The sequence below is a fragment of the Salvia miltiorrhiza genome, chromosome 1 (assembly GCF_028751815.1).
Source record: "Salvia miltiorrhiza cultivar Shanhuang (shh) chromosome 1, IMPLAD_Smil_shh, whole genome shotgun sequence".
NCBI classification, from domain to species: domain Eukaryota; kingdom Viridiplantae; phylum Streptophyta; class Magnoliopsida; order Lamiales; family Lamiaceae; genus Salvia; species Salvia miltiorrhiza.
The window spans coordinates 38,898,085-39,042,263 of record NC_080387.1 but is presented as its reverse complement, the minus strand read 5'-3'; the positions used below and the strand labels follow the sequence as shown (position 1 = coordinate 39,042,263).

Genomic DNA, 144,179 nt, shown 5'->3' with positions numbered 1-144,179 from the left:
TAGATGGAAGACGTCACTTCAGTAACGTCCTTCCAGAAGTATTGGATTTTACTGGTGCTTCGAAGGATGATCGAAGATACTCTTGTTCCATGTCGAAGATGCTTGGTGGAATGAATTTCTTCTTTCTCTTCAGCCAGAACTCGAAGATAGGCTTTCTCTCAATTATATGGGCCTTCCCGCATCAGTGCAATCAGCAGAATTTTGTGGGGTCTAGACATGTGGTCCGGTGACCACCCACGAATACCAAACCAGCACTTCTTGATAATCTTGGCGATCGGTCGAAGGTGTGGATGGAGCAGTGACATGCTCATAATGCCTTTAACATCGACGCTTGTGGGGCTTTATCTTTCAAGGCCTTCGCCAGTAGAATGTTGGCTTCTTCATCGGAGAAGGTTGGAGCAGGACCATCGGAAGGGAGATGGAATGTTTCCCTTACCATTTGAGTGGCATTCACGGAATGTTTCTCTGAGGTTGAGAAACCCTCAGATGTGAAGATAGTGATGCCAACAGTGTATTCTTCAGTCTCTTTGTTCAGAACAATGGAGTTGTAGAACTCCTTGATGGTTTGCTCTCTAAGAAGAAATCTTGGTACCGTATGAATAAAGTTGAGCCAGCCATGTCGACTCAGAATCTCATTTATCTCGTCGTGTTGGGCAAGATTCATAAGGGCTTCGACTTTAATTGATGATTCATAGCACATGGCTTGTTGAACAACGGACTTGGTTGATTTCGTCATAATGAGTGAATCTTCGAAAATTTTCTACAAAGCTTAGAGCTTTTTCTCACAGAGAGGATAACAAAGGTAAAATTTTTCAGGAAGATGTGAGAAAGTGGAGATTGAGGGACTGAGCAAATGCTTTGCAGAAGATGAACCATTTTTGAAGGAATATGGAAAGTTGTGTCCTAGGCGGTTTCAATAAGGTTTTGAAATCCGGACAAGTGAGAAATCAACACGTGTCATGTATTCTGCTTCGTTATAAAAAGGGCGGGATCATGGAGATCGTGGAGATAACAGCTTGAAATATAATGCTATAAAACCAGTTGATGCAGATAAATACAGTATAAGCGCAAAGCAGATAACTTAAGAAATTTCTCGCAAGAGATGAAAAGTTTCAGTCAATATTTCTTAGAACTGAGAAGGGTGCTTACGAGTCAACTAATTAAACAAATCAGTTGATTCTAGTTGATGGTTGAACAGAGGTTTATTACTTCTTTAGTCGTTGACTGATGTCGTCAATCGTGAATCTTCAGTTGATGAAGTTCCCCCTTGACTGATGTCTTTTGTAGCAACTTTAGCTGTACTTTCAGTACGTTGACTGATCTTCTAACGCATAGATTCTTCTGATTCTTCTTCAACAAATGCTTTTCCTTTCTCAAGCTACTTGTCTTCATACTTTTCGGAGTGTGGATGCGAGGAAGAACTGCAGGGGTTAGAAGACATAGCAAGACAGAAGGAAAACAGATGAAGAATACTTAGCACAGAGAAAAATCAAAGCAAATCGTTCTTGCGAACAACCTGCTCTGATACCAATTGTTGGGTCCCGGAAGGTCTAGAATAGGTGTATGGGTGGGGGGAATACACCTAAAGGCAGTTTTTCAAAATCAAACACAATACAACCTTTAACAGTTAACTGATACTGAAAAGTATGACAGATGAACCAGTTAACGAAAGGTTGAAGACTGATACTGAAAAACACTTCAGTAAAGATATCAGTTAAAGTGAAGACTTTAACTGATACACTCGTAGAGCTTCAGTCTTGGATTGAACAGAGAAGTGTTATGAATCTTACTGACTATCCGAAGAATTATCAGTTAACTAATAACACACGCAGCGGAAAACTTTGTCTTTTGAAAAAGCCTTTTAGAAACACGTTGTCAGGTTAAAGTTTCACTTTGCGATTAGTCAATTTCAGTTAAGAACGTTTGTGCACAGATAAGAAAGTAAAACTGAAAGCGATAAACGACAAAGAGATTTTTACGTGGTTCGGAATCCAATTCCTACGTCCACGGTCAGTTGATCACACTAACAAACACTCTGGGCTTATGCTTATGGGTGCACAGCAAACTTTGAACTGAAAACACATGTTTCAGCATCAACACACTGGGTTGGATTTCTCATACACACTTAGCGCGCACTGGGCACTAAGATCTTTTAGAGACAGAACACTGGTCTGAACTCCACACGATTCAAACACTCTTTTCGTTCAGTTGAAAGGAGGTTCGAAAACTACCAACTAGATCACAGAGAATAGGCTCTCTGTAATCAGTAACTTAGGCTTTGAATTAACAATATTTTCCTAAGGTTCTAAGAGAATATATGTAATCAACAATGGACTGATTTTAGCTTTGTGATTCTCTTCTTCGATTCAAACTTTGGAAGGCTTTGATTGGCTGAGTTACAATTTCGACAGCGTTTCAGCTTGTGTATTTGAATCGGTGAAGATTGAAGTGATCCTCAAGCTCTATATACAGGAGAGGTCTTGAATAGATCTGTTGGTGGAGATGGTCTTCAAGAATTCATCCGTTGGAGAGTAATTCAAATTTTGCTGAGGCTTCAATCTTCGAGGTTCCTTGTTTGGTGAGAAACGGTACTCAGGTACAGGAGGTAAGACGCCTCTGAAAAGGTAATCACCAAAAAGGAATGCTCTGCAGAGAAAGGACGATCCTCTGTATCTCTGCATTTAATGCGGTTGTACTTTGATTGCGTGGCTTCCTTTTAACGTTGGTGTTTCAGTCCGAGGAAGAATGTCAACTGAGACTTGACTTTAGTATCAGTACGCTGATTCCACGTAGCCAGCATTAGATGAATCAATCATAGCTGATTCTTCAGTTGAGAAACTCGTTCTAGTCAAATATCAGTATTTAACTCTGCCTTTAATCGCGAACAACAGTCGAGTTCTTTAGTCTTCAGTCTTCAGCCATTCGTTCTTCGTTCTTCATTCCTCCGGTCTTCAGTCTTCAGAACACTATACAATTAGAAGATATGAACTCCAACACTTGAGTTCGAAAGGTTCTAGTCTATTACAAAGAAAACTTAAGAATTTTGGTATCATCAAAACTAGGGCTAGGATATTTTATTACGTTCCCAACAGTATTGAGAGTGGTGAAAAAATAAAAAATAAATAATGTGGTATAGTCCAAAAATAAGTAGAAAGTTCTTTTGTGCATGTCCCAAAATAGTAAGAAAAAAGTAAATTTATGTTATTAATGTTACGTTTTTTAAATTTACGTGCAAAATCAAAAGAATTGACGTATTTTGCAACAATTATTGCTTCTTAGAATTAAATAGGCTGAGTTAATTGTTTTAGGTGATGAGTAGAAATTTTGTATACGCTATTTATAGATGCATTTTGAATTAGACTATACATTCATTAGAAAGAGACTAATTATACAAGTAGTAGGGCATGACAACCTTGAAAAGGATGTTGGGCTAATATATTAATTAATTACGTGTACTTATATTAAGCGTAAATAGGCCGGCTTAACTTTTTTTTGTAGATATGAAAGATAAAGAGTAGTATTATTTGGTCACATATATTATCGTCGATCATAAACTAACTAAATTGAACAAAACTTGATTAATTTAAATTATTTTAATAAAAATAAGAAATGATTTAGTTAGTTTTAGTACTTTGTACGCATTATAGTTATTTTTGTATGAATTTTTTAATAAGTGTTAAGTACCAAATTTCCTCGTCGTTAGCGTCCCTATCGCATATAGGACCCTATAGTCAGGAGTAACTTTTTTTTGTTCTTCACCATTTCGTCTTTGTTCTTCACACACACACCGCATCATACAGACACACACAGATTCCAGCGGACGTCGTCGGTTCTCACCGCCCTTCGGAGCGGCGAGGTCGGCTTCTCTCCTTCCTCCTCACTTTTTCTCTTCTTCCCTTCCCCCAAATCAAAATAGATTTAGGATTTCTTGTTTTTAAATTTCTATTTCTATTCGTCGGTGGTATCTGCCGCCGCCGCCGTTACTGCTGCCACCTGGCCGTCTCGCCGTTGTCCTCTTCACCTCAGGCAATTCCTCATCCTCTCTCTCCCGTCTATCTCTCTCTATCTCTCGCTCAACTTCCCCTCATGCTCCCCTCTCTCTCTGTTGTCGAACTAGGGCGGTGACCCGCGTTTTCAGATAGAGAAGCTACGACTCGACTTTTCTCCCTCAATTGTGTGTTTTCATTGAGAGTCGAGGATAGATGAGAACTAAGGCTCTAATCTGGGTGCAACTTGAGGTTGCTAGAAAAATTGAGAGAGTCGTGAAGCAACGACCATCTGTCTCGCCGAATTTTGGGGAAAAGGCGGCGGGACCATGAAGGCAGCAGCGGCTGATCTGTGTTTATGAGAGGAGGAATCAGCGAAAGACATAGAATTAGAGACAAATGTGGTGGCTCCGGTGTGAAACCAGTGGTCGACGATAACTTTTTCTCGCCAAATTTTGAGACAACAGCCTTTAGAAAAATGGGATAGGGCTTGTGTTGTTTTCAGAGGATTCTAGAGAGTGAGAGGAAGAATCGGGGGCGAGGCACGGCCGCATCGGAGGTGGCGGCGGCCTCGCCGGAAAACTGAACTAAGACAGTGAATTTACTCAAGGGGAGAGGGAGAGAGAGAGAGCTAGGGCCCACCTTAATTAAATACAAAAAAAGTTATTTTTTCTAACGGTATTAAGCTCTGTTAAGTGATAGGGGGCATTTGATGCGATTTTGCCACGTTGAGGTAGTAAACAACTTTGACCCTGACTATAGTGTCCTATAGGCGATAGTAACACCAACGACGGGGGAATTTAGTACTTAACCCTTTTAAAAAATAAAAAATGATAATAAATCAAAAAACTACAATTAATGAGCACAAATACTAAAACTAGCGAATCCTTTCTTAATTTTATCAAAATAATTTAAATAAATAAATTTTTATTTTATTTAATTAGTTTATGACTAGTCATAATATATATAGCCACGTAACATTATTGAAATATAAAATGGTTGCAGTTATTACAGACTACAAAAAATTATGTAAATTTATTACGGACCATATTTTTCACTACCTTAAAATTATACTCCCTCCGTCCACTAATTGTTGGTCTAGGAGGCAAAACACGGATTTTAAGAAAAAGTGTAGTGAGTGGAGAAATGGACCCACAAAATATATTGTTTATTAGTTGAGTGGAGAAAGGGACCCACAAAGTGTATTGTTTATTAGTTGAGTGGAGAATAAGTGTATTGTTTATTGGGACCCACCAATTAAAAAACTGTAAAGACTTACTATAAATGGGTAGGACATAAATTGGTGGACGGACCAAAAAGGAAAATAGGCCAACAATTAGTGGACAGAGGGAGTATAAAATTAAGTTCAAAATTTGAATTATATATATTATAATTTTATTTAAATACATTTTCATGTCAAAGTCATTTTCATATCAAATTTGAGCATAAATAATGTCGAGTTGGGCTCCTATGAGACCAAGTGCATGAAAGAGACAGGTCAGGGCGGGACTGGGAAGGGTCGTAATAATACTCCCCCAGTCTCACTCCAATAGACACATTTCTTTTGGGCACGCAGAAATTAAGAAATTTACTTTTTAAGAAGAAAGTTGTGTGGTTCACACCAATTTTTTTTTACCCAATTTGATATAGAACTAGTATGCCCGCTCGTGCGATGCACGATCAATGTTGAAATTGAACGATATTTTTAATAAATAAATACATATATTACATATAATTTAAATATAAATAAATGCAAACATAAATCTAAAAAAAAATCGAAGTTATGAACAACATAATCTCAATAAACACATGAATCTGAAAACATTTGAATTTTCAATTTTTGAACTACCAATTAATTATTTATAATTGATAAAATGAACAAATATAAGTTTAATCTTTTTAGTTGCCTTAAATTTTTATAATAGAAAAAAATATAAATAAAAAATATCAAAAATAATTTCTAACAAAAAAATAAAATAAATAAAAATAGAAAAATGAATGAAATAGAAAAAAAAATGAAGAACCATAGCATTTAAAGAAAGAAGATAGGAGAGAGAGGAGGATGGATGAGAGAGAAGAGAGAAAAAAATAATTTTGTGACTTTAAATGATACTAATAACTTATTTATTTTAAATTTATTTTATATAATTTTTACATCAAATTAAAGATCTTGTCATCATCTTTAATTTAACATCTATATTGAATATTTTTTTTATGAATCAAAGTTTATGATTTTTAAAAGAGAATCAAAATAAAAAAAAAAAGAAAAGAAAAGTGAGGAGAGAGAAATTTTGGTGGGAAAAAGTAGCCGTTATACTGCTCTTTTATAGATTATATAGATTATCTAAATAAGGTGTTGGTAAAGTGGGTAAAGCTTCACATTTTCAACTCAATGATATATTAGGTTCGAAACCCACTAATGTGTTTTTTATCCTATTTTTTTGTTTACTGTTTTTTATTTTTTATTTTTTCTGTAATTTTTTTTAATTTTTGCTTATTTTAAAGTAATTATTGTTATGTTGAAAAGTAATAATTGAAATGAAAAAATGTAGTGTTTTTGAAACATCAACTTTATTCTTACGAGGATAATTATTTCTATATTTTATTTATTTTTGCATTATTTCAAAGTAATTATTGTTATGTTGAAAAGTAATAATCAATATGAAGAAAATTAATGTTTCAGAATTGACCAAAAAATAACATTTTCTTCGTATCAATAATTAATTAATTACTTTTTATTACGACAATAATTACTTGACTATATAAGTCGAAGAAGAAGCAGTGAAACTGAATAAAGCTCATAAATTGATACAACTTCACTAAATTCAGAATTATGAGCCTGCAAAACAACGAATTTCATTACAAAAATGAAATTCATGGATCCACGATATAACTACACCGACATAGATTAAAAGTAACAAAAAAGTAAAATGTATGGCGCAGATGCCAATTTACTGTCTGAATGCCTCCAGCTTGAACTTGTGGAAGGTCTCTCATCCGTTGATATGGGAACACAACCTTTCTCATTGATAGAGGCAGCCAGGGAGTCACGACCTTGTTCTCGTTCGTGAAGATGAAATTGTTGTCTGCTGCGCCACATAATACCACCAGTTTCTCTCTATTTATGCATCATTAATGTCTAAAGAGCCTACTGGAGCTCTTTCTACGAATGAAGAAGACGAGATATTGGGAAATGGAGAGGAGGATTGGCGATGTGAGCGCACAGAGAGAGAGATCGAAAAGAGGGATAAGAATGCTAGGGTTTGGACCTGATTTTATGTATATGTTGGGTCGCTAGGTATGCCCCGATCCGCGTCCAACCTCGATCTGACCCGTCTCTTCCATACACTTGATCTCTCGTAGAAGAATTTGTGAATAATGTAAGTCCAAAACAACGTCATAAATTCAAAATTCATAGTTAGAATACATTTCATATCAAAGTCATTTTTACATATGTAGTATCATGTTAGCTTCACGGCAATCTTACTCAAGCTTACGGTACCGAAATTTCTGTTCGAAAATCAGGACAGAATTGTGTAGTTTTATGCGCTTGAGATACTAATTGCTCAAAATTAATAGTTCACAATAGAAAATAATTATATATATATATATATATATATATATATATATATATATATAACATGAGTACAATGAATAAGACATATAATATTAATGAACAAAACGTATATCTAATGAACAAGATGTATATAATGATGAAAAATAAAATTTAAAAAATTCGTAATGAATAAGATATATATACTGATGAACATGGCCGTATATACTGATGAACAATGCAGTATATACTGATGAATAACAACATTTAAAATATTCTGCTCCCTCTAGGATTCGAACCCTGCGAAAAAAAATCACCCTCCAGATACAATATCAGTTATAGGATTGATAAAATAAATGCACCAGATCGTGCCTAGATCTCACTAAGCGGCCCCATATATATATATATTGAACATTTGATACTAGTATATTTTCTATATCGAATTATTAAAGTTCAACATTTTTCAAAAAATTATTATTAAAAATGAGTATAAGGGATTTGAGAATTGAATTTAGAAAGCTAATTTGCTTAATCTATTGGTCAAGATCCTTATATTCATTGAAGGAAGTTTTTACTCTTCTGTAACACAGTTAAGAAAAATCGATTTTATACGTATTTGCACACGAGTTGTCGACTATTAATGAATGTGAAAAGAAAAAAAAAATCATTTTAAATATATTTGAACAAGAAATATTCGAGAATTGATGTGTAATTTGAGTACATCGTTAAACATAACATTACACAGTTAGGGTGCTCTATAGTATACTATTGAAATTAACAGTTTGCTTGCGAGGTTTGACATGTTTTTGTAGATAATATGAAACCATTTCAAACCAACAATAATTTGATATGTTTTAAACTTACTTAATTTGAAATTAGTAAGATAAATTTATTGTTTTTTAGTACACAGTTACGATACACTATTAATTAAAAATCCTTTGTACACCTATTTACAAGAATTATCGACTAATAACGAATTTGAAAAATTAATTAAAGGAAAAAAATATCAAATAAGCCCCTAACATGGTGGCCCTTATCACGTTTAGATCCCTATAGTTGAAGTTGGGCCAACTAAACCCTCAAACTAATTAATTTCGTGCAATTACCTCCTCCGCCCTAACGGCCGTTTAACACCGTTAAGTATTTATTTATTTATTTTCGCCAAGGTCGCCAGAAAACGCTCGGTTCTATCCAAAAATTCGGCAACACCTGTCACCACCTTCTTATCTGAACTCTGGCAAGGCCGGTGCTTCGTCCAATCGGCGACGCCTTCGTTTGACACGCTCCCACACAGGTTCGAGCCACGCCGCCGCCTTATCCGGCGAAAATCGGTGCCGCAGTGAATAGCCATCCACCGTCGGCAAGGGTCCCCAATTCTGACCTCCAATCAACTGAGATGAAGCATGTTCAAATCGAGGATGGCGAAGCTCCACAGCACGCTGATCTCCGCCTAATCCGCTCTGTTGGGGGACAAATCTCAGAGCTCGGCGAAAAGGGTTCATGGGCCATTAACAAAAGGGTTCACGGGCCATTAACAGAAAACCCGAGGTCGACTACTGTGACTCACGCTCACAGACGTCCACTGCCTCTCGCTCTCTGAGACGCGGCTCGGTTTGGTTGCCTGACCGGCGCAGCCACCGATTCCACGATTTCACGAGCAATAACGACTCGCAGGCTATGGGCAGAGAGGAAAAACCCCCAACTCTCTCAATCAATCTGTATTTTCCGACGAGTTTCCGACAACCTTGGCGAAATAAAAATAAAATAAAAAATAAATACTTAACGGTGTTAAATGGTCGTTAGGGCGGAGGGGGTAATTGCACGAAATTAATTAGTTGGCCTACTTCGACTATAGGGATCTAAACGTGATAAGGGCCACCATGTTAGGGGCTTATTTGATACTTTCCCCAAAATTAAATAACCATTTTATTTATGTTTGATTTTTATTTTTTTATAATTGATGTATATTTCCAGTACACAATTAAGATGCTCAGTACACACATTTATTTAAGTGTATTAATTAAATAGATAAACTAATTCATTTATAAATACATAAATGTATAAATTACTTCATAAAAAATTAAACATATAATTCATAAATAAAAATAGCTAATTGTGTCCTTAAGAATATAAATGTGTACTTTCAATTGTGTTATATTAAGCACATATTTATTTCAATTTTTCTATCCTTATATGGTCCTAAATGTGATGGAAAATTATAACCAGTGTTTGAAAGTTTGGTTCACGAAGATGCTCTCTCTCTCTATTGAACAGTAAACGCGCATGCTCTCTCTCTCGTGAGTCAAAGTGGGTGGCCGCCCACCAGCTTTGATATTTCCGTTTCGCGCCGCTGACCGGCGCTGCACCACCACCGCCCGCGCAGTCGGATCCCGGCCAGACACCGAAGACCGGCGAAGATCCGGCGCGACTTGCAGATCGGCAGCAGCGGCGAACGGCAGAACGAGCAGCAGCGGCGACCGGCAGCGCGGCGACTTGCAGTCCAGCAGCAGCGGCGACCGGCGATCCAGCAGCAGCAGCGACTTGCAGAGCGGCGACCAGCAGTCCAGCCACAGCGGCGACTTGCAGCGCGGCGACCGGCAGATCCAGCAGCAGCGGCGACTTGCAGAGCGGCGACCGGTGCAGAGCAGCAGCGCGGCGACCGGTGCTCCAGCAGCACCAGCGCGGCGAACCCGGCGTTGACTTCGCCACCACCCCGACGCTGCTCGCCGCACGCCGGAACCGGTTAGGCAGGTGCTCATCTATCGACGCCGGCGCCAGTCCGCCTCCGATCTGCCGGAAGACCTTCTGCGTCGGAGATCAGCCATGGTTCTTTCGCCGACGCCGCTCTCCGGCGCCGCTAAGAGAACTGCTTCCTCTCTGTCGCCGACTGCTTCAGGAGCCCGTGGATTTCCTGAGAAACCTGATAGCCTTCGCCTGCCACAAATCTCAAACAACTTTTATCAACAGCCGAGGGATTTGGAGCATGGGAATTTGAAACTTGTTGAGGTTTGTTTATCGGATAATCCATCAGGATCTGGAACTACCTCTACAATTCCGTCTAAAGGAACAGCTTCGGTGCCTAACTTCACAAAGCAGCCGCCACCAGAGGGTAGGGTTTCATACGCCTCGATCATGCAACAACGGGTTGATCGACCTCCAGATTTACCAGCACATAAATTCTCAGCTCTTAAGGCTGAGAAACTCGCCGATGGGTTCTCTCTCACCATTCCGAAACAGATGTATCAAAAACGTATTGCTGAATTCGAATTCTCTGTTATTGGAAGGGTATTACTACGGAAAGGAAGCAAGCCACAGGCGACACATCAGTTGAAGCTTGAACTCAACAATTTGTGGGGTATCCAATCAGAGTGGAAGCTTCTCACTCTGGGTAAGGGTTTTTTCACCATGAAATTCTCTAATCTTGAAGATAAAAAACTTGCGAAAGCTAAAATTGTTTGGGATTTGGCTGCGGGTTCCATTCGCCTCCGCGATTGGGTTCCATGTTTCAATCCCTACAAGGAAGTCTCTTCTATTTGTCAAGTTTGGGTTCGGATTTATTACCTTCCGAATGAGTTTTGGGATCCTGAGGTAATAACAGCAATTGCTAGAATTATTGGTTTTCCAATAAAAATTGATGGTGTATCAGCTCATGGAGAGGTCGGCCATTTCATTCGTGTGCTAATTGAAGTGGATCTCGCTCAGCCATTGCAGGAATCGATGCTTATAGATTGTGAACATCCTTTCTATGTCGAGTTTAGCTATGAACAATTGCCTTTCTTTTGCTCGAATTGCCGCATCACTGGACATCAGGTGGAAAAGTGTACAAAGCTTAAGCGGAAGGACATCCAGGACAGTAAAGAAGCTCTGATCGAGTCTGCTACTGATTATGAAAACAAGAGCAAGAAGGTTAAGCCTAAAGCTCAACTAGCTGCTAAACCTGCTGCGGCTTGGTCAAAGGTTACCGAACAGGCGGTAAAAAAACAGATTGTTGTTCAGGTTCTTGAGAAAGAGGCTGTTGAGACGCGGAACACATTTCAGGCTCTTGACTTGGAGAATAATGCGGAGACTGTTTTGGATATGCGCGTTGATCCTATTTCTGGAACGTCTTTCGGGGTTCATTTATCTGGCCCGGATTTGTTGGATAAAATCCTGGTTCCGGTTCAGGGGGTTAAAGATGTGATTATTAAAGATAGTGACTTAGTCATTAACGAGGAGGACTCGGATGTGGAGGAAACTTTGGAGATGGAGGCTCCGAATGGCGCGGGTTTGAACAGCCCGATTATGGACGACACAGTTGTTGATCTCGAACGTGACCCAACTTTGGACAAAAGAGGGGGTGTTTCGCATGAAGGTAACAAGGATTTGTCCGCTCTTGGCCCGGACAATATTGCTAGTCGCATTAGTCGGTTAGAAGAGCAGGTTAATCAGGGGATGCAAATGCTCTCGGACAAGACGACCAAGCGGGGACGTGGCCGCCCAAAGGGCACGGGAAAGGGCATGGGAAAGGAGTCGATGCAAGCGGTTCCGGAAGGTAGCATAAAAGGTCGTCTCAGGAATGCGGGTGAAATGAGCTACAAGCCGAGGGACTTTGTAGTTGATTGTAGCAATAGTGATAGCATGAGGGCAATGAATAATATAGTAAATAGACGTTGGTCAGATGAGATGGACGACTATCCTGAGTTATGGGATTGCTAGTTGACTCAACCTAGAACACCTCTAGTTTGACTTGCAATAGAACAAGGACATTCTAGTGATGGTAAGTTGACCCAGTGTCATCTCTCAAGGAAAGTCTTAAAGGGCTTCTAGTAGTATCGTGGAAAAAGTAATAAAAGAAAGCAGTAAAGAGTTTGATTATTAATCTAGAACTGAAACTTAAAACTGAATTAAAACCAAATTGTAAAATTACTAGGCGAATTAAATTATTAACCCTAGGCAGAATTAAAACAACTTAAATAAAATCTAACTTAAGAAATTAAGTACTTGTAAATTAAAAATAAAACTAATCTTGGCATGAAACTAAAGTGCATAATTTAAATTGCATAATTAAAAAGAAAGCATAAACATGAACTAAAAACATAAACATGATTAAACGAAAATAAATTGAATTGAAATACGAAATACCGTAAATGTCTTGAACGTGTAATTGTGTCACGCAATCACAATCCAATAAATAACTAAAAACTTAACTTAATCGAAAACTAACTAAAAACAATGAATTTTCAATACTATGAAAAAGAACTATGAAAGCAATAAATTCTAAATTTCGGATGCCAAGAGATCCCAAAGATGGAGTCTAAAACTATATCAAAAGATAGATGATTTTACAATAGAAATGAAACCCTATTTATAGACCTAGCTCTGATGAGAATAAGCATAGCTAGAAAGTAATCGGTGCTGGCAAGAATAAACATAGCTGGAAAGTAATGGTGCTGGCAAGAATATGCGGGGAGCTGGAAAGAATAAACATAGCTCTGGAAAGTGAACTCCTATGATTATGCTTGGGAAAGGTAGTCAGCGTTGGCGAAATAGGCGGAGCAGGAAAGTAGTCAGCGCTGGCATTTATGGGCTGAGTTGAAAATGGCCAGCGCTGGCAGTTATGAGCTGAGTTGAAAATGGTCAGCGCTGGCAAGAATGGGCGGAGCTGAAAATGGTCAGTGCTGGCAAGAATGAGTTGAGTTGAAAATGGTCAGCGCTGGCATGAATGGGCGGAGCTGAAAATGGTCAGCGCTGGCAAGAATGGGCGGAGCTGAAAATGGTCAGCGCTGGCAAGAATGGGCGGAGCTGAAAATGGTCAGCGCTGGCAAGAATGAGTTGAGTTTAAAATGGTCAGCGCTGGCAGTTGACTCTGGCACTTAGCTCTGCTATGTCGATGTCTGCTAAAAATACCATTTTTAGCCCAAAAATCTCCAAAATTGCATTCTTCCATCTATAAACCTAAATCTCCTGCAAAGCATCAAACAAACCATAAAACGCACCAATTTCCAAAAGATTTAATTTAAAATATGCACATGCAAACCCCTAAAATTAGAACAATTAAGCATAAATCAACCCCCCCACACTTAGCCTTTTGCTTGTCCTCAAGCAAAATCCATATGAATCCTAGGAAGAGATTGATTTCAACAATGCAAATTTCCATCCAAACATTCACAAAGTCAATTCAAAATTTTATCAACAACACACATCTCTTGATCATGCAAGTAACTCAAAGTTTAAGACGCAACAAAAGAGTAATGCAAGTAATTCGATCAGACCCGATTCTCCGCTAGAAGTGAATTCCCTAATGTGATCACTTTTATAATCAATATCCCCATTTTTCACACTTTTTGTGCTTAAGATTTTCAATAGTTGAGCCATAATTCATGAAATAAAACCATTTGGATGTAATCCAAAGTCTTTTCACGTGGTTTCCCATGCTCATAGATTTAGTCTAGAGGAGCAGAGACTCAGAGCTATCACGTTTTCAGAACAGGCCAGATGTTTCAGAGCTGGAATTTTCAGAGTTGGCACTTCGTCCAACATTTTTCACATTTCACAGATAAGATACAATCGTAGGTAATCACACTGACAATACTCCTTCTAGTATCTACCGGACAAATCACGTTTTACTAACTTACAATCATGTTGCAACAAAACTCATAATTCTTTGCATAATCAAGAGACGCATATTAAAAATAAAACAAGAATAACCACCATTCATTCACAAACCCTAAATGCACATCGAAAACCATCTTCTCTTCCACAAATTCATAAAAATTCGCATGAGACAAAGACCAAAAACTAAGCATAGAAGACTAATCTCGCCAATTTTTTTTATTTTTTATTTTTTATTTTTATTTTTATTTTTTTAATTTTTTAATTTTTTTTTTTTAATTTTTTTAATTTTTTTTATTTTTTAATATAAGCACAAGAAAACACCCCACACTAAAAGCATGCCATGTCCTCAGGGAAGAAAAGAAATACGAATAGTTTAGAAAACGTCCCTGATTATCGGCATTGAAAAACTGAAGCATCGTGAGAGGCGGTTAAGAAAGGGCTTTGTCTGTTGCAAGTGGAGAGTGGCAGCATTGATAGCTGCAGAATAGAAAGGCAGCGCTGACTCAGCGTGTTGAAGAGCGACACCACGAAGCAGTTGGATATCGCCTAATGCGCGCTGTCAGCCCCGCCTTTCAACGCCATCGCCAAATTCGAAATCAAGTTGCCTAACGAGTTCCCCCACGCTAGGGCAGTTCAGCGCTGACGGGTGTTGGGCGCAGCAGGGCAGGGTGGCAGCAGGGCTGAATCTTTGGGAGCGAAGGCACTTGCATTTGGCAGCGCTGGCGTGATGCCGCGCTGAAAATGGAGAGTGAAGGTGCTGGAATTTGGCAAAGCGCAGCGGGCTAGATGGTCAGCGCTGTCGGAGAGGCGGCATTTGCGCGTGGCCTTGATTTGCTGCATCAGTGACTCGATGGCGTCGAAGTTGTTGGCGAGGGCGAGCTTGTGGATGATGGTGGCGTAGAGGGATTCATTGGGGTTGTGGTCTTTGCGGGTGGAGAGCTGGGCGAGGAGAGGGCAGCCCCGGCATGCGGCAGCGCTGGCATGTGGTGGTGTGGCTGGGCGTTGCGTGGCTGGCGGGGTGGGAGCGCTGGCGGGTGGGAGCGCTGCCGCATGTGGCTGAGCGGGGTGGCTGGCAGCGCTGGCGTGTGGCGGTGTGGCTGGGCGGTCTTGGCAGCGCTGACGGGAGTGGCTGGCAGCGCTGGGCGGGTGCGGGTGGTGGTGCTGGCAGCGCTGACGGGGGTGGGCTGCGGTTGGCGGGTGGGCTGCGCTGGCGGGGTGGCAGCGCTGGCGGGTGGTCTTGGCAGAGCTGACGGGAGTGGCTGGCAGCGCTGGGCGGGTGCGGGTGGTAGTGCTAGTGTAATTTGACCGAGGCGTGCGGCGTTGTTACCTCCTGCCGTGCGTTGTCGGCATCAGGCGGCATTTGCGCTGTCGGGTGCGCTGAGCGGGCTGGCAGCGTTGACGGGAGTGGGCTGCGGTTGGCGGGTGGCAGCGCTGGCGGTGTGGCAGCGCTGGCGGGTGGCCTTGGCTGGGCGGTCTTGGCAGCGCTGACGGGAGTGGCTGGCAGCGCTGGGCGGTTGTGGGTGGTCTTTTTTACGATGGCGTCGCTTGCGGGTGGCAATTTTTTTTGATGACTTTTCCTTCTTTTGCTAGCCCGCTCCATTCGACGTTTGGCCAGCGCTGACTTTTTAAACTTCAATAATTTCCTAGCCAAAGCTGCGTTGGCCCTTTCTTAGTTTCTAATCCAGCGCTGACTCCTTCCCCTCTCTTTTATCAATTTTTAAACACCTTAATCAGCTTTGGCCCACACATTTTAAATCAACGCCTTCTCTTAGACTTGGTGTATTCTCAATCTTTTGGGCAACGGACTCCTTCAGCTATTCCCTTTTTTTCATTATTATTATTATTAGCGTTGGCTCCCTTCTTCCCTTTGTCGGCGTTGGCAACCAAAACTGAGGAAATACTCAAAACAATCAACGAAAACAAAGAAAGCAAAAGAAAAATAAAAATTAAAAAAACAAACCAAAGGTGGGTTGCCTCCCACCAAGCGCTAGAGTTAAAGTCTTCAGCCCGACTTCAGAGCTGAACTTCAGCTAGGGTTGTGCAGAGCTTGAGACTCCACCTCCATAGGCGAGCTCTGGTGCTCGTAGTACGGCTTCACTCGATGGCCATTCACTCGGAAACTCTCCTTTGTGTGCTCGTTCAACAGCTCTACCGCACCATGCTCGAACACCTCTTTGAGTAAAAATGGACCGCTCCACCTGGATTTCAGCTTTCCTGGAAATAACTTAAGTCGAGAATTGAACAAGAGTACCTTCATTCCAGGGCAAAGATTCTTGTGGCAAATGCGGCGATCGTGGAGTCGCTTCACTTTGTCCTTGTAAATTCTCGCATTCTCATACGCCTCATTGCGTAGCTCATCTAGCTCCTCCATTTGTAGCATGCGCTGCTTCACAGCAGAGTCCAAGTCATAGTTAGCAGCCTTGATCGCCCAATAAGCTTTATGCTCAATTTCCACCGGCAGATGGCAGGCCTTGCCATAGACGAGACGGTACGGACTCATCCCAAGCACGCCCTTGAAGGCAGTTCTGTACGCCCAAAGAGCATCATTCAACTTTGCGGACCAGTCCTTGCGCGAGGGTTGAACCGTTTTCTCCAAAATTCCCTTGATTTGCCGATTGCTCGTCTCGGCTTGGCGGGTGATAAGGTGTTGCTACCTTGTGCGTGATCCCATTCTTCTTCATGAGCTTTGCAAACAACTTGTTACAGAAGTGCTTGCCTCCATCGCTAATGATGGCTCTAGGAAATCCGAATCTAGAAAGAATGTTCTCTTGCACAAACTTAAGTACCACATTAGCATCACATGTTCGCGTGGGAATAGCCTCAACCCACTTGGACACGTAATCTACAGCAAGTAAAATATATTGAAACCCATGCGAAGTAGGAAATGGCCCCATGAAATCAATGCCCCACACATCGAAAATTTCAACAATTAATATGCTTTGGAGAGGCATCTCATTCCTGCGGCCGATATTTCCTACTCTCTGGCACCTATCGCATGCAAGAGTGAAAATGTGTGCATCTTTGAAAATGGAAGGCCAAAACAAACCTGATTGAAGAATTTTATGTGCTGTTTTCTGCCCCCCAAAGTGTCCACCACAATGATCTTCATGGCACATCTTCAACACTTGTTGTTGCTCCTCTGCCGGCACACACCGTCTAATGACATCATCCTTTCCAAGCTTGAAGAGGTGAGGAATCTCCCAATAGTAGTGTCTGCACTGAGCTAAAAATCTCTTTCTCTCCTGCGATGTCAGCTCAGGTCGTAGAATACCACAAACTAAGTAATTGACAATATCGGCATACCAGGGCTCGGCGCTCGCAGGGCTGGACTGAGCAGCGCTGAGTTCGGCAGTGCTGGGCTGGACAGCGCTGAGCTTATCAACGCTGACTTCGGCAAGGCTCGCAGGGATGAACTGAGCTGCGTTGGGCTGGGCAGCGCTGCATTCGGTGGAGCTGGGCTCGGTAAAGCTGGACTCTGCAGCGCTGCACTTGTCAAAGGTTAATGCATATGTTTGCTCAAAAGGAAAAGATTCAGGAATGCAATTAAGATTCGACTCTATCCGATGATTATGCAAGCGTGAAAGGTGGTCAGCTACATGGTTCTCGCTCCCTTTCCTATCCCTGATCTCTACATCAAATTCTTGCAACAGTAAAACCCAACGGATCAGACGAGCTTTAGCTTGAGGTTTAGTCATCAAATATCGCAGCGCAGCATGGTCACTATGAACAATAACCTTAGACCCAATGATGTAGGCACGAAATTTATCTAAGGCAAAGACCACAGCAAGCATCTCTTTTTCAGTAGTGGTGTAATTTACTTGTGCACTGTTCAGAGTTAAACTAGCATAGTAAATTACACGTAACATCTTATCCACACGCTGACCTAGCACAGCTCCTACAGCAGAGTTAGACGCATCACACATAATTTCAAAGGGCAATGACCAATCAGGCGCAATCACCACCGGGGCAGAGCTCAATTTTAGTTTTAATGTTTCAAAGGCATTCATGCAAGAGTCATCAAAATTAAACGGAATGTCCTGAGCTAGCAGTTTGCATAGAGGTTGGCTAATTTTAGAGAAATCTTTAATGAAACGTCGGTAAAAACCAGCGTGACCTAAGAAACTCCTAATTCCTTTAACATCAATAGGGGGTGGTAACTTTTGGATTACCTCCACTTTAGCTCTGTCGACCTCTAGTCCATGCTTAGACACCACATGACCCAAGACAATACCACGTGTAACCATGAAATGACTCTTTTCCCAACTCAAGGTTAAGCCACTTTCAATGCACCTTTGCAACACTACATCAATCTTCGTCAAACAATCATGAAAGGACTGCCCAAAAATCGAAAAATCATCCATAAAAACCTCCACGAATTTACCAATCATTTCAGAGAATATGGACATCATGCATCGTTGAAACGTCCCGGGTGCATTGCACAACCCGAACGGCATCCTCTTCCATGCAAACGTCCCAAAAGGAGTGGTGAAGGCAGTCTTGAGTTGATCTTCCGGGGCGATCGCGATCTGGTAATATCCTGACAAACCATCAAGAAAACAATAAAAATCATGCCCAGCTAAACGATCTAACATTTGATCAACAAAAGGGAGAGGAAAGTGATCCTTCTTGGTGACGGCATTGAGTTTCCTATAGTCAACACACATCCGCCATCCCGTCGTAGGACGCGTCGGTACCAACTCCATCTTGTCATTGCGCACAACCGTCATTCCTCCTTTCTTTGGCACGACATGCACGGGACTCACCCACTCACTATCAGCGACAGAGTAGATGATCCCTTCGGCCAGCAGCTTAAGGATTTCCTTGCGCACGACATCCATCAGAATAGGATTCAATCGTCGCTGAGCGTCTCGCTTGGGTGCTGCTCCCTCCTCTAGGTTAATTTTGTGCATGCATGTGGCTGGACTTATACCACGAATGTCTGCCAAGCTCCATCCCAAAGCTGCCTTGTTTTTCTTCAATACCTTGAGCAACGCTGCCTCTTGTTCCCAAGTCAGCGTGGAAGATATGATCACTGGCTTCTCCTCACCTGCTTCTAAAAATACATATTTGAGATTGGCAGGGAGTTCCTTTAGTTCCAGCGCTGACCTCTTGGTTTCCATCTGTTCATCAAAGGGCAGCTCGGTATGGCTGAAGGGTGCTGAGCTCGGCAGAGTTGACTGTAGCAGCGCGGGAATCGGCAGAGCTGGCTGCGGCAGCGCTGACTCTTCAGGCAGCGCTGATTCTTCAGCTTCCTTAGCTAATTCCTCCATGTCGGCCGATCCAGCAAAAGCTTCCATATACTCCTGTTCCTGAATAAATACCTTCTCAACTAAGCCATTAATAGCATCTATATATGAACATTCACTTATGAAATTCGTAGAAGGCATTGCACGATTTTCATGCACCGAAAAAGACACCGACTCCCCTAACACCGTCATTTTAATAGTTCCATGTTTAACATCAATCAAAGTGTTAGTGGTCGCCATAAAGGGTCTTCCTAATAGTAGAGTGTGGTCTCTACCATTCTCATGCACATCCCCAATCTCAAGCACTACGAAATCAACAGGCACAATTAAACCCCCGACTCTAACCAGAATATCCTCTACTATCCCACGGGGGTACCTAACGGACCTATCAGCTAGTTGTAGACACATGCGAGTGGATTTCAAATTACCTAACTCTAATTGTTGAAAAATAGAGTAAGGCATCAAATTAATTCCCGCTCCCAGATCTAACATACCCGTGGCCTTCTTACCATTTCCCAAAGCAATATTAATCACAAAGCTACCTGGATCGCGCTGCTTTGGTGGTAAGGATTGCTGCATGATTGAGGTCGCTACTTCCGAGACTAAAATTTTCTCATTGTCCCCGAACTTTCGCTTGTTGGAAACCAACTCCTTGAAAAACTTCACATACGCCGGTACTTTTCTGATCACATCAAGGAGAGGAAGATTCACGTTCACATTGGCAAGCATGTCGTAGAAGTCGGCGAACTGTTTATCCAGCTTTTCATTCTTCAATCTGCTAGGAAAAGGGATCGGAGGTCGATAGGGTGTGGTAGACTTATGAAGTTTATTCTCCTTTTCTTCCTCCATCTCTCCATCTTTTTGTTGATCTGCCTTCTCTCCATTGGTATGGCTGGTCAGAGCTGAGCTCGGCATCTCTGCTCTTGTGAAGGCAGAGCTATTCAGAGCTGAATTAGGCAGAGCTGGACTTGGCAGCGCTGTCATCGGCGGAGCTGGATTCGGCAGCGCTGACTGCAATAGCGCTGACTTTGACTTTGAGAGATTCTGTAATGCTGAGTTCGTCAGGGATGATCTTGGCAGCGCTGGCACTTCCACTTTGTTATCCACCATCTTACCATTACGAAGAACAGTTACAGCTAGAGCTTGATGCGGCTGAGCAGGTTGGCCATGAAACTTTCCGGGCTGCTGTTGTTGTTGGATTTGATTCAAAGTACCGGAAAGTTGACCGACAGTTGTTTCAAGCCTTTTTATGGTAGATGCTTGGGACTCCATATTCTGCTTAGTCATCTCCATATTTTGCTTACTAATCTCCATGAAAGCTTGCAAGGTATCCTCTTGGGATGTTTTCTGTGGTGGCATGGGCTGTGCACTCTGCTGCAGGGCTGATTGTTGGTGTTGGTATTGCGGTCTATATGGTTGAGAGGAGCTTTGCTGCGGAGGGAAATATTGTGGTTGCTGTTGGTAGCCCATTTGGGGTGGTCGACGGTATTGATTCCCCCCAAAATTTTGATTTCCCCATCCAGCATTCGGTTGACTTCTCCATCCTCCATTGACATTCTGTTGCCCTTGATTCATGTTCTGCCCATATGGTCTACTTAGCCCTTGATTATAGCTTTGAAATCCTTGTGCCGCATAGACCTCGGCTTGTCCTTCCGGAGTAAACTCTCCCATTCTATGGCACTCATTAGCTCCGTGGCTGAAATCTCCACAAATACCACAAGGCTCCATATTCTGCATAGCTGGGTTCGGCAGAGCTGACATCGGCAGTTCTGCATTCTGCAGAGCTGGCGTCGGCAGCGCTGCATTCTGCAGAGCTGAATTCTGCACCGGAACGGAAGGTGTATCCATCTTGCCCATCTTCAGCTGTTGTACGTCCCGCATGATTGAAGCCAATTGTTGTTGTATTTCAAATTGATTCGTCACTGCGCTGGCTTCAACTCTTCTTCCACGGACGGATTTTTGTTGGGAGCTCTCAGCTAAAGTTTTGAAAATCCCTTTTAACTCAGTTGCTGTCTTCCGAGCTATGTTACCTCCTGCCGTGCTATCCACCATAAATTGGGCAGTTTGCACTAACCCATCGTAAAAGAACTGCATCAACATAACATTAGTGAATTGATGTTGAGGGCATTGACGGAGGAGTTCTTCATATCTCTCCCAAGCTTCATGCAAAGGCTCGTCCGCTCCTTGGGTGAACTCCATTATTTTTGTTCTCAACTCCTGTGTCTTATGGCTTGGGTAGTATTTCAGCATGAATTTTTCACAAGCATCTCCCCACGTAGTGATTGAGTTGGGTGGCAGAGATAGCATCCACGTCCTCGCCCGGTCTTTAAGTGCATAGGGGAAGCACTTGAGTTTGAGTTGGTCCTCCGTGAGACTAAGCAAAGGAATTGTTTGCACTTGGGTGCAAAAATCCCGGATGAATTGCAGAGCATCCTCGCTTGGCATCCCGTGGAACACCGGCAGTAAACTCGAGTCATTTGGTTTGAGATTGTAGTTTCTCACAGCAGTGGGGAGCACGATTGCCGACGTGTTGGTATCTCCAATCACAGGTCTGGTGAAGTCTCCCATGTATTCTATGTTCTGGGCCATCTCCTTCTTCTCCTCGTTTAAATTCTGCTCAACTTTGTCCTGTTCAGAGCTGGTTTCTTCCTTGGTGGTTTTCTGCTCAGTGCGGAAGTTAGCAGGGCTGGCTTGGTCTGTGCTGAAATTGGCAGTGCGAACTTCGGCACCGCTGCCAGCGTTGACTTCGGCAGAGCTGGCAGCGTTGACTTCGGCAGCGAAGAACTTGAAGGCAGGGCTGGCCTCTTCCTCCTTGAAGGCAGGGCTGGCAGCGTTTACTTCGGCAGAGCTGGCAGCGTTGACTTCGGCAGCGAAGAACTTGAAGGCAGGGCTGGCCTCTTCCTCCTTTGTCTCTACGATGTGCTCTGGAATTTCAGGTTCAGATTCAGAGCCAGAGTAGAAATCGTCAGTTGGAGACACCAATTTGCCTTTAAGACTACGGCGTCCCTACATGCATAACACTGAACAAACAGATTACGCGTACCGAGTGGAAGAAACGTAAAAACAAAACCGAGAAAAACTGGAAATTAAATAAAGCAAGTAAAAACGACACAACTAAAACGCCTAAAACTATCCCCGGCAACGGCGCCAAAATTTGACTCAACCTAGAACACCTCTAGTTTGACTTGCAATAGAACAAGGACATTCTAGTGATGGTAAGTTGACCCAGTGTCATCTCTCAAGGAAAGTCTTAAAGGGCTTCTAGTAGTATCGTGGAAAAAGTAATAAAAGAAAGCAGTAAAGAGTTTGATTATTAATCTAGAACTGAAACTTAAAACTGAATTAAAACCAAATTGTAAAATTACTAGGCGAATTAAATTATTAACCCTAGGCAGAATTAAAACAACTTAAATAAAATCTAACTTAAGAAATTAAGTACTTGTAAATTAAAAATAAAACTAATCTAGGCATGAAACTAAAGTGCATAATTTAAATTGCATAATTAAAAAGAAAGCATAACATGAACTAAAAACATAAACATGATTAAACGAAAATAAATTGAATTGAAATACGAAATACCGTAAATGTCTTGAACGTGTAATTGTGTCACGCAATCACAATCCAATAAATAACTAAAAACTTAACTTAATCGAAAACTAACTAAAAACAATGAATTTTCAATACTATGAAAAAGAACTATGAAAGCAATAAATTCTAAATTTCGGATGCCAAGAGATCCCAAAGATGGAGTCTAAAACTATAGCAAAAGATAGATGATTTTACAATAGAAATGAAACCCTATTTATAGACCTAGCTCTGATGAGAATAAGCATAGCTAGAAAGTAATCGGTGCTGGCAAGAATAAACATAGCTGGAAAGTAATGGTGCTGGCAAGAATATGCGGAGCTGGAAAGAATAAACATAGCTCTGGAAAGTGAACTCCTATGATTATGCTTGGGAAAGGTAGTCAGCGTTGGCGAAATAGGCGGAGCTGGAAAGTAGTCAGCGCTGGCATTTATGGGCTGAGTTGAAAATGGCCAGCGCTGGCAGTTATGAGCTGAGTTGAAAATGGTCAGCGCTGGCAAGAATGGGCGGAGCTGAAAATGGTCAGCGCTGGCAAGAATGAGTTGAGTTGAAAATGGTCAGCGCTGGCATGAATGGGCGGAGCTGAAAATGGTCAGCGCTGGCAAGAATGGGCGGAGCTGAAAATGGTCAGCGCTGGCAAGAATGGGCGGAGCTGAAAATGGTCAGCGCTGGCAAGAATGAGTTGAGTTGAAAATGGTCAGCGCTGGCAGTTGACTCTGGCACTTAGCTCTGCTATGTCGATGTCTGCTAAAAATACCATTTTTAGCCCAAAAATCTCCAAAATTGCATTCTTCCATCTATAAACCTAAATCTCCTGCAAAGCATCAAACAAACCATAAAACGCACCAATTTCCAAAAGATTTAATTTAAAATATGCACATGCAAACCCCTAAAATTAGAACAATTAAGCATAAATCACTAGTGTCTTCAGGATTCTTAGCTTAACGATCTCTTTTCGAGTTTCGTGCCCTTAGTCTGCGTTTTGTGCTCTCAAGGGATTTTTTTCTTTTTCTTTTATAATAAATCTCAATTTAATAATTCCATGGTCCTAAATGTGATAAAATATATCTTTAAATCGAAAAAAACAACAAATTATAATGTTGATATCTAGGTACAACTAATTTTGTCCTTAAGAACACAATTTTGTACTCCCAATTGTGTCGTCCAAATACCACATTTATTTAAATTTATTAATCCTTAATGTGATTGTAAACATGAAAAAACTTATTTTGTGTTCTCAAAATAATAAATCATGATGCTGATCTCAAGATATTTTCAATTGTGTTCTTTAGCAATTTCAACTGTATCATTTAGAAACTCAATTATATATTTAAGGGTTATTAGCCTGTAAATACACGAACTTTTTATATTTTCTGAAATTTAACATGACTTTTATTTTTAGCCCATAAATACACGAACTTAGTATTTTTTCTGATTTTTAACATCGACTTGAAAAAACTCTATTTATTGTTGAGGTGGAGGTCGGAATACATGACGTGGACTACGAAATATGCACTTGAATAGAGTAATTTGATTCATTATTTTGATTAGAGAGTGGATGACATGGTATACCGACCTTCACGTTAATAGTAAATTAGAATTTTTTCTTGTCGATGTCAAAAATCAGAAAAAATGCCAAGTTCGTGTATTTGTGGGCTAAAAATAAAAGTCATGTTAAATTTCAGAAAATATAAAAAGTTCGTGTATTTACAAGCTAATAACCCTATATTTAATAACACTGTGTAAAGACTAAAAATTCAACTAACTTCTCTAGTGATATCATCAAGAACATCATTGTGATAGCCTGAAATCAAATTATTTATCCAAAATTATTCATTTTAAATGATTTTAAATTTAAATTCTTGCGAAGCATTTACATGATGAGGTCATTGGATATTTAATTATATTTTATGTTTATGAACATGTCTAATCGCACCACTAATTAGATGAATGGCTTTAAACTATAGATTACGATGCTATAATCATATCAAACATGTTATCTCATGAGACCTATCACAAGCCATAAATTCATATATGCTCCATTCCACTTGAATCCAACTCTGGTCGGAAGGCTTTGTCGTCTTCTTATCGAACATCTTTCTCTTGACAACCACCACATTCTCCACCATCGCCGAGTGCTTCTTTGCCGTTGTTTATTGCTCATTGATTATCGTCTCTCGCGATTTTTCCGCCCCCCTTTCGACATCAACTTCGACGGCGAACCATTGGTGCTCATTATTTCATTTATCAATGGGTGATAGATGCTTCAAAATTACAATAAAGATTGGATAAAATAAGAGAGAGAGAGAGAGATAATGAAAGAGGAATAATGATGGAGAAGAAGAACGAAGGAGAAGAAGAATGATAGAGAATGCTTTTTTGTTTTTCAATTTCTTTTCTCTTTATTTATTTTACTCCTTCCGTCCCACTAAACATGTCTCACTTTTTTTCGACATGAAAATTAAGGAGAAGATATAAATTGGAATCCACAACTTTTCAATAGTTAAATAATTGCAAAATGCAAAGTGAGCCATGTTCAGTGGGATGAAAGCGTATGTTGGATGACCTTTCAAACTTTTTATTTATGAAACTGTCTTTCTTTACTGTGTAGGCTATATAAACGCTCTACTATTAATAAATTGACTTGTTAGGTATTTTTCTCATATATATATAGAGAGAGAGGTTCAAGAAAGAACCACTAAATAAAAGAAGAACGGAGAACCATTTTCAACCATTCGATCATCAAGATCTACGATGGATGCATCATCTTGTTAGATGAATGCAGATCCTGAGTTCGAATCCTGAAGGGAGATTTTTTTTTAATTTTTTTGAGTGCATTAATTTTTACAGTGGATGCATTAGATTTCATGGTTCTCACGTTCTCACAAATAATGTAGTTATCTCTAGAACCACATATATATATATATACATATATATATATATATATATATGTATATATATATATATATAGGGAGAGGTTCAAATAAGAACCACTAAATAAAATTAGAACAGAGAACAATTTTAAACCATTCGATCATCAAGATCTACGGTGGATGCATCATCTTGGTGGATGAATGCAGATCGTGGGTTCGAATCCTGAAGGGAGCAAAAAATTTATTATTTTCGGATGCATTAAATTTAATAGCGAATGCATTAATTTATATAGTAGATGCATTGATTTTAATGGTTCTTATGTTCTCACGATAAGTGTGGTACTCACTATAACCACACCCTATATATATATATATATATATATATATATATATATATATATATATATATATAGGGTTGCATTCAGCAAAGACCATCCCTATAGAGAGAATAAAGACCATATCTGGATCGTTCATTCATCACAAAATAACGGTTGAGATTGATTGCCAATGCTTGAGTTTTAAATATATAAATTTCATTAAAATGATTTGTTCGGCAGGAGAAGGTTACTATTGTAATTTTCAATTCAGATGAATCGTTCATCAACTATCAAATCCCGCAAAAAGCTCCGTTTTCATTTTAGAGTTTGTGATTTGTCTTGGAAAGATGTATTATTTGTTAAGATTCGTCTTCCATTTATTCTCACCCAAATTCTTCGAACCCTATCGCTTTATACAAAACTCTGAACAAGAACTTGTTCAGTGGCGATTCAGGCTTCTCAATCCGGTAAACAATTCACTCCTACTTGCTTGTTTTGAACGTCTAACTAATCAGATTCACAAGAATCTTATTTGCTTTTTTTATTTTTGATTTTGAACAAATATTTAGATTCTTATTACCGTGGCTTGCTTTTTTAATTTTTTCTGCTTTGAACAAATGTTCCGTTCGCCAGAAATTATTGTATAATTTAATAATAATGTTACATATCTTTTTTTAAATATCTGTGATGCACATTTTTGGGGATGGCGCTGCTTTATGTTATTGGCATGTAAATATAGTCCAGTTTATCTGGATTATGATTTGAGTATCCTGTACAATAAGAGGGATGTGAATGTTAATAATAATGATATTGCAATGTATAATTTCAATATTGTGATGGCCATGTTTTTTCTTAAACTAAATGTTGTATTTAACCGAATTTTAAATAGAATTTCTAATACATGTTTTCATGAATTTTAAATATAATTTATAAATTTGTTATTTATTATTGACAGAAATGTCACTGTTGCGTCGGAATAAAGTCATCGTTACAGGTAAATGTTTAGTTATAAGTATATTGTTTGTTCGTTCGTTCCCATTTCAAAATCACTAAAATTTATCCATTCATCTCAAGATACATCAAGCGACTCTTCAACATCTCCTGACAAGAAACGCAATAAGATTGTGCATACTTACAATCCGCATCTGAAGATTTCTTAGCATGGGTAGACGCTACGTCTGCTGAAGCTTGTGATAGGAAGAAGAAAAGAAAATTGAAGCAGATTGATATTCCCAGCTTCGATTTGGGTATTGACGATGAAAATGTGGTCATATCCAATAAGGTATCATAAATTATCTTTAAATATTTTAGAAACTAGATGTGTGAATTTTGTATGTAATTATGTCCTTTTTATGTTACAGAAATCATCTGGATTCACGAATGGCGAGGTATATATACTCACTTAACATAGATTTAAAACAAGTAATGTTCAAATATAATACGAAAAAATGTGCTTATATATACGAATTGTTTATAAGTATATTTTTTATGTTGAAGCGCAGGTTGTTGTGATAGATCAAATGTTGTCAAATAAGGAAAACAATGCTGTTGTAACTCCAACAAAAGTGGTAAGAACATTTGTATATTTTATTGTTTATAACAATCTCAGTTTATTCTTAAAAATTTTGAATCAAATTATCTTAGGAAGTTCAGTCGGGCCAGCCCACCGGGTTTTCGGGCTAGCCCTATCGGGTTCCGGGTTAGTCGGGTGCGGGCTAATCGGGTTGGAGATTTTTTCGGGTTGTAAATCTTCAACCCTAACCCTAAACTTTCGGGTTTCGGGCTAGCCCATCGGGCCAATCAGGTTAAAGGCGTAAAAATAAAATTATCATTTGTATTTTATTATTCCTAATGATCTAGTGTATAATGCATAAAATATACATAGATATTAAAGATATAAATTATATAGCAAAACATGAAATGCAAAAATATAAGATATTCAAGATTACATAAACAAAATTATATTAAAATGAGATAGTAAAATTTAACATGCATCAATGCACTATAATCAATCTGGATTATTACTGAAGAATTAGTGGATTTGCCATGCACGTCTCATTGACAAAAAAAAAAATTGGTATCACTTTAAAATGAGATACTAATAATTAATTTCTAACTAATGAGATACTAATAATCAATTTCTACAAAAAAATCCGTAATTAATTTCACTTTTTTTAATGAGATTGCGCGCGCGCACACACACACACACACACACATATATATATATATATATATATATATATTCTAACTAATTAATTTCACTTTTTTTAATGAGCCTACATATATATATTTAAGCAAATACCATAGATCTAAACATAGCAGAAGTTGTAATTGGATGCATCAGTCACAATTCCGTCAGCCCACCGGGCCAGCCCATCGGGTTTTCGGGCTAGCCCTATCGGGTTCCGGGTTAGTCGGGTGCGGGCTAATCGGGCTGGAGGTTTTTTCGGGTTGCGATTTTTCAACCCTAACCCTCTAATTTTGTCGGGTTATTCGGGTTGGCCCACGGGTTTCGGGCTGCATTGACATCCCTATTCAGTGTTATTAATGTACTAATTTAATTGTCTACTAACACAGATTTCAGATTGCAAAGAACCATGAAAGCCGCTCCAGACTTTGGTTCAGAATCCAAGTGCATTAAATGTGTGTTACTTTAATCTGTTAATCATTTTAGTTATGATATGAAGTACTAAAGTATTATTTATATGGTATTTACTTTGGATCTGATGCTGAGCATGCGTTGTTTGTCAAGGTTACTGGTGGAGATTCACCAATCCTTGGTTGTGTGAAGAACAACTCGCTTGCTAGGAGACTGTAGTATTGCAATAATGATGCTTATGATGTGTTACGCACCCAATCTGAATTGAGTCCTACGGATAAGGCTATTGTGATGCAATGCTTTCAAAATAAAAAAAAGTGCAGGAGTATGAAATCAGGCAGTCTTGAATTTTTTTCAAATCTTTTTCTAACGTTATGATTATTAATGATTTATATCCAAATTTTTACAGAGGGATGAGCTTCTTCAGATTCAAAGATATTATGTTATGAAGGATTGAAGTTAATTCTATGAATAGACGTAACTTTATCCATCCTTCAATTATAAATGCATGGGCGTCCATATTAAACCTTAGCCAAAATCTTGGAACGAACAATAATCTCGTTCGTTTCATTTCCTCCACAGACATATATGTAAATTTTTAAAAGAATATTTGATGGGGCTAAAAACAATATAATATGTGAATTGATAGTTCTAATTCATCACAGGTTGATTGTGTCGGACCTACATGGATGACATACGATGAGCAACAGCAACCATTCTTCCTAGCTAACTATGACCCATGAGTAACGAGAATATCAAGAACAACCTCTTGGTCTTATTGACATGGTAGCGTGGTTATTTTTTATTGTTTATTAGTTATGTCTTAATAATAAACACCTTAATTTTTTATTTTTATTTTTATTTAACACAGTTCTTCTTCCCGACATATACCAAAGCACACCAATATGCGTTGTGTGTGGACACCAGTAAAGAGATAGTGTTTGTCATAATCAATGATGCAGATTTTAACGAACATGGTGTTATTGAGACGCACGAGCTGCTGTGCGATGTTTTTGTAAGTCTACATTGAAACTTTATTATAATTACAACCCTTTTACAATGTAAACTGAAAAAATGATTATATATGGCAGCGAAACTTGTTGACGGACTTCCTGTATTACAACAATGAGGCACTTAAAGCATCGTGTGTGGCCAATTCTACAACATAGGTGGTTAAGTTCTTTACTGCAGATGGTATGAATAAATATGATGGAGCCGTTTATCTGATGAGTATTATGGAGTCTTTCAAGGGTGATCCTGTATCAGTTCGGAAATCTGCTTTATTGAATGCATCTCCACAACATCTTTGGGTAATGAGGATTAGATATTGTGTAGCAATAATTGGATGGGTACGAAATGCCGTGCTGAACTCAGTTTTAAAAGATTCAACTGATAACTATGGCCCTCTGGTAGTGAATGATTGTGCGAAAGTTGACCAGTTATTGATGAGTTGATTTTACTATATGGTAGTTTAACAAATATCAATTGGTGTCATGTTTTATGTTTTGAATTTTATTGTGATAGACAGTTTTTGAAAATGATTGCTCTTTTTGTGGAATTTTATGATATGATAGACTTGGATTTAATCGTAATTACTATAACCAATGGCATTTTTTTTTTCATTCTGTATATTATTGTTGGAACTGTCTGATAAAAACCAAACAAGTTTTACATAGATTTGTCATATCGTCAGTACCTTAATATTGATATCTATGAAGTAGTATATCAATGTCGTGACTGCAAGTATTTGATTAATGTTCTTTAATTGAATTAAACAGTATATTCGCACCAGTTTGTAGTAGAAATATAAATTTTTCTTTACTTTGTGAATAGCATAATAAATTTTGAATATATAAATAATAATTTGTTCACGTTCGGGGTGATTATGATCGAGCATTTGGTCGACGTTCGGGGTGGTGGGTCCTTGTGTGGCTGTTGCTGTTTGCTTCGTTTTTTTGTTGGTCACGTTTTGTTCGTTTGCGGCTTTGTGCTTTTTGCTATTAGTGTTAGTCTTTTCGTTGATGACTTTTGTTTTTTCTGTGTTTGTAAGCCGGGATTATTTAGGGGTGATGGTGAGGCCGGAACTTCTGAAATAATCCTAACTCCGCTTATGAATGCTGGGTCCTTTAGACGAGCACTCTTTTTCCTCCTTAAGGTTTCCCTTGTTGGGTTTTACTTAAAGAGGTTTTAATGAGGCTCGGTCCTTAGTCTGCTCTCTTGTGCTTTCAAGGGTTTTTCCTAGGTTTTCTTTTTTCTTCTTTTAATAAAATTTTAATTTAATATAAATAATAATTTGTTATTTTGGGGCTATCACAAGTATTTGCAAACTTAAGTTCATTCAAAAACTTTAACATGTTGATGTTCAAATCAAGTTCAAAATAAATAATGTTCATAACAATTTTGTTCAGAACAAGGTCATGTTCATGTATATGTTCGTTAAAATTATGTTCATAACAATTTTGTTCAGAACAGGGTCATGTTCATGTATATGTTCGTTAAAGTTAAGTTCATAACAGAATCATGTTCATAACAATTTTGTTCAGAACAGAGTCATGTTCATGTATATGTTCGTTAAAATTATATTTTTAACAGAGTCATGTTCATAACTGAATGAGAATTGAGTGATATACGAAATTGAATGATTTACGGGATTTACGGGATTTACATATTTACCATCTTTGGATTAAATAAATAAAAAATAAAATGATATTCTGGTGAAATCTGGTTCGTTGATTAGGGTGAGATGAATGGCCTTGATTTGATCTGTATTCTTTATCTAAGGGAGTGGTCTCCATTAAATGCGAGCGACCATGTTTGATTATATATAAACTAGATAGAATAAGATAAGATATCATATTTTATATAATTCATATTAGTTAGTTGTTAGTATTGTTGATTATTATATTTAGTATTTTATATTATGGTTGACGCAATAAACTAACCAATATTATATTAAAAAAAATCTTTTTATAGATAGACCACTATGGCTTAATTTATTTTGTATGTGCATACAATATAGCGAAATAATACCTTCTGACGTACATATTTATGAACATGATACTTTATACAAACATATATATGAAAATAAGTTTTAGTACGAACTATATATATGAACCTTTTTTGTTCTGTGAACATTGTAATGAACATGATAAGTTTTCAAAATATTACGTGTAAAATTTTATATTATGTGTGACTCAATAAAATAAGCAATATTTAAAGTGATTTTTTTTTTTTGTAGTGAAACCACATATCTTAATTTATTTTGTATGGGCACTAAATATACCGAAATGATACATTCAAACGTACCTATTTGTGAACGTTATCCTTGAAACAAACATAAATATGAACATATGTTTTAAAACTAAAAAATACATAAATTCTGCAAACGAACATTAAATAAAAAAATTGAAGCACCACATCTTTTATGTGACCAACCTTACCAAAAACCAATATAAACTAATACCGAACTAAATTCATTATTATTAATATCATATTATTGCATTAGGCAATAATTATATTAACCAGAACAACATCAGAATAAGCAACAATATCAAAATCAATTTGAGGTTTCTATTTTGTTTCTTCAAATACTTGATTTCTGCAGATGATACTTCATTCTCTCGAACAAGATCATCGATTCTATTTTTAAAATTTCTGTTTTCTGCCTCTAATCCATCTCGCTCATTTCGTATCCGTTGGTAAAAATATTTCTGATATGGTGTAATGTCTGGATCTAGCCATTCAAAAAACTTGCAATTGTCATCCTATCAAAACAACGAAACAATAGTTATAACTTGGCTGAGTTGATTTGCTAATGAATGAGTAAAAAGATTAGTACATATCGTTCTTGATCTACAACAGTAATATCTTTGATATGGATTGTCGAATGACTTAGAAGTCTTGATGTCAGTTCTACATTCATGGTAACAAAACGTATGATGATGGCCACTAGTCATATTTATCTTTTTGGGGATAGAGTATTTTGAGGACATAAATCTGAGAACAATATAAGTATTTTGTGCATTACGTTGTATATCAACATTTTGCATTTATTCCGTCGTAATCGTATTAGTTTTAGCATGTTACTTAATGATAATTTGTATGAAGTTACGAACTTATGTTTTGAACTGCAATATTTGTTCAAAATCATTTATTTGTTCAAATCATTTAAGTATTATATAATTTTATTGTAATTTTTTTGAACTTAACATGTCCATTGAATGTAATAAAAGAACATGTACATAATATATATTACAAAAAACATTTATTGCCAATATAGATCTAATCAGTTAATATATAAAGTTTGAATGTGTTTATTAAATATGTTCATTGAGAATAATATGAACATTATATGTTCATCGAACATGTTTTGTTCGATGAACTTACGTCTTCAACATGTATGTAATGTACAATTAAATCGATAGACCTCCGTATTGTTCCAAAATATTAAATGAACATATTTTATTCGATGACCTTAGTTTTCGAACTTAGTTTGAATGCGTTTATCAAATATGTTCATTGAAATAATATGAACATTATATGTTCAACGATTATATTTTATTTGATGAACTTACGGCTTGATCATGTATGTAATTCACAATTATACGTTATTCAATCAGATAATATATGTGTTCAAACATTTCTTTCGTTATGGTATCTGTATTTTTTATGATAATTCAAATTCGTCATTAATTTATAAATATTGAATTGAAAAAAAAAATAATAGTTTAATATCTATCCTGAAAATTGTTTCAAAATTTCTGCACACACCTTCTGAACTTATTTGAACGAAACTAGTCAAAGAGGTTTACGGAGTTGTATACAATCGTAACTACCGTATCATAATTATGGAGTTTCTAAAATTAAATAAGATTTGATTGATGTTAATTATGGGATTATACGGTTATGAAAATTATGGAATTACAATTACATCCTTTCGGCCCAAATAGTATTGAATGTAAATGGATTAATCAAATCCGTCCGATCGAGTTAGATCAAGGGCCATTATTTGGTCTCTATTCTTTGTTTATTTGATGGTCTCCATAGAACTCTATCATAGGGAGAAGATCCATGAAGTATGCTAAGTAATTTGAGAATGAAGAATTAATAAGGGCCCTTCGATCTAGCAGATCAGACGGTTAAGGTAATTGGCATTAATTAATTCAAAAATTATACTAAAGGTTAACTTGGTAATTTATTTTTAGATGTAACCGTCCTAAGTTTGACCGAATCTTATTAATTTTAATTTCGGTTGATTAGATTCATATCTTTATTTGATCTTTTTTTTTTCCTTTTTTAATTTGGAAGATTATAGAATTGAAAGATATGTTTCATATCCACATTTACATATATATAATATTATTTTCATTAACTGTACTTCACGTTGAATTAATGAGTATTAAATAAATCTGTACAGATTTCACTTAATTAATTTGTATATATTCTATTTATTTTTTACGTAATAAATTTAACATATATATTCTATTAATTTTTCACGTAATAAATTTAACAGAATTAACATATCTTATTTTTTGTACCTTTATTCAAAATGTTTCATGTTAATTATTTTAGTTTATAGCAGTAAAAAAAATTCTAATATTTTATCTGAATGTTCGTAAGTTTATTAATCTTATTCGAAAAATTTTGATGTTAAATATTTTTATGATTTTCAATCAAATATCTATTATATTATTCATTCTAATATTTTATTTGGATGTTCGAAAGTTTATTAAGCTTATTCGGAAAATTTTGATGTTAATGATTTTTATAATTCTCAATCAAATATCAATTATATTATTCATTCTAATATTTTATTTGGATGTTCGAAAGTTTATTAAGCTTATTCGAAAAATTTTGATGTTAAATATTTTTATGATTATCAATCAAATATCAATTATATTATTCAGAAATATAATATGTAATGAATAATTTAAATTTTTTGATGAACATAACGTAATTTTTATTGAAGAGAACACAATATTTTCTTATTCTAAGTTTGCTATCGGCGTTTCCTCAACAAAATCTTTCAAAAACATATTCAAAATTACTCAAGAATGTGAATATGATATTCAGAACATCAATAAGAACAATTAACAATGAACAAACTTAGCGTAAAATCAAATTCGGTAAAAATCTGAATAATCTTTCAGTAATTTTACAACCTAATGCAGCACACTATAATGCTACTCCATAACTCTCCTCAACTCAAGTAGCGCAGGTAGAACTATCCTTCGTCGACTCCATCGGTCATTGCAACTGCTTCAAGATTTCTGTTATAAGCAGCAAGTAGAATAATTTCATAATACAAATTAAAAATGAATAAAGATATTATAATTATGAATAAAAAACACCAACAAAACGAATAAAGTATTCAACCATCATCGCTATTCGCAAGGGTGGAAAACGCCCTTCACCTTCATGGTGTTTGTGTTTAGGCCGTGGAAAACGCCCTTCACCTTCGACGGCTCCGTCGCGACGCGTGTTAGCCTCGAATCAAATTGTATTGGATACCGATTCAGAAATTGTAATAGATTTGGGAGCTTGCGCCATGGCTGCATCTGAATCTGCGAGGTGTGCGAGCAGGCACCGGCCTCCATCTAGCCTCCAAGGGTGAGCAGACAAACACAATCAACGTCGTGCTAACGGCGTCCGACGTCGATGGCTTATGCCAGAACCGCTGCCGAACTGACGGCTCCAAATCCACACTAAAAAACATATCTGATACTCACAAATCATGAATAAGTAAAACATTTTGTTGAATAAAGAAGGGCTATTCATGAACATATCGTCTGTCGAAAAAAAAATATTTTGGGATGAACGGCAGATGCATCAGATTCCATTCCCACGCTCACCTGGGCATATTCTCCACACTCTACATTGCTTGCGTGCTTGCTTGAGTACCTATAGCAATGTTCCAGCGTCGCGGCGGTCTGAAGGCGGCGGCGAGATTTGCCGGTGAGACAGAAATCGAGGGAGAGATTGAGAACCTATAGCAAATCAGGACTTTTTCGATTTTGCATACAAATTAGGGAAGAATAGAAAGGGAGAACCGTGCCGGAAGCGGCGAGAACCAACGACTTTCGCCGGAGAAGAAATAGCGAGAAACACCTTCTTCGATTTTTTTTCCTCTGCTACGACGACTTCGTTCTTCAAGTTTTCTTATGTTCGTCTTCAAGCTAAATGGAATGGTGGTTTTGGATTTGAAATTGTTTTGCAGTTTTTGGTACCATAATCTTGCGATAGTATCAATGAAGAGTGGATGAGTGATTATCGGGATTGTGTGATATTCGATTTTTATTGGTATTGTAAAATTCCATTTTACCCCTTTTTTATGTAAATCAGCCGGTCAAAGTTTATTTCCATCCTTTTTTTTATTATTCGAGATTGATTGTACTGCGTTGGATTGATTTGATCACACGGTTAGTACCTATTCTTCATTCTCTCTTAAGGTATGATTCTTCACTGATCCGGCCCCTATATATATATATATATATATATATATATATATATGTATATGTGTGTGTGTGTGTGTGTATAGGCAAAGGTTCAATAGTGACACCTAAATGTGTAGAGAATAGAAAACTAATCTTGTCCATTCAAATAAAGCAATCGAACGGTAGATATCGTATCTGATGGCATGCGTTATTTATGGAGATGAGGTTAATATTATCAAATCCGCCTATTACCTTAATTACTACTCACCAAATCTCATTATTTTTAGAACATATCAACACAAGATACGTACTTTTCGTTCAAAGATGTTATGAGCATACTTGCCAATCCATTGAACTTCTGTAAATGCGTTCGTGAACTTACTCTAAGTTCGAAATAATAACAAACGTTCACTCAACCATGTGTGCACATTCGTAGTATATACCAGAGCACGGTCAATCAACACGGAAAGAAATGAGCAAAGAATCTGAGCGAAAAATCCATTGTATTGAAATCAGATTAGCATCCAAAATGAAAAACGAGAGTATTGCGGGATTTGATTTGTACAATTAATCTCTGCCGTGTATTTTCTAAGTAACGAACGGATATGATTTGTTCTATATTCTATTTATAAGGGGGGTGTCTTATATATATATATATATATATATATATATATATATATATAGGGGCGCGCTCCAGTGAGACCCTCTATTTTTCGTGTAACATGAGTACAATGAATAAGACATATAATACTAATGAACAAAACGTATATCTAATGAACAAGATGTATATATACTGATGAAAAATAAAATTTTAAAAATTCGTAATGAATAAGACATATGTACTGATGAACAGGGCCGTATATACCGATGAACAATACAGTATATACTGATGAATAACAAAATTTAAAATATTATGCTCCCTCCAGGATTCGAACCCTGCGAAAAAAAATCACCCTCCAGATACAATATCAGCCATAGGATTGATAAAATAAACGCACCAGATCGTGCCCTAAATCTCACTAAAATTAGGAGGTCTCATTGGAGCGGCCCCCTATATATATATATATAGGGGAGGGCTACAATGAAAACACTTCTTAAAATATAAATATAAACGTTTTTTAATGTACGAATTTTATCCAACAGGGTTACGAATTGTGAAAAATAAATTTTTGCTACATTTGGGATTCGAACTCAGGACCACGAATGTAACACCCCGATAATTTAGATTTATTTTATAAGTTTAATTAATACTCCCTCCGTCCCATTATTCATGGCTCGTATTCCTTTTTGGGCCGTCCCAAGCTACTTGGCTCGTTTCCTTTTTGAGCCATAATTAGGGAACTAATTAACAACTTAATCAATAGGTGAATAAAACCCATCAATTCTCTCTCTTCTCAGCCACTCTCTCCTCTCTCCCTCTCGATTCATCTGCTCTCTCCACCAGTCGCCGGCCATCGCCGCCGCCTCCGCCTCCGCCGCGTCCGCCACATCCTCTGCCTCCATCCTCCGCCGTGTCCACCGCGTGTTCTACCTCTGCCTCCATCCTCCGCTGCATCATAAACTACTCCACCTCCACCATCCACCGCCTCGCGCCTCCACCTCTCCTCCACTGTTTTCCCGGCTGGTTCGCGGCGGCGGCTGAAGCCATAGCTTGGATTGTTGTGTATGCCCAGAAAAGGGAAGGGTTAGCGCGGCCGCCCCTTCTCCCAAAACCCTAGATCCTTCAAATTGCAGCCCCTGGCCTCGATTCCCGGCGATAGCACGACCGGAAAGCCACCGTCGCGTGAGATCTGCCATCTCTACCACCCTCACGCCTCCCGCCTCCTGCGCGCTCCACCGCCTCCATCATTTTCCCCTCTCTTACTATTTTGATTTTTGATTTTTGCTGCTATTGATTTTGAAGTTATGAGTTTTGATTTTGCTGTTGTTGTCAATCGGAGCAAGAGAGGGGAAAATGGTGGTGTTGGCTCTTTTGCGGCTCTGTTTCAGATTTTGAGGGAAAATTGTAAGTTTTGAGTTTTGATTTTTGTTGTTGCTGTCAATCGGAGCAAGAGAGGGGAAACTGTGGAAGGAGAATATGAGAGGGAGAGGGAGAGCAGACGCTGGAGACGCCGGAGAGTGAGAGCAGACGCCGGGGACGCCGAAGACGCCGGAGTTTTCATTTCTGTTCCAGCCCCATTTTTTTGTTTGAATTTTCAATTATTTTTATTTATTTTATTGTATAAAGCACCTTATTAAGCAAAAGTGTTAAGGAATAAAATAGTTGAAAGAAATACCTTAATCTTGTGGTCCCTACTACTTTTACAACTACTTTAGCTCTCCTAAATACCCGTGCCGAAAAGTTTTGAGCCATGAATAATGGGACGGAGGGAGTAGTATTTTCTTGTATAGCTTATTTTTTTAAATAATTACATGATACATATAGATATGCACCATTAATTTTATCTAGACTATTATTATTATTATTATTATTATTATTATTATTATTATTATTATTATTATTATTATTATTATTATTATTATTATTATTATTAGTATTATTTTTGTTTCCTATTAGAACTAGAACTCTTTAAAAACTAGTATAAATATGGGATCTATTTTCAAACCCTAAAGGAGACGGACACACTAATTAATTAGGGTTTTAGAGAGAGCAGAGAGGGCCAGAAACGTGTAGGCAGAAGATCTGAGCTGGAGTCAGATTTTCGCAGGAAATCAAGTTCTGGCAGTTTCGGGAGATCGGCCATAACTTCCTCCACAGAACTCCGATTCAAGCGAAACAGGCGGCCACGGAAAGCTCTCTCGAAGACGAAGAAGTCGTATTTCTGGGCAAAATATGATTTGAGGACGTTTGGGGCTTCAAACGAAGGTTTGAAGCTGACTGGTCTGTTCAGCTGCGATTTGACGAATTCTTCTGGTGCGGCGCTATTAAGACCTTCATTCCGGATTTGATTTATTTAGCTTCGACTTTAAGGTGAGGGATTTTACACTTATTCATATGGTTATATATGTTTTATTATCGCGTTGATTACTTGTTTACGTGCATCCTTGACTATGTTGTTATGTGTGATCATGGGATCTAAGCCATTGATCTATGTTATGTGCGATCATGGGATCTAAGCCATTGATCTATGTTATGTGCGATCATGGGATCTAAGCCATTGATCTATGTTATGTGCGATCATGGGACCTAAGCCATTGATCTATGTTATGTGTGATCATGGGACCTAAGTCATTGATCTATGTTATGTGCGATCATGGGACCTAAGCCATTGATCTATTATGTTATGTGCGATCATGGGACCTAAGCCATTGATCTATGTTATGTGCGATCATGGGACCTAAGCCATTGATCTATGTTATGTGTGATCATGGGACCTAAGCCATTGATCGATCATGGGACCTAAGCCATTGATTTATGTATGTGTTTGGTCATGGGACTTAAGCCATCGACTCAAAATATGATTATGTTTGTCAAGGGGCTCTAGTCTCTTGGCGTATGTTTGCAAGTATGATAATGTGATTTAATTATATATGTGACATATATGAATATTTTGTTATGTTCCTCACTGAGTATATTTTCAATATGCTCACCCCTTATTTTCTCAGTTTTGCAGTTCTGGAGTCGAGGTGGCCATGGAAGTCGAGAATGACTAGAGATTTAATATTTCCATAGAAATTTAAGTTGAAACATGTTACTTTTTTAGTTTATCATTTTATTTCATGTTACTACTTTAGTTTTGACAAGTTGATTTCAAATTGATTTAAACTTTTATAATTCAAGAAATTTTATTTTTATCTATTAGTTTTCAAAGATTTTATATTGAAAAGTTTATGAAAATTGGGGTGTTACAACGAATTCATCCAAAAGGGTTACGAATCAATCGTAGATCTTGATGATCTAAGGGCTGGAAATTGTTTATATTTTATATTTTAAAAAGTGTTTTTATTTTAGCCCTCCCCTATATATATATATATATATGGAGAAGTTCTATAGAAACACAAAGTTAGGCAGAGAAAGGAGACAGATTCTAGTTCGTTAGATCAATCTTGATCAAGGGGCTGAGATTAGAAGTTAATATAATTAATATAATCATTTCTCACAATAAAATTGGTAAGATTCTAAATTTCCCTAAAATTACTCACTTCCCACTTTCTCTCCCTCATCTCTCCCTCTCTCTCTTCCGTCCCCTCTCTCTCTCTCTCTCTCTCTCTCTCTTCTTCTCCCCACCGCACGAACGTCCTTCTACCCCTGCACGAACGTCCTCCCATCTCCTTGTTCTCTTCGATTCCGGCCGCCTACCTCTTTTGAACTCCGGCAAGGCCGTCACCTCGCCTAGTCAGCGCCACCCCCACCTCTCTTTGCCCTTCTTCCGATGCGGCGAGAGCCACCACGAGCCATCGCCGCTGCGCGTCAAAGATCAGAACAGACGCCTCTCCAAAGCTTTGCCGCCTCCGGTTTCCCCTCTCTTCCAAAATCCGACGAGGTCGGCCACCATCAACGACCCATCTCCCTCGGCAAAAGGCGAGAATCGTTGCCCCCCTCCCCCCCGAACTTCTAGATATATTCCAGTAAACATATAGTTAATTTTGTTGAACTTGTAGATATAGTCCAATGAACGTATAGCTAATTTTCTTGATATTGTTCAAATCAGCAAGTATGGGTTTCGGATTATTATTTTAGATGTTATTCTAGCTTGAGCTGATCTTCACGGTCTATTCCCCTGCTACTTGCATACCATTGAATACCATTGAACTTTTAGATATTGAGTGTTGAATTTTATTGAACATGTAGATATAGTTCAATGAACTTTTAGTTTTCTGTTATTGAACTTATGTATGTATTTTAATTTTATGGAGTTCAATACCATTGACGTACCTTGAACATTCTCCGGAGAGGATGAAGGAGGCGGCAGAATTGGGGATTAAGGAAGGGGGCGGCAGTTTAGAGAGAGAGAATTTTGTTGAACTTGTAGATATAGTTCAATGAACTTTTAGTTTTCTGTTATTGAACTTATGTATGTATTTTAATTTTATGGAGTTCAATACCATTGACATACCTTGAACATTCGTCGGAGAGGATGAAGGAGGCGGCAGAATTGGGGATTAAGGAAGGGGGCGGCATTTTACGGAGAGAGAATTTTGTTGAACTTGTAGATATAGTTCAATGAACTTTTAGTTTTATGTTATTGAACTTATGTATGTATTTTAATTTTATGGAGTTCAATACCATTGACGTACCTTGAACATTCGCCGGAGAGGATGAAGGAGGCGGCGGAACTGGGGATTAAGGAAGGGTGCGACAGTTTACAGAGAGAGAGAGAGAGGGAGAGAGAGGCAGAGAAAGGAGACGGGAGAGAGAGAGAGAGAGAGAGAATGAGAAGTGAGTAATTTTAGGGATATTTAGAATCTTACCAATTTTATTGTGAGAAATGATTATATTAATTATATTAACATTTAATTTCAACCCTTGATCAAGATTGATCTAACGAACCAGAATATGTCTCCTTTCTCTATATAGGGGACTGTTTCTATTGAATTGAACCCTATATATATATATATATATATATATATATATATATATATATATATATAGGGTTAGCTTCTATGGAGACCACTCTCCTACATAGAAAACAAAGACCAAATCTTGTGCGTCGATCTTGCTTAATCTAACGGTTCATATAATTTCCTGATTTGATTTTTCATGTAATTAAATATTGGTTGGTTAAATCCACTGAAATTTGGGATCACGTTGAATAAATCCAAAAAATTCTGAAACTTCCTGTTCTGGGACCTGATCCGTCAATGAACATAATATATGAACATTATTATGTTCATTTGTTTTCCTACGAAAATATCGACGAATATTAGTATGTTCATACGAAAATATCGACGAACAATAGTATGTTCATTTATTTTTTACGAACATATCAACGTAAATTAGTATGTTCATTTATTTTTTACGAACATATCAACGTAAATTAGTATGTTCATTTATTTTTTACGAACATTAGTATGTTCTACGAACACTAGGTTTTGTGGATGCATTATTCACGTAACAGACTCTTCATCAAATTAATATTCCATAAATAAAAGATTTGATTGCCTATATCTATGACAATTAATGAAAATATCAAATCTTCACCAGATGAATCATCACCCTTGGATATACCAAGATCGACGCACAGGATTTAGACTTCGTTCTTCGAATTTTTGATGGTCTCCATAGAACTCTATCCTCTCTCTCTCTCTCTCTCTCTCTCTCTCTCTATATATATATATATATATATATATATATATAGGGAAGAGTTCAATGGAGACCACTCCCCTATATAGAGAATGGAGACCAAATCAGAGCCATTGATCTCACCAAAATCAATGAATTCATCTGAATTCTTCAAGTTTAGGAAATCCCGTAAATTCCTAATTTTCCAATTCTGGGAACCAACGAACATTATTATGGACTTACGAATATAAGTATGTTTATTTGTATGTTCATTTATTTTTATACAAATATATCGACGAACATTAGTATGTTCATTTGTTTTTTATACGAACACATCGACGAACATTAATATGTTCGTAAGTTCATAATAATGTTAGTTGGTTCCCAGAATTAGAAAATGAGGAATTTACAGGATTTCCTAAACTTGAAGAATTTGGATTTATCTGATTCTTTGATTTTGGTGAGATCAATGGCTCTGATTTGGTCTCTATTCTCTATATAGGGAAGTGGTCTCCATTGAAGCTGACCATATATATATATATATATATATATATATATAGGGTGTGGTTCTAGAGAGATCTACATTATTTGTGAGAACCATCAAATCTAATGCATTTCACTGTAAAAATTAATGCATTCGCTGTTAAAATTAATCCACTCAAAAAAATAAAAAAATTGCTCCATTTAGGATTCGAACCCAGGATCTGCATTCATTCAACAAGATGATACATCCATCGTAGATCTTGATAATCGAATGACTGAAAATGGTTCTCCGTTCTTTTTTTATTTATGATTCTTTCTTGAACCTCTCCCTATATATATATATATATATATATATATATATATATATATATATATAAGGGTTGAGTTCAATAGAGAATTATCTTTTTATTCATTATGAACAAATCTATTCATTTTACGAACAGATCAACATAACTAACGAACAGACGTATTTGGTAAAAATAAAGAAAAACTCGCCACGAGCAGGATTCGAACCTGGGGCAAATTGTTGTTCATGCGGTACATTGATATGTTCATTAAAATTATAGATATGTTCGTTTTTATTTTATGAATTCTCTGTTCTCCACAATATTTAGCTTCTCTGTTGAACCTTTCTCTCTCTCTCTCTCTCTCTCTCTCTCTCTATATATATATATATATATATATATATATATATATAGGGGCGCGCTCCAGTGAGACCCTCTATTTTTCGTGTAACATGAGTACAATGAATAAGACATATAATACTAATGAACAAAACGTATATCTAATGAACAAGATGTATATACTAATGAAAAATAAAATTTAAAAAATTCGTAATGAATAAGACATACATACTGATAAACAGGGCCATATATACTGATGAACAATGCAATATATACTGATGAATAACAAAATTTAAAATATTATGCTCCCTTCAGGATTCGAACCCTGCGAAAAAAAATCACCCTCCAGATACAATATCAGCCATAGGATTGATCAAATAAACGCACCAGATCGTGCCCTAAATCTCACCTAAATTAGGGGGTCTCATTGGAGCGGCCCCCTATATATATATATATATGGGAGGTCTAAAATAAGTACACTTCTTAAGATATAAAATAATAATCATTTTCAGCCTTTAGATCATCAAGATCTACTGTTGATTCGTAACCCTGTTGGATGGATTTATGGTCCTAAGTTCGAATCCCAAAGGTAGCAAAAATTTATTTTTCACCATTCATACATTTATACAACTAATTCATACGTGTTCTACATAAAATTCATACATTGAAAATTGCTTTTATTTCTTATTTTAAGATGTGTTCTCACGGTAGCCCACCCCTATATATATATAGATAGAGAGAGAGAGAGGGATGATCTAATGAGAATGGTATCTTTTGTGATAATGAGAATTGATATGAATAAGCCGATAAAATTTATGAATATGCTTTTTGCAATGCATGAATAATCATTCAAACTCGAGTTCGAATCCTAGAGGGGGCAAAATTTTACAAATTAAACCAAATTAAAGCTATTCGTGCATTATAAGCAGCTTATTCATGGATTTATACTGAGTTATTCGTTATTCTCATTTCTCAGAAAAAATAACATTTGCACTGAATCACCTATGGGATTCAAACTCAGGAATATGAATAAAGTTACACCATTGATCTACTCATAATGTAACAATTGAGATTTAATCTTAAAGAAATCGTATGCAAATGTATGAATTCAATGTAGAACACGTATGAATTCGCTGTGTAAATGTCTAAATTGCGAAAAAAAAAATCACTACTAATGTGGTTCGAACTCGGGACCATGAATTCATCCAATATGGTGATAAATCAACCGTAGATCTTGATGATCTAAGGGCTGAAAATAATTCATATTTTATATTCTAAAAGGTTTTTTTAGCTCACTCACATATAAATATAAATATATATATATATATATATATATATATATATATATATATATAGGGGAGGGCTAGAATAAAAACACTTTTAAGTGTATAAAATATAAATGATTTTCAGCCCTTAGATCATCAAGATCTACGGTTGATTTGTAACCCTGTTGGATGAATTCGTGGTCCTGAGTTCGAATCCCAAAGGTAACAAAAATTTATTTTTCACAATTCGTAACTCTGTTGGATAAATTAATACGTGTTCTACATAAAATTCGTACATTCAGAAACATTTATATTTTATAAACTTAAGAATGTTTTTACTCTAGCCCACCCCTATATATATATATATATATATATATATATAAGTGAGATCATGTAGTACCCAAGCCTTAGGTAATATGTAGTACCAATTTTGTACCACGAATTTTGTCTATGTGGCGCACTAAGATGGTGACACGTGGCAGATGCTTTCCAAGACAAGATTCGCGCTGGGGTAAAATCATAAAAAAAAAAATCGATAGTATATTTTTTATTTATTTAAAAAAAATGAAATATATTTGTTTTCCATGCATAAAATTTAACACAAAAATGCATAACCATACACATGAATAGACATTAAATTGTACAAAAAATGCATTGATTTTCTCGATAAATTTGGTATTTCTCGCCACCCCACCCACTAGTCAATTTTTATTTTATTTTTTTTAATTTAATTTTAATTTTAATTTTAATTTATTTTACATAACTTTGCACACAAAAATTTTGACCAAGTGGGTGGGGAGTGAGGTGGGTCAGCGGCAAAAAAAGTCATATTCGTCGAAAAATACAATAATTTTTTTGTACAATTTAATGCATTTTAATAAAATATTAGATTGATTTGTAAGTGTTGATTTTATGTATCATATGGATGATATTTATCTGAAAGAATTTTTTTTTTTATTTGGGTTCGAATCATGGAGGAAGCGAAAATTTTATATTATTGTTCAACACTATATATTGTATTATTCAATATTATATACTAACTTATTTATTATTCTTACTTCTAAAAAAAAAAAAATTTACTATATTAGTGTCATTATCTCAGTAAACCATTTATTAGTGTCATGGCCTAAAACATTTTTAAGTGCCCAACTCAATTTGGTCTTAAATGTTGGACCATAGTTCCCAAAATTCACTTTTCTATGCGATCTCAAAAGACCAACATCCTCTCAAGCGTCCCATTCTCCAAAAACCCACGAGCACTCTCTTATTAAATAATACTCCATCAACTCGATATAAATAAGATTTCCTTGGTCCCCCATCTCCCCAGCTATAAAAGATGCATCTCTAATTAAATAAAACCTCAATTATATAATATAGTGAGAAATTATTAGATGCTTAAATGCTCTATAACATCATTTTGACTTTATGTGACAACCTCATTAATTAGATCGATACTTAAATGCATCCAAAGAATATCGTTCTAGTTTTAAGGTTTAAAATCTTTCAAATCTCATTAATTCCATATATTAAATTTATTTGGAGCAGTTCGTTTGATTTTATATAGATTTAAATCAAAATACGAATTAAAAAATTGCAAATATACAAACATAAGTGTTGGGGTCCGGGAGGGTTGACTGAATAGGTGTATGAGGGAGGGGGGATGAATACGCTTGTAGGTTATTTTTCGCAAGACACACGAACTTAACCAAATTTCAATTGGAAATAGGTTGTAGACTGACACTGAAAAACATCAGTAAATTTGACATCAATTGAGCACTGGGCTTTAACTGATATCCACTTAAAGCTTCAGTCTAGTTTGTAAAACATAATAGAGTTGCTAATCTTACTGACTATCAGTTGAATCATCAGTTAGACTAATAACTCAGCAGCGGAATTTAAACTTATTGCGAATAGCCTATTAGAAAAGGTTTGTCACTTGTAAAATCCTTAGTTACACTTTTTAGTTAATCTAGTTCAGTTGAAAACAGATTTAACACAGAGAAATGAATAACTGAAAGCAGATAAAGAACACAAGGATTTTTACGTGATTCTGAAACAAAATCCTACTCCACGGCCAGATGATTAAATCTGACAAACACTCTGGGCTAATGCATATAGGTGCATAGCAAACCTACCAACCCACTCTGAGTTGGATTTCTCGCACACTCTTAGCACGCTTAGACACACTCGTGCCCTATTATGTCTGCGTGGCTGGAAGACATCCTTTCTTTCTTCAGTCCGCCATAGTCTTTAGTGTGACTGCACTTGTCTTCAGTTGAACTGCTTCCTATGACTCGAGGATTCTTCAGTTGAGATGTCATCTTCAGTCTTGAAAACTTCAGTCTTGATCTAGCTACTTGGAGGGACTAAAACATTCAAGTCCAAAAAGATAACCTTTAGCTAGAAAGTGTCTTCTAACAGTTTTGGTATCATTAAAATACAAGGGTTGGATATATATTTCATTTCCCAACAATTTTCTCATTTTTGATGATGCCAAAACTTTACAAGAGTCCTAAGACAAATAATGACAGACAGAACTGAAACACAGGTGCAGAAATAGAGGACTGAGGTTCCCCTTAATAGTATAGTTATTCCATGTGATCAGCAAAGCTCAATGAGATATGATAGTAGCACAAGAGCAGTATCATATCAAATTTTTGACAAGAAGTTGTTGTTATAAAGGTGAAGTATGAGAGAGAAAATACTTCATATATCAATCAAGAAACTGTTAAGATATCAGTTTATGATGAAGAGTACAATGCACTTAGCAGATGAATAAAAACATTGCCTAAGGCAAAAGTACATATAACCTTATGAACTCTACGGTTTGACATGGTAGAGTTGATAAAGAGCATTTCTTTGTTGAGCAAATAAGTCTGGAGCAGACTTCTCAGTGATTCTCCAAATCTCATTGATACTCCATACTTCTCGTTCAATGGTGGCACGGTCAATGAGGCATTTCCATCTGGGTGGTGTGATGGTGTTGAGCAGTGGAGGAGGAACGAACGCCATCTTAGCTGTTTTCCTTGCTTGTTCAATCTGTTTGAACTGAGTTTGTTCATCCCAGTTTCTCATGAAGTATCTCCAAGCATCAAAGCAATGCTTCTTCTGATCGAGCTTAGCAGCTAGAAACCATTTGGTAAAGATTTCCTTTACTCTGATCCACCAGTCGCTTATCTCTCTTGGAACCCAAGTGTCACGGTTCTTCAGTTGGTTCCCATGAATGTGGGATATCAAAAACCCTAAGTTCTGATAAGCTTGAAGCTCTTAAAATAGCTTCAGTGTGAATTGAGAGGTAGACGAGCCAAGTTCCAGTCGTCTCCTTGGCTGAGAGGGATTAACACCATCATCATTCCTTGGCCTTTTCTTTAGTAGATCTTGAGGTGTGAATGGAGAGGTAGACGAGCCAAGTTCCAGTCGTCTCCTTGGCTGAGAGGGATTAACACAATCATCATTACTTGGTCTTTTCTTCAGTAGATCTTGAGGTGTTGATTTGTAGGCCGGAGCTCTGAAGGAAGCTATAGATTTTCCTTTGTCTTTGATTCTAATCTTGGCCTGGATGGACTCCACCAACTCTTCAACTTCTTGATTTGCTCTGGTTGGATGATCTCCTTCATATGATCTTTTCCCCTTTTTGGCATCATAAAAAAGATGACCCATATGATCCAAAGGGGTGTCGAGCTTCCTTCGAATAGTGTTTTCACCAGCATGATCATTCGTTTGATGAAGATCGATGACTCTTCGATCTAGATGTGCAGCTTCTCATGCACTGGTTGCATTTCTCGCTCGGCAAAGTTGTGAAGAGCACTCCCTATCATTTGGTTGGCATTCTTTCTAGTGACTAGGGAGGCGACGCGAAGTTGATCGAGCTGTGAGTTGAGTTCCATGAATCTCTCATTCTCCCTGTGACTTGCTTTTGCGTACATCCTTTCAGTGTAGTTTATTTGATCGACAAGTCGTGAAAAATTTTGAGTGACTAGTAGCATGGTCTCAATGTGTCTGTGGAGATCCTCACGTATGGCATCTGATTGTAGTATTTGAAGATACTGATAGATGCAGCGTTTCTCACTCAGAGAATCCTTGTACAAGTCATCGACAAGGAGTTCTACGTGTCGTAGTCGTTGAACTTGTTGTGCTGCATAGGTGGTCTTTTCGTCGAGTTCCCTCGGAAGATCTTTGATCTGTTGTTGTTGTGAAAAGATCATCTTCTTCAGATCAGTTTCTTCAGTTGGCATAAATTGACCAAATCCCAGTTTCAGTTTGAATCGTTCCCCCTCAATTGAAGGAGTATCTTTAGGTGCAGCACATGTGGAAGTGAAGACTTTAGGGAAGTTTTGTTCAGCATCAGTTGAGGTGGTTGTGATGGTTGGCATTCCCTCGAAAGTTGCAGCTTCAGTTTCAGTATGTGCATTAGTAGCAATCACTTTTGAGGTTCCGGTCAAATCTCCAGTTGCAGCATCCGCAGTTGAAACAATAGTTGCTGTTAATGCAGTTGAATTCTTTGTCATGTCCACATCTTCTTTGGTGGACCCTTTCTTCAAGGTTTCTTCAACCTATGCCGAATTATCCACATTTTCTTCTTCCCCCTCAGCAGCATCTTCAGTCACCTTTAAAGACCAGTCGAATGAGCCTTTATGAGCTACATTATCATTATTAACAGAAACAGTCTCTGATTGCTGAGCTTCTCTTTGTTGATTCTCTGCAGTCTCACATTTTGACTGAAGTTGTCTTCTTTCAGCCGCAACATTTTCAATAGAAGGCTGCCAATCCTCAATCTCTTTAGTTACATCCCATCAGTTGGTTGTAGTTGATTTGTTTCTCCGGTGCTTTCCATTCCCTTTCGTTTCAGAGAGAATGAATTGTAGAGAGCCTTGTGCTGCAACGATTCTTCTTTAGAGAGAAGAGCCCCAGATTTTAAGGATGATGAAATGGAGGGTAAAGAAGCTGAGGTATTCGTGAGGGATACCTCATAATATGTCTAGTGCACTCGTTTAGGTAGACGCATTGAGAGCAAACGAGTGGAATGAAGATGATGGTCGTGAAAAGAAAAGGTCAAGAGGGGAGTGTGTAATGGTTGCAGCTCAGTAGTTGGTTCAATAAAGTTCTGTTGCAACCTTTGCTGTGAGGCTGGGTCCACACAGTCTTTTCCTTGCTTATTCCCATTTGAGAAAGAAAATAGGAAGTATCAGCAAGAGGATGGTTGTGAAAATAAAAATGTAGGGGCGGCTCAGCAGATGGATTGGAGAAAAACTGCAGCCCTATATCCTGGGAGAATGATTCATCCCGAACCACTTTTGTCTCATGCTCACTTGGAGATAAAAAAGTGGTTTCAAAAATTTCTGACTGAGTATGATACTTCTGCATAATGGATTGTTCAGCAGTCGGAAGGTTTGACATCCTAGACAAATTGGTTGACGAGGTTTTATCCATGGGATGTGTGTTAGAAAGGATTTTCGACCTTGAGGCGGTCATTAGATAGGGCACAATGCCTTTGTCTGAATCACGTCCAAAGCACGATGTCCAAAGCTGGTGTGGATCTTCAAGATTAAATGCTTCTGTCATTTGCATTGAGGAACTTTCATCACGCTTGATGAGATGATGATCTTCTGATGATTGCAGATCATTACTCCATCGAACTACAACTTTCTTGTCTACCGATTTCATGATGGTCCTTTTTTGAGATATTGAAGAAGATCTCACAGGTAGTGTGGATAGTGAAGAGTTAGTGCAAAACGAAGTATTCAAATGAAGAAAAAAAATTCAAGTATGAAGAAGGTTTGAATCAAGAGGGAAGGCCAAAGGTTGAAAATGCATGTCTGGATAGAGCAAGGGTAATAAGGTAAAAGATCTTAAGAAGAAAAAAAATGATTTGACAGTGGCGATTCGGATTCAACAATAAAAGTGAAATGTAGAAATATTGGCGTCCGCAATAAATGGCCGCCCTTAACGTACCTAAAAAGGTGTAAACCGTAATGATGTGCTGACGTGGGTACGGAGTAAAATGATTTTGAAAAATTAAATTATTTAGTACAAATGAAACTTAGTGGGATAAGATAGACATTCCAGTTTCAAAAAAGCAGTTGAAATGATAAATCTTTCAGTTACCAACAATATAACTGCAAACAACTGAGAGCAGGTAGAAAGTAATGACTGATGACATTTTGACTACGAGATAGGATTACTTACTGGTCGACTGAATCTCTGACTTCTTCTTGTATTGATTCATATTTGCTTCATCTTCTTTGAGGAGGTGTTTGAGCTTTGGTCCAAAATCAGTTCCTGAAACAGGGCTTCACCATTGGACATACCCTTAGGTGTAGATGTCTTTTCTTTCTGGGATGACATAAGATCAAGAAATCCTTTTTGTAGAACTCTTTCATTTAGAGTAAGGATTTCATTAAGATGACTGCTTCTGTCATCTGAATGTGTCGACATTCTTCTTGGCCTCAGATGATTTCTTCAACGATTTCTTATGAAAAAGTCTTTATACGAATCGTTCTTTCATGAAGACATGAGTTTCTCATTTGAAGTTTTACACATTCCTTTGTTTAAGGTGTCGATTGAGAAAGAGAGGTTCCTACGAGTTGGAAGTAAAGATACATACAGGAAACACAGAGCACGTTGAGGAGAGAAAAATTGAAAAATTTAACAACCCTCTTTGAAGGATCTAGTTTAGTAAGAACTAGGTCAGAACAGCTTGTTCTTGCGAAAAACCTACTCTAATACCAATTGTTGGGGTCCTGGAGGGTTGATTGAACATGTGTATGGGGGGAGGGGGAATACAACTGTAAGCTATTTTTCGCAAGACACACAAACTTAACCAAATTTCAATTGGAAATAGGTAGTAGACTGACCTGAAAGACTTCAGTAAATTTAACATCAGTTGAGCTCTGGGCTTTAACTGATATCCACGTAAAATATCAGTCTAGTTTGTAAAACATAGTAGCGTTATTAATCTTTCTGACTATAAGTTGAATCATCAGTTAGACTAATAACTCAGCAGCGGAATTTAAACTTATTGCGAATAGCCTATTAGAAAATGTTTGTCACTTGTAAAATCCTTCGTTACACTTTTCAGTTAATCCAGTTCAGTTGAAAACAAATTTAACACAGAGAAATGAATAATTTAAAGTAGATAAAGAACACATGGATTTTTACGTGGTTCAGAAACAACATTCCTACTAGGATTATGTAAATAACCAACTAGGATTATTGAGAACATACTCTTGGGTAATCATTAACTAGGCTAAAGGTATATCTATTAAATTGCCTAGAAGTTCTAAGAGAGTTCTTGCAATCAGTTACTCTGATTATGTAATCTCTGTTTGCTCTCTTCTTCGATTCAATGCTTATGGAGGTTAAGCTCGAACTGATCTTTTGACGTAGCTTTTACATTGATGATTGAATCGGATTTTCTCTCTCTCTAATCCCCCCACTCTGCTTGGGGTATCCTCCTGAGCTATTTATAGGCAGCTCTAAAGAATAGACCCGTTGGTGGAGATCCCTTCTTCAAATCCTACCGTTGTGTCAGGTTCTTTTGTCTTCATTCTTCTTTTGATGAATGGAGAGATGGTCTTCTTGTCCTCTAAAGGAGATATTACAGACTTTTATACTCATCGGAGAACTCTGTCCTTTTGCAATTAATGTATTGACTTTGAGCATAAAATGTGACGTGTCTTGGACTCTGTCTGCATGGCTGGAAGACATCTTTTCTTTCTTCAGTCCATCATAGTCTTTAGTGTGACTGCACTTGTCTTCAGTTGAACTGCTTCCTATGACTCGATGATTCTTTAGTTGAGTTGTCATCTTCAGTCTTGAAAACTTCAGTCTTGATCTAGCTACTTGGAGGGACTAAAACATTCAAAACCAGAAAGATAACCTCTAGCTAGAAAGTACCTTCTAACAGTTTTGATATCATCAAAATACAAGAGTTGAATATATCTTTAATTTCCCAATAATAAGTTTGCCAACTTTTTTTAATAAAAAATCATCCGATCTTTATTAAAACCGATACGGAAGACCCTAATTTTTAATTATATTATATACATTACACTATTTTGTGTGGTGCGTGTTCTTTTCTTTTGAAAGAAAATGTTTTTGTATCTTATACCTCAAAAATTGTGGTCGAAAATCATAAAAATTTGCATAAAAACCAAAGTCTGATTTTTTTTTTTTGCCCCCTTCTATTTTAACTTTAAATGGATGAATAAAAATAATAAATAAGACTTTGATTTTTGTGTGATTTATTAATTTGATTATCATTGTCGTAATTTCTTAATAAACAACCGTGTATGTGTATATTGAATAGATTAATTGTATAATATCTATATAATATATAAAGCATGAGTTTAACGTAAACATTTTCCCACCAAAATTTCTCTCCATTTTTTTTTTCTATTTTGTTTCTCTTTTAAAAATCATCAATTTTGACTTATAAAAATATATTCAATATGGATGTTAAATTAACAATAACGAAAAGATCTTTAATTTAATATAAAAAATTTAAAAATTAATTTGAGAATAAATAAATTATTATTATTTATAGTCACAAAATTATTTTTTTCTTCTCTCTCCTCTCTCATCTATCCTCTCTCCTAAATCTATTCTTTTCAATGTCACGCTTATGTCTTCTTTCCATTTGATTCCTTTTTCTATATTTATATTATTATTTTTATATATTTTTATTAGATATCATTTTTAATATTTACGCAACTAAAAAGATTAAACTTATATTTGTTCATTTTAGAACTCTTTAGCCTAATAAATGAATTAATTTTATTTATAAAAATAAGGGTTAAATATCAATTTCACCACCCCTAACATGTAGGCCCTTATTACGTCTAACACCCTATAGCTAGGGGTGTGTCAACTAAGCCCCTGAAGTATCTAATTTTCTCCAATTAAGCCCTCCGACTTAACGGCCATTTAACACCGTTAACTTTTTAAATTTTTTTTATATTGTTGGTGGTGGGACCCACACTTTCTTCTTCACCAAACTCATCGGAAACACGCCGAACAAATTCAGGACATTCACAATCTCAGTAGGTATTCCTCATTTTACATGTTCCTTGCCTAACAAGAAAATGATATGTAAACTGAACCAGGTGCATTTTTGTGTCTGGGTGTATCAAGTATAGAAGAGAGAGGGAGAACGGCAACGACAGCTCATTGTTGCTGTTCCGCCGGAGGGAGAGAGAGGACGGTTGTTGGTACCTTCGTCCGACGTCGTCTGTGTCTGTGAGTATGTGTGTTGTTCAAGGCAGCGGCGGTGGCTCTGCCACTGTTCCGTCTAAGTTGAAAGAAGGGAGAGGGGTAGTGATTGGGGCCTAGGGCTCCGGCGGGGGGGGCCTATTGCCGTCAGTCGAAGCAGAGGGAAGGAGAGGGGCTCCGCCGATCTGTAGGCGTAAGGGACAGGCGAGGGAGGAGAGGCAGGGAGAGCTGTTGAGGGCGGCAGCCATAGCAGGAGCTGTGGTCGCCGGAGTGTCGAGGGGCGAAGGTGACGCTGATTGGGTTATCTGGAATTGGGGCTAGGGTTTACGCGCGGCAGCGCTGCTTGATTCACAAAGAGTGGCTGGCTCGTCGGGTTGTATCAGAGAGAGAGAGAGAGAAGGAGCGGCTGTAGGGGAAAAGGATGAAGGGGTGGATTAGGTTTCCGGCAAGTTTGGTGAAGAAGAAGTCGTGGGTCCCAAAAAGTTAATGGCGTTAAATGACCGTTAAGTTGGAGGGCTTAATTGGAGAAAATTAGGTACTTTAGGAGCTTAGTTGACCCACCCCTGGCCATAGAGTGTTAGACGTAATAAGGGCCTACACGTTAGAGGTGAAATTGATACTTAACCCTAAAAATAAATCTTATTTTTTTCTGCAAAATCAATTATTTGGATGATGCATAGAAACTTTACTTTAAAATTTATATTCAACCAAAATGATAGTATAAATATGATTTAAATATTCATTCAAAAATATATTAAACTATATGCAAATAAATAATTTTGTACATCTTAGAATATTATGATACATAATGACACTCATTATCATTTACTTGCTTTTGATATTTGATGATTTATATATTTGTACGCAATATCAATTATAAATAATTAATTCATGTTTAAAAATTGAAAATCCAAATATTTCAGTTTCATGTGTTTATTAAGATTATGTCGTTCATAACTTTAATATTTTTGATTGAGATCCATGTTTGCATTTATTTATATTTAAACTATATTTAATATGTATATCTATTTATTTAAAATATCATTCACTTTCAATATCGATCGTGCATCGCACGAGCGTGTATACTAGTTATCACTTATAAATCACATCTATAGACTATATATATAAAGCAAAATAAACTCTATTCTACGTGGCGCCGTATAATCACCCTATTTTAATTTTCCTCTATTCTCATTAATCATTCTTATATTTTTCAATATCTTTAATCAATCTCCACCTCTGATGAAATTGAGGTTTAATATAAAAGAAAAAGAAAAAAAAAACCATGAAAGCACAAGAACGCAGACTAAGGGTACGAAACTCGAAAAGAGATCGTTAAACAAAAAGAGACCTAATCAAAGGCTCTAGCAAACACAGGACATCTATGCATCTACCAAACAGGATAGTCATCCATTTCATCCGACCAACGTCTATGGACTACATTATTCATTGCACGCATGCTAGCACTATTGCTAATATCAACCACAAAGTCGCTCGGCTTGTAACCCATTTCCTCTGCATTTCTGAGTCGACCTTTTATGCTGCCTTCCGGAACTGCTTGAACATGCTCCCTTCCCATACCCTTTCCCGTGCTAATCAATCTCCACCTCTAATCAAACTCCATCCATTAAAAAATCTATAAAAAAACAATAATATATTATTAAATTGAGGTTTTTTATAAAAAGAAAAAGAAAAAAGCCTTTGAAAGCACAGTAATGCAGACTAGAGGCACGAGACTCGGAAAGGAGCTCGTCAAACAGGAAACAAAGCAATAAGCGATTTAAAAACCATTCAAAAAATCGTCCACCTCCATTTCGTCCGACCAACGGCCTGTGGCGATATTATTCATAACACGCAAACTAGCACTTCCGCTATGATCAATGACGAAGTCCCTCGGCTTCTGACCCATTTCCTCCGCATTTCTGAGGCGGCTTTTTATGCTATCTTCCTGATTCTGTGGAACGCGCGGACGTTCCATACCTTTTGGAGGACGTCCCCGTCGCTTAGGCGGTGCTTGCTCAACAAGCATTTGCATTCCTTGGCTAACCTGCGCCTCTAACCGACTGATACGACTATCAATATCTTCTGGAGCATTAGTGTGCGAGTCTTTGCTTTGCCCACCCAAATCACCATCTTGTTTTTTAGCCTGCTGACCAATCAACTCTCCAGGTTGCTCAGAATTGCGAGCTTCATCCAAATCAGCAGCAGCCGTAACAATCTCAGTCGGATCCCCAGCCGGCGTCTCCATCTCAATTTCCTCGTCCACCTCGTCCTCACTACCAGTCGTCTTATGAAGCTCCTGATCAACCGAAACCAACACCGCTGCTGGGTTCGAATCCTGAAGGGAGCATTTTTTTTTATTTTTTTGAGTGCATTAATTTTAACAGCGGATGCATTAATTTTTACAGTGAATGCATTAGATTTGATGGTTCTCCCGTTCTCACAAATAATGTAGTTCTCTCTAGAACCACACCCTATATATATATAAGTTACTCCAATGAATATAACATTATAATATGTATTTTTTGAGTTTCAAGTTGTACAATTAATAACAATACTAATGATCCAACGAATTTTACACTAATATGCAGAATATATACAACTTATTCCAACGAATTTTAGATTCATATGCAGATCATATACATCAAAATACTAATTAGTTGACATCCAAGTTTCAATTACATATCCCAAAGTTTAATTTTTTTTTCAATAATCATTCATTCTTTTTTTAAAACTTAATTAATTTTCAATAAAAACAATTTATGAATGTGTCTAAGATTTATAGTTTATAGTTTTGATTTAGATATTACATTGTTCTAATGACTTTTTTAACAGATCTGTTGTGACATTGTCATAAGACATTCTTATACGTGATGCAACAAATCCTATTGCAGCTATAGTGGAAAACACATATCATAGACGTAATGAATAATGCATTTGACCCATAAATATTTAAGAATAGAGTTATCTTGACCCCCACCAATGAGATGGTTGATACGATAAATGATGATGTCATGTCTCTAATGTCTATCAAAGAAAGGTTTTGCCTAAGTTCAAACAGCATTCGCAAAGAAGATGGACAAGTGAACCTCAATGAACATGTATTCTCGGATGAATATCTAAACACGATCAAGTGTTCAGGATTGTTGAGTCATGAAATTAAGAGGGATGCATAATCATGCTTTTTAGAAATATTGATCCATCTAATGAGCTTTGCAATGACACTAGATTAATAGTAACTAAATTTGGGGAACGCGTAATTGAAGGCAAACTTATTTCGGGAAAAAATGCGGGCATATAGTTTCCTATAGTTGGAATGATTATGAGTCCATCGAATTTCACTAAATTTTCAATTCGGTTTAGAAAATTAAAAGGCAATTCTCTGTGAATGTTTTGTTTTGATATGAAAATAAATAAAAATCAGGGACAATCTCTTTCAAATGTAGGATTATACCTACCGAAATCTGTTTTTACTCATGGACATCTCTACGTGTCAAATTTAATAATTTATTCAAACTTTGATAGTTTAAGTCATTAATGATTTTATTTAATTTATTTTTTTTCTTATTTTTTCAATTACGGGTTCCAGCTACAGGCATCTAATTTAGGTACGTTTCAAATAATTGTTTCAATTTTTCTTTTAATATTATGTGGGTTGAAACTCTGCTTACATATAAATTTCATAAGACATTTAAATTAGATCAATTTCAAATAAATATTACAGTTTTTTACTTTAAAACAATTTTATTAAATTCTCTATTTTAATAAAAAAAATTATGAAACAAAAAATATAGTATTAATAATTTTATAAATTTATATTTTAATAGATCCCGTCGAATTTCGACGGGTCACTTAGCAGTTGATTTATATATATCATTTATATATGTGGCATGCACATTGATTTCAACATTTTCGATCTTGATTATACGCTCGAAACGAATATTATATAAATATGCACCAACAATGGCTCTTTCAAATCACAACCAACCTAGAAACATGTCGAATCAAAACCCAAAATAAAATGACATAATCTCTAACTCTATTTCAACATTATTACAAATTGCGAGGGTGAAAATGGAAAACTAACCATTTCCCTACAAGACTACATCCAACTTTTGAAATTTGTATTTATGTTTGCCTATGTAATGGACCTTTTTGGCTGATGGAGTAACATGCACTTAGGCGATTGTTGTACAACTTACTAGATTTGAAAGATTGGTAATGCTACTAATTAATTTGTAATCTTTTAATCATTAAATTGGGTTAATATCACTTTCTATCCAATTAACATATAGTACCTTTTTTCAATTCCACGTCAATCTTTAAAATTTATTAATTTTATATAAGCATTTTCCGGTGTGTATCAATTCTATCATTGGAATAATGGAATGACTTTTGAAACGCAAAATTAATTTAGGTTTTTGAAGCCCATGGTTTGATGTTTGTTTCATTTTTCTTTTTAAAGATGATCAATAATAATTTTTTATTTTTTCTCTGTGGTGGCTTGAACCCCAACCTACTAATTGGAAGAAAAATGTCTTACTAATTGAATTGCACTTCATTGTTAAGTCCATGATTTAAATTTTATTAAGAGGATCAATAATGGTTACACATTCTCCCGTGGTGACTCGAACCCCTTAGAGGGGAAGCGTCTTATCAACTGAGTTGTGCTTCGTTGTAAGTCCATAATTTAGGTTGTTCGCCCTTATTTTTAGCTTTTATTGTTGTACGTTCATTTGTCTATTGCATCAGCTTCTCGACTCAATTAACATAGAATGTTTGCTGAAAATTTGAAACATAGACAGATAACTCACATGATCTTTAAAAGTCCTCAATCAATTTCAGTTTTTTTTTATTTATTTATTATGTTAGAATTGATATACACATAAAAGTACGGGATAAATCAAAATTTGGGATAGAATTGAAAACACACACACACACTCCAAATACTAGAATGTGTATAATATTAGCCCTTAATTTTACTAATGACCATCTTAATCTATCGAAAAAGTACCTTTTGTTTTACCATCTCGTTAGTTCAAAGAAAAGACTACGAAATGACAAGACATAGTAGAAACTCTATAGGCCAAGTAACTTGTTTTACAAAACAAAAAAAAAAAATCAAAAAATCAAAAGAGGAGATATATATGACCTTATAAGATGATTGATGGGTCCAAAGGGGCAATAATAAAATAAGACTGCTTCAAAAATCATGTGGGTTTGTTTATCGTAACGTCTAAAGGGAGAATCATATTTTGGACGACCAAAATAATGAAAAAAAGAGTATAGTGGAAAAAATAAAAAAAATAAGAGGGGAAAAAAGAATCTTGAAAAGGAATGCAAAAGGAATAGTAAAAGGAGTTTTTCGGTGGCCTAAAAAGACTGATTTTTAAGTACAACAACAACAAATTCAAAGGAAGAATCCCATCATTTTATTCCTTTTATGTAACAAAAAAGATTTAAAACGAAAAAGATTTAGAAAAAAAGAACGAAAAAAAAAAGTGTAGGACACAGTTAACTTGAAAATACATTAGATCATGTAATCATCCTTAATTTTACTCCTTTCTCAAAAAAAAAAAGAACTAGTACAAAAAACTCAGTTTAATTAATAAAAAAATTATCTTCTAATTATTTAATTGAAGGTTCGAATCACCTAATTAACGTGTGTGAGTATTAAGAGTTGTAACTAAAAAAAGTAAAAAAAAAAAATAGATGCAATGCGTCGTAAATGTTCTAGTTCTGCTATTATTTAACCCTTATATTTTATCATTTACAAAAAAATCTATTCATCCTCTAGAAGCTTTTAATATTAAGATTTATTGTTAAATTAACCCAATTATCTTGAAAATGAAAATCGAAAAGAGTGTAGACTAACATATATACATGCATCTAGGAGAAAACAAAGCCCCACAAATTTCAATAGAATAGAGAAGTAAAGGAAACAAATTCAGTTGCTCGAGGAAGAAAAGGAGGAAACAAGTGCCCATTAATCCAAAATGGAAGAACAAGAAGAAACACACACAAAAGAATTGAGGAACAAATTCAAGAGAGAGAGAAGATTCCCAATCCTAGCCATTCTTGGTCAAACATTTTACAAACCAATGAAGCTCATATCTAACATCATTAACAACATTGTCCAAGAGGGCAAGGCTTTGAACTACCAACTTGTCCCAACTTATGCATTTCTTTTGCTAGGAAATAGTAAAAGAACAAAAAAGAATGAAAAAGAAAAATCTCTCCCACTTGATAAAAGATAATAACATAATCTTGTACTATTTCATTTCAAATATGTAAACACACCCAACTCATACACATAATCGAAATCAGTGATAGAATGTATAACGATGACACCGTATTATACACATAAACTCACTTACAACACGGTACGAAAGAGAGGATGAAGCATAAAAGAAGGTAGGAATTGGAGAAGAGTAGCACATGAGGATTTCATGTTGCATGCTTTCTCTCTCACCCCTCCTTTGCTTCTTTAGAGAGAGAGAGAGATGTGATATTGTTTTCCCCTTCTTCTTTTCCTTCCTTCCCCCTCTTTCTTTCTGCCCATTAAACAATGAAAATGGCAGATTACCAATCATCCTTTCCCCTCCAAAGGAAACAATCATCATTGCTCCCAACAATCCTTTTCCAACCTTGAGCTTCTAAGATTGTTATTCCATTCCAATTCTTATTCCCATAATCCCATTCTCTCTCTCCTCTCTCTTAAATACCTCTCCCTCCAACCTCACTTGTTCTTCCCCCTCCAAACCTCCTCTCATCCCTTATGATGGATCCTTCATCCACCAACTCTGTCAATGGCTTCTACAACTTCCTCACACGCGGCATAGACGACCTCGAACGAGCTTTTATGTCCAACTCCTTCATGTCTATCCAGTTCCTCCAAAGAGCCCTCTCCCTCCTCAGATCATTCCACACACAGTTAACCCTTTTAGTTCAAAAACTTCACCTTCCAGTAGGTGAAAAATGGCTAGACGAGTACATGGATGAAAGCTCCAAGCTTTGGGAAATCTGCCACGTGCTCAAACAAGGCGTTTCAAGCATGGAGAATTACTACTCCGCCGGCCTCAACATCGCCGCCTCCCTCGACGCCCCCCACCGCCGCCTCAGCCCGCAGCTGGCCCGCCAGGTACAAAATCCATAAAGATCCTAACTTTATCAATCGGCTCGTCTCCAATTCACCAAATCACCAATCTTTAACACAAAAAGTTGAATTTTTATAAATGGGGTCGTGTTGATTCACCAAATTACCAATCTTTTGCACAAAAAGATTTGAGTTTTTATTAATGGGGCCTAGTTGAATTCACCAAATTACCAATCTCAAACCCAAAAAGATTGATTTTTTTTTTCATCACGAATTCAGGTGATTCGGGCCATATCGGGCTGCAAGAGGGAGGCGGTTGGCCTGGAGGAGGAAAATCGGGCCTTGATGGAGACGAGAATCGAGCCATTATCTCTCAAATTCGACGACAAAGTTTCAATCGAATCGAAGCTCAACGGATTCAACGGATTCAGAGGGGTTTTATTCGCGATGAGGAACGTGAGCTCGCTGCTGCTGATGATCCTGCTATACGGGCTGGTCTACTGCCGGCCCGAGCCCGATGGCAGCGGCTCGGGCTCAGGCGGCCTCTTTTTCGGCTCGGCGCTCATGATCTCGACGGCGCGGCTGCAGCGGCGGGTGGCGGCGGAGGTTGGCCAGATCACGGGCCGGGCCGGGGTGCTGCTGAACGAGTTCCGGCGGTCCCGGACCGCCATGGACGAGCTGCGGGCCGAGCTGGAGCGGCGGTGCGCGGCGGCGGATTGGGAGCCCGAGCCGGCGCTGAGGGAGAGGGTGGAGGTTTTGAAGGGCAATTTCGGGATTTTGAGGGCTGGGGCGGAGAATATTGTGGGCCAGCTTGATGATTTCTTTGATGAGATTGTTGAAGGGAGGAAGAAGCTCTTGGATTTCTGCAGTCATAGGTAGAAAAAAAAAATCCTTTTTTTTTTTGTTTTTTGGGAGAAAGGCAATTTCAAGAAATGTGAGGAAAATACAAGTTTTTTTAGGGGAGAAAGAAAAGAATCTCAGAAGTTGTTTGACTGTAACTTAATTTTTATTTTTAGTTTCTTTGGTTCTCTCTCACTTTCTCTCTCATACATGGACAATCTTGAAGAATCTCTTTCTTGTTAAGCTCTTTTTGCTCTATTGTTTTCACAGCAGCTGTATTTTTTTGTAGGAAGCCAAAATGGGAATATGTTGAAAGTGAAAAAGTAAAAAGATAAAGTGTTAATTGCTAATTAAAATTAAGCAGTTTGTTTTGATTTTAGTTTTCGATACATTTTGACGAGGTTATTTCAAATTCAATATTCATATGACATCCTTTCGTGAATGGTGTGCGAGTATTTATCAGATTTTTTGTCGATGCCTAAAAAAGTCATGCGTCATTTTACCGGTTATCTGAAAAACTTAAAGGCATCTATTTTAATTACAAAAAAAAAATCATGTTATTACTATAATGATTTATAAAGCACGTTCAAGCCTAAAATCGTCTCTAGATTGTTTTTTTTTTTTAATAAGGGTGTGTTTTGTTTGTAAATTTATCATAAAAAAAAGATTTAGGATTAAAAAAATCTTCTTTTAAATTCTTTATTTTTTTCATTTTTAAGAATAAAGAATTTAACAATTTCTATTTCTCATTTTCACTACGAAAAAGGATAATATTATCACACTAAAAATAAAGAGATAATATTATTTGAGTGAAAATTTAAAATGCCCTATTCCTTAAGTTATATGTGAAAAATGCTCTTTTTTATAAACATAGGCATTTTATGTCATATTCTTTAAATACCCTTTGATTTGATGAATTTGCTTTTTCTTGTGTCATTTGACTGATTTGACAGCTATCAATCATAAAAGTCAACGATTTGACAGCTATCAGTCAAGAGTACATATGATCGGTGGATGGCTAGATCATGTGTATGCCCAGACGGATACATGATCTAGTCACTCACCGGTTATGGTTATATCATATATGTACTCTTAACTGATAGCTGTCAAATCGTTGATTTTTATAACTGATAGCTGTCAAATCGGTCAAATATATAACACTTTCACAAAAAACCAAGCAAACTCATCAACATCAAAGGGTAAAATAGGTACTTCACATAATTAGGGCATAAAATGATTAAGTTTATAAAGTAGAACATTTTTCATATACAACATAAGGAATATTGCATTTTTACCTATTAACACATATTATCCTCCTTGGAATGAAGTGTTGGCCAAATGATAGCGGATTAATGTTTAAGGCCAAATGTCTTGGGTTCAAGTTCCATGTGACGTGGCCTTTAAATTTATTTATTTATTTATTTAATATTGTTAATTTATAAAAAAAAGATAAAAATTAATTAGGGCAAAATAATATTAGTCATTCTGGAAGAAAAACAAAAAAAATATCCATCTTTACAAAATATATAAATTATACTCATTCAGGACTTTGTTTGCTCTTATGTATTTTGCAAAGTTGGACTCGCAATTGACAAATATCGAGCATTAGTGCATTTTCTAAGAATGTTCGATTCACATTGGTTGGGCATGTCGAGCATTAGTGTATTTTATCACTAATGCTCAACTCGCGGAGGTTGAGCATTAATATATCTACCACAAACATATTAATGCTCGACTCACAATGATCGAACATATCAAGCTTTAGTGCATTTTACTACTAATACTCGACTTACATTGGTCGATCAAAGTTAGCGATTTCAGCAAGTTTTGCCATTTAAGTAAGAGCAATTTTGTCATTTTAAGCCCAAAATGAGTAGTTTTATAGTTTTCTACTATAATGAATATTTTTACTTTTTTGTCTTTGAGAAGGAGTAAAAGTAACCATTAATCTAAAAAAAAATTATCCCTCATTTTTATTAGGGTAAATATCCCTTTATGGCCCATCGTTTGAGTGTTTTCCTAAAAATATCCCACCCTAAGGGTAATTACAAAATAATACCCATCGTTTCATTTTTTTTCTTGTTTGTGACCCGCAAAAATAATCTGGCGACTGCAAAATGAGATGTTCCGGCGAACAGCCATGTGTCAATACACATGGAATTAAAAAAATAAAAAATAAAAAATAAAAAATAAAATTCTACACCGCCAGCTTCCAAATCAACGTCACCCTCCTCTTCTACAACATCAACAGCCCAACCGATTGCCGCTAGGAAACTCAAACATAGCTGCCCACTGTCGTTCGTGTCGAACGTGTCGCTCTAACTGGACCAAGTCCCCGCCGATTTGATCATCCCGGTGTCGAGTGCCGGAGACGAAGGGTTCTGGTTCCAAATCCAGAGCGCGAACGACACCGTTTACCAGGGGATCCAAATCCCTAACAACATGTACAGAGTCGTGATTGAGGTGTACGTCTCCCCCAACGGCATCGACGAGTTCTGGTACAAAAATCCCATGTATTACTATATCGAATCCAACGGCTTGAACATCACGCGTGGCCATGGCGTCTACCGCGAGGTTCTCGTCAAGCTTGACGATAATGTCGTCGGATCAGTGCTCCCCTTCCTTGTTATCTTCACTGGCTGTATGAATCCCTTATTTTGGGATCCAATCGTCGCCATCGGCGCCTTCAATCTGCCTTCCTACAAAATCGAGCTCACTTCATTTCTAGGTATGTTGTTCGATGACAAACCTCACTACTATGGATTTCAGAGTGGCCGACGCAATCCCCTTCTGGCCGGTGGACGCCAATCTACAGCATGATTTGTGCGTGTGATTAATGATTTGTGTGTGTGTGAATTTTGTTTTTTATTTTTTTAATTCCATGTGTATTGACACATGACTGTTTGTCGGAATACCTCATTTTGCAGTCGTTGGATTATTTTTGCAGGTCACAAACAAGAAAAAAATGAAACGATGAGTATTATTTTGTAATTACCCTTAGGGTGGGATAATTTTGAGAAAACGCTCAAACGATAGACTAAAAAGTGATATTTACCATTTTTATTATTTTTTCATGATAATTTTCTTTTTTAAAAAAAAAAAGCGAAAGAAAAGGGAAACATGACATGACTGCTACAAGGTATAATACAAGAAGAAACATATCTCAACCAAGCATAAAAGTAGTGTTTGTGTCTTCCATTTCAAGAAAGTAGTAAAACACTAAAGCATGGAAACTTCTTTGTTGTAAACAAACATGGGTAATTAATTTCTTTTTCTTTCTAATGCAATAAAATGTCTTCTGAAATTTGAAATAATTTGTGGTTGCATATTCTTGCAACATAGTGATGGTTTGTGGCAGTGATTTGAATAATTCTGGTTGCTGTAATGGATTTGATGTTTGAGGAGGAATGATGAAAGTGGTAGAAATGGTTTTGGAGCAGTAACAAAAAAGACTGTTAGATTCTTGGATTTGGCTTTAATGTCAAAAGCAATATGCATTTTTTGCATTGTGTGAAGCTTTTGTCTGATTCACTTCCCCCTTTGATAGCAATGTGTTTGATCATCATCATCAAATTAAACTCCTTTTCCCCATCTCAAAATCCCCATATTCTCGATTCTCGCCCTATTTCATTTTCTGGATGTTCGGTTCTTATTAATCCGACTATATAAGTATATATTTTTGGCCCTAATTGTTTTTCTTGAATTCATTCGGGCCAATCCGTCAAATTTCAAATGGGGTTGGTGATCGTCATAACTATAAGCTTGTAGTATGATATTATGTGTGCAGGAGCGGATCCAGAATTTATTATTAGGGGCTGAATGTGTTAAACTATAACGTCTGAAATTATTTACACGGGCGTTCGGAGGTGGGAGCCCACGAAGCAATTTTTTCTTTACCATTCTGTACAGTTCATTTTCATGGATTCTTTTAACAGTCACTTAATATAATAAATAGTTGTTCGCAATTCAATTAATTTAACATCAACTACATTGAAAGCATATAAAGACATATTTTTATGAGTGATTTTTAAAAAAATGTTTCATCTTCTAAACAAATAAACTAAATTTTCATTATTAATAATTCATAATTTTACTTTTAACTTGAAGATTAACTCAAATCCAACATTAAAAATTAATTAAGAAAGAAAAATAAGATACAAATAACATAAAATTTAACAAATTAATGTAAAATGTTAAGCAATTAACATGGATAATATATATAGTATTATAACAATGTATTATACTTTTTTATTGTACTTCTTATTTATACACACACATATAGTATAAAATATTTATATAAAAAAAAACTCAAAAATTGACTTCGATTTCAAATCTAGATACTTGAGTAAAAGACATTGCTTTCTGCTTATTTTCTAGGCCAATTCGACAATATCAAAAAAATGCATCGAACCTAGATTTGAATACGAAGTTAATTTATAAAGTAGTGTATGTTATTATCGAAAGTATAGACATTTTGTATGCACGAACATATTATATGCTACACAATGATATTTATTCATGTTTAAATATTGTACTATATATATGATTTAAATTTTGCGATCTCACCCTTGAAATCAAGACATAATGAATTCTGCGTAATGGTCGAATCAAATGAAGCCAACTGAAAAAAAAAAGGTTATTAAGAGATAATGTTGAGGACATTTCCTTTTTGATTAGGTAGTTTCGAGATGTATTAAAAGTTGTGATTTAACTTAGTGTCACCTTTTCTTCTCCCCTTTTACTTTATATCATATCCAATACTATGATGAAGGTTCTACGTCTCTCTATTTGACCCTTTCTAAGTGTGATTTGATTCGTGTTTATTTTAAATGATATAATGTTATAAATATAAATAATATAGACCGTGTGATTCAATTTTAAATTCATACCAAATGATAAATTCATAACATTTTTTTTTAATTTGTTACAACCAAAGAAAAGAAAAAAAATCCACTCATGATGTAGCTCCTAGGGTGACTCGAACCTCTGATCTATTGGTTGGAGGAGAAGCGTCTTACCAACAGACTGCGCTTCATCGTCAAAAATTAACAAAGTTACAAATGTTATTAATCTCATACACACACGGCAAAAACTAACAAAATTACATAAGTTTTTTTTTTAGCTTGGGAGAAGAAAAACGGTGGAGTTTAAACTCTAGACCTTACCGTTTACAATTACATACAGGAATTTGCACCGTTTGGTATCTCTTTAAGTACAAATTATAAATATTATTAATCTCATGAAAGCTAACAAAAATTGCAAAATAAAATTTCAATTGATTATTTGACCTTCTCTCTCTCACACACACACACACACTTATGGAGGAAACACACATCAATTCCAAGACGATTTTATTCCCTTTGGTGCCAATTTCTTCCCCTTTTTAGGGGGTTGAACTCTGCTGAGGGAATATAATAATACAGTAAACAAAATTCCAAATTCTAACCGGATCTCATGCTTTTTGTCCCTCACCGGAAATTCATGCCTGCCTTAAAACAACATTTCACTCAATTAAATATTTTACTAAACAAATCCATAATCCTGCAGTCAAAAATTAAAATACACACAACTACAAACAAAAATGCCTTGTGTTTGTTGTTCAGACAACATATTTAACACAAAAGAAATCTCACAGAATATGAGTATACATTTGAAACACCAGGGTGTCACAAATTCAACTAACACAGACAGAATAATTCCAACATTAAGATTTAATTAGTCTAAGTCAAGAAATTAGTCTTGAGACTTAATTGTGCTTACCTCATCTTGTAGATCAAAGTAGGTTACCTCTTTTATATTGTAACATGAAAGTTTATGAGTTTATTATTATAAGAACCTTTGCAGAACTTGCAACTACCGAACCAACACAGATTAGCCGCACCGGACTCATAAGTTTCTCATCTAGTTTGTTTGATAGAGAGGCTTTTTCCTATACGTTATATTAGTATTATGTTTAATATAATGTATTAAAATATTTATAAAATATGTCAATGAGACTTAGCTCTAGTGATAAACCCGAGACACCAAAATGCTCTTTGTGAGAGGTCTTGGATTCAATTCATTTTTTCACCTTTGTGTGGTGTAGAGACGAGGTCCCGCCTGTGTGCGGGTTGCTTATTTGATTATATTTAAATACCTCTTGTAATTCTAATTCAAAATATATATATAAAATATAATATATTGTTTGGTATTATGTATTATGATTATATAAAGTTAATAATTATTTATATAGCATATACCACATTTTTATGTTGTATACAAAATCATGCAAATCTATATAATATTTTTGAATTTTTAATTTATAATGTACAAATATGTCTTTTGTATCATTTTTTTTTTTAAAGGAAACAAAGATATATTTTTGAAACCAAAACCAAATGCTACATGGTCAATTTGAAGACGTTTTGATAAGAATGCCCATTTACACAAACGCATATTCAAGCCCAAGGTTGATTGCGAAAATCTTTGGGCTTGGCCCAAGATCCTTTGTATCACGATTACTCCAAATTTGCATTCTAAAAAAGGGTGATTCTATTCATAGCCCCCATTTTACTCCTTATAGTCATTGTTTTAAAATATTAATGATAATTAATTAAAAATTTATAATTTTACCCTTTCTTTTATAGCTCTCAAATTAAATTAATTTTAAATAAATCTGAAAGAATAAACACGTATAACCTCAATTGTAATATGAAAATATTTATAGCCCCCAATATATAACTCTCAAAAGAACTGTATAGCCTCCAATTCAAATTTATGAGAATCACATGAAATAATTAATACAAACATCAACTCCGATTAATTTTCCTTATTTTTTCTTATAGTCTGAAACTTCTTTAGAGTTCTGCGACGGAAATATTGGATGCAAATTATGAAATCAGAGATAATATATTACAGTATTTCTCCATAACATGATGTCTGTTATTACGCTTTTATTCTGATTCTTTGCAACGACAGTTTGACTTTTAATACTATTACGCTTTGTATTGCTAAATTTTGTTCTTGAGGCGGCGCCTTTAATGCATCAAGTTATTGCCTTGCCTCATGAAGAATTGAAACCAGCACTTAATCGTTCAAAGCCGCAATTGTTGACTGAAATCTAAAGTTTCACTTTTTAATTTTTTCTTTTTTTTTTAATAAAAGTTGAGCAATAATTACCAGAATTAGCTATCCATTTAATGTGCAGGGTGTTTTCGCGTGTAGAGATTGTGTCATAGATCATACTCCAACATTTGGATGCCTTCATCTTGCTTTAGTTGTGCAGAGGTTCAATCCACTTTGCACTTGTTTCGTTTGTTGTCTGACAAGATGTTTGTGTATTACAGAATGATATTGGATTCGAATACCATGAAAGTGTAATGATTTTTGAAAGAAAAAGGAAGAAGCAGAAGCTGCATCCTCTTCAGAGCTTGGTAGAAGTCTCATCTCAAATCCTGATTTCCTAACGCTAGCTTCTTCTTCAGCCACTCTTTTTTTCTGATCCCTAAGCTCCATATCTGCAGGAAAAGAAGGTATACATTACTCTCCTTTGATGCAGGAATAGAATCACCCTCTAAAAAATTATAAAATCATTTTTCTCAAAAAATATGAAATCATTAATCATTTTAAGTGTGTATTGAACTGATTAAAAAAACTTGTTGGCATTTTTATTCTTGACTTTTATCCGCATGAGACCTAATTAATATTCATTTCTCAATTACTGTGAAGCATGGGAAAACACAAAATAAATTATTATTATGTCATTGCCGTCGTCGTCTACGACCTTTTCATTTGACTTGAATTCCAATTTTGGCAATTTACTGTTTAGAATAAATAGATTATTTTTCGTTCAAAGATAAATAGATTATTTTAGACTACTTCATAAAATAGAGTAAAAAAAATTACAATTGTACTCGAACCAATTCAAAAAAACACTTTGAAACTAACTTCTATTTAGTCGAAGTCTAAGGAAAAATGCTAAGTTTCGCCGTTATAATTTTTCATTTTTTTGAGAAAAATGATTTTACATCTGCAATGATACTATGTTCGTTCGTAATTTTTATTATTAATTAATAGTTGAACAATTGATTTTTTAAATTCCGGTGAGGCCTATTGATGTCTGAGATGCTTAATTGCTTATCGATTCGATTTTGTTTTCTTATTTTTGTTTTTCAATTTAATACTAGTTTAGTTAATCAAGGGGTTTGATTGATATCTCCAGACTAGGAGATATACTCCAATGTAACTGAGGAACTCTCTGTTTATTCAATATGTCCCTTTTAGGTAGTTGGAAATGCTATTATTTGCCATAAATACGCCAGCTTGTGCATTGGGAAAGTGGGGTCAATTAATCAATTATTTCCAACTTAAACCAAATTACTGAGATTAATTTTCTTTAGAAGGCTTCTCGTTTCCACATTAGAATTGCATAGCATCTGTATCTTAAGCTTTTTTACGTGTTAATTGTTTAAGGTCTGAGTTATTCCAAAAAGAAGCTTGCACGTGTCATCCAGTTTGAAGCCGGCCCAACATGGTGAAACCTTGTTGCTTCTTCATTCACGTTGCAGTTGTGTTATCAAGAATTTGCACAATCTGCTCAGCCAAAACACTAGCTACAGATGAAGATGCTCTTGTTTCCTTCAAAACCGCCATCATCTCAGACCCTTACGAAATCTTGAAGAAAAACTGGTCTACTGATGCATCTGTGTGCAGCTGGATTGGCGTCTCTTGCAGCGATGGAAGAGTGATGGCCCTCAATGTCTCCGGCTTTGGCTTTCAAGGCCCTATTGTTCCCACTCTTGGAAACCTCACATCCCTCGAGTCTTTAGTGCTTACTGATAACAACTTCACAGGCTCCATACCCCAAGACCTGTCTAAGTTGAGCCATCTCAGAGTCTTTGAAGCTGGATTCAACCAACTCAGTGGGGAGATACCGTCATGGCTGGGAAGCTTGAGGGAGCTAGAGAGTGTTCGTCTCAATGGAAACGCCTTCTCTGGCAGCATCCCGCGGTCAATAGGTAACAACACTAAGCTGAGGATTCTGAACCTGGCCTACAATTCTCTTGGTGGAGTCATCCCACTAGAGATTGGCAATCTCTCGTTCTTGACAACATTAGACCTCAAGTACAATGGCCAGATTGCAGATTCTATCCCAGATGGAATATTCGAGCTGCCTAGAATCGAAGGGATCGATCTGACAGCTAACAGTCTATCTGGTGAGCTCCCAAACAGCATGTGTAACAACGTGCCTCAACTGAGTGGACTTCATATCTCTGCAAACCTACTTGGTGGGAACATTCCGTTTGGTATCCACAACTGCAGCAGGCTGCGAGATTTGTCCTTGTCCTATAACAATTTCAATGGCAGCATACCGAGTTCAATCGGATTGTTAGCCAACCTTGAAACCTTGTATCTGGGGTCCAACTCCTTCCATGATGGTATGTATGTGTTTCTATTTCATCATATCATCATCATCATCATCATCTCTTCATCTTTAATTTCTCTCAGGGGGGATTCCACCGGACATACGCAACCTCTCGCGTTTGCAGGTGCTCAGTCTACAACATGCGTCTCTGACGGGGCAAATCCCATCTTATATCTTCAACATGTCCTCTCTCGAGATGTTGGATCTCTCAAACAACACTCTCTCGGGAGGCCTTCCGAGTGGTGGTGCACCTAAACTTGAGCAGCTGTTTCTTGGCTCCAATCGGTTAAGTGGCCGAGTTTCAGACAGAATATGCAACTGCAGAAGCCTCTATTTGATTTCATTGTACAACAACAACTTCACGGGCAACATACCTAAGTGTCTTGCAAATCTTACCGCTCTAAATTACCTATTTCTAGGCACAAACAACTTCACAGGTAACTTGCTGTTTCTTTCTCCTCTTCTTTCTTTTTCCTTATTTATTTATTTATAATTGGGGGTTCCTCTATGTGGCCTGTGGGCATGTCTTTTTCTTATTCTTGTTTTCCTAACCCTATCTTTTACATTTTTAAATCTTAGCAATGAAGAATTGAAATCATAAATTCAATACGACTATTCTGTTTGTGTGATTGGGCTGGGGGTTTGAAAATAGACATGCTACAGATAAATGTCTGTAGTCACCAAGATGGAATGATATTATGAAATCTTAAGTCAATAATGATTTTGAATTCAAAGGAAAGCTTAAAAAATTTCTCATTATACAAAATTCAGTGATGTAGTGATGAGTCATCTCGTCAGATTCTTAAATACATTTTTTCTTTCCACCCCATCCAATAAATCCACATCATTCCACATTTCCACTTAAGAATCAGGCGACGTGACTCATCATTTTGTTGCCAGATTTTACATAATGAGATAGAGTATCTTTTTTTAAAAAGTACTGAAAATTTGGAGTTTTTTTAAAGAAGACAAAAATTGAAGATATTTTCTGAAAACTTTAAAAATTGAAGACACGAAATATGATTAATCCTAAAAAGAAAATGGGTTTTTAATAAAGTGTTAAATAATTACATAATGTTACAGAAATTATGAGTGCATCCAAATTGATTTGAAAAATTAGTTCGAGTACTTTGAATTATGAAAAAGGGGAAGGAGAAAAGAAGAAGAGAGATTGAAAAAGATGTTGTACTATACAAATGAAAACAGATGGGAAATACACTTTAATATATTACTAGTGAAGAAAGCTGAATCATTACTTGGCATACAATAAAAAATTCAATACAAGAATAACAAAGTCATATACAGAAAACATACCCCTTTTCCTCCCTGTTACATTCTGAATTTTGAAGGTCACAAACATTTTCTGATTTTCAGGTGAGTTACCTGCTGAGCTAGGTAGCCTTAATCTGGTGCAAATCTCTGTCTCTGTCAACGGGTTATCTGGTGGCATCCCAATCTCTATCTTCAACATATCATCAATGAAGGAGATGGATTTTTCAATGAATCACTTCACTGGGAAGCTTCCTTCAACAATGGGGCTTTCACTTCCCAATCTACAACGGCTTTTTTTGGGCGACAACAAACTCAGTGGACCAATTCCAAGCTCCATCGCCAATGCTTCTAGTCTTGTTGTCCTGGCTATGACCTCCAACTCTTTCAGTGGCGTAGTACCCCATTTTGGTGATCTAAGACTCTTGCAACGCCTTTTTATGGGAGAGAATAATCTAACAGGAACATCTTTCTTGTCTTCTTTATCAAACTGCCAATTATTGACTGAAGTAGAATTTTCACTCAATCAGCTCAATGATATGCTTCCTGCTTCAATAGGCAACTTCTCTGCTACTTTTCAGATTTTCAGAGCGTTTGGATGTGGAATCACAGGTTCCATTCCTGCTGAAATTGGCAACTTGATCAACTTACGTGACTTGTATTTGGACAGCAACGAGCTAACAGGATCCATACCAAGCACACTGGGAAATCTAAGCCAACTCATACGCGTATATCTCGAGTACAACAAGCTTCAAGGGTACATCCCCGGATACCTTTGCCAGTTAAGCCGTTTGGGGGACTTGTACGTGAGCCATAACATGCTCCATGGGCACATCCCTACGTGTATTGGTGAAATGAAAACTTTGAGAAGATTATACATCGACTCTAATAAGTTGGAAGGCAATGTACCATCCACCTTATGGCAGCTCAATGATCTAGTGGCCTTGAATTTGTCCACAAACAGTTTGAATGGCTCTCTGCCGTCTGAGATAGGAAATTTGAGGGCTATGACGGATTTGGACTTGTCGTGGAATCAGTTCTCAGGCGGCGTCTCTAGCTCTATAGATAGAGCAGAGTCGTTGGTTGTGCTATCTTTGGCACATAACAAGTTTCAAGGGCCTATTCCTGAATCAATCGGTAAGTTGAGAGGCTTGGAATCATTAGATATCTCGTTTAATGCTTTTTCCGGTTCTATACCTAAATCACTCGAGGACCTCCCCTACCTCAAGTACTTGAATCTCTCTCACAACAGACTCGAAGGGGAGATTCCTGAAGGAGGTTCTTTTGCTAACTTCACTGATGAATCGTTCGTAGAAAACTATGGTTTGTGTAGTGAGACTCGTATGGTGCAGCTACGCGTCCCACATTGTGGACAGAGGTCCAAGAGTGTGCACTCTTGGATCTGGTACATCAAGTATGTGATGCCTCCTTGCCTACTTGCCCTTATTATGCTGATCATCGCTCTCGTTTTACTGATGAAAAGACGAAGACCAAGGATGAAAGAGCAGCCACAAGACGAACTTTCAATGCTTCGTGCATGGAGAGGAAGCTCCTACTTAGAGATGCAGCGGGCGACAGATGGATTCAGTGAGAGCAACATACTAGGAAGAGGAAGTTTTGGGACAGTGTACAAAGGAACTCTGTTATCTGGCTTAACTGTTGCAGTGAAAGTTTTCAACTTGCAGTCTGAGAAAGTGGGCAAGAGCTTTGATACAGAGGTAGAGGTGTTGAGCTCGATTCGGCATAGGAATCTGATCAAGATAATCGGCTGCTGCAGCAGTGAGGACTTCAAAGCTTTGCTCTACGAGTACATGCCTAATGGCAGCCTTGAGGAATGGCTGCATTCCAGTGATGAGCGCTTCTTGGACTTGCAACGACGAGTGGGCGTGGCCCTGGACATCGCGTCTGCCTTGGAATATCTTCATGTTGGCCTCACATCCCCCATTGTTCACTGCGATTTGAAACCGAGTAATGTGCTGCTGGACAAAGATATGACGGCGCGTGTGGGTGATTTCGGTATAGCCAAGCTGTTTGGAGAGGGAAACTTGATGGCTCAAACCAGAACCTTAGCTACCATTGGATATATGTCTCCAGGTAAATTTTCTGCATTGGTTTGATCAGAATTATGTCTTTCACATATGGTGGCCCGACCAATCCAATTTTGGGCTGGGCTGGGCCGAGGTGTGGTTATCCGATGGGCTCGGGCCGAGATAGGAGTTTGACAAGTATACACAGAACCAAACACCAGTAAAATTAAAAATACCACCGAATATGAATTTTGATTCTAATAAAAGTGTCACATGATTTTTATCCACCAAATTTTGAGTTTGCTAAACATTTTTAGTAAAAATGCAAATACACCACTGAATTTGGATTTTTGTCGAGTATGAGTACTATATGGCAAATCTTGAGCCGTCAGAAGGTTTTACACAAGTCTGTTTATCTTTTATAAATTTTTTGCTTTCAAATTTTGAATCTACTAAACATTTTTAATGGATTACGAAGATTCCATTGAATATTGTTTTCAATGTTTTTAATTTTTGATGGTTTTGTCCATGCAGAATATGGTGCTCAAGGCATCGTGTCCACCGGCGGCGACGTATACAGCTTTGGCATAATGTTGCTGGAGTTGTGCACTAATAAAAGGCCTACGGACGATATGTTCGGCGACGAAATGAGCTTGAAGTCATGGGTGAGCCTTGCTTTGCATAGGAACGCGATAGTTGAAGTCGTGGACACGACTTTGCTAGAAGGAGAAGAGAAGGATTTCTTAGCGAATGAGCAATGCTTGGCATCTCTTTTGAGTTTGGCAATGGAATGCTTAGCCACTTCACCTTTGGATAGAATCAAAATACGTGAAGTTGTAGTCAACTTGGACTATATTAGAACTATGTTTATGGCAAAGACCAAGGAATAAACAAGCATATATACAACAATGTTTGAAAAGTATCCATTAAAAATTTAAAATAAATGTGTTCAAATTTACCAATGTAAGTTTATCTGAAGTGTGTTATGTATCATCCTTGTGTAAGTTTCTTATTGATGGCACTCCTATAAGCTATATTAGTAGAATTGTGGAATGGCCGAGTCACAATTCTATGAGCCCAGTCTAGTGAGAAAAATATTTTTATGAACAAAAAATTGAGCGAGACCGGCTTTTCGCGCCAAAAATATTTTTATGAACAAAAAATTGAGCGAGAAAAATTATTTTGATAAATAAATTCACCACATTAATTTTAACTTTGCCACTTCAACTTTAAGGTGAAATATATAATTTTTAATCTTCCTGTCATCGCCGCTTGCAAGCTCCTCAACCCCTCTGACTTTCGCGACGTCACCACTCATGTCGCCTTATATCCCTCTAATTGAATCAAATTGTCAAAATGAACTCAACTACGTATACATTTTTTAACAAATCGACTAATTAAGGACACTTGAAAATAGAGTTGAAACGAATTAGAGTGTGTTATCTTTGCTTGATAAATTTATCATTAGAAAATTAGGGATAACAAAAAAAATTCCTTTAAATTCCTTCTCTTTTTTCTCTAATTTTTTATTAAAGAAAATTCTATCATTTCTCATACATTCCTTTTATTTTAAGAAGGGATAATATTATCTTCTTGAAAGTGAATAAGAAATGAGAAAAGCTAAAATTTTCTTTTATAACAAAAGGGGAAAATAGAAGAAGAAATTTGATACACATATCAAATTAAAGGTCACGACAAGAGCTTTAATGTGTTATATTGAATCTAAGAGAAATGTTATGCTACATACCTTATGTGAGCTTCTTATGTGAGCACCAGTCACATTTTGCATTCGTTAGCGTTATTTTTTTTTAAATCATTTATTTTTATTCTAGGGTTATTAGCCTGTAAATACACGGACTTTTTATATTTTCTGAAATTTAACATGACTTTTATTTTTAGCCCACAAATACACGAACTTAGCATTTATCTGATTTTTTACATCGACAAGAAAAAATTCTAATTTACTATTAACGTGAATGTCGGTATACTATGTCATTCACTCTCTAATCAAAATAACGAATCAAATTACTCTATTCAATTGCATATTTCGTAGTCCATGTCATGTATTCCGGCCTCCACCTCAACAATAAGTAGAGTTTTTTTATGTCGATGTCAAAAATCAGAAGAAGAAAAAAATGCAAGTTCGTGTATTTGTAGGCTAAAAATAAAAGTCATGCTAAATTTCAAAAAATATGAAAAGTTCTTGTAACCCTTTATTCTAATACTTCATAAATTGTTATTGAGATCATTATTTTTATATATTACATAAAAATCAAAGTCCAATTTGTTCTTTTTATTAATTATTTGAATTTAAAGGGAATATGAACAAATCAAATTTTAATTTTTGTGTAATGTATAAAATCAATGATCTCAATTAGAATAAAAATAAGCCTCTAAAAAAAAAATAACACTAACGAAAGTTAAACGTGAGCGATGTTCACATAAGGTGCCCACATAAGGTATGTAGCATAACATTTTCGTTAAATCTAAAATGTAAAAGTTATGGTATTTATTTAAAGATTAAAACATAACAAAAAAAATCTCCGTTTTTTTCTTTTGTTGAAGAAATATTTTTTAAATTTTTAATATTTATTTTTTGCTTTTTTATAATCACTTTTTTTATTACGGTGAATTCTTCTTTATGTATATATACAAAAAAACAAAACGTTGATTATAAATCGCTATATGTATATAAACACGATAGGTCAATGTCGTCAACCTGGAGCTGGAAACCTTCAAATTCAATTCAACCTCCCAAAAATGGAGTCTTTCTCCGATGAATCGCTCTTTCTCTCCTACTCGGATTACTTCAATTTTCTTCTCCTTCGCCCCCTTGCTGCTATTCTCTTCACCGTCTCCTTACTCTTCTTTGGTCATCTCTCTCTCTCTTAGTTGATAGGTTGCTCATAAATTCATAATATTCTAGTGATTCTCTCTGCGTGTATTTACATGGGTTCTGCAATTTCGGCTGCTAATTGACTTTTAAATCCAACTCTCTCATCTGCTCTATTGAATGTGGATTATTTTGTCCCTTCTTATATATGATGAAAATATCGAATTGTATCAATTAGGTTTTTATGTATTCAATCCCTTCAATCTGGGTGCTCACGGTTCCGGTTCAAACCGGCCCGGAACTGCCGATTCACAGTTTCGAGAATATAAAACTGGAACCGGACCGTATGATCGGGTAGACCGTTGACGGTTCGGAACTGGAACCGGCGGTTCTAGTCCGGTTTATGAACCGCCGGTTGCGGTTCTGATTTCAGAACGGTTGACCACTGTTTTGAGCCGATAACCGTTAATCACAGTTCCAGTTCCGGTTCCGGGTTGGTTCAACTGTTCCGGCCGAAAAGTTCCTTCTATTTTCCCCTTTAGCCTTTAGCAATTTATTTTTTCCTTGAACTTGTAGCTTGGCATGATTCCTTAATTGAAGGAATGTCTTTCTCTCTCTGATTTGTGGGTGTTATCTGTGTAGGGTGGTTCTTGGCATGGAAGCTGGTGCTGGTTCATGTACCTCTAGTGCAGGAGATTTTTGGTCTGAGGAAAAAAACCATCAAACCAAAGCCTCCTGGTAGAAGAAGACTTACTCAATTCTACAACAGAATTAATGCCCAAAATCCCTCTTCAGAAGGTAGTTTTATCAGCCGCGTTAAGCTTTTCAATATTCTCACATCTCTTCAAGGGAATGATTCTGTGGATTCTAGTTGCATTTGTAATGAGTATGTTGGATCCTATGGTGGCAGTTGAGGATTTGGAACTTTAAATCACTCTAAATCATTCAGGCGTCACTCTAATTCAAAATAAATTGCAAGAAAATTAGCAGTCTAATGAAATCAGTTGTTGATGGTATTGGTATATAAGAACAATTGTGTTATGTTGTGGAGACTGTTGTTTGTGTTTTGAAACATATTTGCATGTGGATTGTAAAAAGGAAAAATGCAGAGAACTATAGAGTATAGAAATGCTGAAAATCATTCAGGTGTGACTTAAAGAAAAAAGGAAAAAAAAAACAAGAAAGTAGTCTAATGAATCATTTACGGATTGAATATGAGAAGAATCGTGTTAACTTGTGCTTTTTGTTTGTGTCGTTGGTGTAGACGCCTATGCTCACAAGGAAATATTGTTCTCGTCCATGCATTTGGTGATCAAGCGTGCTCGAGTTAATCAGTGGCTAAAATAGTATTTGCGTACTAGGAAAGTGAGGTACCATTGACAATAGCGTTGTTCTAAGCTCTAGACTCTAGAGGCAACTGCTGGACATTTAGAAAACGTTATACTTCATGATGATAATTTGAGGATTTGAAATCCTAAATAACTCAAAATCATTTTGGAGTGACTGAAATTCAAGAATAGCAAGAAAATAAGATCTGCCAATACTATGTCTTTCAAATACATTTGCATAAGAATGTCAACGAGAAATGTCCTTTCACTTGTTGATGTAGTTACATCTTAGTCGTTGATGTAGTTACCATCTTAGTTTGTGATTTTCACTTGTTGATGTAGTTATCCTAGTTCGTGAATTTTGAGACAACAAATTGATTTTCTATGTTTTGGAATCAGAGAGTAGCTGAAAATTTCATGTTTGAGAATGTGTTGATCTAAGCTCGGGACTCTGAACTGGTTAATGTTGTGAAAGTTGTGAAAGGAAAGAAGCTTGATTCTCTATGTTTTGGAATCACAGAGTAGCTGAAAAATTCTTGCTTGAGAACGTGTTGATCTAAGCTCTGGACTCTGATATGGATAATGTTAATTGTGAAAATAAGAAGCTCCCAATCGATGTGAAAAGATCATAGTTTGTAACTTATACATTTATAAAAGGTTTGGACTTGTTTCATTTTGAATAAAATCGAGTTCTGAGTTGAGTTTTTTAAAAATATGTTGCATGTTGCATTAATGTACACCAAATTAATACAGGTACAACTAAACTCATTCATTTGATTGTTCTTCTTCTTCTTCTTCTTATTATTATTATTATTATTATTATTATTATTATTATTATTATTATTATTATTATTATTATTATTATTATTATTATTATTATTTTGAGATCTGGAATTTAGAAATCTACTAGATTTTGTTTAGGAAAATTCACAAAGAAAATGATAGATTCTTAACAAATTAAGCAAAGTTTGGTAATTTTTTTATTGGAAAATAAGTTGACATATGCAAAAATTTATTTAGTTCATTTGACAAATTATTTTTTATGCAAAAATTTAACCCTTTTTTATAATTAAAATCAAGTTAGAATTTGAATTTTAAGTTTAATAAAGTGTTATAGCAAAAAAATAAACAAACTTTGGAAAAAATTGTAATTTTCACCTGAACTTTCAATTAAGTCAAAAAATACATGAATTTATATTTTTGTTGCAATTTTCACCCGAGTTTGAGTTTCGGTGAAATTAGAGTTTAGTTGGCAGTCGGAAGTTCACCTGATGTTGGTCTAACTTCAAATGATGAGGAATATTTAGAAGCTCATAGGTCTAAGAAGTTAAAATTAACATATTTGACTTAATTTCGGCTGTCAATTAAGCTCTAATTTATTGGAAGTTAAACTTAGGTGAAAATTACAACAAAAATATAAATTTATGTATTACTTGGCCATTAACCCTTTTAATAATAAATTTAATTGAGCTTAGTTGAGGCTTATATTTTCTAAAATTGTGGAATACTATAAGTGAAAATATATCTTAGTCACACATTCATGGGTTCTTAATTAAAAATAAATTATTTAATAGTTGGAGACGTATCAAATAAATTATCAAGATTTTGTTAAAAAAAAATATCCGATCATTATTATCTTGTTAAAATTTCAATCAAAATATCAACATTTTTTTTTCAAAGTGATGAGGAGTAAAATATGCATCAGCGCTACCACTTCGGAATAGAGAGATCAAGTCAATCAAGGACGTCAAGGGGAGACCGTGCGATAAAGCTGATGGGAACGCGACTGGGCCCATTCTACAACGACATGAGAGAAGCGCTGAGAATAGGGAAGGGCTGAACTCAACATAGCAGGGCTGAACTCAACATGGCAGGGCTGGACTCAACATGGCAGGGTAGGGATCCACTGAACCAAGGAACAATGCTTACCATGAAGAGCGAAGGGCGGGGAGCAGGGCTGGATTTAGGCATGCTTAGGGTCCTCTTTCACCTAATGTAGGACAGGGTTGCGTCCCTAATTTTACTGTTTTACCCCTGTGAACCTCTATAAATAAAACCATTGTATTCCCATGTAAGTTAGGCGATATTGAATAGTACAATCTTTGTTTCTCTTGCTAATTGCTCTTAACTCACACTCAACGCACAACAGGTAAACCTCTCTAGAATCACCTACCAAATCCGGACTCATCACAAAGTCTTTGTTAGTCTTGGAAAAGTATTTGCAATTTTTAATTATATATTCGTATTTCATTACGTTTTTTTTTTTTTTTTTTTTTGAATTCATCTATTTACCCTAAGGTTGTGTTTGCTTTTTATCCCTCTAAATGAAGGGATAATATAATGAGGTATAAACTTATCACTTAAAGTGAGGATCGCATTTGTTATATCTTATTGGGTTTGAAGGATAATATATTTATCCACTTCTTATAAGGTAGTATAAAATTATACCACCCTCTGCCCGAAAAATTATACAACCTATCCGAATTTTTTTATACATCAAAGAAAATAATGTATAAGGTGATAAATGCAGCTTATCCATCTCTTATACCTCAAAGCAAACACACCCTAACTCTATAACGTTGTAACATAGATACATAAATTTTGTTCTATTCTAAAATTTTAACTGAATTTTAATTTTGCCAAAATGAAAATGAAGGTGGCGAAATTAAAACTGATATTCCTATTAGGAGGCGTTTACTTTGAAGGAGTAGCATTGATAGAAAAAAAATAGTAAGATTAATCCCTTGTTTACTTTGTTGGATTGAAACTTTGGGATATCTCAAAGCCCTTAATTATTTTTATCATTTAAGCTACTTTTGCTTAATTCTTATCACATCAAAATGGTGGGATTGGAATAATCCTATTCTTTAGAATGAAAATACTCAATCCTCCATTTTATCAATTGTGCAAAGTAAACGCCCCTTGATAGATTATATTAAAACAATTTATACAAAAGTTCTACCACTATACACACACACACACACACACACACACACACATATATATATATATATATATAGGGTGTGGTTCTAGAGAGAACTACATTATTTGTAAGAACGCGAGAACCATCAAATCTAATGCATCCACTGTAAAAATTAATGCATTCGCTGTTAAAATTAATGCACTCAAAAAAATAAAAATAAAAAATTGCTCCATTCAGGATTCGAACCCAGGATCTGCATTCATCCAACAAGATGATGTATCCACCATAGATCTTGATGATCAGATGACTGAAAATGGTTCTCCGTTCTTCTTTTATTTAATGGTTCTTTCTTGAACTTCTATATATATATATATATATATATATATATTAAATATAAAAATATTATAAATAGATATAGTATATTAAAATAATAACAAATACCCACCAATAATTATATTAAAATAGATGAGGATATTTAATTATTTTTTATATGAAGAAATTAATTTGAGTAAATTGGGACAACAAACAATTAAACTTTTCCATCGAAATAATTTTTCTTTTAAAAAAAATGTATAAATTACTATTACAATCAGGGGCGGACCCTTGGAGGGGGGGGGGCTGAAGCCCCCTTCCATTTTTTTTTTTTTTTTTAAATTTGAAAGATATACTATATTTATCTATTCCTAATTATAAAAGAGTCTTGTTTTATAAAAATTAAACCCATAACTCGGAACGAAAAAGTTGCTCTCTCCAACTGTAGATGAACAGTATGCAACTGTTTATGAACAGTATGAACTGTAGATGAACAGTACTCGGAGCGTAACTTCCAGCAGCTCCATTTTTCACCGGTGACGCTGCTGTCTTCGGCCATCGTCCAAGGCGGAGCTCATCGCCGACATCGATATGAATGAGTAAAGCTTGGTTCCACCACCGTGAACATGGAATTTCAGGCCATGTAGAGAGAGAGAAGAGTCCTTTTTCTGCGAGCTTCCACAGCCACGATCGGCGATCTTCATCCTCGCCGCTAGCTTCCACAGCCAAGATCGGGCGATCTTCCACAGCCGCGATCTTCCACAGCCAAGATCGGGCGATCTTCCACATCCCGCGATCTTCCACAGCCGTTGACCGATAACTTCCACAGCCAAGATCGGCGATCTTCATCCTCGCCGCGAGCTTCATCCTCGCCGATTCTGGGCGATCTTCATCCTCGTTGTGCGAAGAAAAGCTGGGCGATCTGGTTTGAGGAACAGACTTTCATCTGAAGCCAAAAAACCATGTGAAGCCAAACGAATCCCATAGTAGGATCGTTTCTCACCGGTTCCAGCTGCACGAAGGGAAGTCGGCAGTCAGTCCTCACCGGTTCCAGCTGCTGTTCCGTCCGTCCGATGGCGTCAAACGGCGGCAATGGCCCCTCGAGCGTTGGTTGGTTCCCGCCGCTGCCTTTGGCTTTCGGTGGACTCAGTTCACCGGGCGACAGAGGGGCGCTCAATCTGCCGGTCGTCTCTAACAATTTTCCTAAGCAGCCTCAATCTTTTACTACTCAACCAAACCCTGCGATGGCCGTCCCGTCTGCTCCGAAGGTGCCTGCTCTTCGGCTTGGGGGGCCGACCTCGGCTATGCCGCCACTGGAACAGTTCGACGGGAATGGTCAATCTAAAGCACAGCAATCCAGTCGATCTTTTGCGGATACTCTCAAACAGACGAAGGGAAGTCGGCAAGCTGATGTTCCTGCCTATGACTTCACGGTTCTACAGCCTTCTTTGGTGAACGATAAACCCTGTCTTATCATTTCGGAAGGGTTCCATCAACGACAAGTGCGATCATTCTCTCATGCCCTGCATGGCCGGATTATCCTTCGCAAGGGGGATCGTCCTCGTTTTGCTGCTGATTTGCATGTCGAGTTACAGCAGTTATGGAAGCCGGATTTATCTTGGGAAATTATTCCTCTGGGTAAAGGTTACTTCACCCTGAAATTCTGCTCTGCGCAAGATATGGCACTGGCTTTTGCTAAAAATACATGGAAATTACATCCGGGCATCTTGCATTTGCGGACTTGGGTCCCAAATTTTGATCCATACAAGGATTCATCCACTAAAGCACAAGTTTGGATTCGTGTTTTTAATTTACCTCACGAGTATTGGCATCCGGAGGTGCTTTCTGGTATTGCTAGACATGTAGGGGCACCAATTGTTATTGATGGTTTATCTGCTCATGCTTCTGTGGGTCATTTTGCGCGTATTTTGGTTGAGATGGATGTCTCCAAGGCTGTACCTGATTTTTTTGATGTCAAATGTGGGGATCGGGTTTTTGTTCTCGAATTCGGATATGAAGACCTCCCATATTATTGTCACTCTTGCTGTGTTGTTGGCCATGCTACTACCTCTTGCAGGAGATCTAAAGAGGGGAGGAATGATACTAAGGGTCAGCCAGCTGGCAAAGGAACTGACCCAGCCCCTGTTCAGCAACATCGCTCCAACTGGAAACAAGTGGATCGTAAACAGGCCTGCTCTGAGGCTTCTCTTGAGATGGTTGTTTATGAGAAGGGTGGAATCCTGAACCCCTCGAATCGTGACTCTGCTCTTGGGGATGACGAGATGGACACCTTCCCGGATTCAACAAGGAAGGAAGTCGTTGGTTCCCTAAATCTTGGATCTGATGCTGCGCAGGTGGAGGTGGACCTTCACAACCCCTTTGCTGCTCTGGAGTCGTTGGATGCTGAGGTTCAGTTAGATAATGAGGTTGTCTCTGAACACTCGGTTGGTGATAACAGAGCGGACAAGTCTGTTGGTTTGGAGATTGTTCCAGTGATGAATGACACTACCCCGACTTCCGGTGGAAAATACTATAGTGTCAGATACACAGGTTGATATTGTCACTCTGCATTGTAGCAATACAGACATGGCTTTGACTGTGACGCCAGGAAAGGCGACAATGGAGGATCCTCCCATAATTCGCGGTCGTGGCCGTCCGAAAGGGGCTTCCAAGAAGGGGAAGCTTTCTGATTCCTCTATCAAGCACCGACTCCGGCGTATAATCAAGAATGGTATGTCCTCGGACAAACAAGCAACTGGTCATGTCGCTGGTGCTATTTTGCAGGGAGCCGTTCTTGACTCTTCGTCGCCAATGGAGTTCTTGAAAAAAGTGCAACATGCTCATTCTGAAGGCGCGGTTATGCAAAATTTTGAGATACATTCTTCTTCTTCTGACGCTGCTCGGGCTTTGTCGACCGTTGTTTCTAAAAGATGGGGAGATATGCTTGACGACGAAGATTCTTTTTATGAGGATGATCCTCTAAAAATGTTCTCTTAGTCTTGTTTGTTTTTCGGTTTCTCGTGGCTTCTCGCGGGTGCTTTCACCTGTTTTTGTTCTTTTTATTTTCCTTTTAATAAAATTTCTATTACAGCAGTTGTTTTATAAAAATTGATTTGCTTGTTATATTCCCTTTTATAGATTTAATTTAAGGTAATAGTGTTATTTAAAATTATATAATTTATGAAAATATTGTTCATTATTATTATTATTGTGCTTGTCTTTTAATAAAAAATGCCTAAAATATACGGAATGCCCCAAAAAATTTTCGTAATGTATTGAAATCATAGAATTTATTAAAATGTTGTTCTTTATTATTACTATTATGATTGTCTTTTAATAAAAGATACCTAAAATGTACGGAATTCTTTATTACAACTCTTATACTTGTATTTTAATATAAAAAAAGCCTAAATATACGAAATGTCTAAAAAAAATTCCTCTTCGTAAAAGTTCAGCCCTTGAACAAAATTCATGGCTCCACAATTCAGGCGAAAAAATAATTTACTAAAATTTTGTGAATTATATATTCAGTTTGAGCATTTTCGATAGTTCAAATTATTAGTCGAGCAGAAACATAATTCTGCTATCTTTAGGATAAATTTTAGGATAAATATAATGAAAACCCCTGACGTATACCTGCTTTATCAAAAATATCCTGAAATTTTTAAAATGTTCTCTAAATCCTCAAACTATCAGATTTTTATCAAATATATCTCGCATCTATTTTTCGGTCACCAAATACGTGATGTGGCTCGCCGAATGCCATAATGTAATTTATATTCTACTTTTTTTAAATGCAACGGCAAAAACAACGTCATTTCGTACCATATAATTTAAAAAAATTCTCTATGAAATTAAAAATTCACTCCTATCGTGTTTGAAATTCACGCTAATAACATAGAATTATGGATAAACACGGTAGAATATGGTATGAAATGAAGTTATTTTTTCCATGTCATTTAAAAAAAATAGAATATAAATTACATTGTGGCATTCCGCGAGCCACATCACATTCTTGGTAACCGAAAAATAGATGCATGATATATTTGATAAAAACCTGATAATTTGAGGGTTTAGAAAATATTTCAAAAATTTAAGGATATTTTTGATAAAATGAGTATAATTCAGGAGTTTTTATGATATTTACCATAAATTAGGGTATTTGAAGCTTTACACCGGAGTAAAAAAAACACGCTTTACCGGGTACGAATCCAATAGATTAGTCCATTCATTTTCATTTCAATTTTTACAATTCCGAATCCCCAAATCGCTCTTCTTCCGATCAACACACAGCCATCACGCCGCCGTTTCCTCTCCGTTTAATTGGGGTTTCTATGTCGAACTTGCATTCAACCACGGCGGCAGCCTCTTCATCGTCTAGCCAATACACCTACTCCGCTGCCACCACGCCCTATTTTCCGACGCCGTTTCACCTCCAACAAACGCCTCCGCCGCCACCCGCTCCTTACATCGGGGCCGCCCCTCCTCCCCCTGTCCCGGTTCCCGTTTATCCCGCGCCTTCCACCGTCTACTCCTTGCCGCAGTATCAGCAGGTAAAGTTTTTAGTGTATTGATTTATTAAGTCCCGCAGCTCGTGTTTCGGATTGAAGGGCAAATGAGAACTGGAATTGGGATATACTGAATGTGCGTTTTTTATTTGAGTTTTGATTTGTGAAGTTCGAAAAATTAGATTAAGGACATGGATCTTTCTATGAGGTTTTGTTTTGAGTTTGCAATCTACGCACAATTTGCACACAGAAAAAATAATTGAGAAGTCATATGGTAAGAATCTATACATGGTTGATCATGACTGTGGTGTCAAGCCTTCTAATGACTCTGGTGTTAGCTCAGTTGTAAGACTTCCCCCTTCAACCATTAGGTTGGAGGTTTGAGTCATCACGGGGAAATGGGTAACCATTATCGATCATTTTTTTTAAAAAAATGGTTTAAGGTCAGGTTCATTCGCTGAGAAATCAATTGCATTGTGATGTTTTTTTTCTAGCACTTATTACTGGTGTGCGGTGCATATTGTGGCCTATTAATTATATTTTTTCACTAACAGCGGGTTTTAATCTGGACAGGCTCAACAGTTGTTTCAGAGAGATGCACAGACAATAACACCAGAAGCTCTCGAGAGTGTGAAAGCTGCACTTGCTAACAGCGATATCGAGCACAAAGCAGAGACCAAGAAGAAGGCAATTCCTAGGAAAGCTGCAGGGCAGAGTTGGGAGGATCCCACTCTTGCAGAATGGCCTGAAAGTATGACTTCGTTGCTCGCTCTGCCTATATATTATTCTCGTTACTAATTTGAGAAGGGATCTTCTTTTTCTTTCCCATAGAGAACTCCCAATATCCTAATATATCGCCCAGATCGTAAGAGTTTTATGATGACTATGTAGCCCAGCTGTGGTGGTTATGTCTTGTATTTGTTTTTCCTGAGACATTTCGTTTTAGCATGCTCATTTTTCTTTATGTCATCCATTCACAACACAAGTATTGAAAAGTATGGTTCCTTTTAGCTTACTGCATCCTTTTATAATCTAGAACTCGGGTAATCCATAGGCTATCTGCATAAATTTGCAGATAGAGATTCACCTTTCCAGATAATCCTTTTAGCTTACTGCATGTCCCATATTCCACATAATTTGCTCTAGGGATTCACCTTTCCAGTACATGCCCATGCTTAAATTAATTAATTATTTGCACAAATTATCTCCATTTGTGGTAATGTCAATGGAACTATTGGAAGTAGTAATAATATGGTTACAGTTGATCTGTGCTGTACTCATGCAATCTAAGCCAATCATGGTCGTGCAATTGCAAGTTTTGGACTTCATCTATATTTGTTGAAGCAGATCAGCTTCATTTTTTGTTGTTTCATTTTGATGATTATCAGTTGATCTTGCAGAAGCATTGTGTTTTTTCCATTTATTGATATGTTGACATCTTGCAGATGACTATCGTCTATTTTGTGGAGATCTTGGAAATGAGGTGAATGATGATGTGTTATCAAAAGCTTTTGCAAGGTTTCCTTCCTTCAACATGGCAAGGGTATGATCCTCTCAAACTTATTGTGAAGCCCTTTCTTTTTTTGGTGGTGCATGTTTTAATTGGATTCTCTCTCTCTCGTACATATTTTGAGTGGCATACATGAGCATTTGCAAGAACAAAAAATAAAATCATTGTAGAGTTTATTACTCGCAGATTATTTGTAAACTCCTTAAAATGCAAACCCTATCTGTCAATCTGAATGTGTAGTTTATTAAGAATCTGAGCTGTACCAGGGTCCGTATTTGGTTTATATTGCATACCTTCATTTCCTTGGGTGTGAAATAACTCCTTTCCTCATTCCAATTTCTGATGTATCTTCTCATGTGGTTTGGTATATTTATTTTCTGTATATATGGGCGCGAATTTATAGATACATGTGGGGATACTGTAAATAATGGTGGCCGATCTTGATCAGGTTGTTAGAGATAAGCGTACTGGCAAAACGAAGGGCTACGGATTCATCAGCTTTGCTAACCCATCGGATCTTGTGGGAGCGCTGAAAGAAATGAACGGTAAGTTTCAATATTTTCACCCAACATTCTAATAGCTAGTATGAATATTCTGTTTTATATAAGATGCCATATTCCTGATTCAGGAAAGTATGTGGGAAACCGCCCAATCAAGCTTCGGAAGAGCACGTGGACCGAAAGGACTGATACGGATGCCTTGGGTAGACAGAAGGTTAGTCACTAATTACTACTGGTGTTGATAACCTTCTCACTTAAACTGGTATTACAGTTGATGATTTTGCCCTGATTTTTCATTTTTATTTACTTTTTTGGTTGCAGCACCATTCTCAGAAGAAGACGAAGCAGCCAAAGAGAAGTATCTTGCACAAATGAGACTGGCCAAGGTCATTGGACAGCATCAAGAATACATAGATGTTGGATATGAATGTTAGTGTTTCTGAACTGCCATTGAGAGAGAGGGAGACATTCCCCCAATGGTTGCTTTGTACCATCAAAATCGTTTTCCTGAGATAAATGTAAAAAGATTAGTTTCGACACATTTGTAGTATAAATTTATAATGTAGGGATGTTGCTTTGTTTCCCTAATCGAGCTGATCATACAATTGTTCAAATTAATTCCGAGTACAAACTCTCAAATCCTAATTCTCAGCAGAATCTATATTGAATGGACTCCAATTTGCAAGTAGTTCATTCAACAGCGGCTTCGATCTCTGTTTTCTTCCTCTCTAGATGGCTCGTTTGGGTTCGTGTACAAGATGATCCTAGCACAATCTACCCTGATCTTGATCTGCCTCCTCTTGCAAACGCTAAATGAAAGAGAAGTAGAATAGTAGCTTCGAGCTTCAATTATGCAAGAATTTTCTTTTAGAACGAAAAGAGAATGCTTCTGAATGATAAAAATTTTAGTGGTAACTATCGATTGTCAACTCTAGCAACTGAAGCCTGCTGCTCAGAAAGAGGCTTTTTTCTGCCGGGTCCGGTTGAGACCTTAACCATGGCCGGCCTTATTAGCCGGTCAGCTAGATAGAAACCTCTGCGGAATTCTTGAATCACAATCCCTTCCTTGAACTCATGTGACTCCTCGCGTGCAATAGCCTCGTGCATCTGTATCACACAGTTCAGATCCTAGTATGTCATTTTATTTTACACATGAGCCAAATACACAGCTAAACACAAAATAGCATAATCATAAAGCATTGAGTCACACAAGAATATGCAGTTACTGCATTCCAACTAAAGTTCAATTGTGCTTTCATTGTTGTGGAACAGAGAATTGATCAGTGATCAAACAATGACATGGCGAGTTTGTGTGTGAGCACGTGTTTTGGGGTGAAAGGTTACTCCCTATTCGCTTTCTAATCTGTAACAGTGATTTAAGGCTCAAGCACTAAAAGTAATCTTATTTATTCAAAGTATTAGAGGATGCTACCATAGTGCAGTATCTTGATATTTCTACTCTTATGCACATTTTAGTTAAAGAGTCATCGTTGAGAGAGAAGGGGCTCAATCTTACCGAAGGATCAAATGGTTTTCCCACGGTAGGGACCGCTGCAACACGCAAGCTTCTCATAATTTCTATGAACTGCTTGTATATACCTTGATAACTCGTGTCGATTTTCTTCTCCATCTCAGTCTCTATCTTCAACTGTTGTTTGGCTCTCTCGAAACTGTCAACCATTGGCAAGAGGCTCTCTATCACTTCTCCTTGGGCATCACTCCTAACTGTTGCTCTTTCCTTTTCCGATCTTTTCCTATAATTATCAAAATCAGCCTGCAGTCGTAAAAATTTTTCCTTCCCCGAGGATACCTCCTCAGACAAAGCTGAAACCCTATCAGCCAGCTCAATTTTCTCTTTATCTATTGTAAATAGAATATTTTCTATCTCATACATGGCCCGTGCATCTCCATATGCAATCGCCTCCTTGTACAACTGCATGAGGGACTTCATGTCGGGTTGAGACTTTTTACTTGCTGCCCTATCTGAACCAGATTTGTCTTCATTGTATGTCTGCACGTTAGATTTTGTATATCAGCACATCATTGAAGTAGAAGTCATCAAACCATTCATTTACTCATATCATGTGAAAATATCGACAAATATACTGTTTCAGCTCTTTGAAGAGATAATTGGTCCAAAATTGAAAACGACAGTGATTCCACCAAACAATATACTCTACAAACGATAGTAGATTTGCTTAACTCTCTCGTCCAACTAAACATCTAACCAATTACTTCTATTCATTTTCTTGGCATAGTTTATCCGAGATTTCCATGTCCATGACCACACATATCCCAGTTATCTCATACCGTTACACATCCATGATTGAAGTGAAAACTTACAAGCACAATCACACACATTCTTCGACTACACGATTGTCCAAAAACCGAGTCAGTCATCAAAATATATTTTCCACTTTTCGCACATCCATAATCAGAGATCTTAACACGCTTGCTCATCTCATATGGTACTTTCAGCAACTAGTTGAAGAAGTATTCGGTGAAAACTTATAGGGTTAAGGTGCAGATAGGCCCCTGAACTGTACACCCTTAGAGCGATTTACTCCCCATACTAAGTGTGTGTGCAAAATAGCCCCTAAACTATCAAAAACCTAACATTTAAACCCTCACGACTAAACGACGTTAGTCAACGTTTGGTCAATTTTTTTTTTTTTTTATTTCAAAATTGCTCTTGCTGCTGCGTCAATGGCAGCGGGAAGAAGAAGGAGGCGTGCTGTGGCTGGTGGTTCAGGAGCAGCTGCTGGTTGAAAATCGGGGGCTTCATTTCTGCAGAGGAATCAAATGCAGTGGGATGATGAAGAGCTATTGCTCCGAGATTGTTAGACGGATGCATCGAATTTGGGGGAAATTTGAAATTAGCGGAAGAGGGAGGCAAGGGCAAACCAATCTTCTCAGCGCTGGATCTGCTGAAATTAGGGAGCGTGGGCATGAAGCTGCCCCCAAATTGGTCCCCGCCGAAGCCTTGATCCACAACCCCGAAGCCGCCGCTGAAATCGAACTCGGCGGCGGAGCCAATTTGGAGGGTTTTACTGAGATTGGCCATTGCAGGATCCTCCACATCTCCCATGACCCAGCGGATGAAGGCCTGCTCCTGGCTGGGGGAGACGGCGGCAGACTCCGACAGCACGCTCTCCCAGTCCTCCATGGCGAATTTCTCCGGGTTGCCGCCGCCGCCGTCGAGAGAAGGCAGGACTGGGAGCAGGTCGGCTCCGCCTCCGGCATTGGAGCTGGTGGCAGTGGTGGAGTCTTGCTGCCATTTCAGGGAAGGGTTAGTGTCCGAAACCGCCGCCACGCCGGCCGTGTCGGTAGAAGCAGCACCACCCCCGCCGGTGCTCCCGCCGAGAGATGAAGACAGTGTTGAAATAAAAAAAAAAAAAAAATTGACCAAACGTTGACTAACGTCGTTTAGTCGTGAGGGTTTAAATGTTAGGTTTTTGATAGTTTAGGGGCTATTTTGCACACACACTTAGTATGGGGAGTAAATCGCTCTAAGGGTGTACAGTTCAGGGGCCTATCTGCACCTTAACCCAAACTTATAATAGCACTAATTACAACAAAACCAGCTGGCAAAAATAATGTCAACATGATTCCCACAATGTTGCCTTATTAGTCTCTGCTAACATCATACATCAATTGATATCTTAGAAACGAAACCCCTATTTCTTTACCATTTGAGCTTAAAACTTATCTTTTCACATCTAAATTCTACTCCACATACAACATGATTCTATTATTTCCAAAACATAATAATAAAAAAAATCTGTTAACTATAACTAAAAAGCAAACTGCAATTTATTCATTTATCAATCAAATTAAGATTCATACTTTCCATATAACTTTCCAATAGCTAAGGCCCTATCTTCCCATCTCCTTTTCAATTCCTAATCACTGTGAATCAAATCAGATGAATAAAATGCATCACATAACACATAAATACTTCAGCTTGTGTGTTTGTTTGTGTGTGTGAGAGAGAGGGAAAGAGAGAGAGATATACTTGATTTTCGTGCTGGGCTGAATCTGAAGGCCTGAGAGAAGAACGCCTGTCATTCCTATACCAATTATTACCAAATCTCGAATTAATCCCAAATTGCCAATACGCGTTCAGAACGGGAGAGGAAGAAACAGCTGCTCTCGAAATGGGTTTTCCATGAACAACAAATTGTTGAATGCTCGTGGGTTGAAGAGACAAATGGTGGGAGGGTTTCAAGGAGACGCTTCGGGGACTGTAGAGAGAGAAAGCGTTAGACAGAGAGGCCGAAGCCGCCATTTCCGCACTCGCTACACTCTGCAAGAAAGAGATGGAAAGGATTTGTAAGCAAAATAATGGGTGAAAAGAATTGGTGGTTGGTTTGTTGTGGAAGAGACCAGAGAGATTTACAAAAATGTCTTCACAAAAAACCAGTTTTGCTAAGCTTTTTATTTGGGTTAGGTCCACGGGTCGGGTCAACTCATCTCGAGATCCAGTATGTTGGATAGGGTTGGGCTTAAACCCTGTGTTTAGTAGTGATTGGCCCAATTACACAACAATTCAATATTTTTAATATTTAACTGATTTTTCTCTTTTGTCATATCATCAATATTTATATTTTCCTCAATCCAATCACATTCCCCTCAATTCAATCACATTTATTTTTGATAGACTTATCCATGATAATTCTAATTATTCAATCACAATATTATCTATAATTATTTTATATTATTTTAATTTAAATATAATTGAATATGATTAAAAAAATTATAACAAAAATACATCAAAATTCAAAAATAATAATTTAATAAAATTAAAAATATAATAAAATTTTGATTGAGATTTATAAGAAAAGAGAAAAATAGTATGTCAATATTGGTATCTATTTATAGAGAATAAAAAGTAACAATTTTTTATTTTTTTAGATATAGACATTGAGCATTTATCTTAATATCAAAATAACTTAGACGAATTTATCATCAAATGACAAATGGCATAAACTTATAGGTCCAACTTTGTGGTTGGGTGCGGTTTGTGGGCGGTCGTTGGCAATCTCTTGCTCCAGATTTTTTTTTAAATTAATGATATGGCGATCAACCACAAAGGATAAAGGTCGTTGCTACACCAAGTTCAAAAAAAAGACTTGATCTAATTCAAAAGTAGTTTTGTGTTGGTTCAGTTTGAGTCCTCTTACTAGATTAATATTTCAAAATATGAATATGGCTTGTCCCGAAATTTTCATATGTTGTTAGATTAAGGGCTTCTTTCATTATGGGAGGAAGTTCCAAGGTAGTTAATGGGTAGTGGTGTGTTATCGCCTCGATGTCGATTCACCGTTCTCACGCGCCGTAGCCTGATTTTAATTATTTCCCGAAGCTCAACTTCACATGGAGCTCTTGTATAGACCACGTACACGTTAGCTCATTAATCGTTTGAGCTAGACGTGCTCTTTAAATTCCTGCACAAAGATAATAGTTAGTGTGCGCAGCTGTTGAAGGAGCTAAAACAAAGAGAGATAGAAGAAAAAGGGCATCAAGGTTGTTGCCCGAAGATGGAGCAACATCAGCTGTACGGAGGCGACGCAGCAGTAGCTATCTCTCAGCTAAGATTTCAGTCTCTCTCAAACCCAAGTGTAGTTCTTCTCCGGCAACACCATGTTTCGGCAAATTCACTACCAAGTTCACACTAAACCTCACTCTAGATAACCCACACAGAGATAGCACAGATCGGACGAAGAAGATACACAAGCACTGAGCTTGTTCCCACTTCGACCAAGACACAGAGAAGATAAGAGGTTAGGTGAAGACACAAGATGAGCTTCTCTCTTTCACACAGGAACACAGAGATAAGAGAGAAGATAACAAGGAGGAATGAGGTAACTACCAATTTCGTCAATAGGAATTCAGCAGTAAGGGGCTACAATTTAACTTAAGAGATGGACTGAAGGAGGGTAATGGGCTGCTAGGGAATAGGCTTAGGTTTAGGCCAACTATTTCAACAACGTTCATCTTTGGCCCAACCATGGTGGACTACATGTATAAAGAGTAGAGACTAAAAGTATCATCATCGCCGTTTTTTCCTGCACACACACAAGTAATATAGGTGCACAAACACAAAGTTTGTGCAAGTCACAACAATCTAACAGGGTAGTTAAACAAAGTCAAAGTTAAGAGCCTTTTGAAAAGCAACATGCTTCTTGGTAGACAAACATTTTATGCCTATGTCAGCAGGGTTGTGATCAGTGTGGATTTTTTTAAGTTTAACAATGCCTTTATCCACAAATATCACGAATGAAGTGAAAACGAACAACAATATGCTTTGTCCTATCATGGTACACAAGATTTTTGCATATTTGGATAGCAGATTGACTATTAGAATAAAACACAACATCTTTACCTATAACACGAAGTTCAGATAAAAGACTTTTAAGCCAAATAGTTTTCTTTAAAGCTTCTGTGGCAACAACATATTCAGATTCAGTAGTGGATAAAACAACAATGCTTTGAAGTTGAGATTTCCAACTAATGCAAGAACCATATAGAGTAAACACATAGGATGAGGTGGATTTCCTATTATCTCTATCATTTGCATAATTGGAATCAACATAGCCAACAAGTTTCACACCATCGGAATACTTAGAAAATCTTAAGCCTATATTCAGGGAGGATTTTAAGAAACAAATAAGCCACTTCAGAACTTCCCAATGAGGCATGCCGGGATTAGACAAATAAGACTAAGCACACTCACAAGTCACAACATACACAATATCATGCCTAATACTCCCTCCGTCCCTGAAATAAGTTTCTCTTTGGGGACGACACATGTTTTAAGAAAATGTTGTAAAGTGTATTGATAGTGGAGAAAAAAGTATTATAATTATTATTGAAAGTTTTGAAAAGGTATTGGGAGTGATGTAAAAGTGAAAAGTAAGAATAAATAAGTATTATTAGTGGTGGTGTAGTTGTCCAAAAATGAAAAGAAAGAAAGATGAAGTTATTTGGGGGACGTCCCAAAAAGGAAAAATAGGAACTTATTTCAGGGACGGATGGAGTACTAATCATCAAATACATCACATATCCAATGATATTTGAATATGGCATCTTTTTCATAGAATCCATCTTAGAAGCAGTTTTTGGAGACTGATCCTTACTTAACACGAAGTGGGAAGCAAGAGACATATTCACATGTTTAACGTTAAACATAGAAAATTTACTCAAAGTTTTTTCCACATAGGAGGTCTGGTTTAACATTAAGGGTAGATCGTTTTCTATCCCTAACAATGTTCATGCCTAGAATTTTACTAGCATCTCATAGGTATTTCATTTCAAAATTATCACTCAGACATTTTTTACTATGCTTGATGTTCTCAAGACAATGACTAATAAGAAACATGTCATCCACGTAGATAAGCAAGAACATAGGTACAAAGTTGAGATCTTTAAAGTACATGCAATGATCATGCACACTTCTTTCAAGCTTTAAAGATTTCATGCATTTATCAAACATAATGTTCCATTATCTAGGTGATTATTTTAGTTCATATAAAGTCTTCTTAAGTAAATACACATGATTTGGTTTTTCAAGGTCAACGAACCCCTCAAGCTGTTTCATATAAATAGGTTTATCTAAATCATCATATAACAAACCAGTAGTCACATCTATTTGCTTAATTTCCCAACCAAAATGAGCAACAAGAGCAAACATAATACGCACAGTGGTAAATTTCACAGTAGGAGCAGAGATTTTCGTATAATGAATCCCCTCTTTTTGAGTAAATCCCGTAGCAACTAACCTAGTTTTATACCTACTTATTTGAGTTTTGGATTTATCGTTCTACATTGCCGTTTTTAGCCGGGTGGACGGTACTGACTTATTTTCCGTGGGCGGGGTCTGCGCCACGTCTTTATCCTTGTTGGGGGTCCCCTTTTACGTTGTGACCCTCGGCTTATGTTACAATTTAGCGGAATCCATCACCTTACCGTATGAATAAGTTTCGGTCTCGTCCGAGACAAGGACTGAAGCAGTTCCATCCGTTGAGGCCTCAGTCTCAGCCGAATAGGCTTCAAGATCAGCAGTTTCCGCCGCCGAAGCTAAAGATAGAGGCGCATGGGAATTATCTGGTCTTTCTGGCTAGCCTATCTCTTTTTTTTTTCCTTGATCACTGCTTAAGCCGCTGTTCCCACCATTTCCTTGCTATCTGCCCGAACGTCATGACGACGAATTTCAATCTCATTTTTAATCCTAAACAGCCACTTGCAATCAATAACATAGTAAGAATCATCATAAGGTACAAGAATCCAAGTATCGTTTGCACAAAGAGATCTCATTTCACTTTTCATGGCATTTAACCACTGTTTCAATTTTTTGATTGCCTAGCATCATGAAGAGAAGCAAGTGTATGATTATCAATGGTTTCAAACACACTAAAAGCAAACAAGGCCATTTCAAAGTCATTAAATTTTTCAGGTGGTCTAATGATCCTTCTAGGTTTATCCCTAATCAATTGATAATCATGCAAATCTTCATGAACATTTTTAGCATGTAAGTCAGACAAGCCATTTTCAACTTTATCGTTCACAGCATGTTCATTGGTGCGTTCAACATGCAATCAACAAAAGGACGCAATACACGTAATTGCTCCACCTCATTTGGAGCAGTGTCAGGATTAGAAGTTGAAGCAGGCACATGAGCATTTAAACATGAAAATTCAGATTCATTAAAAATCACATCACGACTCACAATTATCTTAATGACATGTTCACTTCTATCCCACAGCCTATAACCTTTAACCCCTTCAGGGTAACGTAAGAAAACACATTTTAGACTTAGGTTCAAACTTATCACTTTTTTGATGCACAAATGCAACACAACCAAACACCTTTAAATTTGGCAAATCAATAGGTTTACCAGAATAGACAGCTTTAGGACACCTACCCTGCAAAGGTACATATGGGGACCTATTTACTAAATAAGTAGCCGTATAACCAGCTTTACCCCAAAAACTTTTTGACATACCATAGGTAGCTAATAAACTTCTTACCTTATCTAACAAAGTTCTATTCATTCTCTCTGCACCCCTTTTTGTTGAGGTGTATAGGGCACATATTTATGGCGCTTAATACCAGACTCAACACATAAGTCATCGATCAATTTGTTGCAAAATTCAAGGTCATTATATGTTCTTAAAGCTTTTATTTTCTTTCCAGTTTGATTCTTAATAAAGATTTTCTAATTTTTGAACTTTTCAAACATATCAAATTTTTCTTCATGGGAAACACTCAAACCTTCCTAGAGAAATTATCAATCACGGAAATAAAAATATCTATTCCCACCATGTGTAGGAATAGAAGAAGGGCCCATACATCAGCATGTAGATACTCAAGCATAGTAGAGCACTTAGACAGATTAGGGAACGAAAAAAATAAGGAATTGCACACGACATTGCTTGCCTAGCACACATGAGCCACAAAACAACACAATGGATAGTTTATCATTACCAAACACGCCATCATTTTTAAGAATTTCAAGCGCTTTATTACTCATGTGACCTAGCCTATTATGCCAAAGTAAAGTCTTAATCATTTTGCACAGAATATACACAATTAACATTGTCAAGAACAGTTCTTAAAAAAAAACATTGTCAGAAACAGACTCGGCATGACATGTAAATGTTATTTTGCTTTTCAGCCTTAAACACAACCAAAGACCCTTTCATAATCTTCATAACACCATTTTTCCATATCCCCTCTACACCTACATCTTCAAGTGCAGCACATGAAAGCAAGTTGTAACACAGATCAGGAACTTGTCTCACATTCTTCAAAGTAAGCGCATTACCAGAAGCAAATTTTAAGCAGACATCGTTGGTTCCTATTACATTACATTTTTTTTCATTAGCCATAGACATGTGACCATACTTAATTAACCTCTTCATAATTAGAAAATAAATTTTTAAAGGGAGACGTGTGAAAGGTAAAACCAAAGTCAACAAGCCATTCAAATTCACATAGAGATTCGGACACAAAATTCACAAAATGCAAGTCACTCACATCTGTAACACCTAACACATCACCCTTAGACTCACTTGTAGAAGCCACATTCACATGCTAATTATCATGTTTCTTTTTAGGATGTTCTTATTCATAATGACCAGGTTCACCACAATTATAGCATTTACGACTACCTTTTGATCTACTCTTAGATCGACCTCTACTGTGAGATATCTTTTTATCACTTGATTCATTTTCTTTCTTCGCATGCTTTTGGGGTTTGTTTTTATGTCTACCCCTAACATGTATAGCCTTCTCCTCAAGCTTTCCCTCGTGCCCTTGCTTAAAATCAAGTTATTTACTGTTTAAAGAATTAATGGCAATATCCAAAGTAATACTATCACGACCATATTTAATAGCAGGCTTGACATCACTATATGAATCAAGTATAGCATTGAGCAACACGATAGTAGTATAATCATCAATATGCTTGTCATCAGTCAACTTGATATCTTGCACAAGTTTAGTAAACGCATCAAGATTCCTATCTATATCTTTAGATAAATGAAGTTTGAATCTGAAAAACTTTTCAAGTAAGTACATTTTTATGGCAAAGAAGTTTCAGAATATAACTTTTTCAATTTACACCATAGTTCTTTAACAGATTTCCTAAGCACACAGTCAGATAAATTGAGAATAATAGATGACAATGCAAGTTCATTCATGCTAGCTTTCTTTTCTTCAGTTTAATATTTAGCATATGAATGATCGATACCCTTAAACATATGTTGTTGGACTAAAATGCATTTCATTTTCTATTTCCAAATACTAAAATTAGTTTTACCGTTGAAAGGAGCCATCACAGAAGCCATTTAAAACAATCAAGAACACACATGTTCAATAAAGAGACAAGCACACGAGGAAAAAGTTCACACAAAATCAATCCAAAATGCAAGTAGGCGAATTTTCCAGTTCACACGACGATTTGTCACCGACGCAGAGGGTCACTCAAACTCTATTGGATACAGGAGAAAAATCAACTACATATTCTCAAAGCTAATGAAGCTTTAAGCACACAAATCACGCGGATTCGACAAGCCAAGAAGAACGAACACAAAAATATCCCACTTTAGAATCTGAAAGTGCAGCAGATAGTAGAGCAACAAGAAACAGATCAGATTCAAAGGAAAAATAAATTTTTTAGTGACACACGTGCTAGCACAAAACAACCACTTCAGATTAATTACTCATATATGCACAGAAATAGCGCAAGTTGGTAAACAGCAACAAAGTTCCAATCCTAGATAGCATTAGTCGACAGTTTTCTAGAAATTTAAAGTGCAACCTATCTTGCACCAGCCGGCAACCTCTAGGAATTAAACATCAGGGAGGTTTCACCAATTTACTAGAGCGAGGCTTAAGATCAAAACCTCGTCATACCTGTGGGGATTTGAATCGCCGTTTAAGGGACCCACAATGCGGAGGGTGTGACAGCGAGACTAACGAGGCTCTGATACCATTGTTGTGTTATTACCTCACCGTCGATTCACCGTTCTCATGCACCGAAGCCTAATTTTAGTTATTTTTCGAAGCTGAACTGCACATGGAGCTCTTGTGTAGACCACGCACACGTTAGCTCACTAATTGTTTGAGCTAGACGTGCTCTTTAAATTTCTGCACAAAAAGAACACACCAAGAGATAAGAGTTAGTGTGCGCAGCTGTTGAAGGAGCTAAACCAAAGAGAAATAGAAGAAAGAGGGCATCAAGGTGGCTGCCCGAAGATGGAACAACAACAGTTGTCCGGAGGCAACACAACAACAGCTGCTGGAGATGACGCAACATTAGCAGCTGTCTCTCGTCTCAAATCTCGATCTCTCTTAAACCCAAGTGTAGTACTCCTCCGGCAATACCATGTTCCGGCAACTCCACTGCCAAGTTCACCCTTAACCTCACTTCGACTAACCCACGCAGATATATCACAGATCGAACGAAGAAGACACGCAAACACTAAGCTTGTTCCCACTTCGACCAAGACACAGAGAAGACAATAGGTGAGGTGAAGACACAGGATGAGCTTCTCTGTTTCACATAAGAACGCAGAGAGAAAGGAGAAGAGAACAAGGAAAAAAGGGGCAGCTAGGGTTCCAATTTCGTCTCTAGGAATTTAGCAACAAGAATTACAATTTAACTCAAGATAGGGTGGCTGAATGAGGGTAATGGGCTTAGGTTTGGGCCAACAATTTCAACAAGTAACAATTATAACACATTTGTTATCTGGAAAGCTTCCATTGGTGGTGGGCTCCACCTGAAAATGATGATGTCGGCGTGTAATTCTGCCCTTCTCAGCTTGGATAGCGCGAGCGCTATGCGGCTGGACATGTTTGTGGTGCGGGCCCCGACATTGTTAATACATTTATTTAAATTTTTCAGCTTTTTATTTTTTTGTTTGTGCTTTGATTTTATTCTTTATTTTAAATTTTAATCTTTAAATAAATATAACTTTTACATTTTAAATCAAATATTTACATAAAATATATCAAATTAAAGCTCTTATTGTGATCTTTAATTTTATATGCATATTAAACATTTTATGATTAGTCGAATTTCACAACTTTAGAAAGAAATAAAATAAAAAATAAGAAGATAAAGAAAAAAGAAATAAAAGACTATAATTTATAATACACCTTCAATTTTATTATAATTAGAAAATTATCATTTAAAATTAATTTAATTTAATTTTGAATTGAAATTTTGACTTTTTGATAGAGATCATAATTAAATTACTCTGAGTGCTCGTTTGGTTCAAGTAGAGGAACGGAAAGTGAATGAAATCAAATAAAGGAGTGGAATTGTAACAATTACTTTTATTGAGTGTTTGGTTAAACAATGGAAACAAATCATTAGTAAGAGATTTCCTTTCTTTTGTTTCTTCTCTATTTTAAAGAGTAACAAATTGAGTGATTTACGCTCAAGTAATGGTAATGATTAACTTAAGACTCTCAAGACTTAAACCTCTAAAACCATCCAACCAAACGTGGCTGAACTTGCGGTTTGAACCATTTGTGAATGGCTACTTGCATAGTTGCATGCCTTTCTTCTTTTAAAAAATTGATTGATCTTCTTAATAGATGCCCCCAAGTAGGGTTGTAACCGAATCGAATACTGACGAATATCTCAATATTCGATTCGTATTCGTGAAATAATTCGTATATTCGATTCGGTATTCGTTTAGGTTTCGAATACAAAATGCGATTCGATATTCGATTCGAATTGATTTTGAAATTATTCGCTTCGATTCGTGTATTCGATTCGTTTTTTAAAATTACTCTAAATTTAAAAATTCGAATATTCGATTCGAATATTCGATTCGTTTTTTCCTTCTATTCGATTCGATTCGAACTATTCGATTCGAAATTTTAGAGAAAAAAATATGTAAAATAATATTCTAAAAAATATAGTGATATATTTCAATACATCTATCTAATAAAGACACACATCAAAAAAAGCTCATTTGATGATTCCACCATTTAAATTCTCAATACACATCATAACATTCAAAAGTTTGCAATACATAAAATAAAGATAGGTTTCAAATTCATCAAAACAACACTTAAATAAAACAATGTCAAACATCCAATCTTCCACCAAGCTTGTAAACTAAGTGGACTTCAACATCACATGGAAAGGTTCTTCTTTCTCCTACAAGAAGTAATAAAATAATTAAAACACAATTTTATGAAAACAAACAAATACTTCAAATAAATTGGACTTACATGAGACATAATAGCCTTCTTGACTCCATGAAGATGACGAACCCAATCTGCTCCACAAATTAAAACTTCTACCACATCAGAATCTAACCTTGAACGATAAGGATCTAACACTCGACTTCCTGCACTGAATGTGGCCTCTGATGCCACAGTACTAATGGGAATAGCCAAAACATCACGAGCCAAAGTGGATAAAATCTTGAACTTCAATTCTTGAGATTTCCACCAAGCTAAAGCATCAAACTCAGAAGCTACAGCTCCATCCCCATCTTGACTTCTAACAACCCCCTCATCCAAGTAAATGTCCAACTCCGACTTCGAAGGACCATTCACCTCAACACTGTCTAGATACTCATCAAACATAGACAAACCACTAGGCACTAATATTAAATAAGCCGAAGACTTCTCACAATAACAGTAAATCTAATTTCACATTTCCAAATTCCAACCATCTAAATTCATAATAACAGTAAATAAAATTAAATCGAAGTCGAAGTACTGACCACTTATAATATATCTCACTAGATATTTGATTCAAATTTTGTGAGCTGCCTATTTAATTCAAATTTAATCCATTAAAGACCTTACTTCCTTCCTTCCCCAACCCCAAAACCAAACTCCACACACAACAGACACGAATTAATTAGTTCAATGACAAAAGAATCCAAGCCTCTCAAGAACACCGCATGTTTGACTTCCAAACAATCGCACAACACCGCATGTTCTTGTTGACAAACATATCATATTTCTAGATTTCATATCCAATTATATGCTACCAAGAATTAAAAGTATACTACAGGATACATCACATTCATCAATGCAGCTATTAGATTTCATAAAACACTAGATTTCTTAAACAGAAATAACATTCAGCAATATGTAATATCTGCGTTCTTGCAATAATCCAAAAAATAAAGTAACGGCGCAGCAGAGGAGAGGGAAGGGGAGATTTCTTAAACAGACATCACATACTAACCTGCTAGTATACGGCAGCAGCAGACGACAGTTGGAGGAGAGGCGACGCCGTGGCAGGGTGCTGGCGACTGGAGACGGGCGACGTTAGTTGCTGGCGAGTGGCGACGGCCGACGGGCAGCCCGCAGCGGAGAAGACGGACCGATGCAGCCGCAGGCGCAGCGTCCGTGGAGAAGAAAGAGAGGGTTTTTTTTTCCAGATTTCAAAATGGAGCGGCGCAGCCTTAGTTAGAAATTAGAATTAGGGTTACAATTCATTTTACTTTTTTTACACGGTAGAATTAGAATTTTATATTAAAATATAATATCCTATACATATAGTGTATATATTTACACGGTAGGATTAGAATTTTTTTTTGAAAGGAGTGTTACAATTAGATGTTAGATATTATAAAATTATAATTAAAATATTATATTATATTATATTATATTATATTATATTATATTATATATATATATATATATATATATCGAATCGAATATCTTCGAATATCGAATCGAATATCATAATTTCATATTCGTATTCGTATAATAATCGAATCGAATCGAATATTTGTTATCGAATACGAATCGAATAATTTCGAATACGAATAGGGCAATTTCGAATCGAATCTCGAATCGAACAAAAATATTTGATTCGTTTACAACCCTACCCCCAAGGCAGATCGAATCGAATAACATTTAGGAATTCCCCAGCCCACCCAATTAAGGCCCACGATCCGGCCATTTCGACCGGCAGCAATTTTGACATGCTCCGCGGCGCAGCGTATTACCATGCGTCCTTCCCAGTGAGATTCACGCTAGGTATTCACCTTGACCAGCTACTATAAAAGAGGCAGCTGCAGCCCCCTTCTTTGGACTCTTTCACTCCTCTCTCCTCGGTCTTCTCTCCTCCAATCCCCCATCATTTTCATCCCCCCTTTTCGAGGCGAGTCGACCGCAGGCAGGTAACACCTCCCCCCCACCTAATTCTCGCAACAAATCATACTTGTTTACTGCCATTTTTGGGAAATCTATTTTTGTGAATTTTCATTTTCTGTGGATTTAGCGTAATTTGCGTCTTGGTATGATTCTGAAAACTCTTCTTCCGCTGTTTTTTCTCGATCGCATTTGAAAATTTATTCTATTTGTTGCTGCCGTAATAGTATTTAAGTTTGCACTCGGTGACGCTGATTTAGATCCGAATCAGACTTGCACAGTGCTAGTATTTTCTGTGGAGTTTGTATATAGCGGAAGGTTTATACTCGTCTAGATCTGGAATTCTAGATCTGAATGCAATCGCACTTAGATCTGATTCATTTACATAGAGATACACGCATGTGAAAATTGGCTTGTTTAGATTTTACTTGATTTAAATCTAGGCATTTATTTCAGATCTAGTTGGATTGAGCTTGTTCTATTTGCTTACAGAACAATATTTATTGAGCCTGCAGAATTACATTTGTATTATTGGTTTTCATTATTGTTTTTGTATTTAGTGGTATTTTTCTCTGAATTTTTGATCGTTACAGTTATTGTAAATTGGAAGATCTTATCTGTCTGTTTCAGTAATTCATATATAAAAAAAATTGATTATTGACTTTGAACTTCATTTGTTTGTAAGTTGGTTTTTTTATAAAATCATTGTTATTATGATTAGGTAGTTAACTAATATTGGTTTATTATTTTAAAAGGCAACTTATATACGCATTGGATTTGAATAATATGATTATAACACCTGGATTCTGATGGTTGCATGCATTCAACACTTGCTTTGGTTTTGTAAGCATATAACCTGTTGAGTGCTTTATTCTAGTAATGAAACAGAACAGTGTAATGTAATGTTCTTCTGTTTGCCGAAATTTATGCTACCCTATTATTGTTCAATTGATTATTAATATTCTGTCATCTTGGAATATGTAGGTAACATGGCAGATCAAAAACAATTCCCAACTATCTCCCAGAAGGTAGCCAACCAACTACATCTGGGATCCAGCATCTCACAAGTTCGTTATGGAGGTGTCCCACAACCTGCTGCATATCAGAGGCGATTTGCTTATGGCAATTATACAAACCAAGGTTTCCAATATCCTAAGACCTGCAGGGCAAGTCAGGATCTGGCATTGATCTCTGCGAATGCTTCCCCAGTTTTCGCTCAGGCTCCCTCAGAGAAAGGCTTAGCTGGCTTTGCAATTGACTTTCTTATGGGAGGAGTTTCAGCTGCTGTGTCAAAAACAGCTGCTGCTCCTATTGAGCGTGTGAAACTCTTGATCCAAAACCAAGACGAAATGATCAAGACTGGCCGACTTTCTGAACCATACAAGGGAATTGGAGAGTGTTTCAGTAGAACAATTAAGGAAGAAGGGTTTGGATCACTGTGGAGAGGAAACACTGCTAATGTTATCCGTTACTTCCCTACTCAGGTCTGCCTAATTTTCCTCTATTATGTGCAGTTTTGTAATTGCCTGTTTAGTTAACTATACGATGATGATGCTAACTCATGGTTATTCTGTATCCATCAGGCCTTGAACTTTGCGTTCAAGGATTACTTCAAGAGGCTGTTTAACTTCAAGAAGGAACGCGATGGTTACTGGAAATGGTTTGCTGGCAACCTTGCCTCCGGTGGTGCTGCTGGTGCATCCTCGCTTCTCTTTGTCTATTCCTTGGATTACGCTCGTACCCGTCTTGCCAATGATGCGAAGGCTGCGAAGAAAGGAGGTGAGAGGCAATTCAATGGTTTGATTGATGTCTACAAGAAGACCCTCAAGTCAGATGGTTTGGCTGGTCTTTACCGTGGATTCAACATCTCGTGTGTTGGTATCATTGTATACCGTGGTCTGTACTTTGGTATGTACGACTCTCTGAAGCCAGTCCTCCTAACCGGTTCTCTGCAGGTAAGTTGGAACATCTCTTTTTCATCACTATATTTCCTTGTCCATATTCTGAAAAATCTTGACCATACCAAATTGGCATTGCTTTTGATGTTTACAGGATAGTTTCTTTGCTAGTTTTGCCCTCGGTTGGCTCATCACCAACGGTGCTGGTCTTGCCTCCTACCCGCTTGACACTGTTCGCAGAAGAATGATGATGACATCTGGTGAGGCTGTCAAGTACAAGAGCTCTATGGATGCCTTCGCCCAGATCCTCAAGAACGAGGGTGCCAAGTCCTTGTTCAAGGGTGCTGGTGCCAACATTCTTCGTGCCGTTGCTGGTGCTGGTGTGCTTGCAGGTTATGACAAGCTTCAGATGATCGTTTTTGGAAAGAAATATGGCTCCGGTGGTTCTTAAATATGTCAGCTGCTTTTTTTGCAAAGAGATGGCGGTTATTAATATTCCCTTTTTGTTGTTTAGTTTGAGAAGGTGGCAAACCCTATTCAAGTATGATGGCGATGATAAAAATCTTTTTGTTATTTATTTAGTTTGAGAATTGACAATGTGCGATGATAGTCTTTTTTGCTATTCAATTTGAGAATTGGCTCTCTTGTTTTAAGTATTTTTGGTTTTTTTTTTTTTTTTGAAGAATAAGTATGTTTGGTGTTAATTTATTGATATCATTCTCTATTGTCTTGAAGGAAAAATAAGGCAGGTTATATTGTTCTCCCTCCGTCCTATCAAGCATTATCAAGTTCTTTTCGGCACGAGTTTTAAGAAATTGATATTTTATGTGTTAAGTATAAAAGTTAAAATGTGAATAAAGGATAATTTTTTTGTCATATAAAAAAATTAGTTAAAACCAAAAATGAAATTTGGTTATCGTGGCATGGAGAGAGAGTAGTCATGAAATTGGGGTTTCAAATATCTAGAATCAAAGTAAATAGTACTTGCGTGCTCTACACAAATAATTTCGAGAATAATGCGTATAAAACCTCAAATAAAAAAGAAATAATTGCAACGTGTTTTTCACATTGAACTATTACATGAAATTGAAAAATAACACAAGCAAAAAGAGATTCCTGTGCACACCTAGTGTCAGGAATTAAAAGAAATTCTTTAATTTTCTTCTCCCATTTCTTGAATGACGCAAGGAATCAAGAATTTCCTGATATTTAATCAAAGCAATAAAACGATTTTTTTCCCCACTTCACTACTCACTCGTAATTAGCAGCAAATCCTCCTCTTCTCGGAGCCGCCGGCCTCTCCCTTTATGGTTGGAGAAGATATCATAATCAAATGAAAATGAAATTTTAAGAGACATCTAAAACTATTGCTTTCATAAATATACTCCAATAAATTGTAAAAGGACTGGTATCAACATATAAAATCAGATATAAATGGAATAAAAGTACTATAATTATTATCACTCAAAGTATCGAAAGCACATACTATATACTTTTCTTTTTAGTCGTTGAGACGAGAACAATGAAGAACAAACTCTAAACCTCTCTCTTCATATGGAAGAGGTTCGTCACTTGGTTGTTTGAATGTCCAAAAAATATTTATATGTAATAAGGGTAAATTTTAAATAACCAGTTCTAAATATATTTATTTTCCTTTAGCAATTTGTAAAGGAGAAGTTGCGAAACCGAAAATTCATTTAAATTCACATAGAATATGTCGGTATCTACTTGAGTGGCCCAAACCAAAGAGACCGTAAGAAAATGTATTTGTAACTATATTAATAGCAAACGTATCACAAATTTAAAGCACTAAAAGACTCTCAATATAGTGATTTATTTAATTATATATATATATATGGGTTAATTGCATGTAATATCATGAACTTAACGCGAAATCCAAATTTAGCACGAATTTAAAAAGTTCCAATTAATATCACTACCTATGCCCCGTGTCCAATTTTAGCACCGTTTTTTGACGTGGCTTGTCGGCACATGCTTCGATCCTACGTGGCTTGCCGGTACAAGCTTCCGACCGGCGAGCCAAGCTCTCTCTCTCTCTTCCGCTGCCTTCACCCTCACCTCCTCCTCTTCCACAGCCCACGCCTCTCACCTCCTCCTCGCGATTCCGGCGACGAGTGCCGCCGCCTCCACCCTCACCTCCTCCTCTTCCACCGCCCACGCCTCTCACCTCCTCCTTTTCCACCGCCCACGCCTCTCACCTCCTCCTCGCGATTCCAGCAACGAGTGCCGCCGCCTCCACCCTCACCTCCTCCTCTTCCACCGCCCATGCCTCTCACCTCCTCCTCGTGATTCCGGCGACGAGTGCCGCCGCCTCCACCTCTCACCTCCTCCTCGCGATTCCGGCGACGTGTGCCGCCAATTCCAGAATTTTCAGAATTTTCAAACCCTACCCCCAATTCCAGAATTTTCAGTCGCGCCGCCGCCGCCCTCTGCGTGATTCCCCTTCGCGCGATTCCCCTTCTCGGCGACTCCCCTCCTCGCGACGCCGCCACCCTCATCATTCTGGTAGGCTGAGGTGGGGGGAGGGGGGGTCGGGGTCGTCGCGCCGCCCTCTGCAAACCCGCCGATTTTAGCCCCCCCTCTCTCTCTCTCTTCGGAGTACGTGGCAATGACGTGTCTACCGGAAGACACGTCATTGCCACGTGGTTCTGTCGGAAAACAAAACGGTGCTAAAATTGGACACGGGGCATAGGTAGTGATATTAATTGGAACTTTTTAAATTCGTGCTAAATTTGGATTTCGCGTTAAGTTCATGATATTACATGCAATTAACCCTATATATATATATATATCATGTAATTGAAAAACTATATTAATAATAAACAAAATGCAGATTTTTCTCACATAAACACGACCGACGTAATATAACCGAATTTTCATTTTTTTTTATAAAACCCAAATTCCATTTAAGATTGTTTTAGCGTCAGTTATCCTCACAGGAAGGAAGAAGAACGTGCACAAAAAATAATGTTGCTATTTGATCTAACTAATTAGAAAAAGAAAATACTTTGTCCCAATCTCCAAGTTTTAGTCTCAAGATCTGACATAGGAATCCGCTAATGGCTTATGATTAACTAATTTTAGCAAACTCGCTGAGATAAATAGCAGCAAAAATCTCACTCCTACGTGTCTCAGCCACAAATATCTTCATTCTCCCAAGCCATTCAACATTTCTGATTCAATTTTATAGCACTCACATTACACAGAGAGAGAGAGATAGTGCTTCCTCACTTTCTAGAGCTCTGGGATTTTGATAATTTCTGCAATTTAGTCATTGCAAAAATTTGCAATGGACTACCCATTTACGTTGCCATGCAAATTCACTTCTAGTTCAAGTGTTATTGCTTCAAGAAATAATCTTATATGCCCAATAAATAACACCCCATCAAAATCCTTCTCTAAGAGAGCTGGGATTCTTGGTCCTGATGGAAAAAATCTTGGCTTTTTTTCGATTAGACCTCTCAAAAGAGGGGATTCTGCTAAAATGACCGTTACTGCCGTTTCTTCGGTTGAACCCAGGTAAAGTTTCCATTATTAGTTGCAATTCACCTTTATCTGGACTAAGTTTGGGCTCTTCAACTGAATATATGAGATCTTGTGAATAAAGGGGTCTGTTTGTGTGTGGGTGGATGGGTGTGGTAGAGATTGCAAACTGATAAAATTAATAGTTCCAATGTTGGGAGTAGTTTTTCTTGTAGATTGAATGATGATTTTGAAATCTTGAAAGGGTGATTTCTGTGGAAGATTGTATTTAAACCAATGAAATTAATATTTCAATGTTGGGAGTAGTTTTTTCTTGTTGATTGAATTATTATATGTTTGAAATTTTGGAAGGGTGATTTCTGTGGAGGATTGTAGACCAATAAAATTTAATATTTTAATGTTGGGAGTAGTTTCTCATGTAGAATGATGATATAAATGAAATTTTGTAGAGGGTGATTTCTGTGAACTATTGTGGTTGAAGGGAATGAATGACATGTCTTTTTTTTTTTTTTTGTTGCAAATTTTCATTGTTTGGATGGGGTCTATAGGGAAGGAATGAAGGAAGAAAAGAGAGAAGAGAAGCAGTCTAAGAAGTTGGGTGGCGATAAGGTGAGGTTGAAGCTCAGGCTAGACCACCAGGTCGAGTTTGGGGAGCATGTCGCAGTGTTGGGGTCCGCTAAGGAGTTTGGGTCGTGGAAGAAGGAGGTGATGATGACATGGACAGAGAGTGGATGGGTTTGTTGTATGGATTTGAAGAGACCCGAGGAGGCCGTGGAGTATAAGTTTGTGATAGTAGGTCAGGATAAGAAGTTGAATTGGGAACATGGAAATAACCGAGTCTTGAAGATTGCAGAAAGGGGGAGTTTTTCTGTTGTTTGTAAGTGGGGCAAGACTACAGAGGAGGTGAAGCTGCTGCCTTGGGAGGGGGAAGACGAGCAAGAAGTGGAGGCGAGAGGGAGTGAGAATGGGAAGAGTGTTGCTTCTGCAGTAGAAGAGGGTGTTGCTGCTAGTTCATTTGTGGACCAATGGCAGGGGAAGGATGTCTCGTTTCATCGCTCACAGGATAACCTGGATGGAGAGAAGAAGATACGCTGGGAGACTTCGGGTCTCGAAGGAATTTCGCTCAAGTTGGTTGAAGGTGACCGCAGTGGACGGAACTGGTGGCGGAAGGTAAAAATTGTTTTGGCTTCTTTTGCTTTTCTTAAAATGAAAATTGATAGTTATGTGAAAATTTACAATGATGAAGTCACATTAGTTTGCCAATGCACAATAATTTGTGTTGTTTTAGGAAGCAAGAATAAGAATTGTGTCTTTTTTCTTTTTGTATGTCCACACGAATGTCATTTGACTGTTTTTGTTCCAACTCTAAACACGCTGAGGGTCAAGTAGAGATGTATGTATTTTCTAAGAGGCCGTATTTTGAAAACTAAAAATACATTGTTTCTGTATTTTTTTCTGTTGCAAAGCTTGAAGTTGTTCGAGAGCTTGTGGCTGAAAACATCGACAGTGAAAAGCGCTTGGAAGCTCTTACATATTCAGCAATATATCTGAAGGTGTTATGACTTATATAAGTTATCGATTTTCTCTACTATTGATTAGTTAGTTCGTGTCCTAATCAGACCATATGTTTTTTATGTAGTGGATAAACACAGGTCAGATTCCTTGCTTCGAAGATGGGGGTCATCATCGACCAAACAGGCACGCGGAGATTTCCAGGCTTATATTCCGTGACCTGGAACGAATCTCCAGCAGGAAAGACACTTCACTTCAGGTCAAATTTCTGCTAATTGTGAAACTAATTATGTTAGATTCACTTTAGGGTTCAATCTGATGTGATTTTTATCAACTGAAAATGCAGGAGCTTCTCGTTATCCGCAAGATTCATCCTTGCTTGCCGTCTTTCAAGGCAGAGTTCACAGCATCTGTTCCCCTAACGAGGATTCGAGACATTGCTCACAGGAATGACATCCCTCATGACCTCAAGGTTATCAAGAAGTAATTTCACTCTAATCATTTTTATTCATTAGTGAAATTGGTTCGAGTTGTTAATGTAGTATTGTCAACGTTTCCAGCAAGAAATCAAGCATACGATACAAAACAAGCTTCATCGATGTGCGGGCCCTGAGGATTTAGTTGCCACAGAGGCAATGCTTGCGAGAATCACGAAGAATCCCGGACAATATAATGAAGCTTTTGTTCAGCAGTTCAAGATATTCCATCAAGAGCTTAAAGATTTTTTCAACGCTGGAAGGTAATTTGCTCTTAATTTTATGTTTTTCTTTTCCTAGAGTATTAACTGGAAAGTGCACCTAGATAGACCCAGTTTAGTCTAATCCTCGAGTACCCTATGGAAAATTGTTGGATTTGATAATAGAATTTATGGTTAAACGTCGGTAAGAATATTTCTGATGCCGATATTTTGATTCACGACTGAAGTCTGGAAGAACAGCTGGAATCAATCAAAGATTCACTGGGTCAGAGCTCAGCCCTACCTCAGTTTTTAGAATCTAAAAAGGTACTGTTGCTTCATAGTTCTTATTTTCTAAGTGGTTAATAGATAATGCTATCGAAAATTTGTTGTTTTATATTATCATCATGTCATCAGTTACACTTTAGAACAATGTCATCAGAAATTTATTGGCTGTTGATAGCTTCATAAGTTATGCTTATTTACATGTATTTTTGATGAACTTTCTCCGTGATTCTGCAATTATCACTCTGCTCTGCACACGTCTAATGTTTTGTATCTTCAGGCACTGGATAATATCAGTACAAATGATATTTCTAAAACTGAATGGATAAGAGTATTGATGAAAACTATACAATCTTTGGACAATCTCCGCCAAGAAATCGCAAAGGGTCTTGATAGCGGGCTTAGAAACGACGCCCCTGATGCTGCAATAGCAATGCGGCAAAAGGTGAAACTACTACCTATGTATGCTGTAACCAATTTTCTTGGTTTGACAAAAACCAACGAGGTTAGTAAAAGAATCTGTGCCAATTGCAGTGGCGGCTATGCGAGATTGGACTTGAAGACTATTCGTTTGTTCTTCTAAGCAGGTACTGCCTTTTACTCTATACTTAAAATCGTGTTTCCTTCCTAAAATAACAAGCTTATTAATTGGTCGGGTCGTGTGCTTCTATAGGTTTGTCAATGCACTCGAAGCTGTTGGTGGGGCCCACTGGCTTGCGGAGAGTGTAGAACAAAAGAATGCTACTTCTTGGAGCGAGCCACTCAATGCTCTAGTCGCCAGCATACATCAGTTGGGCGTATCAGGATGGAAGCCCGACGAGTGCAAAGCTATAGGAAACGAGCTTATAGCTTGGCAAAATAGAGGTCTTCTGGAAACCGAAGGTGAATTATTATCCTGAATCAGTTTCGTAATTCTGGTCGTCTAGAGCTGCAGTGATTTCTTACGAGATGTTTCATGGTAATAATTTCAAGGCAGCGAAAATGGTATGAGAATATGGGGTTTGAGGCTTAAAGCTACACTTGATAGAGCTAAGAGACTAACTGAAGAATACTCTGAGGCACTTCTTAATGTATTCCCTGAAAGAGTTCAGGTAAATTTAAAAAAATCATTTTTTTTTATTGGTGACATCTATCAATGCTTATAACTCATTTGGAGATTGACTCGATTTTGGGGCGTGCAGACGTTGGGAAACGCCTTTGGAGTTCCTGATAACACAGTTAGGACGTATGCTGAAGCTGAGATCCGTGCTGGGTAGGATACTCCAGTGACCATTTCTTCTTTTTCTGGATTTTTTGTGGATGATTCAGGAATCATTATTATTGTCATCTAATTATCGACGGGGAAAAACAGTGTGATTTTTCAGGTTTCCAAACTGTGCACCCTTCTTCTGAAGGCTGTTAGGAACGTTCTCGGGTCTCAGGGGTGGGATATTCTTGTACCGGGAGATGCTGTTGGAACCCTCATCCAGGTACACTCTGTCTCATGCTTTTGGAGAGAAATTATCAGTATCTCGAATTACGATTTATAAGCATCGACTCATCCACGAATATGCCTTCGGAGATTGGCTTGATTTTTATTCACAACGACCTTTTGTTAAACAATTCTGCCACAAATACGATTTCTTGAACCAACTTATGTCGAAATTCCCTGCGACCTTACTCTATGATAGCCCCATTTAGTCGACATGATTTCTTGAGAAAATTCTGTATGTCTGAAAGTTATTACGTCTACTTCAATCTTCTTCATGCGAATGGTCTACAGGTGGAGAGCATCGTTCCTGGGTCGATACCATCATCTGTAACGGGACCTGTTATTCTAGTCGTAAACAGAGCTGATGGAGATGAAGAGGTTATTTTCCTTCTCTGTACTAATTTTAATGGTGAAAGCACGAGCTGCTGATCATATATGAATCTGATTGAGGTGCATCTTGTTAGTCGAATGATTTACGGTGAAATCAAATTCTGTCGACTGTGTTCCAGGTAACAGCTGCTGGAGCTAATATTACCGGAGTCATCCTTATGCAGGAGCTGCCTCATTTATCTCATCTTGGTGTCCGAGCGCGGCAAGCAAGTCCTGTTCCATGTTTCTATTGTTCTTTTTTAGTGTTCCTTGATTGTTAAAACGACGTATTATGTTATCTGTTGACTGCAGGAAAGGGTTGTTTTTGTGACCTGTGAAGATGATGAGAAAGTTTCTGATATCAGAAATCTTAGTGGGAAATTTGTGAGGTTAGCTTTCGACTTTTTCTCCCTCTGCTTCTCTTGTTATCATCTTTCCTCACCAACTGGTTTCAGGTTGGAAGCGTCGCCTGCAGGGGTCAGCTTGGCTCAAGCTTCAGCAGAGAGCAACAACGGTAACATTCCAGTGGGAAATAAACCAACTGATGTTTCCTTCAAGGCAGAACAAAACAGCACGTCCTCGGATACAGAGACTACATCAGACATCAATACGGTATGGAAATTTGTTCGAGATAATGGGATTAGTTTCTTTGCCAGTCCGACGTGAGTTTCTAGGGATGCCTCCTCTCAGGGTATGTCGTCTGGAGGTGTTATAGCGATTGAGGATGCTAAAGTTCAAGATTCCGGTGCAAAGGCTGCATCGTGTGGTCGCCTAGCTTCGTTGGCTGCTGCTTCGAACAAAGGTACCGTAAACCGAGCTGATTCGACCTCTTTACTATGTGTGTGTGAAATGCATTGTGACACGTAATATATGGAGACCTTTACTTTGGCTGATAGATTAGATATATGCGCGAGTTTAGTAATTCATGATTCTTGAATGACAGTATATAATGAAGGAGGAGTTCCTGCGTCGTTCAACACCCCGAAGGGAGCGGTGATCCCGTTCCGTTCCATGGAACTGGCCTTGGAACGCAACGGGTCAATGGAGACCTATGTCTCACTTCTCGAGAGCATAGAAACGGCTGAGATCGACGGAGAGCTCGACCGGCTGTGTAACCAGCTGCAGGAGCTCATTTCTTCTTTGAATCCTTCGAAAGAAACCATCGAAACCATATCGAAACTATTTCCGGATAGCGCGCGGCTGATAGTCCGTTCGAGTGCTAATGTCGAGGACTTGGCTGGGATGTCGGCTGCGGGGCTGTACGAGTCGATCCCGAATGTTAGCCCGTCTAATCCGATCGTCTTTGGACACGCCATCGGCCGTGTCTGGGCATCGCTCTACACCCGCAGAGCCGTGCTGAGCCGCAGAGCAGCCGGCGTGCCGCAGGACCAAGCCGTGATGGCGGTACTGGTGCAGGAAATGCTCTCGCCGGACCTCTCGTTTGTGCTCCACACGGTCAGCCCGACGGACAAGAACAAGGACGTAGTCGAGGCGGAGATCGCCCCGGGGCTCGGGGAAACCCTAGCTTCGGGCACGAGGGGCACACCGTGGAGGCTCGCCTCCGGGAAGTTTGACGGGGTGGTGCAGACGCTGGCGTTCGCCAACTTCAGCGAGGAGATGGTGGTGCGCAGCGGCGGCCCCGTCGATGGGGAGGTCATAAAGCTGACGGTGGACTACAGCAAGAAGCCCTTGACCATTGATCCCAGCTTCCGGCAGCAGCTCGGCCGGAGGCTCGGAGTTGTCGGGTTCTTCCTCGAGCAGAAGTTCGACGGCCCACAGGACATCGAAGGGTGTTTGGTCGGGAAAGATATCTACATCGTGCAGACACGTCCGCAGCCGCTCTAAGGGCTGTCGGATCGGATGCTCGTAAATTATCCATGCTTGTCACGTGTATAATTGACAATACAAGATCTTAAATAATACTACTATGATAAGAGGGTAGAAGTTGGAAAATATGCTTGGATGAAGAATAAATGTGAGATGGAAATTAGTAGAAAAACTTCACTTATTTGAGTGGCAATTTCCATGGCCATACTAATATTTTATATGTTTGTTTCAAATAATTTTAATCTTACTTGAAAGTTACAGTGAAATAAATGGCAACGTGTCTTGTATTTTATATCATCGATGTATATTCGTTATTTGAGTTGGTCTTGGGTGAGGTTGACTTTGTCGGGGCGGGTGGGTTTGGGCGCGGGTCTGGTGGGTAAGGGCGTGGAATGGGCGGGTCTGGGGTTGCATTTAGTATATAAAAAGTGTTTCCTTATAAATTCTAAAATCAAGTGTGGTGTAGTTGAGGAAAGTTCTAATTTTCTAACCCATCAGAGTTCAAAACTTACATATAGCATTTTTTATGTTTCATTTTTTTTTTGCGTTTTTTTCCCTTTTGTTCTTTTTTTTTTTGCATATGCGTTTTTTGTGTTTCTTTTTGCATTTTTTTTTTCTGTTTGTGTTTTGTGTGTGTGTGTGTGTGTTTTTCCATTTTTTCTATTTTTCTTTTTGCATTAGCGTTTTTTGTGTTTCTTATTGCGTTTTTGTCCCTCTGTTTTTTTTTCCTGTTATTATGTTTATACTGTATTTTTTTCCCATTTTAGTCATATCAATGATTACTTTTTATTACAATAATAATTACTTTAGTAAAGCGTTTTATTTATTTTCTTTTATTTTTTTATTTAATTTTTTCTTTTCAACATTTTCTATATATTTTTTCTTTTTCCATTTATTTAATTTGTTTAAAAAGATTACCTTTATTCATATCAATGATTATTTTTTCTTACAACTATAATTACTTGACCAAGTCATTAAAATTACAAGTTTTCGTAAGTAAAAATAACATTTTTTGTGAAAAAGGTAATAATTTTGAAATATTACATTTCTTCATATGAATAATTACTTTTTCTTAAGACAATAGTTACTTTTAATGAGTATAAAATATACATTTGTTAGCACTTAGCACAAATGTATACTTATGTTAATGTAAATATTTATCTTCATTCAATATAAAGTATAATATTAAACCCTAAACCCTGAACAATAAACCCTAAACACTAAACCCTGAACAATAAATCCTAAACCCTAATAGAAATATTTACTTTTAATAAGTATAAAATATACATTTGTTAACACAAATGTATACTTATGTTAATATAAGTATTTACCTTCATTTAATATAATATATTATATTTTTTACACCATAGACCCTGAAAACTAGACCTTAAACCCTAAACCTTGAATAGTTACTTTTTTTATTATGGCAATAATTACTTGACCAAATAGTTAAGAATAATTACTTTAGCAAAAATAATAAAATAATTAAAATAATTACTTAAACCCTAAACCTTGAATAGTTACTTTTTTATTATGGCAATAATTACTTTTTTATTCATATCAATACTTACAAAAATAATTACTTTAGCAAATAACTAAAATTAAAAGTTCTTATTAATAAAAATAAACATTATTGTGAAGAAATGTAATATTTCAAAAGCATTACTTTCATTCATAATAATAATTATTTTTTATTACAACAATAAATACTTTGCATTACAACGACAATAACTACAACAAATGTAATAATTTTGAAACACTACATTTGTGCATATCAATAATTACTTTTTATTATGATAATATTTACTTGATAAAAGAAATAAAGTACAAATTCTCATTAATAAATGTAACAATTATTGTGAACAAATGTAATAATTTAGAAACATTACATGTCATCATATCAATAGTTACTTTTCTTCAAGACAATGATTACTTGAATTATTATTTGATTATTTTTTTCTATATTCTATTTATTTTCTACGTTATTCAAAGTAATTATTATTATAATGAAAAGTAATTATTGACATGAAGAAATGTAATGTTTTTTAACATTACTTTTCATCACATCAATAGTTAATATAAGTATTTACATTTATTCAATATAAGCAAAAACAGAAAAAAAAAAAAAAAAAGGGGAAAAAACTCGAAAAAAATGAAACACAAGAAATGCTACAAAGAAGTTTCGAACTCGGGTGGACTAAAAAGTAGAAACTTTCTCCAACCACTACACCACAACCCATTTTGTCATAATAGGGAAACAGTTTTATACTCCCTCCGTCCCAATATTCAAGTCTCCTCTTCCTTTTTGGGCCGTCCCAATATTCAAGTCTCCTTTCCTTTTTTGGCATAAATTACAATACAATTAGTTCAATTAATTAGGTATTCTCTCTCTCTTTCTAACTTTAATCTCACTCTCTCTCTCTCTCTCTCACTCTCTTTCCCAAATCTGACACTCTCTCTCTCTTCGCCTCTTCTCTCTCTCGGACGTCTCACCAGTCACCACCACCGTTCCTCTTCTCTCCCGGTGACCGCAGCGACAAGGCCCCTGCCTCGCCGCCCATTTTCCGCCTCCTATCTCTCCACCGCCTCAACCCTCTGCATCCACCGCCTTCGCCTCTGATCTCCTCCGCCTCCACCGACTCCCTCTCCCAGACACATCCGCGCAGCCAGCCGCTGCCCGTTTTTCTAGCGGCGGCGCTGCCCTCTGCAAAAGGCGAAATGCACCGACTCCAACGCCAACGCCTCCGCCGCCTCCACCATGCTCCAGCGCCGCCTTCTACCGCCTTCTACTGCCGACTCCAACGCAGATCTGCTCGAATAATTTAGGGACGAAGGTGGAGGTCCTGCTGCCTCGCCGGAAATCGCGCACAGAGGGCTTCTCCGCCGCACCGTTCAAGCGTCCACTCCGCCGCGAGAAGAGAGAGAAGGGCGAAGAGAGAGAAGAGAGAAGAGAGCTCTGCCATGGTGGTGCGCTCTGCTCTCCCATGGTGGTGCGCTCTGCCAGAGATCTTTGTGTGTGTGTGTTTTGCAAGAGAGAAGGGCGAGAAGAGAGGGGAGATTTGGGCGAGAAGAGAGAGAAGGGCGAGAGGAGAGAGAAGGGCGAGAAGAGAGATCTGTGTGTGTGTTTTGCATCTAATTATGAAATAAAATAACATTAACTAATACGCTAATTATGTGGTCCCTACTATTTTTACATCTACTTTAGCTCTCCTAAATTCCCGTGCCCAAAAGCAAGGAGACTTGATTAATGGGACGGAGGGAGTATATATTAACATTCGACTTCAGACCCGCCCATCCCACACCCTGACCCACCAGACCCGCGTCCAGACCCACCCGACCCGTCTCATAGGGTGAGGTAAGAACTTGCGATGTTATTTTACGATATTGGCAAAACTGATGCATACAAAAACTCTTTTACGTAAGAGGTCTTGGGTTATGTTATTTTAGATATGCATAGTGTTTAGTAATAAAGATTGTCAAAAAAATTAATTTTCATTTTGGGATATGTAGAAAAAAAATAATTTTTGGAAATGTTTAAACGATGACCATATTTTATATATGTAGTTGCGAACTAAAATAAGAAAAAATTACTTTTAAAGTACAAAGACTTTGTGTCGTTTATCATTTTTCACACAATTTTCAAGTTTTCTCCAATACACGAAGTTTACATTTGATTTTACTTTTGCAATTAAAACATAATTCAATCGAAATCGATGTACAAAATGGAACATACATATGTATCTGGAAATCGTGTATTTTACAATGTAAATGCTGCAGGTTTTATTGGAAGCAGGCTTTTATCGAGAGATACATGTCAGTGCTTATTGTGTTTACTAATACACAATTATTGTGATTGACTGACAGTCCTTTTTCTAAAGTTTCGTATTGGGTGCATATAGTGTATTATGTATAGTAGAATTTTTATGAATGAATAAGATTATTTAGGGTTTAGCCAAATATTCACAATTTGAATAATTATAACCGAATCTAACGAAATATTGAATTTGGTTCAGTTTTCTCCAACACTTGGATTGCTTTGGAATTTTTTCTTTATTATTCAAAATTCGGATTATTCAATTTGATTTGCTTTGGCATTTTCATAACTTAACAAAACCAAATATGAGTATTATTTTTATTTAAATACTAATTTAATTCTAATTTTGAAATAAAATTATTAATTAAAGAAGAATAATTCGATCGGTTTTGGAATTTATTTTTTTCGTTCGAATCAGATTTTTTGTTAGTGACCGTATTGCATTTTTTTTTTCATGTCAAAGATTAGTTCATTTTAGTTCCAAAATATTTTCGTTTATTAAAATTTATATTTATTAGCTAATTATAATTTTTGTTAAGATGTCTGAGATAATATATTTAATGTAAGATAATAAATATATAGTCAACATTCTGTTATAGTTAAAATTAGATAGTAAAAGAAAATTGTCTATATGGATAAAATTATAAAAATAGTAGCTATTGAGACCAAAATACCCTTGCATCGTGAAATTGTGTAATAATCGTAATAAGTGTGTAACAATATATTTATATTGCTACGTTCTTTCACAAATACATATTTTCGCGAAAAAGTGTGTAGCGACATTACCTGATTTTGTGAAAATTGTGTAGTAATGTATTTCACACTATTTTCGAAAAATATGTAAGAGTTGGTACTTCTTTTTTCTTTGAATTATTTTCTAAAAAAAATCATTAAAAATATATTGATACATTTTACCATATATATATATATATATATATATATATATATATATAATGAAGTCATATGACATTTTTTAACAAGCAAACATAAATTTCGGCCACTGATTTGAAAAACACAAAATCTGACCATATTTTACGCGTTCTACCCAAACTACCCTTTTATATATGTGCTGCACGAAAGATATTATTGATCATATTAGTGCAAATAGTGTCATATACATGTATTAATGGAGAGTCAAAGTTTAGCTTCAAGGAAAACTCCCGGAATATTGGCTGGAACCCAGAAATATTGACAATAGAATGTTATCAACATTCAACCCAACATTGTTGGAGTCAACATTGATTCTAATAATCTCCCTCTTAATGTTTTCCTTCATGCAACAAAAACAAAGAAAGCAATATATAGAGAAGAATATGATACAGGTTCAAATAAATGAGAAATTAGAATACTCCATTTAATTAAATAAGGGTAAAACCTCAAAAATAGTCCCAAAAGAATGTTTGCACACCAATCCCCTTGAATCAAACAAAAGGTAATTTAGGACTCTCTCTCTCCCTCTCTCTCTCACTCTCACTCTCACTCCCCCCTCCTCTCCCTAAATATCAACAACACTGAAACCTGTAAAACAAATATCAATCTTATGAATAGGGCTGGGAATCGGGTCGGGATCTGGTACCCTACCCGAAAAAAATCGGGTACCCGATCCCGAATAAGCCTAAAACCCTATACCCGACCCCGACCCCGATTAAAAAATTAGGGTTTAGATTCCCCATTCAGTGTTTAGATTCCTCATTTAGGATTTACATTCTCCATTTATGGTTTAGATTCTTCATTTAGGATTTAATCCTCAAATGATACTTTTGGCACTAACATTACCATTTGTGCCAAATATACCAATTTACTTATTTTTTTTTTTCTGTTGGTACTTGTGACACAAATGACATGGCACTAATATTGTAATTTGTGTCAAAAGTACCAATTTACTTGGTTTTTTTTCCTTTCTGTTTATACTTTTGACACTAATATTGTCATTTGTGCCAAATATACCTAATGAATGACACAATTGACACCAATTTAGCCATTTGTACCAACTGTACCATTATAACCCCGCGCTCCAACCCTAACCCGAAGCTCAACCCGCGCGTAAACTCGATTCCGGTCCGCCCTAATTAAGGGCAAAACAATCCTAAAACGTAAAAATGGCCAAAATTTGTGTTTCATTGTTCAATATGGCTATCTCACAAGTTGACTTTATGTATATATATATATATAGGGAGAGGTTCAAGAAAGAACCATAAATAAAAAAAGAACGGAGAATCATTTTTAGCCATTCGATTATCAAGATCTACGGTGGATGTATCATCTTGTTGGATGAATGCAGATCCTGGGTTCGAATTTTGGAGGGAACAAAAATTTTATTAATTTTTTAAATATCGTTGTTCAACACTTATATTGTCTTATTCATTATTACATACTGGCTTTGTCTCATATCTCACGAAAAATAGTAATATTATAGAACATAACCCTAATTATGGATTGTGAGTGTAACACTAGTTATCTCATGAATAATGATCCTTTCTTTAACTTATATAATTTCTCTAGATAATGAAATAGGTCTAACTAGCTAGTTTGATTTTATCAAAACTAGTCCGTTATAAAACATGACTAAAAGTCTCGGTCTTTTGGTGGGTGGTTTTATTAATAGTAAAATATTGAAATATCTTTCTCTCACTAGAAGATCTTGATGATTCTATAGAAGAATATTGCAATTGCATATAAATAGGGGTTACTCAAAATACATTTATGATGCGAGCTGGAAACGCGAACGGATGCAGTCAAGCCTAATTACTGAAAATAAGTTGATAGTCAGAGAATTTAAAACAATCAAAACAAATTGTACGACTCGATAAAAGTGTTCATGCTGATTTAGTGAAGATTGTTAATTAACTACATACCTCAAGTTTGAGCTTAACAATACTCATATGATGAGTGAAAAATAATTTGGAAATATTAAAGGCTTATTAGCCTGTAAATACACGAACTTTTTATATTTTTTGTAATTTTTTTTCTTTTTAAGATGAAACCAAACTATATATTAATATCAGAATAAGCAATATCCACAATGTAGTTAATGTATAAAATGAGTTGATGGAAGATATTTAAGGAATATTTTAAAAGAGTTGATGTATAAAGTGAATTGAGCCTGCTGTTAAAAACCTTTTAAATGATTAATTTTTTTACTATAAAGGGTATGAGACATTATATATTAATAGGACTTTCCAATGTATTAATTGAGACATTACTAATGAGACGGATGGAGTATATAACATATACTACTTTATTCGCTTATTAATATTGCTAGTATTAAGTCTCTAGAAAATGATTTATCATGAGAAATTAATAAAAATTTAGTAACACATTATATTTCTTTGAATAATTTTAGTTTTAAGCCTGAGCTTATAGTTTCGTTTTATGATCGATTACACTAAGTTAATTCCCATGTTTTATTTTATAAAACACATTTGCATATTATATGATACCATTCAATATAAGTATATACTTTTGGGCTCCAATTCATAAATTATTCATATGAAATATCTCGAACAAAATCAAGGTTACATAATTAACAGCTTACAAATTTTATTTTTCTATTTCAAAAACATTAAAACATAAACCAAACTGGTCATAATTCCACCATACTTCTCAAAGTGAGATCAAATCACAATTCTAAACGAATGTCTAAAATTGGACTCTCTCTCTCTCCCTCTCACTCTATCTCTCTCATTACAACTTTACAACTTAATCAATCTCTATATGCAACGGTCGCATCCCTCTCCACCGCAGTCGCAGTCTCCGCCGGCCCCGGACGTTTGGATGGTCGTCCCGAACAGCTGGAAGGAGGCGGGTCGCTGCCCGAGCGGGGACTGCTCGCTGCCCGGGCTGACCGGCGACACGATGTCGGAGCAGGAGTAGGAGCTCCCAATGCTGAGCAGCGTGGAAACAGAGATGAGTTCTTGATCGGCGTCGTTGTTGATTGCCGGTTGGGGATTGTTGATCAGCGGTTGGAGATTGTGGACCAACACCGGCTGGAGGGCGTGGAGAGCCGGTTGGAGTTGGTTGGCCGTGTGATCTCGCCTGGCTCCCTGCATGCCGGCAGGTTGATAATGAGAGAAGTTGAAGATATTCGCCGGAGAGAAGGGGTAGGGCCTCTTTTCTTCGAAGGAGATCATGCCGGAATCTTGCAGGAATCTGTACCTCTTGGTCGGAGGGAAGTCGTGGTCGATTAGTGGAGACATTTGGACGTATTCGACTTGCCATGGGCTTACTTTGTTCACATGTTGCGAACCTTCGGCGTCGTCCCAATCCACCTAAAATTTAAGTAATACAGTTGCTAACAGAGGATCTCTTGTGTAACCAATATCAATATACCACCAAACCAAGTGTATATACAATGAAACATATAAACAGTGCAAATTAAAGCTCAATTTCAACGATAAGTTTATGAATCATGATGCATGTATTCAGCTCAAATTCAATAGTAAAGGAGTACTACTATTAATTGATTTTTTACAAACTCGCCTCAATTCAAATAAATTCAATGATGAAACTCAATGATCCTAATCCTAAAAAACAAATCTAATATCGCAGCAGTTGCAGGTTTTAAAATTCAATCAATGCATTAATGATTGCTAATTTGACAAACACATATACGAAATTGAGATTGTAGGTAGGTCGCACGTGTGGATTTACCTGCAGCATGCGCCAGGGGGAGCCGCACCAGATCCCGGCCGGCGTCGACGCGGCGGTTATAATGCCTTGAATCCACGTCAGCCGCGACGCGTCGTCGGTCTCTACCGCCATCCGCACCTTCATTCCGGCGCTCCACCGCATCCGCAGCGAGTCCTTCACCTTCTCCGCCATCACCACGAAGTCGAAGGACCCGGCCTTCGGGTAGTACACCGCCTCGAACGGCATACCCCTCACCGCGCTCTCGATCGCCGCCACCGCCTCGGCCTCCTCCGCCGCGGCGTCGCCGCCTATTCTCTCCGCGCGCCGTATCCCGACGAACAGCTCGCCCGTCGACCTCTTCTTCATGAACACGACGGCGTCGCCGGCGACCAGGCGCTTCGCGTTGACGAACTTGCTCCACCCCGTCGTCAGCAGGTGCCGCCGCGGCGTGCCGCGGTAGATGTGCCGAAACTCCCATGCATGGCCGTGCGTGTCTCTCAGCACCAGGTTCTGCACCGGCGGATCCGCCGCGAAGTTGAGCTGCGGCAGGATCATGTCCGCGCAAAACCTAGGCACCGAGAATCCACCGCCGTTGTTCGCGTCCGACCGCGTCAAGATCTTCGCGAACGAGACGACGTCGTCGTCGTCTCCAGCGCCTCCGCCGGCGGCGTTACTCGGCCGTGGACCGAGCGGCTGCAGCGGCTGGAGGAGGATCTTGGCATACACCTGATCGGAGGCAGGATCAGAGAGGAATCGAACGGAGAGTATTTGGCAGGGAAACCACGGCCGCATTAGGGTAAAATTGCGATTAGTGACGGCTGCAGCGGCGGAGCACTGCTCCAGGTGCCCCTGGGGGAAGTAGTAGACGTAGGAATTGACGGAGGGAACGCGCACGGCGGCGCCGGCGACTGCTCGCCAGATTTTGGCGTCGACTTCGGCGGCGGCGGTTGAGGATGAGGATGAAGGCATTGTTGGCGGCGGACGTCGCGGTGGCGTCTGCATATTTTGTTTATATATATCTGTATATATCCTGATGAGAGAGAGAGAGAGAGAGAGGGAGTGTGTAAGTGACGTAGGAGAGTAGGAGTGTGAGAAGGAGTGGCAGAAGTGAGGGTATTTATATAGTGTTGCAAAAATGCCCTTCGCATTTGGTTGGAATTACGAGGCAGCTTAACTGTCTGGTAGCAAAAAACGGGACTCTTCACGCCCTCTGTTTCTCGCTTGGCTTTTACGCGCGCCGCTGCATTTTGTTGTTTTATCTAATTATCTCCTCAAATCACTCTAATTTTCAAATTATTTTAAATATATATTCTAGCATTCGATAACTCACGTCTACCTTTTGAAGCAAAAAATAAACGAAAAATACAAATAATATACATTAACAGTTTATGATTTAAGAATCTTTTCAATCATTCAGAAATATATGACTGATAGTGCAAAAATAATTTTAGCATAAACTCATATTTACTCTTTTATTTATATTATTTCTTAAGTAAAGATGTACATAAATGAAAATTAAATCTGACATATTTTTATTTATAAGGGTGAAATTTTCTAAATATTTATATTGTGGGTCGTACGACATTGACTCGTTAACAAATGCTAATTATTCATAATATTGGGTTACATTCTTGTAATTTTAGATTTGATAATAAAAACTTTTATTACAAAATACTACTGTGAAACATTTTGCATCTGGTATCTAGATTTCAAAATGATTGGAAAAATAAAAAAGTTGTAATTAGCGACGTGTGGATGCTTTTACCATCATGACTTTTTTCCTAAAATTTGGATTTGATTTATGCTAGGTAAACTTGTTAGGGTAACTCAAAATTGCATCTATATCTATATATATATATATATCTATATATATATATATATATATATTTAATGGATGACTAAAATAAGTACACTTCTTAAAATATAAAATAAGAATCATTTTTAGCCCTTAGATCGTCAAGATTTACGATTGATTCATCATTTATTGGAGGAATTCATGGTCCTAAGTTCGAATCACAAAGGTAGCAAAAATTTAATTTTCGCAATTCATACCTTTATGCAACGAATTTATACGTGTTTTACATAAAATTCATACCAATAATTTTATTGAACGTTTGGGGTTTTTGGGTTTCGAACCTTGGATACGTTCAACACAAATTACCGTTGAACGTTAACGAATAAACGCTGACCGTTAGATTAGATAAGATCAACGCATGAAATTTGGTTTCTATTCTTTGAATATATATGGTTGTCCATTGAACTTTCTCCTATACATACATACATACATACATACATACATACATACATACATACATACATACATATATATGAATCATTTACAGAAATAGGCACTTTTAGAGATAGTAAATTGTGTTTTTTGTCGAAATCACTTTTTTATTTTGACCTTGTTTTTATTTTTGGTTGGAGCACCCACATCGGTGGGCTCATCGCCCCAACTGGAGTCGGTTGTGGCGATGAGTCAACCGATGCAGGGAGGGGGAGCTCCAGTTCGGCGCATCTCGATGAGCTCGACTCATCCGTTCAAAAATGAAAGCGCGTGCAGCTAGTGTGATCTTATGTAATTTTTATTTACATAAAACGGATGGCGGCAATTCTAGCGTGACAGAAGGGCGAAAATTAAGCTAGTTTTAAATTTATGTAATTTTTAATTATGTCTTTTAATTTTTTTTGATAATTTTATGTAATTTTAGTTTTTAGGATTTTTAAATTAATGAAATTTAATTTTAAAAATTATGTTGTTTAAATTTGTCATTTAAATTAAATGAAAATGCAAAAATCAAAACTAATGGATATGAGTCAGTTAGATGAGCCAACAACTGACTCAACGGATGTGGATGCTCTTAAAAAAATCTTAAACTTTTACATTATCTTATAACATTTTCCTCGATCAATTTCTTCCATTAACTTCCTCTCATCTCTATTATCCTCATCCTCGTGGATAAAATATACTATACTGATCCTCTGGAAATTGGTGCGTTTTATGGTGTATTTTATGCTTTGCAGGAGATTTAGGCTTTCGAGATGGAAGAATGCAGTTTTGGAGAATTTTGGATGAATTTGGCGTTTTCTAGGTGTTCTGGTCTCCAGAGCAGATAAACCGACATCTCCAGAGCAGAGAAATCACCATTCTTCTGGCGCCAGAGGAATCGAAGCGAGCGAGGAAGCGCCAGAGGAATCGAAGCGAGCGAGGAAGTGTCAGAGGAATCGAAGCGAGCGAGGAAGCGCCAGAGAAATCACCATTTCTCTGGAGTCAGAGAAATCATCATTTCTCTGGAGTCAGCGAAATCAAGAAGCCAGTGTAGCGAAGTCATCACCAGATGAGTCAATAGTCAGAGCAGCCAAGCAAAAGTCCATTACAGCGGAATCGAGAAGCCAGAGAAATCACCGTTCCTCTGGTGATACCAGAGAAATCGCCATTCCGCTGGCAACCCATTCCTCTGGCGATAGCAGAGAAATCGTCATTTCTCTAGCGCGACCCGTTTCCCGGGTAACATCCGTTCCTCTGGCGAGAAGCTGCGAATTCGGCAAGAGTGGGAGTATTTTCCGGAGCGCGCATTCAGCTGGAAAGTTGCCTTATTTTACACGATTCTATTACCTTTAGAATTCTACTTTGCATGGCAACTTCCATGGTGATCCGAAAGAAATCTGAAGCTTATAAATAGGTCCTCTTTTGACCTATTCATCATCCCCGAACACGTGAACATTTATATTTTCAGTTTTTTTTGCTTTAGAATATTTTAGCTTTTTTAGTTTTCAAGGCTTGGATCAAGATCGAAGATTCAAGCCGCTGCTTCAGTTTTCATTCAGTTTTTTTTATACAATTCGTTTTTACAATTGCGTTCTTTTTAATTATGTTTATGTTTGATTTTATTATGTCTGGCTAGTTCTTTTATTCTGAACCTAAGGTTTGTACATAGCTAATTAATTATGTGTTTTTGATTTGTTGATATCAATTTGCCTTTCAACTTATGATTCATGATTCCTGGTGCTTATTCAATTGTGAATTATCTGATCAATGATTTACATGTCTAACTGTTTAGTTTGAGTCTTGAATGCGATAATTGTTCAGCCGATTCAGGAATGCATGATATAGTGTTAGCCTTGAGTCTTGAATGCGATAGGTGAAGCTATAGGAAGCTATTCTTTATGTGCTATTTGGAGTTGATTGATTCCTTGGAGTATTGAATGCGAAAAGGGGTTAGTTAATCTACGTTCATAGGTGTTCGTTAGAGAAGCTTGTGAATAATATAGTGATCTTTCATCAGAGTTGGATTAAAATTGGTAATTGAATCAATAAGTTAATAGCATGTAGTTGATTAGTGAAAGTATATCCCTAGGGTCGGAGTTTCCTTACGTTTGAGTTAGTTATCGTTATATGCTCTTTAGCTTTTATTTTATTAATTTTAGTTCGTAAATCACCTTCATCATTGTTTTGCCTGTTTACTGTTAGAGTCTGTTTAGGAAATAGATAGAGTAATTTCGTTTTACAGTCTCTGTGGATACGATACTTTGCTTGCTATTTGCGTACTACAATTACACTGTTTAGTTGCAGTTTTTGTCGCTATAAAAATAGTGATCATATACCCATCTTAATTATATAGACTTGTTTTTCTTTTTCGAATGTCCGAAATATATAGGCCGATTTTCATAAGAGGTAATGCATTTTTAAATTATTTACGAATATATCTCTATTTAATTCTTTGATTAACTCTAGTATTAATATATCGTAGAAGAATAAATATGGACATATTAAGAAGTTACTTGTATAATTTGTTTTTCCAATTATTGTATGAATCCTTGTGCAAAATTCAATTAACCTATATAATTGGGACGAAGAGAGTATTTTGAAAAAAGTTTGAGTTGTATAATATGCATCAAAACATAAAAGTTATAGAAAAACTTTCTTGCTAACATGCATAAAAAGTTCTAGAAAATATTTCTTGCTTAATATAAACCTGAAATAAATAATATATGGATATTTTAATGGACATTTTAACTAGCTAACAATGACGATTGATAATAATATGTTGTTGAGATATAATATTAGTGAGATCTATTTTATACTACAAGTAAAAAAAAAAAAAAAAACTAATGAAAATTTATCTTTATAATTATGAAAATACTAGTAATAATTTTACTATAATTTTATAATACAAAAAGGACATTCAACTTTAAACAATATAAATAATTTATATCTTTTACTAATTTAATTAAATATTAATACCATGCATAACAAGGGCGCAAAACTAGTTATGTAAAACTTGTTATCAAAAAATCTTATCGGTTTGCATAATCTGTGCGACATACTATAATGACACGTATCATGTGACATAACTCTTCAAATATCATTTGTTTGTCGTGTTCACCGTCATCCAAACATGTACTAAAAAAGTAAGTAATTTATTATACATAAATTATTTTTCATGTTGTGTCCGCCGTCATCCGTATACTCAAATTAGTTAAATAACTAATACCGTACATAGCAAGGACACAAAAGTAGTTAGGTAAATCTTGTTACCAAAAAATCTTATCCGTCCGCATAATCTAAGTGACATACTATAATGACCCTAGAGATGTGACAAAATTCTTCAAACATCATTTGTTTGTCGTGTCCGCCGTCATCCGTATATTCGATTAGTTGTATATGCACGTATACTAAAAAAGTAAATAATTTATTATATGTAAATTATTTTTTATGCTATGTCCGCCTTCATCTATATACTTAATTAGTTATATATGCATATGAACTAAAAAAAAAAGTAAATACTTTATATACGTAAATTATTTTTTATGTATTATAGAAAAGATTCACCACATGTATTATAAATAATCGCAAATATTTAGTATGGTCTTCCTTCTCCCTTATTTTTTTATTTACAAAAATATAAGCATAACCTTTTTATATTTTATATTCAAATATCACTTATCTACATGCGTTTATATATAATTTTAATTTGAAAATAATGTCCAATAAACATCATCCAATGTTCTACCTATACTTTTTTCTGTGTAATGCAAATTAATGTACTAATTAGTACAAAATTCTTTTAGAAAAAATATCCAAAAAAAATTTGCTTCAATCTCTTTACTTTTTATTTTGTACATGATTTCACCATCAACTTTACAGTTACATTTCTTCAAACACTATTTTTATACATGATCTCACCATCAACCTTAGGACAAATTTTTGAGGGATGGTAGAAGTATCACTTAATAGCATTGAATTTTCATATATTAATGATGTAATGCAAAAAAATTGCTGTAATACAAAATATTTACATCCATTTTTTTTAAGTGTACTTAGCCATCAAAATATAAATACCAAAATAAATAAAAAAATATATATATAACTTTATTAATTATTATGATAAATGCATATATACAACTAATAATTACTTCTAAAAATAAAATAAGAAAATATCGTAATTATATTTTAAAATGGAGCACTTATTAGAAAATAAGAAAAATATTAATGTAAAACACTTAATAAAGAATGATCGGAATATTGTTTACCAAAAAATTGCAAATGGCGCGTGTAGTTCACCGCATGACGGCAAAACGAAGCTCAAAACATGAAGCAAAAGTTGGAACCAAATATGTGGTTGAAATTACGGTGATGCCCCTGCCTTCCAACAGAAAATGTCTGGCGTCACGTTTATTTTACTTCGCCACATCAGCGAAATTACATTTTCACCCACTGGTCGACTCAACAGCCATTCAGACACCTCCACGTGGATGTGAAAGCAAACTAATATTCCATATTTTTAGGGAAAATATAAAGAATAAATTACATTTTAAATCCCAAAATTAATCGTGTATCGGAAGATAAATAATAAATTGTAACAATTTAAAACAGAATCTTCTATTACACATATAATGTAATTTGTTTTAATTTTACTGCCCCGGTTAATCTCAGACATTTTAAAAACATAGAAATTGTTGATGATATACATGATTTATAATTCTTACATTAAGAAAATAATAGGAGATTAGACATTAAAATTTCATTACCTTCAAATTTCATCTCAAAAGGAATAAATTATTACCTCCGATTATGAGTTGTTACATAATTAAATATATGAAGAAATGTAACTGATTTTACTTTATTTATATGTTATGATTAAGTTTTCTAAGTTATTATATATAGACAGCTACGTGTAAGGTTGGACTTTAAATTTTCACACTTGAGACACTCGTGTGGTAATTTAATGTACAATATCAATGTCGACACACACTTATGTAATTATTAAATGTCTAAATTCAGCCTAAATAAGAGAATCTAACCTCTCAAAAAAAAAAGAAAATGAATTCCTTCTAAAATTTAATTATGTATTTTAATTTCCTCAGGGTGATCCAGATAAGGACTGGTCAGATTACATTAAAGTAGTTGACCTCTTTGCATTAAAAAATGACAAATTACGGATTAAATCTTCACTGCTCTATCCTCTCGTGACTACAAAATAAAATTAAGCATCAAAATCACTTTATTGAAATAACCGTATAGTTTGGATTTCAAGATTTGTAAATCTTATAGATAATTATATATACATTCTTCTTCGTTTACAATAGTGATAAGAAATACTACAAAAGCAAAGATAATTCTCCTCTCACTGCCTCGAGAAAATATAATTAATATACTTTTTTAATTGAAGAAAATGTAAATAATCTATATCTAAAAATGGAGTTTTTTCCCTCCATTTCGCTCTCTCTTCTCCCATCAATTTTCACTATTTTTCTTCTTCTTTGTTTTCTTTTAATTATTTTCTAAATATCATCAAATTTGATTCATGAAAAAATATTCAATATATATTTTAAATTTAACTTTGTGATAATGTCTTTTATATGGTATAAAAATCATCACAAATAAATTTAAAACGGATAAGTTATGAAAAAATATTAAAATATTTTATTCTCTCTCTTCATTAAAATTTTATAATTTTTTTTGTTTATGTTTGTGTATGAAGATATCTATCTATTTATTTATTTATTATGACATGTAATACTCTATAATAATAATGTTTAATGCTAATTTTCATTATCAAATAATTTAAATTTATTTAATAACTATAATTGTCATTACACTTTATGTAATTGATGTGAATTATTTTATTTTATTATAGTTTTAAAACATATTTTGCATTTATTTATATTTTGATTCTGTTTAATATTTATATTTATTTATTTAAATATGTCATTGAATTTCGATGTTTGTCATGCATCACACGGATGAGTGTACTAGTACTATATAAAAAGAGAGTTTTTTTCCTCCCTTTTTTCCCTCTTTCTTCTCTCACTAATTTTTATTAGTATTATTTTTCTTCCCCTTCTCTTTTTCTTTTTATTTTAATTCTTTTCTAAACATAGTAAAATTTGATTTATGAACAAATATTCAATATGTGTTTTAAATTTAAGTTCATGAAAAAATATTTAATATTGTATAAAAATCATCGAAAATAAGTTTAAAATGAATAAGTTATGAAAAAAAATAGAATTTAGAATTTAATTTTTTTTCTCTCTCTTCAATTAAAATTTATTACTCCCTCCGTCCCAAACGAAATGTCATGTTTCTTTTGGGCACGGTTATTAGAGCACTCACAATGGTTACACGATAGCCCTTACACGATAGCCCTATCGTGTAAATGTGCTATCGTGTAACCGTTGCTGGAGAACATTACACGAGGGCTACACGTTCTATCGTGTAGCCCTTTAAACGGTCAAATATAGGCGCGTGTTTTACACGCGCCTTTATAAAAAAAAATTAAAAATTCGAATTTTGAAATAGAAAAATGAAAAAATCAAAACTTAAATTATGTAATTTTTAGGATTTCAAAATTAATGCAATTTAAATTTGAAGTAAATTGTGTAATTTAAATTTATGAAATTAAACTTAAATGAAAAATGAAAAAATCAAAACTAATTCTATCATGTAAGCTATCATGTAACCCCACTGCAGCATCTTTACACCATGTGGTCCCCTCTCATAAAGTAGGCTATCATGTAAGCTATCATGTAACCCCATTGTGGATGCTCTTAAAGAGCAAGTTAATTAGACTATTAGAGTATTAAGTGGTGTTGTATAAAGTTAAAAATTTAGTGGGTCCTACTATAAAACATTTAGTTTAGGCTTAAGAGATTAAGGTTTTAATTAAGACTAAATTAGTAACTTAATTAGACACTTATTATCCCTTATTTTTTTCCCAAAAAGGAAACATGACATTTTGTTTAGGACAACCTAAAAAGGAAAACAAGACATTTTGTTTGGGACGAAGGGAGTACTTTTTATTTATATTTGTGTATGAAAATATTTATTTATTTATTTATTATGACGCATGATACTTTATCATTATATTTTATACAAAGTTGGAAAAAAAATTGAAATTTGGATTTTATTGAGTAATTAATATGAATTATTTTATTTTTAAAATATAATTTAATTATATTTAGTATTAATATTTATTTATTTAAATATATCGTTTAGTTTTAATGTTAGTCGTGTATTGCGCGGTTGTTTTGATGAAAATAGAGGAGAAGGGGTAGAATTGGGAAATTAGAAAAAGAGGAGAGAGAAGATTATTACATACGAATTTGAGTGTTTTGTAGAGTACAACAGGCAAAAGCAGAGGGTACAAACCCCGAAATGGTGCACGGAAAAATCGTGCTATCTTTGACTGGCTGAGCCCCGTTTTTACCTCTTGTTTTTATATGGAGAGAGTGGCTTTCAACGTTTTCTCTTTTTGTTTGGATTTGAGACATGCGAAAGGAGAGGTTAGTTTGGTGGGATTTTCCTCTTTTTCTTCATCTTTATCACTTTTTATATTTTATTTTTCGATCACTTGTGTTGTGCATCACGATATGGAGTATTTATTTTCAGAGTTTTTAGATCTAACAAGCTTCTAAAGACTCAAATTAGGGAAGATTATTATACTTTCACATACAAAAATTCAGTCGATTTCCAAATTCGATTGTGACTATAAATTAGTATCGGAAGAATGTATTATGTAATTTTCAAATCTAAAATGTCTCGATTTTTCTATTAACATGCCTGAATTCTACTTGAATTTTTGCTAGATATTGATGTAAGGTTTCTCCCCTCCATATGGAATAATAATAATAATAACAATAATAATAATAAGGGGTTTTAATAAATAAAATCACGAATTATTTCAAAATTATAATTTTAACTTGATTTTTGAAGTGTGGCGAATTAAATCACCACATTTTCAATTTTTGCAATTATGTATCGCTAATTTTTTTTGGTTGTCGGAGTGTTGTCAAGAACATGCAATTGTACATGTTCTTTCGGTGTGGCCTTATCCTCGACAGTTGTGACATGTCATTTTTAGGCTTATTCGCATTAACTTGATTTGGCCCTCGTTTGAAAAAAATTAGGGGACCGAAATTGTAAAAATTGAAAAGATGGTGATTTAATTCGCCACACTTCAATCATGCACTTATAATTAAAATTTTAATAATATTTATCTATTTAGTTAAGAAGTTAAATAATAATTTGGTCCTCGTATTATAAATTAGAACTTCGGTCGTATTAATTTTCTATTATTATGTGAGATAAGTAACATGATTAAAGCCATGTATAGTAGTTCCCCAAATTTAGCAATTCTTTTCTACTGTTCTCATCTACTCCCTCCATCCCAATAATCTTAATAATACGTCTCAAAAAAATGAAACACACAAATTAAAAAAATATAGATAAAAGTAAGAAGGAGATAAAGTAAATAAGCAGTGGATAAATAAAATAGTGAAAAAATAAGAGAAATATGAAATAAATAAAGAGAGAATAGATAAAATAAATTATTTCTTTTTTTGAATTATGACATTATTTTTGAAACGCTCACTAATGTGAAATTTGGTCACTAGATTTATGGATCTGACACTGAGTATTTAAAATACATTGAAATATGTCATCCTATTAAATTGCGATTTTATTAAAAAAGAAAAAATCTAAGAATCCTTGATAACACAAAAAAACAGACTAAGATCTGAGCCTCATTAAAACCTCTTTAAGGAAAATCCCGTGAAAAAAATCACAGAGAGGAAAAAGAGTGTTCGTCTAAAATTGAAATATGCCATCCTATAATATAGTACTCCCTCCGTCCACGAAATGAGTACCCATTTGTGGACGGCACGGGTTTTAAGAAATGTATGGAGTGTAGTGTGAATAGTTTAAGGGTCCCACTTTTTGAGTGTATTAATTAAAGAGATGTGTGGGGTACACTTGCCAAAAAGGGAAATGGGTACTCATTTCGTGGACGGACGAAAAAGGAAATATGGCTACTCATTTCGTGGACGGAGGGAGTATAACATGACCCGCGTAACAGAATTTTTGATCCATCACATGATCTATAACGGAAACAAACTCTTCATGTTTATAATAAAAAATGTAGTTATCTATTTGTATATATTTTTATTTCAATTAGTACTATATGGATGTCTAGTGGAATTTGAATTTAAATCATACATCCATACCCTTTAGAACTGCGATGTCACACAGCTCATAAGTCATATCTTCGCAAAAAAAAAAAAAAACAAATACTTCCCCATCGTAATTAGTTATTTTGAATTTGAAAATTCAATTTAAGTATCTCTTGTAAAAGCAATATTTCAAAAATAAAATTTCTGTAAGATGCCAAAAGATAAAAACCAAATCAGATTGGACTTATCGAGTATTTCTAATTGGGATTATATGGTTCTTGAATCCAAATTTCATTTGGTGATTAGAGCACCCGCATCGCGGGTACTCGAGGGCCTCCTCGAGGAGATGGCTGGCTTCGAGGAGGGCGATGCAGCGTGGAGTTCCTCGAGGACTCCTCGAGTTATCGAGGAGCCTCGAGTAGGCGCGTGCTCTGCACGCGCCATAATTAAAAAAAAAAAAAAAATTCCTATTTCAATATTTTCGACCGTTTCTTCATTATTTTATTTATTTTATTAAAGTTTTATGTAATATTTAGGATTTTATAATTAATACAATTTAAATTTGTAATAAATTGTGTTATTTAAATTTGAGAAATAAAATTTAAATGAAAAACATAAAATCAAAACTAATATTATCAAGGAGGCTATCAAGGAACCCCAATGCAGCACTACCTACTCAATAACACAAACACTATCAAGTAGGCTATCAAGGAGACTATCAAGGAGGTCCCAATGCGGATGCTCTTATGTATAGATAGCAAATGATATACGCCCTCATATTTAAACTATGTGGAATTAAATTTATATAATTTTATTTTTTCATGTGGTCTATACTAGCATGTTAGGATCTAACTTTTAATACGGGTAGAAGTGCAAACTGCAAAGACACAATTGTCTCATCAATAATTTAATTTCTATGTGTTGGGAACTTATTGAAATATCATAATCCTTATTTTGATGATACCAAAATTCATAGGCCTTAATTGTAATAGACTAGAACTGTTCGAATTCAAGTGTTAGAGTTCTTTTCTAGCTTAGTTTGTTGTTCTGAAGATTGAAGACTAAAGGACGAAAGACTGAAGACTGAAGATACCAACTGAAGTATCAGTTGAAGAATCAGTCTGGAACTGATTACTTAATGTGTACCACGTGGATTCAGCGGACTGATACTAAAGTAAAGTATCAGTTAAACATTCTTCTTCGGACTGAACCTCCAACGTTCAAAGGAAGTCACGTACTCCAAAAGTACAGCCGCATTAAATGCAGAGATCTCAGGATCATCCTTCTCTGCAGAGGTCATTCCTATTTGGTGGCTACTTTATCAGAGACGTCACATCTCCTGCTCTTCAACATAGCCGTTCTCACCAAACAAGGAACCTCGAAGATTGAAGCCTCAGCCCAAATTCGAAATAGCCTTTGTTGAGCACGTTGTTAGTCTTAGGTTTCTCTTTGCATTTAATCAGTATTCAGATTATCAATTGAAAGAGCACATGTAAGAAAGTAAAACTGAAAGTTGTAAATAACACAGAGATTTTTACGTGGTTCGAAAAACACTTTCTACATCCACGGTCGGTTGATCAGACCAACAACTTTACTCCGCAAGTGCTTTTACTGGTGTACTGCAAACCTATCCGTGTGCTTAGCCGGATGCACACAACCGAATCAACTGAAGATCCAATCTTCAGTACCAATACTTCACTCGCGTTGGATTTTCCACTCCTAGCACGAACCTGCACTAGGATCTCACGGAGTCAGAGTACCTTCCTGAAATCCTTTTCAACTCAAACACTCGATTCTATCTTTCGAAGGGAGGTTTGAAATCTTGCCAACTAAACTTCAAAGAACAAGTTCTTTGGAGTTAGTTTTGACCTAGGCTTTGGGTAAACAAAGGTTTGCCTAAGGTCTAAGAGAATGTATGTAATCAGCAGTGATTGATTTTTGACTTTAGTATTCGCTTTTTCGATTCAAGCTTTGGAGAGATTTATTTCTATGCATATAAAAATATTCTTAATGTGTCACAATAAACTATTAGGCTTATTGATTCAGTACCATAAAAAAAATATGGTTAGACAACAATCCAAATCGTAAGCACAAGTCAGCAATATGTTTTAAGAAGATACACGATATCGTATATATGTTTTCATACATTTTTTTTAATATTGAGGCTTAATTTTATAATTATCCGAACAGAAATAATTTCCTTAAAAAGTAGAATTACGATATTCTTAATTGAACATGACATAATAAAAGTTTATTTCTTTTTTAGAGACAACTAAGAAATAATTATAAAAGGGTTAATTGTATGTAAATACATCAACTTTGGCCAAAATTTATTTTTGACGTGTACCTAGAAAAGTTTAATAAAATATATGAACTTTATTATTTGTTCAGTTTTGACTCCGATGGGCCATATAGACGCCATGTCATTTTCGGTGAGCCGCGTGGGCGCCATGTCATTTTTTAATGTGGGGAAAATGAAATCGGAATCAAAATTGAATAACTAATAAAGTTCGTGTATTTTATTATAAAAAAAATACACATTAAAAATTAATTTTGACCAAAGTCTTCAAGTGTATACATACATGCAATTATCCTTTATAAAATTATAAGTATGGGACTAAAAGCTCTAATGTTTTGTAATAATTTTGGTTTAAAATTTCTTCCATGTATGTTACTGGGCTTTGTGGTTGTGGCCAATATTTTGAAACGCATGGATCTAACTTTAAATATACATACGATTACGAACCCAATTTCCTGAACTTTTTGTGTTTTTTCTTAATGGTTCATTTGACTGATATAAAAGCTCAAAAATAAAAATTGCTACATACCGAAATTTGAGAGCACAACGATAATTTTAGCCCATTTTAGATCCGCATGAACCTCCAAAATAGAAACATATTTCAACAACGTACCACAATCTCAATTAATAAAATGTTTCCCACCAATAGATAAGCGCCCAAGGGTTTGAGTCCCCATAGAAAGGAAAAAAAAATATTATTGATACTCCTTAGAAAAACAAAATCATTTTGAAACATATTTTTATGTGGGCAATTCACGAGTTTTAACTAAAATTAGGTAAACATTACTTCCTCGAATAAATTAAAAATTACTAAAATAATTGATAATTGGTATATTTGACGTCAAATATGCATGAAAACAAAAAATGGATGAAAATGTTATATTTAATTTAAGCAAAATAAAATAACCAACAAGCATGTTACTCGAATAAATTAAACTTTTTAAATTGTACTGAATTTTTATTACTTCCTCCGTCCACAAAAAAAGTCTCTAAATTTTATATACTTCCTTTTGCCCACGAAAAAGTCACATTGTATGCTAGACACAAGTTTTAATAAAATTGATTAAATTATTATAAGCGAAATAAAAGTATAATTTTTAGGGGTAATATAAATACAAAAAAATAGAATAAAATTACACTAAATAGAAATTGAAACAAAGGTACAATTTATAAGTAAATATAGAAGATAATGTAGAATATAAGTAGTTCAAAAAGTGAAGCTACTCTTTTTTGAAGATAAATAAAAATAAATTAGTGAGATTTTTTCGTGCATACTATTAAGTAACAAAAGATAAATAAAAATGAATAAGTGAGACTTTTTTTTCCATCCTAAGTGAGAACTTTTTTGTGTATATATTAGATAGGAGATAATGTTCAAAAATTAAAGTTACTCCTTTCCGTAACCAAATAAAAATGGGCAAGTGAGATTGAAATAACTCATCATTGATCTTTTAAAATGAGGGAAAAACAAAGGCCTAATAAGCAATAAACACTCGACTAATAAATTGCGACATGAATAATAGACAAATAATAACCGAATGCCAACAGTTGGAGGTAAATCAAGAAAAATGTCATTAGTAATAATAGCAAACGAAACGCAACAAAAGAAACACTGAAGAAGAGTTTCTTAGAACAAGAAAGATCTCTTCCAAGACTCAAAACCGACAAAAAAAACTTGAACCACTCCACAATAGAAATAACCACACCAGCCACCAGCATTTATTGACAACTGACTATGCAACAGCATTGTTGGAGAACCATGCTGTTACAGCACCACACAACTAGAACACACATATATATATATAGGGAAATTGTATTGTAGAAAATGCAAGGAAATAAAGTTTTCTGAAAGTGTTACTCTTCTTCAGATTCAGATTCTGCGTTCTGCAGCCACTCCACGAATGGTTTGACATTCTTCCAGATTGGGGAGCTTTTATTTGCACCCGTCACACCCTTCCCGAACCATTCCACAATGAACTCCTCCTCCAGCACATCGCTGTCGTACAACGCCTTCAAGACCAGAGCGACCTCCTTCACAGCCTCAGGGGATGCTTTCCCAGAGAAGGCTTCAATGGCGAGAAGCAGATGGCGCTGTGAGTCCTCATCCTGGAGTGCAGCAATGATATAGTTCTTCTTCTTCACGACCTCTTTGGAAAACCCTTTTCCAGCTCCCTCAAATAGGGCTTCAAAGTAAGCATTCACGAGCTGCTGGCGAGAGCCGGAGAGAGACTCAAGGAATGATTTGAGTTGGGCTGCGGAGGAACCCCTGCTCACATACTCCTTTATCAAGACAAAGAGCTCATCTTTATTGTCAGATGCAGCTTTCCCATTTGTCTCTCCATTACCTTTGGATTTCCCTTCCCTTGCAGGGGAGCCCTTACCTGACTTTTGCTTCTCCTCATTGGCTGACAGCATGACCATACTAGCAGTAACGGCATTCAGCTGTTCTTGGATCGTTTGTTGTGCAGCCACAGAAGAAGTGTCAGTCTGCCACTCGACGTCATCATCACTGTCCTCCGCCGCTTCACGATCATCCTTTAGGCTACCAGCTGGAGAATGGTCCTCATCAGAGTTGTGGGATTTCTTCTTGGAAGATTTCGATACAGCATCCTTGGAACTACCAGATGATGCCTTCTTCTTTGCAGCCTCTTTCTTTTGCTTCTTCAGCTCTTCATCAGCTGCCTCTCCTTCCTTGAGTCGCTCTTTCTCAGCCCTCCTCAATTTCTTGTCCTTCCCTCCTTTCTTGGCCTCGGGAGGGTTCTTGATGATGAATGTTGTGAGCTTGTCCCTCATATCAACCTCTGATATAAAACCGCAAGCAGCACATTTGAGGTTGATCATCTGTGACTTAGTGATGATAATTTCAGTTTCAGGGTTCCCACAGCCATAACACTGAACAAATTTCTTGATGAAGTTCTCAAGAAGTCCAGCAAGCTTTGAAGTATCATGAGATCCATTGACATGGGAAGTTCCAGTCTTCTCATCAAACTTGGATTGAGCTCCCAGCTCACAGCCAAAGTACTTGGTTGTGTAAGAGGCCGGCCTACCCAAAGCCTTTGCAATGTCAACCATATTGACTATGTTGGTCTTGATGCCATTACCACGGCCCTCAATTTTTGTGATCATCCTGGGCATCTTATACCTATAGAAGGCATCATCCTTGTTCCCAGCACCAATGTTTTGCAAAGCCATTTTGCAGGAAGTGAAAGTAACAATATCAGTAGGGAAGTGAGGTGTCTCCTTCAAAATCGTAGGAATTCCACAGAAAAGGAGCAGGACCCGAAAACTGGCAGTCTTGACTACTTATGATATGACCTTGGTGTGACTTGAGATGCATGCAGCCAACTAGAGGTGCAGAATTTCTATCCTTTTTCCTCTGTGAAGGACAGTACTCTCCAAGCAACCCAATTGATAATAAAAAGAGAGAGGCCTGCTCAGACATAAAAGAAGTTTCTGACTTGAGACACTCCACTTTTGCTGACTGCAATTACTGCAAGTCCACAAGCCAAAGCCCTGCATACAAACAGAAGAGTTCGAAATTAGGTAACAATGACTTTGTATAGATATCAAACAAGAAAAAGACAGTATATTAAAATAGACAATCATTGACACCAAGTTCTCCATATCTTGTGGTTATAATTTGAATAACAGAACAGGATATCAATTTTATATGTAGACACTACCAAAAAAATGATATGGCAACTGCAGTTGTATAATCCATATACATTGCCACACACCACAAGTTTGATGACTTGAAACACATAAAACAGTACAGCAGAACGAATCAGTATTTCCATTTAACATAAAACTAACCAGAAATCTAATCATCAAACTAGCAAATTTAAAGTTATTCCAGAATAAAATTACGAATAAGGTATGGAGACTCAAAACAAAAAATCCGAATCCTAATCCTAATTCATAAGAAAACTCATCAGTCCATCTAGAAACCGACAAAATCAACAAACCAATCACAATCCTCAATCTGACACCCACAACCTTGAGATCTCAATCGAAAAACCGTCAAAATTCAAATCTAAATCCCCTAAAGCATGAAAATTATAGGTTAATGAAAAGCTCCAAAATCAAACACCAAGGTCAACAATCCAAACCTCAATCCAATCGAACAGAGTCAATATGCGACACTCGAAATTCAAATCAAAAGTAAATCCAGATCGAAAGGCCCCGATTATGCAGAAACAACAGATAGCACAATAGAAATCGACGATAACATTCATGACGAATCCAATCGAAATATATAAAAATAAAGAACAAAGCAATTAGACGAAGCTATAAACCCCGAAAGGAGAAAAAGGAAAATTAAAAAAAAAAATACCTTAGTTATGCTGAGAAGAGAGGAAAATAGAGAGAGAAGCGAGCAGGAGAGAGAATGGAAGAAAGGTAAGGAATTTCCGTAGGAGAGCGAGTGGTTGAGGAGGAACGGAAAGAGATGACGTATATATAGAGGAAGTAGGAAACCCTAGTTGTCAAGGGATTAGGATTTAGGGCTAAACTAAATATATAGCCAAACACCGCCTTTCTCCTCAAATAAATGTTTACCAATTTTTCCCATAATGTCTCTCTCGAATTTTCTCTTACTCTTTTTTTTTATTTTTTTAAATCTGCATTTTTCTTTGCTAGCATGATTAGTTGACAAGATATTAGTGATAGGATAAATAAAAACTCGAAAGATAGGTACAGACTTGAATTCAAATTCAAATATAATTAAATAGGAGTATCAGTTAAATTATAGATATGATACTGGATATTGGTTTGGTCTATTTGGATATAAAAAAATTGACATGCCTTGTAAATTTTGTATTTTAGAAAGGTCTTGCACATTGTTTTGTGAAATAAATAATATGTTAATGCGTGACATCTGAATTATAAAAATTGTCAATAATTATTGAAAACGTTAATATTTAATTAAATTTTAATTGCGTTCATCATATTCATGACACAATACCATATAAAGGGTGTTCGGCTACCTTAAAATTGGCTTAAAATTATAATTGGTAATTTTGTTATTATAGAGAAAAATCAAGACTCGTAAAATAAGATTAATTTTTTGCATGACGCTTTCTACATCATATCGAACGCACCCATATAATTGTGAAAGTTATAATGTGTTTCAACCGTATTGATTTAATAAAGTCTTAAAAAGTTTTTAAGTACTAAATCATGAGTGAATTACAGCGTATGAAAGTTTAAATTTGCGAAGCTTATTGAAATTATTCTTCGGATATTTTTACATTAAATTTTCATTGATAGCTTTATATTTGCTCTCTACAAAGCTAATAATAACTTGTTTTTAACTATTTTTGAAACAATTGATGAATTCGGAAATAGTTCAAAGCCGAACAGAAGCAATAATTGGCATCAAAGTTTGCAACAAGAATATACTAACTCACAAGGTATTCGATTATTCCATTTTATTGAATTTTATTTTAACACAATAATACTAATAACTACTTAAAAGATATTGCTACATGTTTACTTCAGTTGTATGTTTAATTAATTCGAATCGTGCTTATACTTCAATAACGATTAAAATTATAAAATAAGGCACATTTTTCATTAATATGCATATTATCTCATCTCATGCAAGCCGCGTTATTTTCATGTTTTACTGTTTTAGCATAACTGTGGAAGATTTCCCTGTATCAAACTAAAACTGATTATTTATTTTTCTGACTTACTTTAAAACAAGTTACACCAATTATTCAATAAACACTCACCAACAATAAAAATTTCTAACAAAAGAAAAAACACATTCATGGAAACGAAATAATATATGAATATATAAAAGAATTCATAGGAGCAAATTTCGTTCATCTTTAGATGGATACAGCACACCAGAATCCTCGACATTTACTTGGTTTTAGTGAATCTTTAAACCACGCATTATATATAATATGATCATCAAACATTCATTTTGCTCAAATGGATTAATCAGCTTGGCATTATGTTGGGTCATTATATCCTTAAATAGTTACCCCTCAATCAAACCAGAAGAATCAAGGAAAATTCAAGAACCCAAGTCCAAAAGCATGAAAATCCATTCAACCACATACCTTCAATGTATGATTTGCACAAGTAGAAATTGTAAACTTCCCATAAACTGTCTAAAAAGAGGTTCATTGTGGCTATGACACCTACCTAGTGACAAGATTTTAAATGAACACAGCACACATATTCTCATACATCCAAACAATACAATAGAGTTGAGTACTTGCCAGTTGCCATGATGTGTGAGCTTTACAATGAAA

The 144,179-nt window shown here is 36.5% G+C and overlaps 9 protein-coding genes and 1 long non-coding RNA gene across 15 annotated transcripts; 7 read left to right on the top strand and 3 right to left on the bottom strand.

Annotated features, from left to right (window-relative positions):
* The first annotated feature begins 27,654 nt into the window (after nucleotides 1-27,654).
* Nucleotides 27,655-29,062, top strand: LOC131014784 (uncharacterized). Its single transcript, XR_009098318.1, has 3 exons — nucleotides 27,655-27,722; nucleotides 28,732-28,797; nucleotides 28,907-29,062. It is a non-coding gene; the product is annotated as an uncharacterized LOC131014784 (long non-coding RNA).
* A 31,180-nt stretch (nucleotides 29,063-60,242) lies between these two features.
* Nucleotides 60,243-62,169, top strand: LOC131014774 (uncharacterized). The gene is made up of 2 exons (XM_057942865.1): nucleotides 60,243-61,131; nucleotides 61,366-62,169. The coding sequence occupies exons 1-2, from the start codon at nucleotides 60,769-60,771 to the stop codon at nucleotides 61,963-61,965; spliced, it is 963 nt and encodes a 320-aa protein (XP_057798848.1). The 5' UTR covers nucleotides 60,243-60,768; the 3' UTR covers nucleotides 61,966-62,169.
* Nucleotides 62,170-69,091: 6,922 nt separating this feature from the next.
* Nucleotides 69,092-75,618, top strand: LOC131014766 (probable LRR receptor-like serine/threonine-protein kinase At3g47570). Its single transcript, XM_057942855.1, has 5 exons — nucleotides 69,092-69,437; nucleotides 70,378-71,342; nucleotides 71,413-71,766; nucleotides 72,704-74,692; nucleotides 75,160-75,618. Exons 2-5 carry the CDS (start codon nucleotides 70,436-70,438, stop codon nucleotides 75,513-75,515), a joined length of 3,606 nt encoding a protein of 1,201 aa, XP_057798838.1. The 5' UTR covers nucleotides 69,092-69,437; nucleotides 70,378-70,435; the 3' UTR covers nucleotides 75,516-75,618.
* Nucleotides 75,619-77,261: 1,643 nt separating this feature from the next.
* Nucleotides 77,262-80,904, top strand: LOC131014744 (uncharacterized). Of its 3 annotated transcripts, none has more exons than XM_057942846.1 (3): nucleotides 77,262-77,497; nucleotides 78,101-78,256; nucleotides 79,186-79,499. In XM_057942846.1, exons 1-3 carry the CDS (start codon nucleotides 77,311-77,313, stop codon nucleotides 79,194-79,196), a joined length of 354 nt encoding a protein of 117 aa, XP_057798829.1. In that variant the 5' UTR covers nucleotides 77,262-77,310; the 3' UTR covers nucleotides 79,197-79,499. The 3 variants fall into 3 exon arrangements, with proteins under 3 accessions (XP_057798829.1, XP_057798813.1, XP_057798821.1); XM_057942830.1 differs by lacking the exon at nucleotides 79,186-79,499 and adding an exon at nucleotides 80,492-80,904 and having other exon boundaries at nucleotides 77,304-77,497; XM_057942838.1 differs by having other exon boundaries at nucleotides 77,304-77,497; nucleotides 78,723-79,499.
* Nucleotides 80,905-86,209: 5,305 nt separating this feature from the next.
* Nucleotides 86,210-89,157, top strand: LOC131014735 (uncharacterized). The gene is made up of 6 exons (XM_057942817.1): nucleotides 86,210-86,574; nucleotides 87,103-87,280; nucleotides 87,975-88,072; nucleotides 88,488-88,584; nucleotides 88,668-88,753; nucleotides 88,861-89,157. The coding sequence occupies exons 1-6, from the start codon at nucleotides 86,356-86,358 to the stop codon at nucleotides 88,912-88,914; spliced, it is 732 nt and encodes a 243-aa protein (XP_057798800.1). The 5' UTR covers nucleotides 86,210-86,355; the 3' UTR covers nucleotides 88,915-89,157.
* On the bottom strand, nucleotides 89,024-92,951 carry LOC131014727 (uncharacterized). Its single transcript, XM_057942810.1, has 3 exons — nucleotides 92,555-92,951; nucleotides 90,056-90,550; nucleotides 89,024-89,646 (listed from the first exon to the last, which is right to left on the bottom strand). Exons 1-3 carry the CDS (start codon nucleotides 92,825-92,827, stop codon nucleotides 89,455-89,457), a joined length of 960 nt encoding a protein of 319 aa, XP_057798793.1. The 5' UTR covers nucleotides 92,828-92,951; the 3' UTR covers nucleotides 89,024-89,454.
* Nucleotides 92,952-103,924: 10,973 nt separating this feature from the next.
* Nucleotides 103,925-106,729, top strand: LOC131014701 (ADP,ATP carrier protein, mitochondrial). Of its 4 annotated transcripts, none has more exons than XM_057942778.1 (4): nucleotides 103,925-104,207; nucleotides 105,163-105,662; nucleotides 105,762-106,133; nucleotides 106,231-106,729. In XM_057942778.1, exons 2-4 carry the CDS (start codon nucleotides 105,168-105,170, stop codon nucleotides 106,525-106,527), a joined length of 1,164 nt encoding a protein of 387 aa, XP_057798761.1. In that variant the 5' UTR covers nucleotides 103,925-104,207; nucleotides 105,163-105,167; the 3' UTR covers nucleotides 106,528-106,729. The 4 variants fall into 4 exon arrangements, with proteins under 4 accessions (XP_057798761.1, XP_057798743.1, XP_057798753.1 ...); XM_057942760.1 differs by having other exon boundaries at nucleotides 104,063-104,203; XM_057942770.1 differs by having other exon boundaries at nucleotides 104,122-104,324.
* Nucleotides 106,730-109,090: 2,361 nt separating this feature from the next.
* LOC131014692 (phosphoglucan, water dikinase, chloroplastic) lies at nucleotides 109,091-116,012 on the top strand. Its single transcript, XM_057942749.1, has 19 exons — nucleotides 109,091-109,616; nucleotides 110,129-110,750; nucleotides 111,047-111,133; nucleotides 111,220-111,351; nucleotides 111,439-111,564; nucleotides 111,653-111,831; nucleotides 112,017-112,095; nucleotides 112,334-112,498; nucleotides 112,588-112,640; nucleotides 112,727-112,935; nucleotides 113,026-113,144; nucleotides 113,235-113,305; nucleotides 113,405-113,522; nucleotides 113,816-113,902; nucleotides 114,034-114,120; nucleotides 114,206-114,282; nucleotides 114,349-114,505; nucleotides 114,584-114,695; nucleotides 114,837-116,012. Exons 1-19 carry the CDS (start codon nucleotides 109,387-109,389, stop codon nucleotides 115,736-115,738), a joined length of 3,612 nt encoding a protein of 1,203 aa, XP_057798732.1. The 5' UTR covers nucleotides 109,091-109,386; the 3' UTR covers nucleotides 115,739-116,012.
* A 7,031-nt stretch (nucleotides 116,013-123,043) lies between these two features.
* Nucleotides 123,044-125,231, bottom strand: LOC131014684 (auxin response factor 17). The gene is made up of 2 exons (XM_057942737.1): nucleotides 124,185-125,231; nucleotides 123,044-123,802 (listed from the first exon to the last, which is right to left on the bottom strand). The coding sequence occupies exons 1-2, from the start codon at nucleotides 125,163-125,165 to the stop codon at nucleotides 123,245-123,247; spliced, it is 1,539 nt and encodes a 512-aa protein (XP_057798720.1). The 5' UTR covers nucleotides 125,166-125,231; the 3' UTR covers nucleotides 123,044-123,244.
* Nucleotides 125,232-139,468: 14,237 nt separating this feature from the next.
* On the bottom strand, nucleotides 139,469-142,466 carry LOC131014678 (probable eukaryotic translation initiation factor 5-1). Its single transcript, XM_057942729.1, has 2 exons — nucleotides 142,247-142,466; nucleotides 139,469-141,426 (listed from the first exon to the last, which is right to left on the bottom strand). The coding sequence occupies exon 2, from the start codon at nucleotides 141,103-141,105 to the stop codon at nucleotides 139,768-139,770; it is 1,338 nt and encodes a 445-aa protein (XP_057798712.1). The 5' UTR covers nucleotides 141,106-141,426; nucleotides 142,247-142,466; the 3' UTR covers nucleotides 139,469-139,767.
* Between the last annotated feature and the right edge of the window lie 1,713 nt (nucleotides 142,467-144,179).

Bases quoted from the DNA above. Each gene is read 5' to 3' on its own strand.
- LOC131014766 (XM_057942855.1), top strand. From the start codon at position 70,436: ATGGTGAAACCTTGTTGCTTCTTCATTCACGTTGCAGTTGTGTTATCA. The intron at 71,343-71,412 runs GTATGTATGTGT...AATTTCTCTCAG, and splicing joins GTCCAACTCCTTCCATGATG to GGGGGATTCCACCGGACATA. The intron at 74,693-75,159 runs GTAAATTTTCTG...TTGTCCATGCAG, and splicing joins CATTGGATATATGTCTCCAG to AATATGGTGCTCAAGGCATC.
- LOC131014701 (XM_057942778.1), top strand. From the start codon at position 105,168: ATGGCAGATCAAAAACAATTCCCAACTATCTCCCAGAAGGTAGCCAAC. The intron at 105,663-105,761 runs GTCTGCCTAATT...TGTATCCATCAG, and splicing joins TCCGTTACTTCCCTACTCAG to GCCTTGAACTTTGCGTTCAA. The intron at 106,134-106,230 runs GTAAGTTGGAAC...TGATGTTTACAG, and splicing joins TCCTAACCGGTTCTCTGCAG to GATAGTTTCTTTGCTAGTTT.
- LOC131014684 (XM_057942737.1), bottom strand. From the start codon at position 125,165: ATGCAGACGCCACCGCGACGTCCGCCGCCAACAATGCCTTCATCCTCA. The intron at 123,803-124,184 runs GTAAATCCACAC...CTTAAATTTTAG, and splicing joins CCCCCTGGCGCATGCTGCAG to GTGGATTGGGACGACGCCGA.
- LOC131014678 (XM_057942729.1), bottom strand. From the start codon at position 141,105: ATGGCTTTGCAAAACATTGGTGCTGGGAACAAGGATGATGCCTTCTAT.
- LOC131014727 (XM_057942810.1), bottom strand. From the start codon at position 92,827: ATGGCGGCTTCGGCCTCTCTGTCTAACGCTTTCTCTCTCTACAGTCCC. The intron at 90,551-92,554 runs GTATATCTCTCT...TCTAACGTGCAG, and splicing joins CAGCCCAGCACGAAAATCAA to ACATACAATGAAGACAAATC. The intron at 89,647-90,055 runs GTAAGATTGAGC...TGTGTGATACAG, and splicing joins GAAAACCATTTGATCCTTCG to ATGCACGAGGCTATTGCACG.
- LOC131014744 (XM_057942830.1), top strand. From the start codon at position 77,311: ATGTATATAAACACGATAGGTCAATGTCGTCAACCTGGAGCTGGAAAC. The intron at 77,498-78,100 runs GTCATCTCTCTC...TTATCTGTGTAG, and splicing joins CGTCTCCTTACTCTTCTTTG to GGTGGTTCTTGGCATGGAAG. The intron at 78,257-80,491 runs GTAGTTTTATCA...AATATGCATCAG, and splicing joins CCAAAATCCCTCTTCAGAAG to CGCTACCACTTCGGAATAGA.
- LOC131014774 (XM_057942865.1), top strand. From the start codon at position 60,769: ATGATGGATCCTTCATCCACCAACTCTGTCAATGGCTTCTACAACTTC. The intron at 61,132-61,365 runs GTACAAAATCCA...TCACGAATTCAG, and splicing joins GCCCGCAGCTGGCCCGCCAG to GTGATTCGGGCCATATCGGG.
- LOC131014735 (XM_057942817.1), top strand. From the start codon at position 86,356: ATGTCGAACTTGCATTCAACCACGGCGGCAGCCTCTTCATCGTCTAGC. The intron at 86,575-87,102 runs GTAAAGTTTTTA...TAATCTGGACAG, and splicing joins CCTTGCCGCAGTATCAGCAG to GCTCAACAGTTGTTTCAGAG. The intron at 88,585-88,667 runs GTAAGTTTCAAT...TTCCTGATTCAG, and splicing joins AGCGCTGAAAGAAATGAACG to GAAAGTATGTGGGAAACCGC.
- LOC131014692 (XM_057942749.1), top strand. From the start codon at position 109,387: ATGGACTACCCATTTACGTTGCCATGCAAATTCACTTCTAGTTCAAGT. The intron at 111,134-111,219 runs GTGTTATGACTT...TTTTTTATGTAG, and splicing joins ATTCAGCAATATATCTGAAG to TGGATAAACACAGGTCAGAT. The intron at 112,641-112,726 runs GTACTGCCTTTT...GTGCTTCTATAG, and splicing joins TCGTTTGTTCTTCTAAGCAG to GTTTGTCAATGCACTCGAAG.